Below are 144,179 nucleotides of genomic sequence, written 5' to 3'. Positions count from 1 at the left end.
CACATCATAGGGTTCTAAAAGAGCTAGAATATGGAATTGCTGAGCCACTGTCAATGATCTTTGAATGCTCTTAGAAAATGGAAGAAAAACCATGAGACCGAGGAATCATAAATATTGTCCCAGTTTTCAAAAAGAGTAAAAAAAAAAAGGAGAGTCTAAACTTGAGCCAGTTAGCTTGACTTCAATTACTAGAGGGGGAAATCCATAAAGGATAATTAAAGAGATGTCTGGCAAATATCTAGAAAGGGAAGTAGCTATCACAAAAAGCCATGGCTTCATCAAGAACAAATTATGCCAGATTAACCTCATTTTCTTTTCTTCACAGGATTACTAAACTAGTGGATGAAAGGAATACTGTGGGTAGAGGTTGCCTCAATTTTCACAAAGCTTTTAATAAGTTGCCTCATATTCTCATGGAAAAGATGGATTAGATGATACTATGGTATTATAAGAAGGATTCAAAACTAGATGAATGGCTGGACTCAAATATTTGTTAATGTTTCAGTGTTAACATAGAAGGGGTTCTCCAGGGCACAGCCCTGGGTATCTGTACTTGGCCCTTTCCTCTTTGACATTTTTATCATTAACTTAGACAAAGGAATAGAGCAAATGTTCATTGAATTCAGATGACACAAAACTAGGAGGGACAGCTAACACACTATATGACAGAGTTAGGAAACAAAAGGATCATGACAGGCTAGAGCAGCAGGCTCTAATTACAATGATTTAATAAAATGAAATTCAGTAAGTATGAATTAAAGTCTTACAGTTGAATATGAAAAAAAATCAACTCCACAAATATCACAGCACTTGTTCAGAAAAAAAATCTGGAGGTTTTAGTGGACTGAAAGCTCAATGAGTCAGCAGTGTGATGTAGCTGCCAAAAAAATTAATGCAATCTTAGACTGCATTAAGATAGACACAGCCTTCAGGACTAAGGAGATGATTAATCCCACTGTATCCCAGCCTTGTCAGAACTCATTGAGTATTATGTTCAATTCTAGCATATAGGTAGCTGGAGTCAGGAAGGCCCAAGATCAAAGCCAGCCTCAGATACTTACTAGCTATGTGATCCTGGGTAAGTCTTTTAACCTCTCTTTGCCTCAGTTTCCTCACCTATAAAATGTGGATAATAACAACACCAACATCTCAGGTTTGTTGTGAGGATCAAATCAGATATTTTTAGAGTACTTAGCATAGTGCCTTAAATATAGTAGGCACTTCATAAATACTTATTTCCTTTCCTCCCCTCCCTTCCCTTCCGGGTACCACAATTTAAGAAGGACATCAATAAACTAGAGATCACCCAACTGAGAGCAACCAGGATGGTGAAAGGCCTTAAGTTAATGATATATGAAGATCTGGGGGCAGCTAGGTCGCACAGTGGATATAGCACTGGCCCTGGATTCAGGAGGACCCGAGTTCAAATATGACCTTAGACACTTGACATTAGTTGTGTGACCCTGGGCAAGTCACTTAACCCTCATTGCCCTGAAAAAAAAAACAAACCAAAACAAACAAAAATAAAGATATATGAAGATCAGTTAAAAAAAAAAAACCAACAGGCATGTCAAGCCTGAGAAAGGAAGACTTGGGGAGGGCCACCCACCCCTCCAGCCCCCCACAGGGAGAAGAACCAGGAACAATGGGTGGAAAAGAGATGGTAGCTTCCCCCTCCTTAGAAGTCTTCAAGAAGAAGGTGGAAAACTATTTGTCAAGCTTTCTTATATTGGAGATTTGTCATCTAGTCTAACCTAGGCTTAGACTAGAATCTGTGAAATTGCCTAATCCTCCCCCTTCCAACTACCCAACTATTTCTGCTAATCCCCTTACCTCCACTGATCTTTGAGAACAGTATCCCCTCTGATCCTAACCCTTCATTTTCTCTTGAACCTCAAAACTGCCAAGCCTCTTTTCTACATCCTCTGTCCTTTCTACTACCTATCATAGAGTAGTAGAATGACATCTGAGGACCTGGATTCAAATCCCACTTCTGCTCCTGATCACCTGCCTGACTTTGTGAAAGTCACTGAACCTCTCTGGGTCTCAATTTTCTTCAGTGTATAAAGATCCCTTCCAGCTCTAAATTCTAGAATCATGGGAAGAATAAATAAATAGATATGTGCTCCTCCATTCTACTCCTCTGTTCCACTGGATGACCACTTGAAAGACATATAATAGGAGGAAATTCTTTCTCTGATATGGATTAGGCAAGTTGTCCTCTGAGTTACCTTCCAACTCAGAAATTTTGTGAGTCTATGATTCTGTGAAAGTATTCCATATGTTTCTGAAGTTCACCATCTTTCTGAGAGCTCTCCCCCTCAACACATGGATATACATGCTAGTACAGGTCCCAGTGCACATTTTCTGAACAAATTGAAGGCATTTATAATAGAGTAGGAGCTTAATGAATATTTGTTGAAATGAATTATATATGTCACAAAATAATGTGACAGGATACATTCTGGCTGAAATTCAATGAATTATAAGATATCAAGTTTGAGCCATTATAAATGTTTTAACCAAAGATCTACTTCTGACATTTTTCCCCTCAGCATCTTACCCTGTTTTTTTTCTATTTCTGTTGTATGTTGCCACCAACTTGTTCTTTATTCCACCTCCTTTTCTCATATCAGTACAATATTAAAACTATTTCTAAGACCTAACTTTTATAACATGTCTCAGAAAGTCTCTGATTAAAACATGCCTTGGTTTGAAATTGTATTCTACTAAAAATCAATGCATCATTTCATTTCCAATCCATGACCTGATAAGCGCAAAAAAAAAAAACAAAAAACAATAAGGCACATGGCCTATCAACATATGAGCACTATTACGGAGGCATCTTCAAATTCATACCTCTCCAACTACTGTGACAAAGGCCTGGATTGAGCATAAATGGAGGTCTTTGACTTTTCAAACCTGAGTGGACTGAATTATTTGGAGCATGGCCACCATCAGTCAGTTGGCCTGGTGTGGAGGAACACATTGCTTAGATAAAACAACAGAGCCTCAGAAATCACCACAAATCATCTGTTTGAGCATGGTTTGCAGCACTGCTACTGAATGAAAAAAAATTTTTTTGCAGACTTGTGTTAAAGCTAATAGTTTTCTGTCAAACACACCATCTGTCATCCCATCAGATCTCACACAGAGATGAGGGGGGTGGCGGCATGCATTGTCTTTGCACCAGCTCTACACACTGTCATTTTGTATTTACGGACATCATTAAATGCAGGAAACTTAACCCAGTTGTACTTCAACAGGAGGAGCCGTGAGGAATTTCAAATTGGGAAATCTATCCTTTGGTGTCTTCCCACCCTTTTTTCAAGTAACATCCTCCTGAAACCTGACTCCCATATTAACCATCCTCTTATTTGCTCAGCTGCTCTAACAACACTGAGAATAGAGCTCCTCCAAAAGTGAGGTCTGGATCCATTCATGCATATGATCAGAGCTATGACAAGAGGAGGGGGATGGGCATTTTGCCAACAGTGGGAAAATTTGTCTCAAAGGACAGTGTTTGTACTTCTCTAAGACAAAAGAAAGAGCGGAGTCTGGTGATAGGGTGCAAGCTGCATTGTGGCCAGAGGAGCTAGGAACAGTTAAGAGGAGACTGAGGGCAGTGGGAGAATAGCCCAGCTATCTTGTACAGTTTCTTGAGTGAGGGAAAAGAGGAGAGGGCAGAGGCATATCGGACCAAGCCTTTCCCCTCAGGACCAATTTCAATGGTTCTTCAACTCTCTTCATTGAGGAGAGACAAAAGCAAAGCTGTTGCAGGCTTAGTGGCAGACTTCGAAGTGCCCACTTCAACCCAAGGGGAGTGAGCCTATACCAGAACAAGGCAGAAAAATAGAAACAACACCTCAGGCATTGCTGCAAGACCATGTCTTCCTGTAAATATTCCTACCCCCTTTTCTTTCTCTCCATGCTCTCCCCAACTCCATCTTGGGGCAGGGTTAAATGAAGCCAGAATGGGGACTGTTCAGGATCCCCAGGACCTACAAGAAACAAGGGCTAGGCTGAACTGGGAGAAAATATTTCCCCAGGCCTAATTCTCAGTTATAGCTTCCTCTGAACATAGACCACACTGGGAGAAAGATAGTGGGGATGAAGAAGGGGACAGAGCTCAGGCAGGGCAAGGTAGGGATAGAATGCTAGGGTTCTTGGGATGTCTCTGCAACCTGGACCTTTTCTTTTCCTCCAAGCTTTGCTTCTAATATTCCTCACACTTTTTCCACAGAGAGGAAACTGCGATAAGAGCTTAGGGTCAGTGTCTACTTGTATCATCTTCTATTCCCCACCCCAACCCAGCCCAGCAGCTCTCCCCAAGCCATTAGACTGGGAGCCACTGCTATGGAAGGGATAATACTTCCAGCCTTCCGAGGAAGACCAAAATTTCAACCACTTAAATAGTGCTAGACTGAGTCAAAAGATCTGCTCTGGCATTTATCCTGGGCTACTGGGGATTCGTTCCCCCTCTGTGAAATAAATGGGTTAGACAGTATATTTTCTAGAGGGGCCCTTCAAGTTCTAACATGAACCTTTGAAGGATTTTGTCGGAGGGTGGGAAAAAGGAAGATGAGCACAATTTTGGCACTTCTACTGTTTACTCTAAGAGTTACCTATCTGCTGGCATCCCTTTTATTACTGTTCAGTCATTTCAGTCATGTCCAACTTGCATAACCCCATTTGGGATTTTCTTGGCAAAAATACTAGAGTGGTTTGCCATTTCCGTCTCCAGCTACAGATCAGAAACTGAGGCAAAGGTTAAGTGACTTGCCGAGGGTCACACAGCTAGCTAGTATCTAAGCTCAGATTTGAACTCACAAAGATGAGTCTTCCTGATTCCAGGCCCAGCTCACCACCTAGATGCCCTACTGCCAACACCTACTCTCCCAATAATCAAGTTTCTTGGATGCCAAGTATTTGGGGGAAGTAGAGGAAGCCTGAACTTAGTTCCTTCATTTCAATAATAGGGGCAGCTAGGTGGCACAGTGGATAAAGCACCGACTCTGGATTCAGGAGGACCTGAGTTCAAATCTGACCTCAGACACTTGATACTTACTAGCTGTGTGACCCTGGGCAATTCATTTAACCCTCATTGCCCTGCAAAAAAAGAAAAATAATAATTGATAAAAATAGGAACTTACTAAATGGACCACTTTCTCCTAGGGGTAAGGGACAAAGGAAGCCTGTTCAACAGTGGTTTTATGTCTTAGTGTCTCTTTGGCCACCCACCTCCCAGCTCCAGTGGGAAGTCTCTACCAGCAGCAGCATGGTATAGTCAAAAGCTCAAGATGCAAAAGAAAAAAAAAATCTAGTTAGAGATTTGCATGTAATGATGGATTGCCCATATCCTTTTCTTCCCCACACACTAAAGTTATTTTATGAGTTTTTAGTCTTCTTGCAATTACTATCTATGGATGAAAACTCTGAATATTTTTAACTGAGACAATTATCATTTTAGGAAGGCTTGAATATCATCCTATGTGGAATTAGAAATTAGAATTAGATGAGTCCTAAAGATCTCTTCAGCCTTAGGAGCAGTCTCTGATTCTCCAAGTCCTCTATGATGAAATATAATAACTAATTTTGTTTCCTAGATATTTTATTCTTTCACAGATACTCTTTGGAGGTTATGTTACAATCCTACTCTTCTTTTTACTATATTAGATGAACATGGAGCATCTGGGTAGATTCAAAATCCCCTCCAGAGAGGAGTATTCTGTGGTAACCATCATGCATCAGTTTGGACTGGATTAATAGCTTGGAAACATTATCAAGTAAAGGGTCATTTGTTCACTAAATACCATCCACAAGAAGCTATTATCAACCCTCGGTAATAATTTTTGTAGGTACCTTATTTCTTTCCTACAATCATGCTAAGGGTTCTTTGTTTCCTCAAGATTTTAGTAGAGAAATCCCCAAGCCCTTGCTTCTCAGCCCAGTTCTTCTAAAAGCATCTCTTACTAGTCTTTCAGGGGAAATTAGACTGGATAAAACTTCCCTACCTACTGCCCAAGGCAAAAAAGAAAAATCATCCTTTTAGAAAACTACAGATATTTCTCATTTAAGCATTACTTTGTCTACTTAAACCTGTGTCTACCCGACCTGATGAATCCATATATTGAGAATCAGTCCTCCCAACCTACAAATAATCCCCAATGAGCAAACAAAATCATAAAGAGTAGTTAACAAGTATTTCTTTACATTGGATACTGAGACCTGCTCTAGTCTCTTTGGAGACTCACTTGTGTTTGGAGTGGAGTTTTAAAACAAAAAGGATTTAACAGCTCCCAGGAGCACAAGAGATGTATGATTACTGAACCAAATTTTAAATGCCAATATGTAACATTTTATGTCATGTAATTAATTTAAGGATTAGGAGCAGAAGGATCACTGCTTTAAAAAAAAAAAAAACCTCAGAGCTCTGTCTCAAATAGTAATAAAAAACTGCTTTGAAAAATCCCTAGGTTCTCTTTGAATTTTTCAAACTTTCTATAACAATAGACAAGCCAACTTTTGCTGTGGCTCATAGTGGTTAAGACAGATAGCAGGGAATGTGAACATATCTCCCCCCCCCCAAAAAAAAAAAACCTTCAAAGATTTAGCATGATAGAGATCAGTCTTTTGTATAATAGAGATTTATAATTGAGGAGAAGAGATGTGGTATCCTTTTGATTATGAGATGTCCTAAAGAGACTCATTGTTGTAAAAGATAAAGGGAGAACATTATTCAACATTATTACTGCAAACTACCCTATGCAAAGCCCATTTCATAAGTCTTCAGCCCTAAAATATGGTACTCAAAAGGTACTGAACACTAAGGAAGTAAAAGAAAATAAGATCAACACTACACAACATCCACCTTTAGCATGTACATGTAATGGCATCATGCTGAGCTTGGAATCATAAGCCAGGAGTTGATGGTGTAAGACTGCCACCTCCTATGAGTGACTATAGAGTGCAGAATCACAAAATCTCATGGTTGCAAAGGGACTCAGAAGCCATCCAGCCTAACAGATATCTATCTTTTCTAGTGTAAGGAATTAATTGTGATGTGGGGTTTCCATGATCCCATCTTTGCTTCATCATGGTCAGACTAAAAAGATGTAACCTTGAAAAAGCCCCACCTAGGAGTTCCCCCATGCCCACATGGGCCTGGCCAAATTATAATGGGGACAGCCCAGGGGGTATGTTGAACCAGTCGGAGACTCAGAATGGCTAAGAACCTCCCTTCCAGTGGGGGAGGCAGGAAGGAAGGGGGAGAGAGAGGAGAAGAGAGAGGGAAGAGGGTGTGTGGTTGACTTTCCGACCAAACCAGGAGACACTGAACAGCTGCTTCTCCTTAGAACTACAGATTCCAGGTGGTGGTGAGTTTGTGTTGTTGAAACTAGGCTAGCTCTTTAGGCCAGCTGAGCTGGAGGCAAGTTTAGGGTTTGAGTCCAGTTTTGTTTGAGCTGGGCTGTTCTGGGTGGCTGAGGAAGCAGAGCTTGTTCAGGGTACCTGGGGCCTTTTTACCCTAGAGATTTAGATTCTAATCATCTGGGAAGTGGGTCATATCTTTCCTTTTCTCATTGTCCCTAGCTCTATTAATTTCACCTGTGTTGTAGATTTTTCTCTCCCTCCCCCTCTCCCTCTCTCCCCCCCCCACTAATAAAACCTGACTTGTTTGTGGAAAAGAGACTGTTAATTTCCTTTCTTATCAGTCAGTGAAATAACTAAAAAAGGCAGTTTGGAAGGAAGGAAACTCCGGACCTAGAGGTCTCTCATTATTTTCTGAACCCCAATATTATGGTGAGCCACCCAATTAACTCTCCCCATACTAAATTTGGCCCAAACACTAGCATTGCTCCTAATTAATGACCATCTAACTTTCACCTGAAGGTCTCCAGTGAAGAGAAACCCACTACAAACCTTAGGTTCTTAAAAAAAAAAAAAAAAAACTATTCCTTAGGAAGCTTTCCCTGATATCAAGACAAAATCTTCCTCTTTGAAACTTTTACTCAATGCTTCTAGTTGTCTTCTGGTGAAATCCCTATTTTCTTTATAAAAGTCTTTTGAATACTCGAAGGAAGCTATCATGTCCCCCACTAATATTCTCTTCTCTAAATTAAACATTCTTAGTTCTTTCAGCCAGTTCTGGGGGCAGCTAGGTAGTGCAGTGAATAGAGAGCTGGCCCTGGAGTCAAGAGGACCTGTGTTCAAATCTCACCTCAGACACATAAGTGACCCTGGACAAGTCACTTAACCCAATTGCCTTAAATATTCAGGGCCATCTCCAGTTATCCTGATAACTATCTTGCCACTGGACTCAAATAGCTCTGGAGGAGAGAGTGAGGTTGGTGATTTTGCACAGCCCTCCCTCACTTAAATCCAATTCAGTGCAAGTCAAGACATCACCCGGATTTCATGGTCCTCTTAGAAAATGAAGGATAAACAATAAACAAAACAACCAATCCTCATGTGGCATAACCTCAAGACCCTGTTCTAGGCTGGACATAACTCTCCTAGACATTCTCCAGTAAAAGCATAGTGCCCTGAACTCAACACTACTCCAGATGTGGTCTGACAAAAAGAGTAAAGAGAACCATCATCCCCTATATCCTAGACACCGATTCTTACATGAAGGCAAACTAGGCCATATTTTTCCTCAATTCTTTTTTTTTTTTTGAGGCAATTGGGGTTGTGGCTTGCCCAGGGTCACATAGCTAGTAAGTGTCAACTGTCTAAGGTCGAATTTGAACTCGGGTCCTCCTGAGTCCAGGGCCAGTGGTCTATCCACTGCACCACCTATCTGCCCCTTTTGCCTCACTTCTTAACTACCCTCCAAATAACTGAATAGGTTTTGCCTCAGACAAACTGAGATCTGGGAAAGACCTTAGCTCAAAAAGGCCAAGGTCCCCCAGTGCATCTAGGACCATCCCCAGTCATCTTATCTATGTCTTCTCATCACTGGACTCTGATGACTCTGGAGGAGAAAGTGAAACTGATGATTTTGTACAGTTCTTCCTCACTTAAATCCAAGTCACATGAAAGTCAAGACATCACCCTCCTGGTGGCATTGGTCCTCTTCAAGAACAGAGGATGAACAATAACAACATCATCTTTTCCAAATCAGGCAGCCTAAGACAATCTATGCAATGTGTGGCAGTGTTTCCAGGCATATCTGATCCTCTTCTAGACTCAGCACATTGCCCATTTGTGGCACTTTACCCAAATGTTCAAATACACACACACACACACAAAATGGGTGGTTTGTCCTGTCTATTTGTATGTCATAATGTGGGTGATTTCCTTTTCATCCATTTTGTTTTTCCAATGAGGATGATTAAACTAATCTCTCTTTCAAATGACCATTTCACTGAGGATTTACCTGAAGAGGCTTTATAGCTGTCTAGGGCTTGGTGCAATTATAACAATGTTATCTGTATATTGCACATTGCAATCAGTTGGATGGTAGAGAACTTCACCATCAGTAGGGAACACTTTTATTTGGCTCCAACAGCACAGCCTCTGTGATACCAGTGCATATTTAAATGGCCATATGTCTTTCTGATTTATGTCTCATACAATGCTAAGTTGTTAAAGTAATTTCTGTCATCACATCTGTCATGGAATCTTGAACGATTTTAACATACATATTAGACATCTTGTTGGAAGAGAATATTTAAGGCAGCATTTTTATTTTACCTACTCAAGTTTTTTCACATCAAATATACACAGTGACATCTTATTTTCTATACTTTTGGGGGGGGCAATGAGGGTTAAGTGACTTGCCCAGGGTCACACAGCTAGTAAGTGTTAAGTGTCTGAGGCTGGATTTGAACTCAGTTCCTTCTGAATCCAGGGCCAGTGTTGTATCCACTGTGCCACCTAGCTGCCCCCTGCATTTTTCAATCAATTGTGTAACTATGCAGTTGTAGTCTGTTAAAAACTCATCTGTGATACTCTCCCTCTTTACTTCTTGTGTTTTCTTCAAGGACAGGCTTAATTCACTACAAGTACCATTTTTATGAATACTTTATAAGTGTGAGAAAAAAATAGGCATATGGGTAAATAGTTTCTTATGTCTTCTCAGTCATTTTTTAAAAGTACCATCACTTATCAAGGAAATCAATGAAAAAAATGTGAAAGGTGGTCTAGCAGTACCAGATCTCAAACTGTATTTAAAAGTGGTAATTATCAAAACAATCTTATACTGGCTAAGAAATAGAGAGGTGGATCAGTGGAATAGAATAGATACAAATTACACTACAGTAAATGACTATAGTAATCTACTATAAGATAAACCTAAAGATCCAAGCTTTCAGAACAAGAACTCATTATTTGACAAAAAAATGCTGGGAAAACTGGAAAACAGTATGGCAGAAACTAGGTATAGACCAACATCTCATACCATATACTAAAATAAGGTTAAAATGGGAACATGTGTGGCAGCTAGGTGGTGCAGTGGATAGAGCACTGACCCTGGATTCAGGAGGACCTGAGTTCAAATCTGCCCTCAGACACTTAATAATTACTAGCTATGTGACCCTGGGCAAGTCACTTAACCCTCATTGCCCTGCCCAAAAAAAAATGGGAACATGATTTATACATAAAAGGTGATACCATAAGCAAATTAAGAGAGCATGTCAGATTTATGGACAGAGGAAGAATTTAGGACCAAAGAAGATATAGAGAGAGCAATACAAAATGTAAAATAGATAATTTTTATTATATAAAATTTAAAAGTTTTTATAAAAACAAAACTAATGTAACCAAGATCATAAGAAAAGCAGAAAACTGAGAATTTTGGAAACAAGTATCTCTGATAAATGGCTCATTTCAGAAATATATCAAGAACTGAGTCAAAATCATAAAAATACAGGTTATTCCCCAATTAATAAATGGTTAAAGGTTATGAACAAGCAGTTTTCAGACAGAAATCAAAGCTATCTAAAGTCATATGAAAAAAATTCTGTAAATCAATATTGATAAAAAGAAATGCAAATTAAAACAACTCTAAGGTATCACCTCATACCTATCAGAGTAAAAAATATAACAAAAAAGGAAAATATTGACTGCTAGAGAGGATGTGGGAAAACTGGGATGCTAATCCAATGTTGGGATGAATCCAACCATTCTTGTAAAGCAATTTGGAATTATGCCCAAAGTATTATAAAACTACGCATACCCTTTGATCCAGCAATACCACCACTAGGTTTATATCCTGACGACATCCCCAAAAAAGAGAAAAAGACCTATTTATACAAAAATAGCAGCTCTTTTGTGGTGGCTAAGACTTGGAAATCATTAATTGGGGAATGGCTAAACAAGCTGTGGTATATGATTGTGATGTGTGGGGACCAATTTTTAATTGGGGAGTGTTAGCTAAGTGGCTCACTGCAATATTGGGGCAAGGAAGGAGACAGCCTCCCTCAAAACAGAGCAGGATTTATTCAACAGGAACGAACTTAAATAAACACAAACAGGATCAGTAGGATCAAGGGAAAGGAAATTAAATGGGGAAAGGGAAATTATACAACCTGAACAATACAACCACCCAGGAATCAGCTGAGAAAACACAGCAGCATCCTGTCACCTTCCAGCTTCATGCTAGAATGGCGACTTCCCAGCAGACCCCAGGCTGACCACACACAGCCAATTGGCTGGCCACTCTGACAGTCACATGACTGCCCTCACTGGACTTCCAATCATTATAATTTTGCCAGGCCCATGTAGGTGTCGGCAAGTGGTGATGATGTGAGGTGCCAGTGCCATGTTGACAGCTACAACCAGTGGGTGTGCCATTTGCAGAGCCCCAGAGGCCAGTGTGTATGCCAAGGGTTTTTTTTTAAATTCTAGCCAAAAGATGGGGTCATAAAAACCTCAAATAACAATTAATTCTTTATATTACATTAATTGTTAGTTGAGCTATGATTATAGTAGTATAGTAAAGTTCGAATAACAATTCTTTACAGATGGAATATTATTGTGCTATAAAAAAGATAAACAGAATTATTTCAGAAAGGCTTGGAAAGACTTATATGAAATAATGTGTAGTGAAGTGAGCAGAACCAGGAGAACACTATGCACAGCGACAGCAATATTGTTTGATGAAGAACCGTGAATGATAACTATTCTCAGCAATATAATGATCCAAGACAATCCCAAAGAACGAATGATAAAGCATACTATCCACTTTCAGATAAAGAACCGATATTGATTGAACACAGACTGAAGCATGCTATTTTTCACTTTCCTTCATTTTTTCTTTTATTCAAATTTTCTTATACAAAATGACAAATATGGCAATGTTTTCCATAATTGCACATTTATAACGTATATCTGACTGTTTACCACCTCAGGTGGGAGAAAGGGGAGGAAGGGGAGGAGGGATATATTTGGAACTCAAAACTTCAAATAAGAATGTTTATTATTTTTTTAAGTACCATCACTGATCTTTTCCATTAGTCGGCAGAGGGGATGGAAGGGGAGGGGAGGAAATCTTCTTTTAGCTATACTGAAAAATCCCTGAGTACCTTGAAAATTGTGCCATCTCCAGCACAGATTTCTTTTCTGTGTACTTGTCAAGATCTAACTTCTCTTCCTAGGCTTCATATTCTTACCTCTATCACTAAAGTAAGATTCCTTATCTTATCTGGTGGAATGTGGTGGTTCTATTATAATTGCTGGTGATAATAGACATAAGAATATCAACAGATCTGTTCTAATTCAAGTCTGTTTGTTGTTCTCCTTCCAAGTTCATCTATAAACAAATTCAGGCTGATCTGCCTTAATTGGATCTTAGATCAAATCCTCTATAGGATAATTTTGTTCTCATTTATTTTTTGCTATTTCTTGAGGCAAAGCTTCTTATGATCTTCCTTTTTAATGTTTCATAACTGAGCTTGCATCTTAAACGGGTATTGCTATTGGCGACCATGTTTGGGGTTTTTGGCATAAAGAGCAACTATTTATTTGCTGGTAAAGGTAGTTTTAGACACTTATAATCCTCTTTACTGTGAGTGAGCATTTTGTGCTAGATAAAGTTCATAAAATGGGGATATCAAGTTACTAAGTATCACATCATTTTTTTTCAAAAAGCTTATTTTAACAAAGTCTGTTTGTCTAAATTTCCTCATCTGGAAAATAGGGATGATAATAATAGCATTTACCTCCCAAGGTTGTTGTGAGGATCAAATGAGATAATAATTATAAAGTGCCTAGCATAGTGCCTGACACATTGTAAGTGCTATATATTAGTTATCATCATCGTCGTCATTATTATACTGTTATACCTACTTCACATGGAGGCTTGGGGGCAAGGGAAGAGCTTTGCGAGCCTTAAATTTCTGTGTAAATTATTATTTAGTTAATAACAGACATCTCAGGAACTACAGTAACCTGCCCATAAGAGGGACCAAATAAGACTGAGGCACACTCTCTTTCATGGGTTCTTAAGTCCAAAAATTATTAGCTAGTGAAGCCTTTCAATACTTGCAGACAGGTCTTCAGAGGGTAGACACAACCAACCTTTCCAGTTTGATAGGACCTGCCAGAGCTTGACCTCCACTGACAGGCTTCCCTCAAGAAGCCCAGACAAGATATCAGAGACTTTTTTGAAGGCTGACATGTAGTAATAGATTTGGTTTTATTCTCCTACCCCCAATATTGATAGTATTTAACATCTATTTATGGTTATACCTTTTTTCACATCAGGACATATAATTTCATTGGTAAAGGTAAATACAGGTGGGTTAATTCCTTTACCAATGCAGATCTGCAATTGTTCTTCAGCTTACAGTCTTTGTTTGTTTGTTTTTTTTGCTGGGCAATGAGGGTTAAGTGACTTGCCCAAGGTCACACAGCTAGAAAGTGTCTTGTGTTTGAGACCAGATTTGAATCCAGGGCTGTGCCACCTAGCTGCCCCCCTTCAGTTTGTAGTCTTGAAGAGTAATCTGGCATACTGAGAAGGTAAGTGACTTGCCCAGGATAAAATAGCCAGTGTGTGCCAAAAGCCAAATACCTTACACTGATCCTCATTAACACAAATTAACTCATTACTTACAACTATACTCTTCTATGTTTGTTTCCTATCCCAGAAAATAGGGAAAAGTTGTTATTAGTAATCCACCCATTAAATAACTGGTATAAAACTTTTTATGAAAATTTTTTTTCCAGGAAAAAGAAAATCTCATTTGGTCATAAAAGTTACATTTAGCATTTACATTTAGATTTGAATCAGGTCTGTAATTGCCATATAAATATTAAAATATAATTTCTATGTCAATGTTGGAAGGGAAAAAAAAACAAACCCAGCCTATTATTACAATTTCAATCACATTGGCAAATGAGATCAGTGACACAAATAAAATGACCTTGTATAGCTACAGTCATTTAACATGAGTGAAGGTAAAAATGTGATAATGATATTTCATTCATGGAAATTCAGCCAATGAAAGGGAGCTTTCTCATTTTAAATTAAAAGCTCATTACTGACTAGAAATTAACATGCTCAAAATTATTGCATATAAGATTGAGGTACAGATATTGTATGTGACAAACATTATAAAAAGACATCTATACAATCAGCATATGTTAAATTCAAAGGGAATCCTGAAAGAAAATGCCAACTGAATGTAAAAATGTGACTTTATCAAAAAAGATAATATGCTAATGTTCATAAGTACATGATATAGAGGCAATTACAAGAATTAACAAAGCAACATTGGGAAGCCCCTTACTTTCTAATACTGGCCCTCAAGGTTAAGCTAAAAAAATAAATGTCAATGTCACTTTTAAAAAACCTCAAATGTAAGATCCATTCAGAAGTGAAGTATCAAGCGCTACATGCAAATTTCATTATTGGCACAAGAGATAATATGCCCTAAAAACTTGAAACAAAAGTGACAGACAGTATAAGCAAAGTTTGAAATCTATACCTCCCCTACTTTGCTTCCATCTAATGTTGTCGTGCTTTCCAATTATTGCATTTCCAATCAAATAATTACATTAAAAGTATCAACGGTTAAGAGGAGAGATAGAATAAAAAATGCTGGACCTAGTATCTGGAGAACTGACTTTAAATTCCACCTCAGATAGTTAGCAGCTGTGTGTACATAAGTCAAATCAACAAGAATATACTAAGTGGGGGCAGCTAGGTGGCGCAGTGGATAGAGCACCGGCCCTGGAGTCAGGAGTACCCGAGTTCAAATCTGGACTTGGACACTTAACACTTACTAGCTGTGTGACCCTGGGCAAGTCACTTAACCCCGATTGCCTCACTAAAAAAAAAAAAAAAGAATATACTAAATGTTTAATAGGTGCTAGGCATTGTGTTAAGTTCCAGGGGTACAAATAAAAGCTAATAAATAATAACAATAATAACAATAACAAAAACAATAATAAATAATCCTTGATCCACAAGGGATTTACATTCTAATGGTAGAAGACAAAACCTAAAAGCAGTAAGGATGGAGAAATTACCTTCCAATGGGTGTAGTGGCCCACTTCACAACTATAAGACATTCCAATTATAAAGTATGGAACAAAATGTCCTGAGTGAATGTTAGCCTGTTTATTGAAGTTCTAGTAGGCTTTAGAGTCTAGAGACTTGCTCGGGAAACTTGAGAACTAAAACTAGAAATTAAGGCCACTAAAAAAAACCAAAAAAACCAAAACAAAAACCCTTACTGAACCCTTTCTTTGTTTCATCATGAAACAATTACAAAGGAAATGCTTTTCTGTGAGTTTCTCAGAGTCCAAGCTAGGCCATAAATGTGGACCCTTCTCTCTATGATGACAAAGCTACTAAGCTTTCCAAATTAACTATGGAGTTATGTGACCTTGATACGGGACCTTGATTTTGTCCTTCCTTAAATTTCTCAAACAATTGTCATGTGCAAAGAGCCCAAAGTATAGATCAAGGAGGAGAAATAACTTATATAACACATCAATTCCTTACCAACCACTGCCCAAGAACACTGGAAATGGAAGAAAACCAGCAAAACACAACAAACATACCAGAAATGAAAACTGTTAGAGTCTATAAAAAAAGAAAAACTAGGAAGCTATATTTGCTGCTTCCCACTCCCAACCACATCCACCTCCCATAGGCATTTGACCACACAGCTACTGAAAGCCTACATCAAGACACATGCACAAAACTTAGAGTTTCACCCTTCTCCAGCTATCCTTAGCTTTAGTGAGTCTTGAGAAATATCCTTCAATAAAACTCATTCAGATGGGTAAGTTTTGTGCAAGAGGTCCTTTTTCTTTCTTTTTGTGACACTGATTTACCATAAAAATCAGTCATTTAGAGAGGTAAATGTATTAAATTAAATTAATATTAAATCCATTAAATATAGAAAATAATATGGATAGGAGAGATTGATCACCTTCCCTTTTAAAATTATCTCTACAGACTTAAATAGAACTAATTCAACCTTCCTTTGTAGATCTGTTGCTGGGCTAAAATTTAATGTCTCAGTATCTAACTAGAATGAGGCCCTGAAGGTTAGATAATTGTATACTACTAAAAGCATTAGGTGACTTTAGACAAGTCACTTAACCTTTTTGAGTCTGGGTTTCCTTAAATATAAAATGAGAGATGGTCTCTGAAGTCCTTGCTAGTTATAAAGTGTCATAATGCTATGAATAATTCTCATATGAGTATTATATCACCTCCACCAGTGAGAATAAAAAAATATAAAGCAGCTAAAAATATGACAGAATGAGATGAGCTAAAAGGAATTTTTTCCCCAGGCCAAAAATTCATTTCTTGTCCCAAGGTGTTCAAAGCTATATAACTGGATGAGGAAATTGAATGTTTGGGAATGCAGAAGAGACTTGATTAGTAGTATAACACTAAAAAAGAAAAAGAAAGTTATATGAAGAAAGAGATTCACATTTCCCTATAGAACCAAAAATAAAAATTAAGTCATTTGATATGCCAAGAGGTATGCTGGTAAATGTTTAACAACCAGATGGGAGGGTGGGGGCATAGTGTACATACAACAAATGTTTATTTTGCATTTAGTCTTATGAGTCAATCAACAAAATAATAAATCAAGCCCTGATTTATACTGTTTGTCAATTTCTGCAATGTAAATGCTTACACTGAAAATTTAACAATTAGCTTTTTGCAAACTGATAAGAGCTGGTTCCAACATGCCCCTGAACAGAAATAATTATAGGAATAAATTTCACATTCAATTCACAGCTAATGGAAGAAGTCTTAGAGAGGAAAAAAAAATCAGAGAGATAAAAGTCAAAGGAAGACTGAAATGGTATCAAAGTGAGGAAGGTCAGGCTCCCAGTCACAATCCTTACAGGTTCCCAGTCTCAACTACCCACAGGAGGATCTAGATCAGATCTGTATACCTCCATAAACTACCAAGAAAGGAGCTCTCCAGGCCAGCACTATGGGCTCAGAAATGGGGAGACTTGCATCCTACTGATTCTGTATTTCAAAACTTCCTGAATAATTCCAGCAACGCATATCATCTACACTACTCCCTAAGAGGTCACCTTCAGGATCCAAACATTCACTGAGCCCTAAAGCCTTCTGAAAGATGAAGTTGATCTAGCGAATACTTACTAATCCAGATACATCTGCTCCCCAAACCTTCTGGGAAACAACAGTCTGCTATAGTGGAATATACTGAATCCTCTATGGCAGGGTTTTTATTTATTTATTTATCTGTTCATTTATTTGTTTGTTTGTTTCCCAGGGTTGTTCATGATGGACTACTCTATCTTAAGGTCTGGACTAGTTTGTCTAAGTAAAATACTGCTGACCCAAAGCTTTCTCTGTGGTTTGAATGCAATCCTAGTGGGGTGGGGGAAGATATGGTCATCAGTAGTTGACAAGAACACTTTCTTTCAAACAACCTACACTGCTCCCACACATCCCTCCACAAAATATTTGGTGTATTGTATTGCCTTACCCTCCATAAGAAACCTAAAACCAGAAGGCAGCTTTTCCTCAGGAAAATATAGGGGATGATGCCAAGAGACACTTAAGACATAAATATGACAACAAAACATTCCTTATAAAAATAAAGTAAATAATTAGAGAAATGGTCATCATTTATAGTTTGGATTTGCCAATAATTAAAAAATATTATGTATTACCTAATTTACTGATTTAATACTTTACCAAACTACCAAGGGGTTGTTTTATGAAACTACACAAAATAATAACAAATTTCATTTAATGAAACAAAAAATAGTAGGGAGAAAGTAGAAAAGAAGGAGAATGGTACTTCCAAACATCAACTACATCATACAGCAGTAATTGAAACTATTTGGTACTGGTTTATAAATAGCAAAGCAAATCAGTAGAACAGACCAAATAAGCAAGAATCAAAAACAATTTAACTCAGCAGCCTCCCCCCAAGTTCAGTAGCCTGCCCCTAAAATAAACTTACTTGTGTAAGTACTCCCTACTTGATAAGAACTATTGGGTATGCTAGAAAACATTTTGGCAAGAAATAGGTTTAGAGCCGCATGTCAAATCATACACCACAATAATCTGAAATAAAAACTCACTCAAAATATTAAAGGCTACATACTTTTAAAATAAAGGAAAAATGAAAATAGAAACTTAACAACTGTACGTAGAAGGCAAATTCTTAAGCAAAAAGAAAACACAAGTATAAAAAATAGACAATTTTTGGAATAAAAAAATCAAAAGCTTTCAATAAATCAATAGACAGGATAAAAAAATTATCAATTCAATATCAATTATCAATTTCCATCAATCATTTCTTACAGAAATGAGACATCCAAACTATCTAGTGAATTAACACAAATATATAATAAAAACTATTCCCCAATGCAGAAGTGATCAAAAGATAAGAGTAAATTCAAATAAGAATCAAAAACTATCAACAACCAAATTGTTGCAAATTGTTAATAAGAGATATGTAAATATAAAAAAATAACATTGAAGTTTTTACCTTACCCCCAGCAACATGGGAAAAAATGATAGATAATGGAAATGTTAGTCAATTTTGAAAGGTGTGCATTAAGAGATATACACAAATAGTCTGATTATGGAGCTGTGAATTGATACAATAATGCTGGAAAACAATTTCATTTTATGCAAAGAAAAGAGACTAAAATGTCTTTACTCTTTAACTGAGAGATTCCACTGCTAGTACTATATCCTAAAGGAGATCAAAGACAGAAAGGACCTACAGATGCTAAAATAGTCATATCAATGATTTTTATGGCAATAAATAATTGGAAAGAAAGTGGATGCCCATCACCTGAGAAATGGCTATACAAAACTGAGGTTAATGAATGTAATAAAATATTTGCAGTGTAAGAAATTATGATACATTCAGAGAAACATGGGAATATTTACATGTACTAAGACATAAGGAAGTAAAATCTAGAAGGTGATATAGACAACTACAATAGACAAATACAATGAAAAGGATGCTAAAAGAAAGCTAAGGGTCAGAGCACCTAGGTGGCGCAGTGGACAGAGCACTGGCCCTGGAGTCAGGTGGACCAAAATTCAAATCCGGCCTCAGACATTTGACTATTAGCTGTGTGACCCTGGGCAAGTCACTTAACCCCAATTACCTCACCAAAAAAACAAAAACAAAATGTTAAAGGAAGCTAAATACTGTGTAAATATAATGAACAACCTTAGTCTCAGAGGAGATATAAGAAAATATATCTCCCACTCTTTCTCTGGAGAGGTAGCTTCATTGAGTGTGAGGTAGTTTGGGAAGTAAGGTAATATATCTGGAAAGGATTATGATCCTTTTTTTAAAAGGCATTATTAATAGCATTTTTCAAAATAGTGTTCAATGATCCTTGTGGTTCATATTATGAAACTACAATACAATTCAAAAAGTATTTATTAACTGCCTACTATGCCTAACGCACTGGGAATACAGAAACAAAAATTTTAAAATACCTACTCTCAAGGAGTTTATATTCTATTGGGCCATTTGTTTGATCATTTAATGAATTGAACCCACTTCCCTAGATGAGCTACAAAACAGAGCTTTGTTTAATTTTTCTATTTAGGACTTAGAGTAAGATGTCGTTATAATGACAATAGCCGAAATTTATTTTCCTGGTTCCAAGATATCGAAAAGCAAGATGAGAGGGAAGGGTCATTCATATTTTAAGAGGCCATGCTTCAGGGTCAAAGAAAGTGCTACATTCCTCTTCTACCCACAAGTGTAAGATGGGGTGATCATTGGATAGAAAACCAGTATCAGAGACAATAAGCCCCAGGTTTAAGAACCACTTCTTATATACACTGGCTGTATGTGTGAGGGGAAAATCATTTAACTTCTTAGCACCCCCACCCAGGCAAATTACTAAGACTACAGAGTGTTCCAAAAGTATAAGTGACAGTTTTAAACTTTAGCAACCTAAAACTGTGCTAAGACTTTTGGAACAACTTGTATGTTATAAAACAGTTATTGGTCTGCACTGGCAAGTAGAAGTGATTTCTACATAGGAACAGAGGAAAATAAGGGTTTTTTTTTAATAATAAACATTTTCATGTATAGTTTTGAATTCCAAATGTTGTTCCTCCTTCCCTCTCCCCGAGGCAATAAGCAGATATGGGTTATGCACATACAAGTATGTGAAACATTACCATATTAGTCATTTTGTACAAGAAAACTTGAAAAGAAAAAAATGAAAGTGAAAAAATAGCACGCTTCAGTCTGTGTTCAATCAATATCAGTCCTTTCTTTGGAGGTGGATAGTATGTCTCATTAATAGTCCTTTGGGATTGTCTTGGATCATTGTATTGCTGAGAATAATTGTCATTCACAGTTATTCATCAAACAATATCACTGTCTCTGTGCATTGTGTTCTATTGGTTCTGCTCACTTCACCATACATCAGTTCATACAAGTCTTTCCATGCTTTTCTGAAATCATCCTGCTTGTCAGATAATAAGTTTAGAGTTAGAAAAGTTCCCTATATTAATGAAATTACAGATCCATATCAAATATATGAGAGAGGGAGAGGGATAACATATGTACATATACTTTGCATGCACATTAGGAAATATGTTGAATATTGTTATTAAAAAACCTTAAATCTTAGAGGACGGTCCAATTATACTTTTAAATTGAGACCACTGATACAAGCTGAAGAACCCAGTACATATGGCAATAAAACTTACATTTAAAATAAATTCTAAACATCTCAAATTTCACCATACATATGTCTTTCCAACATACAACAAACAAGATTATTCTATTTAGAGAAGGAAAAGGAGCTTTGGAGTGTCTCCATCAATACAAAGATTCTCTTGATGTATAGTTAGCTAGATAAATGTCCAGAATAAACTATACTCCTCTATCTCACATCTATATAGAGAGCTGGTGTCGAAATCATGCATATATCTTGAGAGTGTGCCATTTGCTCATTGTTTCATAGATGGGGGTAAAAGAGGAGAATCCACTATAAAGAAAATCCATGGAAAGAAAAACTTTTTAAAAAATTTTCTTCCTTTATGAGTGATGTTTTCCCCATCCCTTAGATAGAAGTGATTTAACAGTAGTACTAATCAGTTTATAGACTACAAACTGTAATTTAAAATATTTAGATATACTTTAGTAGCTTTAAGTAAATGATAATGAAGATATTGATAGGAAAAATGCAAATGCTATATCACTAATTTGTCTACTCTACCACTTACCTAGAATCCATTTATCTGACTTCCAATTGTGGTTATGTAGAACTACCAATCCGCTTAAAGGTCAGATACCTAAAATAATAACTTCTGAGCTGAAAGGGACCAATCAGAGCTGCTAAGAAGTTGGAAAATCATATTGCTTAAAGCAATATGGTGGAAATCCTTGACAGTAGAAAACACTTCAGAGGAATAGAGGCAGAGGGGCATCATCCAAGATAGCAAACATGTTATGAGCCTGTTACTTAGTAACAAGGCTATTTTAAGTAGAGTATTATATAGAATAGCAAGTGACTATGCTGTTATCTGACTATTGGTTTCTTCCTTTCAATATTGTAGTCATTGTATTTTTACCACTTGGATTGTGTTAAATTGTGGCAGGAGTCATCAAGTATAAATATCCATGGATCCTGAGGCTCAGAATTTTTGGGTCCCAGACCTAAGACCAGCTTTATCGTGAAACAAGATACCTCTCTCAATATACCTATTTTCTTTTGGCTTGGAGACTTTGTTTTGGGAGTTTTTGTTTCTTCATCTAAAACTGTGACTTAGAAATTTTCACAACACCTTTGTCTTGTTTTCTGATTATTTTTCTGGATTTTGTTTTCCTCTTATAGGATAATTTAACTTAGGAAAAAAAGCAATTCACAAACACAGATACTAATCAAGTCATAGTAAATAATTACATTGACTATTATCATAATATTTACATCCTTCCTAAAGGAAAAGAAAAGAGGTATATCTGGTGAAATTGCTTTCTCTTTTCATTTTTTTCTTTTAACTCATGATCATTCACTCACTAGGGATGTTGACTCCAGAATATCCTTGTCACTTGAAGGAAATTAATACAAATAGATATAAAAGAAGAAAAATGAGAAAGCAACAAAAAAGACAATAAAAAGGAAACATAATCCAATTGAAAGGTTGTTACCCATGTCTCACACACAGCAAATGAAATCATCCTCTGAGTTGAACCTTCCACCCACCCATAGCCACTTTTAGAAAAGACTCAACCTTAATAATTAAGTTTTACAAGAGTTAGCTACTATCATTTGAGGCTAATTTTTCTCTTTAGTTTGGCATGGAGGTAAACCTCAAGCTGAAAAACTAAACCACAAGTGGGACATTAAAAACTTAGTATACAGGCTTTCTAAGGTCCCCTAAAGCTTGAGATGTTATGCTAACAAAAAGCTGTTTATATGAAACAAAAACCAAAGGTATCAAAATGTCAAAGGAATCTCCTGATGACTCCCTTGGAGATGAGTAACCAAAGTTTTCCATTGAAAAATAAATCCACACCAATAGGGAGTGATCCGTGACATCCATCAAACTTTAAGAAGAATTTCAGAATGATGAGAAAACAGAAGGTTATTCATCTAGTCAAGGCAAGCATACCCAGGACAGACTTAAAAATTTTTCTGAAGATTCTTTTCTGTCTTTCTTCTCTTACTAACATTATTTCCTTTCTTCCACAAACTTGGAAGGCAATTCAGCCATAAACTTTCTATTTTCCTTTTATTCTTTTTGACTTAAAAACAAATGTTCTTCCTTAAAACTTCACCACACTAACAATAATAACACCAGATTAGTTAGTTTTTTTCTCATGAAAGGATAGGAATTTTTTCCTGCTACAAAAACATATATTTTCCCCCAATTTTTTCTGCCCCAATCCAAACAATTGAGGAAAGAAAAGCACAGCTGCAAAAGCTAAAAAGATAATTTTTAAATACTATACACAGTTGAAGTATACATAGAATGATTTTACATATTCACGTGTTTATATCTAATGGTAGCCATCTCTAGGGTGGGGTGGGGGCAGAGAAAAAATTTTACTTGATAACTTTATTATATATTTAAAAGAAATAGAGTCAGCTAGGTGGTGCAGTAGATAAAGCACTGGCCCTGGATTCAGGAGGACCTGAGTTCAAATCCATCCTCAGACACTTGACACTTAACTGGCTGTGTAACCCTGGGCAAGTCACTTAACCCTCATTGCCCTGCAATAAATAAATATATATATACACACACACACACACACACACACACACACACACACACACACATAAAAGAAATAGCAAGTTGTAAGTGACAGATTTGTTGTTTCATCTACAATCTTTTTTTTTTTACTTGGGGCAATGAGGATTAAGTGACTTGCCCAGGGTCACACAGCTAGTAAGTGTCAAGTGTCTGAGGATGGATTTGAACTCAGGTCCTCTTGAATCCAGGGCCAGTGCTTTATCCACTGCACCACCTAGCTGCCTCCTACAATCATTTTTATTGTACTGTTATGGAAAGCTCATTTTATTCCATAAATTAAAAATAAAATAAATATTTTTTAAATCCTATACACACATTGGTGGACAACCCATTTTTGGACTTGAATAACTTTCTTAGGCCACATCCATGCCCCCTAACTCAATGGACCATATTAGCACAGCCATATTCTTCTGAAGTAGAGAACAATGGAACCAACATCAGCAACTCAATCACAAATGAATTGGCTAACTAGGCCAGAACTCCTGAGACAGCTGTTATCCCAAACAAAGCTGTTTTCCAAAGGCCCAGAAGGCACTTGTATAGTACATACATAAGGTATACTTACTAGCTTATCTTCAGGCTATGTTATTTTCAAATGAATACAGAAGCATTTGCTGCTCCAAGTGAAACTTGCAAACTCACAGAATTTATAGAGTGGTTTCAGCTGTGATTAGACAGCTGTCTCTAAAGGCAATCAACAGGTTCAAACAACTAGGACCATTGAAGAGCTAGCTGTTTTCTTAAAGAGGTATTCCAAAAATACAGCATTTTTGTTGTGCTTTTTTAAAAAGTTAAATACACTCACCTGGAAAATTTCTAAAAGTTTTATTCAATGGTTTTATTTTTTTAATACAGAAACTGCAGGAAAAAAATAATGGATTATTATGGCCAAACTTTTCAATGGAGAGTCAATAGTCAACCACCAGATGAGGTTGAGGTTTTTTTACTTAAATAATTTCTATAATAATAAGCCAATGTATGCAGAAAAAGAGACCTCGTTTGTCTCTTCAGTCACTGCCAAATGATTCAGAATCTGTTTCTGATTGTTCACCTGATTTTGGAATAGATGATTTCCTGATGACTCCAAAAAGTTCTCAAAAAGAATTGTGAGAACAGCAGGCCTAATTCAAAACATACCCTAGGTGGAGATGAATCTGGATCCTTAATAACTAAGTTGCAACAACTGACATATCACAAATTTCTGAGTGACAGGTGACTCAGAAAGCAGGGCAGGGCAAATGACCATTTTTGTAGTCAAACTGAAAACAAATTCAATTTCATTGCTTAGGTAGTTGACTTGACCAATTATCCATTCCCAGTATGATTAAAAACAATAGTAAAATTTAGCAGTAAAACTCCAAACTACCTAAAACTGGAATAAATGCATCCCTTAAGAGGTGAATGGCTCTGACTCCTACAGTTTCCTAGCAGATTATTTTAAATCCCTTCAATTATGAGTACTGTAATGAGTACAGCAAGTGAAAACCAGCAATTCTTGATGATCTAGATGATTTCGTTAATTGTGGAACAAACTAATACAAATTATTGAAACCTGAAGACAATTCCCAGACCTTACTATGGACCCCACTTTTATAATGGGGGTAATAGAACCTGCCTCCTAGACTTATTGTAAAGATCAAATGAGATAACATTTGTAAAGGGCTTCATAGGTGGCCAGAGTGGATAGACCATCAGGCCTGAAGTCAGAAACAACTGAGTTCAACTCTAGCCTCAGATATTTACTAGCTGTGTGTCCCTAGGCAAATTTCTTTTCTTTTCTTTTCTTTTTTTTTTTTTTTTTGGTGAGGCAATTGGGGTTAAGTGACTTGCCCAGGGTCACACAGCTAGTAAGTGTCAAGTGTCTGAGGCCAGAGTTGAACTCAGGTCCTCCTGACTCCTAGGCCAGTGCTCTATCCACTGTGCCACCTAGCTGCCCCCCTGGGCAAGTTTCTTAACCCTGTTTGCCACAGTTTTCTCATCTGCAAAATGAGCTGGAGAAGGAAATAGCAAACCATTTGATTATCTTTGCCAAGAAAACCCCAAATGGGTTCACAAAGAATCTAAAGTGGCTGAACAACAACAAAAATTTAAAGTACTAAATAAAGGCTAGCTGTTATTCTTTTGATTATAGACATTAACAAAATGACCATCTCTCTGAGCTCATGTGCTCTTTCTGTCTCTGTTCCACCTCTGATGTAAGTTCTTACAAATGATGCACTGCCAAAAACATGAGCAGAAAGAAGTAAAAGAATGGTAATGAAGATACTGACACTATGAATTTTACAAAACAGAGAACTTGGCATAGTGCTTACAAGGCTGGCCTTGGAGTCATAAAGACCTGGGTTCAAGTGTTGACTTCTGTCTAACACATACTGGCTAGATGATCATTAGTAATTCATTAAACTTCTCAGTGCTTCCTCTAAAACTGGCAGAGTAGTTGTCAGCTTTTTCAGTGAAAGCAATTTCCACACTGGGACTTTTCTGTACCTCTATCAAAAATTTAATAAGTCAGAGCTCAAAAGCAAAGGAAATGCAAAATTAAGAAATTGCCCTGGGGCAGCTAGGTGGTGCAGTGGACAGAGCACTGGCCCTGGATTCAGGAGGACCTGAGTTCAAATCCGGCCTCAGATACTTAACACTTACTAGCTGTGTGACCCTGGGCAAGTCACTTAACCCCAATTGCCTCACCAAAAAAAAAAAAAAGAAAAGAAAAGAAACTGCCCTTAATTCCACTTCTAAATTATTTAGAATTGACTATATGTGAACCTTATTGTATTTCCACATAATAAAACATCAATACAAACTTGTAAGTATTAGATTCATAAAGCTCTAGAACTAAACATTAACAATAGACTAGCCACACCTCATATTTTACAGACCCTGTTTAAAAAAAAAAAAATTTAAGTGTTGTGACTTTCCCAGGCTAACAAATGTTAGTTGTGGTAGAATTGGTAGTAGATTATAGCAATCATGATACCAGGCTCTTTAAACTAAACAGGAATGTCACTCAATGGCTGCACACGATTATTAATGGAAGTTGATCTGGAATAAAGCTAAACCTAGAATAACACGAATTTTAACCTAATTTTTCTGACAAAGTTAATTAGCCCAATAAAGCTTGATTCATCTAGGCTTGCCTCACTTCCCTGCACAGGTTCTTTTATCAAGAGACTAAGACAAAACCTTTAGCTGAAAACACAGCAAAGTCACAGGAAGTCACATGTGCTATTTAAATTTGTTAAATTACTCTACATTTGCTTTTGTTATTGTTTATGCTTGTCTATGTACGTTTCGAAGTCCTCTGGTAGAGTATAAACATCCTTATTTCATTATTTTTGTTTTTGTACTACCAGTGGCTAGCACAGTTTCTAACATATAGTAGGCACTTAATAAATGTTTGTGGTATTAATGAATGCATTAACAATTTAAGAATTCTACCACTACCCAATTTTATATGATCATATGTAGACATCTGGGTGGACTGACTTTTTTTTGTTTGGTTGGAGGTTTTTTTGGTTTTTGTTTTTTGGTGAGGCAATTGGGGTTAAGTGACTTGCCCAGGGTAACACAGCTAGTAAGTGTCAAGTGCCTGAGGCTGGATTTGAACTTAGGTCCTCCTGAATCCAGGGCCAGTGCTCTATCCACTGCACCACCTAGCTGCCCCTCTGACATTTTTTTTAATCTGCAAATTCAAAGAAAATTGTCTTTACAAATTCCAGCTGTCGCATTGCATCTAAAAAGTCCAGTCCACCATTATTTATATGAACTAATGAAATAAGATCATTCTAATCCTGCCAAGCCCATCACAAAGCAGTGCTCCAGTGAGAAATACTCACAAGAAGAAGATTTTTCATGGATAATGAATGTATTATAAATATATGCTATATTTTATGTTCTTCAGGATAGCATAGCCTGCAGCTACAGGATACAAAGCATTTTTTTCCTAACATTATTTTTTTTTAATTTTCCAACCTCAATCTGGCTCACCAGCCCCTTGCAAAGAAATATCATTTTAATATCAGATCAGCATATAGAAAGGCTTTTGTCACCCACAAAACAGCTATTTGATAGAATAATTTTTCATCATATCTTTTAATTAGTTTAACTTTTTAATCTCCACTGAAATCATTGAATTACAGAGTCTCAAAGCTAAAAGGGACCTCTGGGGCCATTTAGTTCAACTCCTACCTGACCTCCAGTGAAGAGGAACCCAACTATATTCCAAAATTGGCCATTCCACTTTTGGATGTCCCTAATTGATTCATCAAACCTAAATGTACAGCTCTGAAAACTCTCTTCATTGCTTTTAGCTCCGCCCTCTGGGGCCTTTTCTCTGTGACTGCCCTTCAAATAGCAAGGACACTGCTATTAGGTCTTCTCTTCTTCAGGCTAAACAGATCCTGTTCCTTCAGTCCTTCCTATCTGATTTTAATGTGTGAATACATTAATAAAAAGAAATATGTGAAATATATTTATATTATAAATATGTAGTTTTCTAAGTCATATATAGCTCACAGGGATCTTTACATATGATACAGTGGCCCCCATTTCTATTTGAGTTTGATACCACTTTTTTTTTTTTTTTAGTGAGGCAACTGGGATTAAGTGACTTGCCCAGGGTCACACAGTTAGTAAGTGTTAAGTGTCTGAGGCCGGATTTGAACTCAGGTACTCCTGACTCCAGGGCCGGTGCTCTATCCACTGCGCCACCTAGATACCACATTTTAAGATGCTGTTACTTCTTTAATTCTTGCTTCATATAAAGAGTATTTGGGTTTGAATTTAAGCTCATCATTTATTATGTGTTTAACTTCTCTGTGCTTGAGTTCTTCGTAATCTCTAAGGTCCCTTCCAACTCTGATATTGAGATATGTGGCTATTTACAGGGTTAAAAAAAAGTCTTCTCAAGAGAGGGTTCTATGATGGAAGAAGTATTTGGAAGTGATAGTGGTATAAAAAAATAAATAAAAGAATAAAACTTTAAAAAAATAATGTAGGGCAGCTAGTTGGCACAATGGATAAAGTACTGGCCCTGGATTCAGGAGGACCTGAGTTCAAATCCAGCCTCAGACACTTGACACTAACTGTGTGACCCTGGGCAAGTCACTTAACCCTCATTGCCTTGGAAAAAAATAAATAACGTAGATCAATTAAATCCGGAGTATTTCCCTGATATATCACTTTAGTAGTCTTCATTTTTTTAAGAGGAAATAATTGTTATAAATTAATTTTATAATCCTGTTTAAATTGTTCTGTTAATGCAGACTGTAATTCTTCCAATGTTTAGCATTTCTTCCTTCCTTGGAATAAAGTACCTTGCTTTTACCTGATTTTTCTTTGTATATTGGTAATTTACTTTCTCCTCTTCCCTTGGCAACCCCTTAGACTTTTGATCTATAACTATTACTACAATTAACCATTTTCTCAGGGTAATCAGGTGGTCAGTTGTTAGCAGCCATTGCATGAAGGTGAGTGAAGTGAGGAAGAAAGGTGAGGCTAACCCTGATAATTAGAAGTCAGGCATCCTCTGGATTTAACCTGGTCCACAATGTCATGGATGGGTACAAAACAGGCAGGAGCAGATATCCTCTCTACCCTTTGTACTCCCAGAAGTGATTCCTCTATGAGAGAAAGAGGAGGGGAGAGAGAGAGAGAGACAGTGACACAATGACACAGAGAAAGACAGAGAGAAAGACAGAGAGACAGACAGAGACTACCATGAATAGCAACTTTCCTATATGGGAATAATGGTATTTTTAATCAATTTTCTTTTTTCCTCTTCATGATAATTGTTTCTCTGTGTCTTCATGTAGTGCAGGGGAGTTCAGATGGAAAGCATCAGCCCACATAGAGATAGCTTTAACAAACTGTACTGCTACTCACAAGGGGAGAACAGCTGATAGATAGCAAGAACAGATTCAATGTGCAGTCTCCATGCTCAGGGTGGGCAGCACACAGACAAGGATATCCACACTCCAATCCAAATCCCTGAGGCCCTCAAGACTCAAATTTATACATCAAATGAGGCGAGCCAGTATAGTAACAAGGGGAGCCTGCCCCATTATCTAGAGAACCAATAAAGTGAGGGTATTTTCTAAATTACCTAATAAGGAGAGAGGAATAAGAAGCAGGAAAGTAAAGAATTAGGAAATTTCAGCCTATCGGTAACATTCCAGAAAGAGGCTAAAAGGAGTGTAGGGAAGGGGCTCTCTGGGTACAGAACCAGTTTTCACCAGCTCACACTTCAGAATTTTACTTTTGAGAGCTTTCCATCTTTTTCCCAACATTCCCTATAAATTTTTGTCTATCGATCTGACTCCCTCCCCCTCCCCCTCCCTCTCCCTCCCCCTCCCCCTCCCTCTCCCCCTCCCCCTCCCCCTCCCCCTCCCCCTCCCCTCCCTCTCTCTCTCTCTCTCTCTCTCTCTCTCTCTCTCTCTCTCTCTCTCTCTCTCTCTCTCTCTCTCCCTCCCTCTCTCTCTCCCCCTCTCTCCTTCCCTCCTTCCCCTCCCCGATTCCCTATCACCATTTTAAATTTGCTTTTCTTCAATCTAAGAAGTTGCCAGACTAGTCTTGCCTTTCTTCCCCAACTCCACAAATCTCACTCACCACGAAGTCCTCATCACTTCCAGTACAGAAATCAGTTCTTACTTGGTGACAATTAGGTCCAGAACAGCAGTTCTGCTTCCCGCCCCCCCCCCCCCCCCCCCCCCCCCCCCCCCCCCCCCCCGCCGCCCCCATTGTTTGGCCTTTTGAAGGATGAAATTATCATTAAGTTACATTGTTAATTGCTCTGCTTTTGCCACAGATAGTTGTCCCCTTTGCTATCCTTTTCTAAATTTGTGAGCTTTGTTGCCTGAACTTCTTACCCATTTCCCCCTTTATGACAGGTGGTCAGAAAACAATATGACTGAAATTAGGTATAGGCCAACAAATTATACCATATACCAAGATAAGGTCAAAATGGGTACATGATTGAGAAATAAAGGGAAGAGCAAATTAGGAGAGCAAGGTATAGTTTGTCTTTTGTCTGTCATATCTCTGAAGAAGGGAAGAATTTTTGACCAAACAACAGATAGAAAGCATTATGATATGTGAAATCAATAATTCTGATTATATTAAATTTAAAAGTTTTTGCACAAACAAAACCAATGTGGCCAAGATGAGCAGGAAAGCAGAAAGCTGGGAAACAATTTTAGAGCAAGTATCTCAGATAAAAGCCTCATTTCTCAAATATACAGAGAGCTGAGTTAAATGTATAAGAATGCTAGTCATTCCCCAATTGGTAAATAGTCAAAGAAAACAAATGAGCCATTTTCAGATGAGGAAATTGAAGTTATCTATAGCCATATGAAAATATACTTCAAGTCACTATAGATTAGAGAAATGCAAATTAAAACAACTCTAAGGTAACACCTCATAGCTATCAGATTGGCTAATATGAGAGAAAAGGAAAATGGTAAATGTTGGAAAGGATGTGGGAAAATTGGCACACTAATGCACTATTGGTGGAGTTGTGAACTGATCCAACCAATCTGGAGAGCAATTTGGAATAAAGCCCAAAGGTCAATAAAGCTCTTCATACTCTTTGATCCAACAATGACACTACTAGGTCTGTATCCCAAAGAGATTATTTTAAAAAGGGTAATGGATCTATATGTACAAAGATATCTATAGCAGCTCTTTTTGAAGGTGGCAAAAAATTGGAAATTGAGGAGATGCCCATCAATTGGGGAATGGCTGAACAAGCTGTGGTATATGACTGTAGTAGAGTACTATTGTGTTATAAGAAATGACAAGCAGGATGATTTCAGAAAAACCTGGAAAGACATAGGAACTGATGCAAAGTAAAATGAGCAGAACCAGGAGAACATTGTACACAGTAACAATAACATTATGCAATGATCAACTATGAATGATAGCTCTTCTCAGCAATACAGTGATCCAAGACAATTCCAAAGCACTCATGATGGAAAACACTGTCCACATTCAAAGAAAGAACTGATGCAGCCTGAATTAAGATCAAAGCATACTATTTTCATTTCATTTTTTTCATGTTTTTTTCTTTTGTTCTGTTTCTTCTTTTACAACATGACTAATATAAAAATATGTTTTACATGATTTCACATATATAACCTATATCAAATTGCTCACCATTTTAGGGAGGAGGAAGGGGAAGGATGGAGGGAGAAAAATTTAGAATTCAAAAAAAATTTAAATGAATGTTAAAAATTGTCTTTACATGTAATTGGAAAAAATAAAATACTATTTTTAAAAAAGACAGATGGTCTGTGGAATACTCCAACGACATTGTTTTTTTCTATTTCTACCTCCATTGATCTTCAACCAAATGTTCTTCACCATTCTTCCCACCTCTAGTTCCTGGATTTCCTCATATGAATATATCATCTTAATTTATATTGCTTAATCAATGTTACTCAGCTCTCTTCCCCTTACCTTCTCTCTCCTTTAACGTGTTCCTTTTAAATAAAATAAACCTTTGCAGAGCCATGTTCAAATAATGAGTTTGATCCCACTAAGTTGCTATGATACATAAGGCCAAATTAAACTCCATGAATTAAGATCTCTATTTCAATGTGCTTGTTACCCATGTTTCTGTGCAGTAATATTTATTTAACTATTATTCTTGTCAGAAAGTATTACAGGTACAATAAAATATATATTCTTTTCTTCTTTTCCCTATATAACTTCTTCTGTTTCTGAAGATGACCAAAGTACAAGAAAAACAATTGTCTATGTGGATGTTAAATGGAGGGCACAGTTAACTTCAAAAATAGAATAAGGATTTCTTGGGAAAATCCTTTCCTAGAATCATTCCCTTTTGATTCCTGTGAATCAATCATGCACATCACATTTCTCATCCTCCTTGGATGGATGGTGTCAAAATTAACTTTCAGTACTGAAGAAATCACTGACCTTTTAAGATGTGCTGTTTACTGGCTGCAAGTGGCTATGGAAATGGGCAATACTAAATTCAGTCACTTTGACAGGTAACAATCTGAAATTAGATTCTTTTAAAATACAGTTACGATCTGACTGCCAAGGAAATATACATAAAAATGTATAAACATATATGTGAGTATGTCATTAATAACATCAAGAAACCCTACTAATTAATAGGCATTAAGATCACAGAAGTAATTATTTTGCCTAAAAATATTAATTTTTAAAAATTCTGATATTAAAATTACACACCTCAAAATGATGGCTGCCATCACTCCTTTTGATCAGCAAAGGCACACACTAAGTAATAAAAGATGACAAGAAAATTAGAGAGTAAGTATAAAATGACTGTGACTACTTTATACTTAACTTGATTGGTTTGAACACACTTTGAATTTGTTTCTATGAGGCACCAAAAATATTTTACTTGGAGTGTCCCCTATTTTATTTCTGCTCAAAAAAATGTTTTTAAATTCTCAGATTTGCTTTTTTAACCCTAAGGTTTATTTGTCATCACCCTACCAAATATGGCCACATTCCTGAAGACTTTATGAATACATGTTCATTTTTTTTTCTGGTGCACAAAAGACATTGAATATTCACAAGTTAAACTGACATGTTTTCATAATGTTATCCAAAAATACCTCAACTAAAATCCTACTGTGATGCCTCATTATGGTGTTAACGAGATGCTTGGTTCTTGAAGACTGTCCAAGTGGGGCTTAAGCTGTGGTAAGTCTTGCCAAGCTAGAAAGGCTTTGAGTATGGGCATGCAAGTGAATATGGGTTATATATCATACAAGAATCTACCTAGCTATGTTTGGAAAAACTGTATATCAAAAAGTTGCCATAAGGTAATGAATTATTTTTTTTGTCCATAACAATTCAGGAAGATTGTCAGTTCACCTTTGGAGGGAATATAATATACATCAGTAGGAGGAGTGTTATCATCAATGAAATCATGTAGTTTTTGAGGTATTGTAAATAGTCACTAAAAATGTATACTGTATATAGTATGATGTGGTGGATAAACAATTGGCCCTAGAGTTAAAAAAAGACTTGGGTTTGAGTCCTTAATGGGCAAAATCACCACAGTCCCTGAAGAAATCAAATTGAGAATCACTGAAAAAGCAATGGACAAGTTTGTCTGATAGGTATGCACAAGCTGCAGCACATTAAAACAAGGCATTGTGAAGGGAAAGAGGAGTAAAGAATGTTACCAAAGAAATGTATAAACAAATAAACAAAAAAAAAAATGATGGACTGCTCATGTAGTAAGAGTGTGAAATGGCCATTGGACAGCCTGTATGCTCCAGTTAGATGATAAAGATACTAAAATGAACTTAGAATTTTAAAATATTGTTTATTTGGATTTATATCTTCTCCTTTGCCAAAAACCTTAAGTTCAGGAAGAATAATTTGTCCTTGAATTAACAGCAGCAATCTTTTTTTTTTTAAAGCAATGTCTAACCTCATATCTTACATGACTAGTAAATCTGGAAGTCTAGTTTCAAAAGGTCAGTTTTGAATCTCACCCTAAAATTTGGCCATCTGGTGATTTGTTGGGGTTCCACAAGTCATTGAATTCAACCCCCAAGGGACCATACAGAGAAAGTGCTCTTTCCCTTATTCTCAGAAATAAATTATATTACGTATGTGTATATGTTGATTAGATATAAAATAGATTGTATTGTATTCATAAATGAAAGATGTTTATATATACATATTAATTTATGTGTTTATTCTATTATGTGTATTATAAATTATCATTTGCATTTTGCATATATATTCAATATATATGTACAATTGTGTGTATGTATATAAATACACAAATAATGAAATGCATTTCTGAGCATAAGAGAAAGGGCACTTTCTCTGTAAGTTCCCTTGTTGGTTGAATTCACTGCCTTGTGGAAGCCCAACAAATGCATGTTTTTTTCCTCATGATTTATATTGCAGGCACCATTGAAAAAACCACAAGCTAAATAAGAGTTGTTCGACCCTGGAGAACACAACTCTATTACAAGAAGGACTTTGTGCCATTCTTCTCACTTACAAAATAATGATTACAAAATTCAACCTTTCCAGGCACAGATTATTCAAGGGATAAATTCTTACAGTGTTGGAAAAAAATGGTGTCTTCACTGATTCTCTCAACAGAGATTCCAGTAATGAATTTGTCACAATAAAGTAATGCTCCTTCACTGATGTTGATTGTTAGGGTGACTTCTAAAGGGCTGCCTGAATGTCAAGGGAAGGCAGCAGTTTTAGAGATGAAAGAGACAAGGTTCTCCACTTAGGTCAAAGATGGTAAATAGAATGTACGATTAAGAAGAGAAAAATGGCCTACTCTACTATTTTGTTGAAGAAAGGGTTTTGTTTAAACACAGTATAAGGCAGCAACTGAGACAGAGGGGAAGTAGAAGAATGTTGGTTTTACTGGGCTTTTTTGTTTTTCTGCTCTCTTGATTCTGTGCTTTCTTAAAAATTGATAGACAGATAGACAGGATAGATATACACACATACACATATATACATATATGTATATATACACACATACATATGCATATAGATGTGTATGTGTGTATACATGTGTATACATACATATACACACATACATATGCATATAGATGTATATATGTGTATACATGTGTATACATACATATACACACATACATATGCATATAGATGTGTATATGTGTATACATGTGTATACATACATATACACACATATATATCAGTGAAAAGGGGATCCAATTTCATGAACTGACAAGCAGAATAAATGATCAATAAGATTCATAAACAATACTAAAAATCAAATAGACTTTCCTAACCTGACGGATCATGAGATTATAAATTTAGAGGTGGGATACAATTCATCAGCCATCTAGTCCAATACTTTAAAGATTACTAAGGCCTAGGGAGATCAAATGATTTGCCCAAATTCAGTTAGTTGGGAGTCAGTAGTAGTGGTTGACTAGCTGTGTGACCCTGGGCATGTCATTTAACCCTCTTTGCCTCAGTTTCCTCATCTGTAAAATAAGTTGGAGAAGTAAGTGGCAAAACACTCCAGTATCTTTGCCCAAAAAAACCCCACAAACCAAATAAAGTCATGAAGAGTTGGAAATGACTGAAAATGACTGATAAGTAGTTGTTGAACCCAGTTTATCTGATTTGAAAGCCTCTGCCCTTTCCATTATAGTGTGCCACCTCTTTAAGAATCAATGCTAAAAAATAAATAAATAAATAAATAAATTTTTAAAAGATCACTTCATTTTAATTTTTAAAAAATGAATGACTATACAAACATTACTACCCTACCCTTTGCTGGAATTTGTATTCAATTATTTTCAAAACAAGTTTAACATCCTGCTCCAGAACCAAAGCTATGATGGTCCTTTAGCTTTAGTCCAGGCAATTCACATTTAGATGTTACTGACAGCAACTAGACTCCCTTAAGAATGTTGAAACAGCTCAGCTTAGGTCCTAGTTAGCAAATAATTCATTAAAATAGGAAATTATCAGGTAGTTTCCTCCTTATCTACAAACCAAGTGAATTTCTTTCTGCTCAAGTTCTTCCTGCCCTTCACTCCCCCTCTGGGGAAGTGGCCTCTTCAGTGGAAGCCTTGCAGTGCCATAATAGGAAATAAGTTTCCAGGGAAATGTAAGGGCTAAAATTCTAGCTATGATGTCCAAAATCTAATGAGGGGTTACCTTAAATTAGAAGCTTTAGCAAGAGTTTAGACTTTTAAGTATTTATTAAAGTGCATTAGAAGTTAGTGAAGAGAGAGAAAGGTAAAAGGCAAACTTCCTCTAACTATCTAATAGACCCCAGCATCCAACCCCACAAGCCAAGGTCAGGAACCCAAAAGACCAACACTTCAGTAGCTACTCCAAGAACCTCCTATGAAACAGGAGAAAGGGCCATCCACACACACACACAGCTCCAAGTTAATTGGCTGATAACTTTCATTGACTGGACCCACGAGCAAACATCACTTCCTGACGCCAAACTGACCTTCGAAACCCCAGAAAAGGTCACTTCCGGACACTAAAGTCACATGATTTCTTTTCAGACCAGAACTCACAATCTCCCTCCCAGGAGGGGGTGTCATTCCATTTCTTACAGAAACATATCTGAGGATCTTAATCCTCAAAAAAAAAAATGTTATTCAATTTGTCTTAAAAAGGTTACTGTAAGTAAATGTTTCAAGCTGCTTGCCCCAGGGCCATTCTGGAAGCTTTCCCTAGGCACCAAAATTGTTTGTTACAACTAAGTCTTTCTTTTTGAATTTTGACTTTTGTCAAGCATCCTAAGTTACCTGTCTATGAAGCAGATTTATCAAAATGTCCCATATTAATAGCAATTCTACTTTTATAAGTACAGTTAGGAACTCTCATGCCCATTCCCCCAGTGAGAGAGCACAATTTTCTAACAATGGGCTGGGGGTTGACGTCCCAGCCCTGGGCTAGGAAAGATCTTTTTCTGTTGTGTGGCTCTCAGTCATTGTGTACTCTCTTGCCTCAAAGGGACACCAAGTAACATAAGGACTGTGTCATCCACAAGTGTTTATGACAAGTAAAATGAAATCTGTTGAATGTATTCTTTTAGAGAATTAAAAAAATACACACACAATTAAGTGGAAAATAGAGTTGGGTTAAGGACTTCATGTCTGTTTCTCTGAGAATTCCTGAGTGACCCTGTTAAAAAGCAAAATTACTTGTTTGTTTGTCCATTCTGAGGACTTTTCTCATGGTCTTGAAGAATGGAATTGTGCATGTCATGGCCACTGACTGTCACAGTCAGGTTGTTTGCTGACCTCCAACCTCTACCCCCTCCCTTTTCTCCTAATTCACTGTTAACACTTCAAAACTCTCATTCTATATGAAAAATCTCCACCCTTCCCCAAAAGCTGATCATATGGATATTCTCCCATGGAATAATTGGAGTCCTTCTATATTTTACTAACCCACTCCCAATGTCCATTTAATCTGCAATCTTTGTCTTGGATCTCAGATGTCCCATGTAGTCACATGGTCTCTGGAAACACCTTCTCCAGGAGCAGCTAGGAAGTTAAATCCTCTTTAGTAAATTTGTTTCTCTCATTCCAAGTTACTTGTAGAGACTACTTAGATGTTACTGCTAAAATCTTTTACAAAATAGATCTTAATACAAATTAGTATAGCCTCTCAAATTTTATTCTTCCAATAACTAGATCAGGTGGTAAAAACTAGTTCAAACCTATAATTCTGATCTTATTAATAATAGAGCTTTAAAAACATCAAATTAGTGACCCACAGAAACTTCAGAAAATTTAGGTTATACATGCCATATTAGAATCATTTACATTTGACATACAGGATTGTCTGATCTTGTTGCTTTCTCAAATTTTTCCACTCCAACCAATTCTAATTCCTTTTGGAGGATCAGATGCTACTAAGGATCTAATCCTTTAAAAAAATATATGGTAATAACAGTCTTTAAAAGTAAAGGCTCTTGGGGACAGCTAGGTGGCGCAGTGGATAGAGCACTGGCCCTGTATTCAGGAGGACCTGAGTTCAAATCTGACCTCAGACACAACACTTACTAGCTGTGTAACCCTGGGCAAGTCACTTAACCCTCATTGTCCTGCAAAAATAAATAAATAAATAAATAAATAAATAAATAAAGGTTCTCCACCCCCTAGTTCAATGGCTACACAAATAAATTTACTTACAAGAGGTGAACTTTACTCCAATTATAGCCAAAAAACAAAACAAAAAACAAAACTTGGAATAGAATGTGTAGCGTAAATTCACTTTGTAATTAATTCCCATTAGTATACAGAGAACAGATTATATAAAATGGGTTGTCTGTAGTAAAAACATGTTCAGTTGTTAACCATATTCAAATGATGTAGATGTTATACAGATATTACTCTCCACTAAGATGACTGATCGTACTGAAACTCTATTCCTTAAAATGAAACAGAAGAGGTTCTGACTTTAACCTCATAAATTAATAGATTTATATTTTTGTTTCACAAGTTTTTGTTTTTATTTTTGTCAAATTATTTCAATACCATTATAAAAGAATGAGATATTTCAGAATTTAATCTTATATATGATATGTAAGTATTAGCTGGTAACTAACAAGCTCAAGAACTAATTTACTTATTTGTTTGGGATATAGAACACATTCAAAATAAAAATAGTAAGATGTTATACAATTGCATTATACCTTCTACTGACCATTTGTTCTCATTATAGAAATTTGCTATAAAAAGGAAAAGGCAAGGGCATATTATATCAACATCAAAGCTGCTCCCCCAGGCCTGAGCCTAAGGGCACAGAATGACTCAACACATGTACAACAGGATAAAGCATCCATTTGGTTTCAGCTAAGAGTCACAGGTGACAACCAATCATGCAGTAACAACTCCACTTCATAGCATGATTCAGGAATAACTAGGTGGGAAATATTCCTGTTCAAAAGGAATTAACACAATGGGGAAACTGAGTCAAGGGAATCTTACCTTCAGCCATGCCAAGGTCACCCCCTCATTATTTTCCCAGAGACAGATTTCCACACCTGCAATTCAGGATCACACTTCTGAGTAGCTTGTGGCATTTCTCTCAAATGTTGAATCACTAACTGATCTATCATACAAGTATACCTAAATTCAAAACTCAAAATATCAGTTACAGTCCCAAGAGCTTTTACCTCAAATGGCAAGTTTACAGACTTGTAAGACTCCCTAAGTATTTAACTAGCTGTTTTAATCATACTCATTACCTTTTGATTTTTTCCTAATTCACACAAACCTTTTCTCTTTTTGTTAACCTCCACATTTCCTGAACTTAGCATGGTTCAGGAATGTAAAGGAAAAGGAAGAATCTTTCTGAAAACTTATAGAGGTCCATATTCTTTTTTCCAGGAAAGGGTTAATTAATAAGACACAAAAAGATAGATTTGCCGGGAAAGTTTTTCCTTCTAAACTGCATGTATGTATGCATGTATACATGCACACATATATGTATATATCCACACATATCTTACACTTGATTTTACCAGTCATATCCCAAATAATCTTCACTGAGTTTTTCTTCTTCTGTCTCCTGTCCCTCTGACATGTAAAGTAAGAAAGGGAAGGAGAGAGGGGGAGATAGAGACAGAAAGACTGATAGACAGACAGAAACTCTCCCTGTTTTTTCCTATGGTACAGAGGGCAATTGCCACTTCAAGGTCTCTTTTAACAATGCTAAAAATTCTCATGTTTGTCTATACTATAAATCTTCCACTAAGCAACAGACAATTGGCAGCATATGGGATTTCCCTGTTAGAAGCTTGTCAAGGCACCCCCAAAAAAAAGAAAAATACCTATTTGTACAAAAATATTTGTACCAGCTCTTTTTGTGGTGGTTAAGAATTGGAAATCAAAGGAATGCCCATCAATTGGGGAATGGATAAACAAGCTGTGGTATATGATGGTGAGGGAATATTATTGTACTATAAGAAATGACAAGCAGGACAGTTTCAGAAAGACCTGGAAAGACTTGTATGAACAGATATATACTGAAATGAGCAGAACCAGGAGAACATTTTGAACAGTGACAGCAATATTGTTTAATGAATAACTGTGAATGACCTATCTTCAGCAACACAATGATCCAAGACAATCCCAAAGGACTAATGCTGAAGCATACTATCCACCACCAAAGAAAGAACTGATATTGATTGAATATAGACTGAAGCATGCTATTTTTCACTTTCTTTCATTTTTTCTTATATTTGAGTTTTCCTATACAAAATGACTAATATGGTACTGTTTTACATAATTGCACATGCAAAATCTCTATCTGTTTGCTTACCACCTGGTGGGTAGGGGGAGAAGGAGAGACAGAATTTGGAACCCAAGAAGCTTGTCAAGGCACAAGCCAGTGTGCAGTTTCCAGGTGTCCCCATACTTTATACAACTCAGGCCATCCGGCCCACATCAATGTATCACCTATTCTTCAGGAACAAAGATGGCTAGTATTTCCCTTACAGAGACCTCTGTCCCCAAGCCTATTTCTTTGGTATCCTATCAACTATGCCATATGTAAGGGGGCAGGTTCATTTTGCCCTGATTATGCCTATTATAGGGTGGCAAACCCTCCAAGAGAATACTAAGATACAAAAGGAAGAGCCCATGTCAGCTTCATTACTAATAGATTTTATTAGGGCTAATTAGGTTAATTGGGGGAGTTTACTCATAAGAGGCTAGATGTTCTAGACAGAAGAATAATATGGTGTACACCTACACTAAACCCAGGTCAGGCCAGGAATTATACAGAAACAGAACAAAGAAGGTGTAGTGCCAGGGATGGCCCAAGGACACATGTAATTTATCTCATGGAATAGTTGGAGCTTCATTTGCTATCTACATTTACTCAAGGTAGTATACATTCTCTGTGGAGTCATAGGTCACATTCCCAGGCTTTGACTCCCACTGTATAGGAAATAGTAAGTTTCTCCCATACCCCTTTATTTTAGGCATTCAAAGGCTGTATGATTTCTTGATGAGTGTGTTGCAAAGATATGGGTTGGATAACATGGCCACTGAGGTCCTTCCTTCCCAACTCTAGAATCTGGTGTATCTGTGATATATAATAGAGTTTTACATTTGCATAGCATTTTATACTTCCCTAATATCAATCAATAAAAATTATATAAATCAAATAAGATAATATTTGTAGAATGGCATAAAATATTTGTGAAATATTTACATAGTACCTGGCATATAGTAGGTGATTAATAAATGCTTGTTTCCTTCCCCTCCTTCCCAAAGCAAAATCTGTACCCCTCAATCTAGATATTTAAAATTCTCTTCTAGTTCTTCCACCCCTCAGTACCCTCCCAAGCCACTACCCCTGTTCTGGATTCCCTTTCCTGAAGACCAACATTATCCTCCACTATGGAATCCCTTGTTCCCTTACCTTGTCTTTACTCACAGCTTGCCAAATCCCAATCTTGGAATGCCCTTAATAGCTGCTCCCTCTGCTCCTACTCACATGCTAATGAGTGGTTCTGGAGAAAGTTACATAACCAAGCTGATTGGGTCTTCTACAAATTGATGTTATCTAAACTCGAACTGTAAAAAGATAAATCATTTCACTCCTGCTGAATTGATTTTCTTTTTTTTTCTTTTTTTCTTTTTTTTTTTGTGCGTCAATGAGGGTTAAGTAATTTGTCCAGAATCACAGAGCTAGTTAGTGTCAAGTGTCTGAGGCCGGATTTGAACTCAGGTCCTCCTAAATCCAGGGCCATTGCTTTATCCACTGTGCTACCTAGCTGCCCCCCAAATTGATTTTCTATCATACTCCATTAAATGTTAGCCTTCTTGAAGGCAGGAGCTACTGTTTTTACCCTCCTTTGCATCCCTCCTGTTAAACATGGGTTTGTCATTGTTGTTTTAAAATAATTAATTAAAAAATTATAAATATAGTATTTAATTTTTTAAATTATTAATATCATGAATATCAATAGATATAACCCACAATGATTAAAGTTCTTTGGGGTGCTCAAAAATTTTTTAGAGTGTAAAGGGATTCATAGATCTAAAATTTGGGGAACTGCCACTCTATCTACTGTTTCCCTGAAATGATTTTAGAAAATTAACCACACTGGGGACTATAAGGGGTATGAAGGGGAACCTCAGAGTTGCTTTTCATTTGAATTTCTCAAATTATTAGTGATTTGGATATTTTTTCATATGTTTATTGATAGTGTGGTTTCCTACTGATGAAAATTGCCTGTAAATATCCTTTGACCATTTATCTACTGAGGAATGGTTTTTAGTCTTATAGTTTAAATCCCTTCCTTATAAGTGAGACTTTTATCAAAGAAACTTGCTGCTAAGGTTTCTTCCCAATTATTTGCTTTCCTTCTAATTTTAGCTACTTGAGTTTTGTTTGTGCAAATGCTTTTTAATTCTATATAAGGAAAATTATACATTTTATCTTCTATGATTCCTCAGAACCCTTTATGTGATCATGAACTATTGCCCTATCCATAGATCTTAAAGATAATTTCTTCCTTGATCCTATAATTTATGTCACCAATTATGTCTGTCATATAGCTATCTGGAAATTATCTTAACTTTTATCTTTTTAAAAAAGTTTAAAGTATGTCTTTTTAAAAATGCTTAATTAGTAAGTTGATTTTAATTGGTGTCTTTTTAAATGAATGAATTTGTAAGTCTTTATTAAAGGATCACTACATTTTTGGCATTGTGCTAGGTGATAAAGATACAAATGCAAATAGGCAGCACATTCCCTGCCCTAAAGGAGTTTACATTCTAATGCAGAAAGACAATACATAAAGAAGAACTAGAGTTGGAAAGGGAGGAGACATTCTAGGGTAAATGGTTTGAAGCTGTCTTGTAATGGTATTGTCTCAGACATTCTTTCTTCTATGGCTTTTTTGTAACAGGCCCTCTTTTGGTTCTTCTCCTCCTAACTATTCAATGAGGGGTGGGGGGGTCAGCTAGGTGGTGCAGTGGATAAAGCATTGGCCCTGGATTCAGGAGGACCTTGAGTTCAAATCCAGCCTCAGACACTTGACACTTACTAGCTGTGTGACCCTGGGCAAGTCACTTAACCCTCATTGCCTGGCCAAAAAAACCCCAAACTATTCAATGGGACTCTTTTATTCTTTTTTGCTGGATCATCACCCATATCTGTGCTTGTACCCAAAGGTGTTCTTATCTATCCTGGGTGTACTTATCTTTATATAAGTAAATAAATAGGTAGATGAATAAATAAATAAGTAGATGCATAAGGAGGCAGATAGATAGACAGATAAATAAATAAACTACTAGGTAGTACTTGGGCTTGGAATCAGGAAGACATCTTCCAGGTAAAATCTGGACTTAGACAGTTACTAGCTCTGTGAACCTGGGCAAGTCACTTAATCCTGTTTTCCTCAGTTCCTTATTTGTAAAATGAGCTAGAGAAGGAAATGGCAAACCATTCCAGTATCTCTGCCAAGGAAACCTCAAATCAGGTCAAGGAGAGTCTGACACAACTGAAACAATTAAATAAAACCATCACTCATGCCAGTTCTTCCTCCTAAATTCAAGTCCTGTATCACCAAATGCTTATTGAACATTGTGAACTAGAAATAGTAGGAGTTTATCTAACTCCCCATATCCAACAAAGAGCTTCTTATTTTTTCCCTTGAAACCCTCTCCTTTTACAAAGTTCCCTATTTATGTCAAGGACACCACTATCTTCTAGTCACCCAGATTCACAACCTCAGAATCATCCTTGACTCCGGAGTCTCATTCTCCCCACATATCCAATTATTTTCCAAATCTTGCTATTTCTAACTCATAACATTCCTCACATCTGTGGCCTCTAGTCACCACTGTAGTTCAGGACTTTATCACCTTTCACCTGGACAATAGCAATAGCCTCCTAATTGGTTTCTAATTGGGTCTCCCCTGTCTAATCCAACCTCACGGAGATTGTGTGTGCGTGTGTGTAATACACAAAACTAACCATGTTGCTCCCCTACAATGTGAACTCCAATAATATCCAAATGCCCCTAGAATCAAGTACAAACTCTAATGTTTGTGATTTAAAGCTCTGTATAGCCAAATTATCCTTCTTGCTATTCTTCATAAGTAACATTCCAACTCTTGTCTCTATGCCTTTGTACAGGATATTTCCTATGCCTAGAATGCACTCCCTCCTCATCTCCACCTCGAAAAATCCCTAATTTCTTTCAAGGCTCCCAAATCCACAATTGTAATTATTTTGAAGTAGAGGTATTCAGGGGGCAGCTAGGTGGCATAGTGGATAAAGCATCGGCCCTGGATTCAGGAGGACCTGAGTTCAAATCTAGCCTCAGACACTTGACACTAGCTGTGTGACTCTGGGCAAGTCACGTAACCCTCACTGCCCCACTAAAAAAAAAGTAGAGATGTTCAATGATCTGTAGCTCTGTCACTCAAATACCATGTCCTTCTTGGAGCCTTTTCTTATCAATTTAAGGTAAATCTTATGTATACATAAAATTTCAGCCACATGTAGTGCCACACACCTGTAATCCATACTACTGGGGAAGCTAAGGTTGGTGAATCACTTGAGCTCAGTAGTACTGAGCTGCAGTAAGAGTAAAATCAATTGGGTGGCCACACTAAGTCCAGGACCAATATGAGGAGCCCCCAGGAGTAAAGGACCACAAGGCTACCTAAAGAAAGTCAAATTGACCCAGATTGGAAATGGAACAGGTCAAAGCTTCCGTGCTGATCAGCATTAAAATTGGGCCATGAGTGGGTGAGTCATGAGTGGCTTCTAGCCTGGACAAAATAGGAAAAGCCAACCTTGAAAAAATATCACTAATTTATGTGCTAAATGAGAACAGATATATTTGAAAGAAGAGTGGGTTCGGGGAAAAGGCAATGAGATCATTATAAATATGTTGGGTTTGAGATGCCAAAAGAACATCCAAGTAGAGATATCTAGCAGGTCATTTAGTGATGTTGGACTGGAACACAAGAAAGGCATTATAGCCTGCAAAATTTGCATCTCTTACTTATTTCACCATGTCTGTCAGCAGCCCCTACATTTACTTAGGCTTTGATACAAAAAATAAAATAAATCCTGACTGTCATTTGCTTTTTTTCCCTTTTTCTCACCTCTCATAATCAATTTCCATGTCCTGTCAATTCCAACTCCAAAATATCTCTCACCTCCATTCTTTGCTCTCTATTCCTACAGACACCATCCAAGTATAGGATTTTTCCCTCTTATTCTTCACTGAAAATCTTTCTGTTACTTTTACTAGAACTGTTATTATATTGCAATATCCTTCCAATCAAGTCACAATATCTCCTCCCTCGATTGCTTCATTCCTGAAAAGAATGAACAAAAATTTCAGCCTTGACCTGCTAAGTAAAATCAACAGTGTTCCTCTAATAGCCCGGCCTCGTTCTTTTTTCTTCTGGAAAAGCTTCTAAAATAAATCTAATTTCTCTGCTAATATGAAGTTCACATCAAGTTCCATACTTGCTCAGATTTGAATTATTACCAGTAAGTCACATAGGTTTATCCCAGTTATATTACTAATCAAAGTCCTTATGACATAATCTCTTTCTGGCTAGTTCCTCTTATTCTTTGGGAAATGTATTCTCACCACAAATCTTCCCATGAAAAAGGTCATCCTGCTATCCTCCTGTCAGAAAAACTGCAAAGGTTTTCTTATCTTCTCCCTTCCTTCTGTCCTCCTCCCCTCCTGTAACCCTTCTGGGGAGATAAAAAGGAAAACAAACCATACTCAATACTCATCCTAGACTCCCACTGCTCCATTTTCTGGCTATAAGACATATTTTACTACAGAGTATCATCACTGCAATACTCTGACCCATTGCTTAAGGGATTAGATTTTAACCTAGCCTATTTTTAGAGGCTTCTCACCCAAGACCCAGCTTAATCCATAAGAAGATCTGATCAGAGCTGAAAGCTGTGATGGCTTCAGGCAAATCTGTTATACTAACTCCATATTCAGAAATGTTCTTGGGAATAAAAAAGAGTTGTGAAATGGCATTTTCCAAAGTGTAATGCATTATATTGGGAAGTCACTGGATAAGAAAAATATTCAAGTATTCAGTAGTGTTATTCATTTCCTAAAATGCTTCAAAGTAGTAGTCCAACTCTTAGAAAACATAGCAATATATTTGCTTCTGCTGGGTTTTCTCTGCTTCGATGTGTTTCATACCGTTCTCTGCTATGTATAAACCCCAAAGAGAATTGTGAGATGTTATGTTTTGCATATTCCAATTTTGTAATCGAGTTGTTGCTATGAATGAATATGGGCACCAGGTAGGGAAAGAAATTTCTCCTCATGAGGCATACCTGTCTCCCTAAAGGGGTTATTTCTCACAATGTGATATTATTACCCCTTCTCATAGAAGTCTTTCATGGGTAAAGTCAAATCTATGCTTAGAGAGAATGAAGGAGTAAGGAATTACTATACTATTATTATTAATTACTAAGCTGTTATGTTGGGGCTCATCTTTTGACTCCCCCCAAATTACATTTCTGGAGAAAGAGACTATTTGAAAATTGTAGACTCCTAGGTCCTGGTTCTGTCTTTTACATTCCTTTTGTATTCTTCTTGGGACCTAAGAGTGATATGCAGATAATAGCTGCTCAGTAAACAATTATTGAATAAATAAAATGAGTACATTAAGGTATTTTCCCTTAATGGATTTGTTACAAATGCATCCTTCTGCATCCAACATATGAAATGTCTCCATAGGCAAAATGAGGATAATAATAAATATAACACCTACCTGACCTGGAAAGAAAACCCACTGTTTACTTTAGAATAAAGTCAGTAAAAGACTATAAAAGTACCTGAGTTGGAAGCCACAGCAGGGAGAATCATCAGTGGGTATTTAAAGAAATGGGGCAAGAGGGCTTCTGACTAAAAGCCATTTCACACAGGTACCATATGCAGAAAATATATAGTTGTGCTGGGTTCACAACCAGTCAGCCTTTGGCTTTGGGGGCAGGTTGTATGGGGAGGGGAGAGGCTGTTTGGGTGTATAGGGGTATGAATGGGTGTGAATGGGTGGGGGGAGGGTATTTCAGGTAAGAGGCAATGAGGGTTAAGTGACTTGCCCAGGATCACACAGCTAGTAAGTGTCAAGTGTCTGAAGCCGGATTTGAACTCAGGCCCTCCTGAATCCAGGGCCAGTGCTTTATCCACTGCACCACCTAGCTGCCCCTTAAATCTAAGATCATTAATCCAACATTACACTTAATTATCTCACACTAGAATTTGTATAATGTCTACATTAACAGTGACATATATAACCATCTCTTCAGTAACTTAAAAGTTAGTTTGGTCACAAACTGGATGATTCCATCACTTCCATCCCCTGCTGACTCTTCTATACCTCTGCCTGAATTTGTTGATAGACCAGGTTGTCTGTCAGTACCCACAGAACTACGGGCTTTCATTCATTCCTAAACCTGAGCTTGTGGAAGGCCCAGGCTGACTATCAGCATTCTAAATATCCTTGTAGACCTCACAGCTGAAACTCTAGACCTCTGGGTTTCCCAGAACTTGCTGGACCATGACACCCCCCTCCCCTGACTTTGGATAGGGGTTTTTGACCTTTTTGTATATGTATCATGAAACGCTTTGTCAATCTGATACCATCTCATACTGTTTTTAAATTAATAAAATACATAGGATTATGTGTGAAACCAATTACCTTGAAATATGTTTATCAAAATAATATTTAAATGAATAGTTCATAGACCCCCCCCCAAAATTTATCTAAAAACTCCCTTGGGGTCCATGGCTCTCAAAAACCTACAGCATTTAATTAGTCATGGTACTCGCACCTCATTTCTACTCTCTGCAAGGGGGAGCCATGGACTCCCAAATCTCCACTTAATCATGAGGCTCAGTATAGATATCTTCTCATTTCCTCTCTTTCTATACTACTTTGGTGCTTCTCTAGCTTCTTTACCATATCTCCTCCTTAGACAGTGTTTAACTTCCTTTTGTATGTTATTCTTCCCTGTTAAATTATAAGCTCTTTGAGGACAGGGACTGTCTTTCTTTTTCATATTTATATCCCCAAAACTCAGCGCAGTGTCTGGCACATAGCAGACACTTAATAATATTTATTGACTATCGATTATGAACACAAGTAAAGGACCCCTGCCGAGAAGCCAAAAAGAGACAATTGATTTCCTAGTTGATGACAAGCCTCTCATTATCCTGGTCATCCTCCTCTAAATGTATTCTTCTCTTCTTCTCCTTCTTCTTCTCCTTCTTCTTCTTCTTCTTCTTCTTCTCCTTCTTCTTCTCCTTCTTCTTCTTCTTCTTCTTCTTCTCCTTCTTCTCCTCCTCCTCCTCTTCCTCCTCCTTCTTCTTCTTCTTCTTCTCCTTCTTCCTCTTCTTCCTCTTCTTCTCCTTCTCCTCCTTCTCCTTCTCCTTCTTCTCCTTCTTCTCCTTCTTCTCCTTCTTCTCCTTCTTCTCCTTCTTCTCCTCCTCCTCCTCTTCCTCCTCCTTCTTCTTCTTCTTCTTCTCCTTCTTCCTCTTCTTCCTCTTCTTCTCCTTCTCCTCCTTCTCCTTCTCCTTCTTCTCCTTCTTCTCCTTCTTCTCCTTCTTCTCCTTCTTCTCCTTCTTCTCCTTCTTCTCCTCCTCCTCCTCTTCCTCCTCCTTCTTCTTCTTCTTCTCCTTCTTCCTCTTCTTCCTCTTCTTCCTCTTCTTCTCCTTCTCCTCCTTCTCCTTCTCCTTCTTCTCCTTCTCCTTCTTCTCCTTCTTCTCCTTCTTCTCCTTCTTCTCCTCCTCCTCCTCTTCCTCCTCCTTCTTCTTCTTCTCCTTCTTCCTCTTCTTCCTCTTCTTCCTCTTCTTCTCCTTCTCCTCCTTCTCCTTCTCCTTCTCCTCCTTCTCCTTCTCCTTCTTCTCCTTCTCCTTCTTCTTCTTCTTCTCCTTCTTCTCCTTCTTCTCCTTCTCCTTCTTCTTCTCCTTCTTCTCCTTCTTCTCCTTCTTCTCCTTCTCCTTCTTCTTCTTTTGCAATCCTCTCCTAAATGTATTCTAACTTATTTACCCATATGTACATGAAAATGTGGCAACCAGGATTTATCACAATACTCTAGATGTGGCCTGAACAGGACAGAATATCTCAAAATTATTACCTAAACCTTTCTAGACACTTTGTCCCTCTTATTTCAGCCTAGAATAGTATTTGTTTTGTAACTGCCTTGCCATTATGCAGACTCATATTAAACTTGAATTCTACTAAAAGCTCCAGATTTTTTTTTTCACATGGAGTGGACAAAAAGCCTTGAAAAACTTTGCTGAAACATACAGGTGAAAGGCCAGGAATGTGCCTGGGCAGGAAAAACATACCCTTGTCTCCTAGGTTTACTTTTGTGAAAAGTAGACAGTGGATCAAGAGAGTGCTTATCAATTGAATCCTTCACTATCCCTTTTTTTATTCTTTTCAATCAATGAAAACCTACCTTTTCTACCTCCTACCTATTTTCAATATTTTAATGCAATCTAAGTGTTTGTTTTGTTTCAAACTAATCACTGAAGTAATCTACTCTCTGTATTTTCCCATCCCTTCTCCCTTTTCCTTCCTGTTTCCCTGTTGAATGAGATTAACTTATATAACCAAATTTGTGGGTATATTCTTCCCACCTTCAACCAGTTCAGTTGAGACAGGTTCAAGTGTCATCTGCTACCTTACCACTTCCTTCTTGTTTAGTCTAGAGTGTTTTCCTCATCTGTGTGGGAGGAGTTGTGTGGTAGTGTTTGGCTGAACCTTCTGCTACTCAGTCATGTTCACTCTATGACCAATACAGACTTTCTTATCTACTCATTATCGATTGGCCTTGGGGAATCAAATCAATGCAAGATCTGTTTTTCAGCTGGCCTTACACAAGAACTAGGGTAAAAGAAAACAAAACAAAATCATTTTCACTTAAAATGGAGGTTTATTCTAAAATGGTATCATTCATATAATAAAAAGGAAAATGCAGTGTCCCCTTCTCTCTGCCTCCACATACCTCACTGGGGTGTTATTCAGAAAGTGCTTTATAAATGTCCTGCATTCCCATGGATCTACATTTTTGGTCCAATCTTTCCACCACTATATATTTCTTTTTCTTTTTCTTTTTTTGCAGGGCAATGAAGGTTAAGTGACTTGCCCAGGGTCACACAGCTAGTAAGTGTCAAGTGTCTGAGGCTGGATTTGAACTCAGGTCCTCCTGAATCCAGGGCCAGTGCTGTATTTACTGTGCCACCTAGATGCCCCCATTATATATTTCTTATAATCCATCCTGAACACTTCCAGGGGAAGATCTTCTTATTATACACAATACAGTATAGCAAAAGCTAAACTCACCTCAACATGGCTGGAGTTGAGGACATATACAGTTATACTGAAGAAAGTAGAAATCCTGAGAGGAAATCAAACTAGAATTAAAATTTTTTAAAAGATAAAATAATATTGGTATAAGTCTGAGGAAACAAACTCCCTGGAATATTTTTGTTGAGATGCTATTTATAGGGATGCCAACATCTAAAGAACAACTTGAAATACAGTAACAGTCACAAAATCAAGCCTGCCTTTTGACCCAAAAACTACATTGCTGGGACTTTCACCTAAAATATTATTTTAAAAAAAGGTAAAGACATTTTTTTTTTTAGTGAGGCAATTGGGGTTAAGTGATTTGCCCAAGGTCACACAGCTAGTAAGTGTTAAGTGTCTGAGGCCGGATTTGAACTCAGGTACTCCTGACTTCAGAGCTGGTGCTTTATCCACTGCGCCACCTAGCTGCCCCAGGAAAAGACATTTTGATATTTTGAAACATCAAAAAGAAGATAGGTACTATATCTACATAAAAAATATTCCTAGCTTTAAAAAAATCATTTACTTACTATAATTATTTGTAATATGTCTAATGAATAACTAAGTAAATTATGGTATTTTCACACACTAGAATATCACGGTGCTATAAAAATAAATACTAATATCGATACAGGCAAATGTGGAAAGACCTATGTGAATCGACAGAAAGTGAAATAAACAAGACCAGAATTCTGGACACATTGACTATGACAAACCATACTCCTTTTCTTTTTTTCTTTTCCTTTCTCTTTTTCTTTTCCTCTCTTCTTTTTTTAAACTAATGACAATTTTCTAGATGATATAATCATGTTATTGACCATGTCAGATCAAAGCAATTTTTTACTTCTTTTAAAAATTAAATGTATCCTTAAAGGATAAAAATTCAAAAATATATGCTACAGACTGGGAAGGCCATTTTTTAAGGATTTCCAAAACTGTTTCAGGTTATGTTAGTTCACAAAGGTAAGTGTGTGACCTCCCTAGAGGATTTCTTTGAATGGCCTAACATTTGTTTAAATGTTTAAATTCTTCTATGTTTCCTGAAATATTGGTCACATTATAGTAACACTTTGTAAAGCAGAATCTTATTCACACCTTACTTTCTAAGCATTTTCTTCTGTCTCCTCTAGGGAAGCTGGAAACTCCCTGGATTAGAAAGGAACCTTTACATTTGCATCCTATAGGGGGATTTCCTCTCCCATTTCATTTGTCCATCACATTCTTCCAGTGATCTACTATACTTCATCTCTGCATGGATTTCTATAGCCAATCAATTGAACAGGACTCCATATGTGGGACATCAAGATTTGGATAGACCTCTGAGCAACATTCGGTTACTTAATTCTGGACAGTTATCTGGATTGCTTATGAAAATATTCAGGTGTTATTCTATACTGGAATAACCATATATACTCCAATACTTAAAGGATCTCTTTGACTGAGTATTCACCCTATTGGTGCACTCATACCTTTTCAACTTCTACTAATTGAACTATTATCTCTCAATTGCGAGGTCTGATAGTCTTTTCTCAGTCGTCATCCTTTTTAACCTCTCTGAATCATCTGACACTATTTATCTCCCTCTCCTCCTACATCCTCTCTCTTCTTAGTTTTTCTATTAGTTTACTATTCCTACATATCTGTTAGCTCCTATCTCCTTCACTGGTTCATTATCTATAACACATCATTTAGCTGAGATAATAGTACAACACTGTTTCAGGCCCTCCTCTTTTTTCTCTTCACTCTTTTACTTGATGACAACAACAGCTCTCAGAATTTAATTATCATTTCTGTGTAGATGAATCCCAATCCAACCGTAGCTTTCCTCTGAGTTCTAGCCACATATCATCAACTGACTACTGGACATTTCAGATTGTATGACCTAAAGACATTTCAAACAACATGTCCAAAACAGAATATATCTTTCCCTAAAAACTCATCCTTCTCCCAGTTTCTGCAGAAAGCACCAACATCCTTCCAGTCTCCTAGATTCATGACTTTATCAGATATCTTAGAAGATAGCCTTTACACTGTCACCCAGCACATCCAATTAGTAGTCGAATCTTGTTGTTTCTACTACCATCCATCCTGTAGTCACATCTCACATTGTCACTTCCTTAGTTCAGGCCCTCATCATGTCTTCCATGGACTAATCCAATGCTGCCTAATTTGTCTCTCCCTTTTCCTCTTCACTCTCCGTATAGCTGTGAAAGTGATTTTCCTAAAGAAGATCTGTATCCTTTCCAATAAGCTCCAATGACTTTCTATTGCCCTTAGGATCAAATATAAGTGCCTATGATTGTCATTTAAAGTCTTTTACAACCTTTCTCCAACCTACCTTTCCAATTTCATTATACATTAATGCCCTTATTACAGCACTCTATAGCCAAGACCAACTACACTTCTTGCTATTTCTCACACTTCATCTCCCACCTCCCTTTGTTCTGATTGCCCCACCCCATGCCTGGCATTCACTTTCTCCTTACTTTGGCCTTTGAGAAACCCTTGTTTTGGTCAAGATTCATATCAAATACAAGTTCCTACGTAAAGCCTATCATGACTTCCACAGATGCCAGTGCCTGCTCTCCCAAAACTATCTTATATTCATTTTGCATTTATTTGCTATATATGGTATGTAATATTGTCTCCCCTGATAGAATATTAGCTCCGAAGACAAGAGCAGTTTCATGGTTGTTTTCATATCCTTAGAATCTAATATAATGCTTAGTATATAGTAGGTGCTTATATAAATTTATTAAGATTAAGACTGTGTGATATATATACAGGACATATATCTGTATTATGTTTCAGCTGCACAAAAGAAATTAAGAGAATTGAAGATGCTATCAATTGATTTTACAATATAACAAGTAAGCAAAGAAGTCAATTGCCATCTCTCTACTCTTTCACATGAAGTCAAGAAACAGTTCAATAGATTGGTAGCTAGACAGATACACATACAGATTGTAACTTTGGTAAATGTGTGTGTTGGCATATATGTGTGTGTATATAAACAAAGAGAGACTATATATACATTATATATATACTAAATATATGTTATATATAGGTATATGCTAAATTAAATCAATAATACACATAATTAGCAAGCATAAATATGCATATACACATATGCCAGTCTCCTATGTTTCCTGTTTCTCATATATCTGCTAAATCATTTACATGCAAGGTATCCTAAACTTCCCCTCTTGGATCACTGCTTTGTCATGGCAGAGGGGCCTGTGCAAATCAATCAAACTATGAGCTATTCTATGCAGGGCTACCCAAGACAAACAGGTCATAGTGGAGAGTTCCAACTACAGGTGATCCACTAGAGAAGGAAATGGCAAACCACTTCAATCTCTTTGCCAAGAAAATCCCATAGACGGTATTAAAATGACAAAAGAGATGAGGACTATCTCAGGTCAGAAAGCATCCAATACTACTGGGGAAGAGCAGAGGACAGCTACAAGTAGCTCCAGTACTAATGAAGCTCAGATGTGTCTAGTGACAAAAATTAAGTCCGATGCTATAAAGATAAATATTGCTTAGGAACCTAGAATGTAAAATCTATGAACTGAGGTAAACTGGATATAGTAAGACAGGAATTGGAAAGATTAAACATCAACATGTTCATTGTCAGTGAACTTAAGTGGATGGGAATGGGTGAATTTCATTAAAGTAACTCAGGTGACAATTACACACACTACTGTGGGCAAGAATCCCTTAGAAACAATCGAGTAACCCCTATTGTCAATAAAAGGGGTGGATTATGGAAAAAACGAGGACTTTTTTTTTAATCTACTTCTGCTTTATTGGCCACACTAAAGGCTTTGACTGTGTGTCGCACAGAATTAAGACCACACCAAAATTTTCAAGTTCTCATAGAGTTAGGAGCACCAGATCATCTTATTTCTCTCCTGAGGAACCTGTATGCAGACCAAGAAGCAAGAGTTAGACATGAACATGGAACAACTGACTTGATTAAGATTTGAAAAGGAGTACGAGGATGAATATTGTCACCTTATTGAATTAATTTATATTTGGAGGATATGATGTGTAATGTCAGCCTGAATGAATCAAAAGCCAGAATTAAGGTTGCCAGGAGAAATATCAACAACCTCAGATATGGAGATGACACTGCTCGGATGACAGAAACTGAAGAATTCAGAAGCCTCTTGATAAATGTGAAAGAAAAGAGTGAAAAAACTGGCTTGAAGCTTAACATCATAAAAACTAAGATCTTCAAAACTGGTCCCATCACTTCCTGGCAAATAGAAAGAGAAGAAATGGAAGCAGTGACAGATTTTAAATTCTTGGACTCAAAGATCACTGAAGAGCAATGCCTGTCATGCAATTAAAAGATGCTTGCTCCATGGAATAAAAGTTATGGACAATATACTAAAAAGCAGAGACATCATCTTACCAACATAGGTCCATATAGTCAAAGATATGTTTTTTCAAGTAGCAATGGATGACTGCGAGAGTTCTACTATAAGGAAAGCTGAGTGCCACAAAGTCAATACTTGCAAATTGTAGTACTGGAAAGTCCCTTGGATAGAGAGCTGGGCCTAGAGTTAAGAAGACCTGAGTTCACATCTGGCCTCAGATACTTATTAATAGTGTGACCCTGAGCAAGTCACTTGACCTCTGTTTGCCTTAGTTTCCTCATCTGTAAAATAAGGATAATAATAGCACCTATCTATAATACTTGGTGCATAGTAAGTACTATGTAAATATTAGTTAATATAGATGGATACATATAGACACACATACATATGTGTTTATATGTATGTATATAATTTTATGTCCCAAGATCCTAAACTTCATTTTCTGTTGTATATCCAGATAGATACAAGTTATAAGAAACAGGAGGTTTACAATTTAAGCAAAAAGAAGCCAACCTTCTAGTTTCTGAATAGCATATAGAAGTATATGTGTGATGAATTCCATCCACTAATAATTAATTAAACTCTTCAAAGTGTGGGACTTGGAGGCAAGAAAATTTAAGTTTGACTCTTGTCTCAGACATGACTAGCTAAGTGACATCAGGACAGTTATTTAATCTCTCTCATTGTTTCTTCAACTGTAAAATAAACATAATAATAGCACCTACCTCCCGGGGTTTTGTGAGAACCAAATGAGAGGACATATATGAGGTGCTTTACAAATGTTAAAGCACTATATAAACACTAGTTATTTTAAACTTTAAAACACACACACAAGGGGCAGCTAGGTGGCGCAGTGAATAGAACACCAGCCCTGGAGTCAGGAGTACCTGAGTTCAAATCCGGCCTCAGACACTTAACACTTACTAGCTGTGTGACCCTGGGCAAGTCACTTAACCCCAATTGCCTCACTTTAAAAAACACACACACACACACACACACACACACACACAAACATGCACACTCATGTGTAGACAAATATGTCTCTCTGCCTAAAATAAAGCCCCATTATTTTTTTCCTTTGGTGTTTCTATATGACTGAGCATTGGAATACCCCAGGCTCCAAAGATTTAAAGTTCAGTCTCAAAGAGCAGTGGAGATGGGCATAGTGGTAAGGCAGGCCACGACACATTACAAATGAAGAACTGTGTAGTAGAAGCAACATAAAGGATATCATCAGAAAGATGTATGATTGTTTTTAAAAATGCACCAGGCACATAGCAAGAGTGAGGAATAACTGATGGCCACCCTGTGTGCTCTGCTTGTATCCTCACGTTTTTAAAATAACTATAAATGAAGCCCTCTAGTCTCTTTAGTGCATCCCTTGTGGAATATTTATGGGAAGCTATGGAGAAAAACAAAACAGGATGGCTTGCAACCTGTATCACTGAAGGTACTAGCCACAGTGAAGACATTGTACAGGCAAAATATATTCTTTTTGTAAAATAATTTATAGGTTTAACATACAATAAGCTACCAAAATCTATATTGAAACAAAATAATGATAAGATTAATTGGGAGGAATAAAAAGTATAGCATCTTAAAGGAAATTATGAAAAATGTAGGAATCAGTGAGGAATAACACTTTCATACCTTCCATTGTGTTATAAAGCATTAGTCATCAAAACTATTTTGGTGCAAAAATTAAAAAGTAGATAAGTGTAACATACTAGCTAAGCAAAAATAAGAAATCATAAAATCAAAAGCATAGTATTCAGTAACTCAAGAACATAAACTACTTGAATAATAACTAGTCAGTAATAACTGCTAAGATAGAAAGCAATTTGGCAAAAAAAAGTTTAAAAAAGAATTTTACACTACATACTATAATAAGTTGTTGTTGTTGAACTTGAAGCATCTAAAACAAGAAAACAAGATTCTATTCTGCATTGTTTTGCTGTGTGTGATCATAAGTACCAACCAGATATGTTATATATATTTCACAGATTGTCTAAGCCTGGACCTCACTTCTAGACTAGTGGATGAAGAGATCGCCTAAGTGATAAAAACTTTCTCCTAGATATTTCATACCTAATTTACCAAGAGCAAAATTAAGACAGAACTAATAGCTTTCTTTCTGATGCCCTTGAAACCATGAGCCTCTCTTTCATTTCTATTGGTTATAACAAGCCAATGTGGCTCTCTATGAGAGAGACAGATCCTGATGGGTGTCTGAGACTAAGTATTTCCCTCCCTACATCAGTTTTGAGAGACAAAGACAATGACAGTGGAGTGAAGTGAAAGGACTAGAGAAGAAAGTTCTGCCCACACCCAGCCTAGAACATAGAGACAGGGTAGTCTGTGAGGCTGTTTTGTTTTGTTTTGTTTTGTTTCCAAATCTCCCTCTTTCTCATAAGAAGGGAAAGAATGAGACAGATACAGACAGCTGGGATCTACAGGGACAATTATGAGCTATATAAGTACATTTAAAATATATACAAAGTTATTTTCTGGAAGAAGCACCAGCAGTTGAAGCAGAGCAGGAGAAGTCTCAAGCAGGAGATGGCATTTGAGCTGGGCTTTAAAGGAAACTAGGGGTTCTTAAGAGATGGAGGAAAAGAAGTGAATCCTAGGGATGGGGGACAGACAATGGAAAGGCTAGTTTAGCTAAACCATAAAGTATATAAAGGGGAGTAATAAATAATAGGGCTGGAAAACTAAGTTGGAGCCAGATTTTCAAGGGCTTTATATGCCAAACTGACAAATTTGTATTTAATCCAAGAGGTATTGTTAAGTAACTGGAGTTTACTGTACTGGAGATTTACATGGTCAAACCTGTGATAGCATTTTGTCAGGCATATGGAAGACAGAGTGAAGAAGAGACAAAGCAGAAGAGTCTAGTTAACAAGCATTTAGTAAGCTCCCACTATGTGCCAGTATTAGGAATATATAAAAAAGGGAAAAACTGTCCCCTGTTCTCAAGTTACTCACAGTCAAATGGGGTAGACAACATACAAACAACTATGTATAAACAAGATAAAATACAGAATAAAGTGGAAGTAGGTACTCAGAGGGAAGGCAGTAGCATTAAGGGGAATCCAGAATGACTTCATGTAGAAGTTAAGATTTTAGGTGGGACCTGAAGGAAGTCAGTAGATCCAAGAGGCAGAGATGAGGAAGAAGAGAATTCTAGGCACAGGTGATTGAGAAAGAGTGTCTTGTGCAAGAACAGCCAGGAGACCAGTGTCACTGATACTTAAAAGCAGGGATACCAATTAGGTGACAGAGTATGTGAAGGCAGGGAGACTATTAGGAGGCTATTGTATAGACCAGAATAGAGATGATTACCTAACCTAGTATGGTGGCCATGTAAATATAGAGAAGGGTATGTAATGGAAAAAAAGATATTGATATAACATTTGGCAAGTGGTCAGTCATGAAGAATTAGGTAAGGGAGTCAAAAATTACTCCCAGGTTGCATACCTTGGTTATTAGGAGAATAGGGGTCCTTGACAAAAATCGGGCAATTCAGAAGAGGTATGGATTTTAAGGAAAAGATAATAAGCTGTGTTTTAGACATGTTGAATCTAAGATATCAATGAAACATCTAGTTCAAAATGTCCAATTAAGAATTGATGATTTGCCTCTGTATATCAGGAGAGAATTGAACTGAATACAGATCTAGGAGTGATTTATGTAAAGATAATAACTAAACCCATAAGAGCTAATGATGTCACCAGCCATGAGAATGTAGACAGACAAGAGGGACCAGGACTGTAACTTGGGGAGCACACAGAAGAAATGGGATATGAATGTTGATTGAGCAAAACAGACTATGAAGGAGTAGCCTGACAGATAGGAGAAAAGGAGTGATTTCATGAAAACCTAGAGAAGAGAGACTATCCTATAGGCAACCGTGGTCAGCAGTGTCAAATACTGCAAATAGATCAAAAGGGATGAGAATTGAGCAGGCCATAAGATTATGAGATTATTGGTTAATTTGGAGGAAAAGATTTAGTTGAGTGATGAGATAAGAAGCCAAATTACAAGGGTTGAGAAGAGGGAAAGTGGAGGTAGTGAGAATAAAGGATTTTCTAGGAGTTTGTTTGTGAAAAGTAGGAAAGAATATAGGACAATGACTTGAGATGGCAGGCTGAAAGAAAATTTTTTAAGGAGGAGGGAGACATGGGTGTTTTGTATGCAACAAGAAATGGGGAGAGTAGATAGAGAAATTAAAAATTAAAGGTAGAGAAGGATTGTGAGGGCAATCTGTTAAAGGAAATGGGAGAGGATGGGATCAAGAATACATGTGGAAAAAAATTTAAGAAAAGGATACATGTGGAAGAGTTGGACTTGCTGAGTACTGGTATAAAGGAGGAGAAACATGGAATAATGTCACACGGTTTCAAGATACAGCATAGTGATGAAGAGGGAATTCGCAGACTTTTCTCAATAAAATCTAATACGAAGTCTCCTAATAAAAGAGTGAGAGAAAGTATTGGTGTGCTTGGGCTGAGGAGGGAAGAAAAAGTTTGGAACAGCCACTATAGGAGGTGTGATATAGAATCAAGGCAGAATAAAAGAAGTGACTTGCTTCTTGCTTGAGAGCCTAGTTGAAATTAGATAAGAGAAATTTGTAGTGGACCCAGTCAGTTTAGTTGGGAGACTTTTTGCAGTGGCATTCAGCAGACCCTGAGTAGGAGGCAGATGGTAGAAATAATTCTGAGTTGCAGTTTGGCAAGGCATGAGTGGAGTTAAGACAAGGGAGCAAGGAACTCAACAGTAGTAGGGAATGTAACCTTGAAATAGTTAACCAGGGGCCAGCTAGGTGGCACAGTGGATAAGGCACTGACCTTAGATTCAGGAGGACCTGAGTTCAAATCCAGCCTCAGACACTTGACACTTAACTAGCTGTGTGACCCTGGGCAAGTCACTTAACCCTCATTGACCTGAAAAAAAATAAAAATAAAAAAGAAGAAAGAAAGAAAGAGAGAGAGAAAGAAAGAAAGAGAGAAAGAGAGAAAGAAAGAAAGAAAGAGAGAAAGAGAGAAAAAAAATAGTTAACCAAAGAGTCATGGTTGAGAAGTGAAGTCCAAAGATATTATTCTCAAATGAAGAGAGAATCTCTTCCTCTTTTGCTATCACTCTCTATGATGTTTAATACAGTTCTCTGTGCTTAGCAGATACACAATGTTGCTCACAGATTTACCATTTTAAAGCAAAAATTTTAATTCATTTTTATTCAATTAATGTGCTTTGAGCTCCTGGCAGCCCTCCTCAGAAGATCCTATGGGGAATTCAAAGAAGCATATGATATAGACTTGGCTTACAGTCTTATGTGGGAGCAAATAATTCTCCAATGTATCTTTTAACCTTCTTGGCCCCAAAGAGAAAAACAATGCCAAAAAAAAAAAAAACTAGAACCCTATCACACAAAGTAAATCAGAATTTGAGTTTATCCTTTTAAAAAAATCTATATTCTAGCAGAGATTTCACACTTTCTTAAAGAGCTCTGAAAGAGTTCTAGCTTGTTTATTGACTCAGCTGATACCATAGAGTTCAAAACAGATTAGAACACAGTTTGAAAAAGCCATATTTGACACTAGGTTTCTAAACAGTTCTCTTTATTCCCTAGTGTAAATGGGTCTTAAGTGGTTAGAGATTTACCTTGGCAAAAACAAAGAACAGGCAATTTTTGGAGTCGGAAAATTGCTGAGTCACACTTAGACCATATGAGATGAAGAGTATATAGCTGACAAGCTGCACAGCAAGTTGGTGAGTAATGAAAATAGCAATATCCTAAGAAGTATCCAAGGAGAACATATGAAGGACATTTAGCTTATAAATGGAGGCTAGCTCACAGCAACCTCAATTCCCTAAAGGCATAAATGCCATGTTAGGGTGGTATCCAGAGCCATGCTAGTTCTTTCAAGCAGGCTAACTATATTTCCGTGAAGACAGACCACAGAATGAAATTTCTAGCACAGGAGGAGACTACCTATGATTGGCATTTTGTTTCCCCCTAGAGTAGTTCTCACCATTTGTTGAGAACAAATACCAATTAATTACTCAAAGGATGGATGTTACTGAGAATTATGGGAATGATGGTGGGTGACACTGCTACATGAGTTTCTTTTTTCCTTTCTTTTTTTTCCAGTTCTCACAATTCCTTACTCTTACAAAATTAAAAGCACTATGTAAAAGGGGATTTTGTTTTTTTTTTTGTCCCTTTCTCCTTAAGAGAAACATGATACAGTGGAAATTATCTGGGGAAAAAATGTCTCAAGCCTCTATAATCACTGAGAAAACAGAGACTAGATTTGTAGGCCTTTCCCTCAATAAAAATGGTCATGTAAAGAGCCACTGCCCATCAATCTCACATTGCAACACTCTACTATCAGAGAAGAGTAACAATGTCTAAACCTCCATTGTCATTGTGTGCCCAGACATAAGGCACCCCAATCCAAGACCAGAGTCTGAGACATCAGGTCTCATCACTGGAAACTTGCCCTAAACCTTGTCAGGCATTTTGAGGATAATTCAATAAATGTCAAGCATTTCAGGGATTAACCAGTAAAACAAGATCAGAAACACTGAAGCACAAAGAAAAATGGGATTGAAAAAAGAAACTGACACTAAAAATTGATTAACCATTGTTGCAAAAATAGCCTGATTATTCCTCAAAAAATAAGTAAAGACCTTCTGAGGGATTTGACAGCTTGAAGGATTGTACTGATTCTCCCACAATGAGGTATAGTATTCTTGAAGTTAGAAGAACAGCAAGAAGACCAGTTTTTTTTTTTAACCTAACCATTGCTATGATGAAAAAACATTTGTCATAGGTATGACAATATAAAGTCAGAGTAGTGAATTTGTAAAAGTGGGGATAATTGTAAAGCACTTAACACAATGCCTGGCACACAGTGCTATATAAATGTTAACTATTATTATTAGCTTTTATTTTACTAATGAAATTTCCTTTTTCATTAAAGTCTAGCCAAATACTATTGTTGGAAGTCCAGGTGAGTATTAAAGATTTGATCATCTTCATCAGACCATAAAAGATCAATTAACTGAAAAAAATGTTTCAGTGCTTTTTTTTTTACTTCCAATGAGCCTTATAGTCTTATCCTCAATGAAGAAATAATGAACACCAATAAATATATTGACACAGTTAGAAACAGAATTACAAAATTCCCAGATGGAGAATGAATTGTGAGAATCAGAGCACCACCACCCTGCTGAGAAAAACATCCTGAAAAAAAAATATGTGACTTAGCATCCGGAAATTACCACCTATTAGTCATGTCAATCAGTGCTACCAACCAATTAGCTTGGAGCTGTGTGTGAGGATGGCCCTGCTTCCTGTTCCACAGGGGGCTTCTGGGAGAAGCCACTGAGGATCACTCTTTTTCAGTTTGGGAACCTGCTGACAGGGGAAGACAGATTCTCTCTCTTAGACAGCTAGGTGAAGATGACTTTTCCCCCCTCTCTCTCTTTGTTAACCCCTAATATACTTTAATAAATGCTTAATGCCCAAAGACTGGTGCTAAAGCTTCTAATTTAAGGCGACCAGTCTTTAAATTTTAAACATCACAGTTAGAATTTTAGGCTTAACAGAATATTACATCAAAACATCATACTGTGCCACATTTCACAAAAGGTTAAGAAATTTATCCAAGCGATGGAGAAAAAAACATGTATCAGTGGCCTTGGAACTTGCCTAATTTAAGTACCAGTGAAAACGTTTGTATATAATCAAGGTTTAACTTATAAAAATGGGCTGTTCATCAAAGATAAACAATATCCAGTGTGATAAAAGTGTGGTTTCATGATGAAGAATTAAAGAATATTTTACCAATATATTGTAAACTAAATGCCAAATCATGTAAAACAAAGTACTGCAGGAAATGCAGGACACAGGTATATTAAAAGTTTTTAATATAAAAGATTATAAGATTTATTTTCTTTATAGAGAATTTTAATTTTCTCAATTAATTTTCATAACACTGTAATATTTAAGGTTTGCAAAATACTTTACCTGTAGGAAATATATAAAAATGGTATGATACCAACCCTCAACTCTCTCCAGGTTCTCCCATCACCTGAGCTGGGGTTTGGCTTACTTATGTTGCCTATCCCCAGTTGGTCAGGTCTGGATAATTCCCCAGAAACAGTGACCATGTAGCTACAACTCACTCTTAAGATCCTAGAGGTAACCCTATTATGAAGAAAATATAGTCCTACTGTTGGTCGTTATAACTCCTGAGCCCCTACGAGTGTGCTTCCCACTTGCACAAATCAGTACAAGGATGCCACTAACTAACTCTTAAACATGTAATATTTACTAACCAAGAAAACAAAGGCAAGATTAATCATGAAATAATATTTACTCAGTAGAAAACAAAAACAGGAATAATCAAAAGTGGAGGATTATCCAAAGGTCACTAAAGAACCGCGCAATATCAATGAATAGCAAGCAGTACATTACAAACAAGAAATTCAATCAGGTGAAACAATGTAAAGGAAGTCATTAAAGCAATGACTAGGGGGGAAAAAATATGAGCCAGTCACATAGCTAAAACTAGAGATATAACCAGTAATAATATATTCTGCTAGTATACAAATTATGTGAAGAAAATGTGAGGCAGGCCCCAGTCTATTACATGGAACTCCTATGATTAACTTGTGATATGACAACATAGAATCTAAGTTATTTGAAAGTAGAGTTTGCTTTGTTGTTTATATTTATATCTATTACATCTGGAACAATATACCTGGCAAATAAGAGGTGCTAAATAAGCATAATAGCTACACAAAATGAGTCAAAATGGATAGGTTGAAATCTGCATCATTGAAAATGAAAAACACATCAAATATTAAATCAACAATCACAGCTAATCAATAAGCATTCCTTAAATAGATTAATTTATCACATCAGTAGATAACTAATTCATTATAGTGTTGGAATACTGCCTTTTAGTTCCTCAATTTCCTATGGTGTAATAGCTATAATTTCCCTAGATGACTCCAGCCTTTGGGCCACAAAACCAGAAAACTAAACTTGCTAAAAACCACACATAAAATAAGTCAATAAGCCTGAAAGAGTAGTTTAGGAGTAAAATGAGTAACTGTATGGCAATTACTTCAAGAACTTCTCTCACCCCTTACCTCCTCCATATTCTTCATAAGTCTTCCCACCTTATGCTTCCAGATTGGAGGTCATGTTCAAGAGGTTTAAGATTTCAGAAAAAAATTGACCTATAAGTAAGTGTGGTGTTAACGTATTTTGGCTATAAGGAATATCTCAAAGTTTATACCCTTTCTGAAAAAGCTTTTCTCTACATCATGTGCCTCTTAGAGCTTTATGAGAACATAAAAATAGTTGCTACACTAGAAAAACATGTTTTCATTATTATAGGAAATGAGTTTTATAAGCTGGTTATATATATTTTTTATTTCTGTCCCTTCTGTCAGGAACACAGATTTTATATCCACAACTCGGGCTCATCACTAACTGTAAGTAATAAAATAGAACAGATTTCAGGGATTAAATAAGTATAAAGTTTGAATTCATATAAATTCACCATTTAATTACAAATATTTAACCATAGAAAACCACAATGATCATGGATTTAGCATTTTTCAGCTTTCAAAACAAACTAGTTCATAAAAAGTCCACTACTTCTTTCTATCCTTATTAATGCCATAATGATGACATGATTAGAGTACCCTAAAGAATGATGAGGCTAAAGAGATTGCTTTTATTTTACAATTTTTTATTGAATTGTTTCCTTTCTCAGAACACATAATTGGAGTTCTGATTTAATTTATTTTTCAAAAGTTTGGGCAATGAGACTGGACTGGTTTCTTAAGTAAATGCATGAAACTGGTCCTTTCACTCATTCAAAAAATATTTAACATCCTCCCATGTAGCTAGAACCATGGAGTAATTGGAAGATACACACAAATAGAAATAATATTTTCTATCATTGAAAACTTTAGTTTTCGAGTTTACTTTATTATTCGTTTTAGTCTGAGCAACCAAAAAGTATTTAGACTGTCCCGGGAGGTATTTAGGTATTTAGGCCAACGCCCCCCAGGTAGACTAAATTATTCCAGGGGGAACAACTTGGCCAAGTTCTTGCTTCATTCTGCTCTAAACTATATCCCCAGTAGCGTTCAGGCAGGCTATCACAGATTCCTAAAACTACAGTTCCAGAAATTATATCCAGTGACCTAATATCATTGCATTAGACTCAGCCTGCTAGATAAAAGTAATATAATCCATATATAGCCATCTGAAATGTGTTAAATATAAAGTGAATAAAAATTTTACCTTTCCATCTATAAGCTACAAGCTGCCCCAAAAAGTTGTTGACTTATTTCCAACTCTTCATGACCCATTTTGGGGTTTTCTTGCAAAGATACCAGGGTGTTTTTCCATTTTCTTCTTTTTTCACAAATAAGAAACTAAAGCAAACAGGATGAAGTGACTTGTCCAGGGTCACACAGTTAGTAAGCATTTGAAACCTGATTTGTCCTCATGAAGATGCGTCTTCCTGCTTCCAAGCCCAGTGCTTTATCCACTGTGCCACCTAGGGTGAGAAGGCATAACATACAATTCCCCACCTAAAAGAGTCTAGAGAACCAGTTTCCAGAAAAATATGATGATATGGAATAAGATGACCCTGCTCCACAATTGGGAACATGCACATTCTGTATCTGGTGCCAGTATGTTAACCATATGATGAAGAGACTGAAATTGGGATACATTCAAAAGTCATTAATTGGCCAAAGCAAGATTTTGTCTTCATTCCTGCCTAGGAATGTTCTAGTAAAGAAGTAAGAATTGCTGAAAGTTCTTGATGGGGAGAAAGGTCTCACATCTTTATCTCCCCATTAAGACTGATGCAATGTGACCCATGACGTTTGTGGCCCTCATGTTGCTTCTATTCTTTCTAAGTTTTAAGTGAAGGAGATTTGAGATGGCTATGACCTTGTAAACTTCAAACAGTCAGAATGGAAAGCCACCAAAGATCTAGGAGCTAGAAATTTGCCAGAAACCTAACTTTGGGAAGCAAAGTACCAAACAGCTTGCTTCACCCAGCCAAACACTGAAGTCCTATAGAATTACCTAAGCTCAATGGTAGCTGATAAAAAGACTTATCAAGAGTCTCTGCCACAATTGAAAATGAATGTGGTGGGGCAAATGCTATGCAGAAACTTTATATTAAGTGTGAGCCAGAAACTAAGTTGGCATAGGGGAGAGGATAGTTCTAGTATGGGAGGAAATGTAACTTCTTTGCTTTCTATATCTTCAAAATGAATATTTCTTTGTAAAAGTTTTAAAAAAAAATAAAGATGGTGGGATTAAATGAAGTTGTTTTAAGGACAGGGAATACTGAGAATGAATGAGTGGGAAAGTTGCCAGTTGATTAGAAGAGATCGAGGCTTTTCCGCCCACTTCCCCCTACACCCCACCCCCCAAAGCGCTGCTCCAGCATCGTGCTCACACTGAGCTCGGGCCTCCACAGCACTACTGCTGCCACTACCGCCTCCCTCCCTCCACCACCACCACCATGATCATCTACCAGTACCTCACCAACCAGCATGAGATGTTCTCTGACATTTATAAGATCCGGGAGTCTGGAAGTGGAGGGGAAGATGGTCACCAGGACAGAGGGTACTATTGATGACTCACTCATTGGTGGAAATTGCTCTTCTAAGGGTGAAGGAACAGATGGCACTGTCATCACTGGAGTTGACATAGTAATAAACCATCATCTGCAAGAAACTAGTTTCACAAAAGAATCCTACAAAGAGCACATCAAAGACTACATGAAATCAGTCCAAGGCAGACTTGAAGAACACAAGCCAGATAGAGTAAAACCTTTTATGATGGGAGCTGCAGAACAAATCAAACACATCCTTGCCAATTTAAAAAACTATCAGTTCTTCATAGGCGAAAACATGAATCCAGATGGCATGGTGGCTCTCTTGGATTTCCGTGAGGATGGTGTGACCCCATATATGATTTTCTTTAAGGATGATTTTAAAATGGAGAAATGTTAACAAATTCAGCTGATTACTTTGAATCATCTGTCATCATAACTAGCTGCTGCGTTTTGTCATCTACACAACACCAGGACATGGACAAACTTGGACTGATATCATCTTGAGTTTTATTCATTTATTTTTGCCCTTGATTTATTTGAAGTGGAGGCATTGTTTTTACAAATGTCATGTAGGTTGTCTAAAATAAAATGCATTTAAACCCACTCCCCCCAAAAAAAGAAGAGATTGAGGATTGGGAGGTTCAGTATGATCAAGAAGAGGGATTTGCTTTGGTACAAGGAGGACTATCTCTTTGTCAAAGACTAGAGGAAAGGTAAAGACAATAGAGGCTGATGCAGAAATATTTTGAGGAATGGGATGGGGGAAGAAAGTGAATAGGGAGCTCACAGCTAGTGAAATACAAATGTAGCTATGAATAACTTGAAAAGATCCTCAAAACTCACTTTGACTTCAAGGAGAAAGTATGCAAGGGGGAGGATAACAAAAGCTATGTTGTAAAATACAATTCAGAATCAAGATATGAAAAGGCCAAGGCCTTGAAGACTGTTCAGAAGCTTCTATCCTATATGTTATGAATTTTTTCTCCTAAAAAGTCAGAAGATGCTCTATGGAGAACATCCAGGGATATAATGTTTTTAATGAAATTGACTCTCTTAACTGACAGTAAACAACTCCTTCTAGATGTAGTAGTCATTTAAGAATCAGCAATTTGTGTGCAGTCAGATCATTGGCAACTTCAACTAAAGGTCAAGATAAATAACATTTAAAAAAGAAGAGATGTGTGTGACTAGCAATTTGAACCCACCCTGTTTAAACAAGCTATGAAAAAAAAGTAAAGACCTGAGATCTATCACCATTCCTTAAAGGTACTGAACCAACACTAATTCAAGTCTCATAACAAACCAAACATTAAGAAAAGAAGCAATAAATAATTCAAAGATGGATTTAGATTTCAGTTGTAATTAAATAGCTGTGTTTGCACTATATTTGTGCAAAATTGTTTCTGACAGAAAAATGTGAACAAGTGAGTTTTCTTTTAAATGTGTTACTATTAAAATGGATTCAGTAATGCCTTTAATTTTGCTGACACCTTAAAATCAACATGGATAAAGACTATTACCACGAACTTTGACTTTCACTATTGTAAGAGATTTGTGTGTGTGTGTGTGTGTGTGTGTATTTTTGTTCAAGCAGATTTATTTAGAGCAGCACCCTCTTGAAAAGACTGTTCCCACACTTTCTTTTTCCATTATCCTTTAGGCAGTAAAAGCAAACTGTCCTAAACCCCAACAAGAACCTAAAGTCTTTGATAAAATGACAAGCTAAAATAAGATTATTTCTAAGACTCATTTCTAGGTCACCAGATAGTTCTTTGACCCCCAGGGTTCTGAGCCCTGGAAAAAACCTTAAGAGGTTATCTTATAATGCTACCTTCCAGTAGGACTGCAGCTAAGTCAAGAAAGACAGGTATAGTGACAAGGAGTAAGATAGGCTTTCTGCCATGATTTTTTTCTACCAGCAAGTCATAAATTATTTCCCTAAAATCCCCTTCAGGTCACCCACTGCTACCATTTTGCCCCATATTTTGAGGGTTCCTTAACCTGATATCCCATGCAAGAGGAAGGCCATATAGAATGTCTATGTTCCTGCACCTACCCTGTTCCTTGATGATAATTTTTAAAAATCAGTCTTACATCACTCAAAGAGGATTTATTACAAAGATCTATAGAAATATATCCGAAGTAGCTTGCAGTAGGGAAGAAGAGTAATATGTGCAAAGCCTAACGTTTGAGTTTACAAAGGCTCTTATAGTTGAATCCTAGTCCTTATTGTGAGATATGGGACATTTAACTACTTTCCTTTTTGTCTATCTTACTTCTCAGGAACAATGGATGGAAGTTACAAAGAGACAAACTTAGGACTGATGTTGAGAAAAGTTTCCTAACAAAGTAATCCAAACATGTAATGAGTTGCCTTATGAGGTAGTAAATTCCTTCTTCACTTGAGGCCTTCAAGCAAAGGCTAGATGAATACTCGCCGGGTGCATTATAGAAGAAATTCATATTCACGTAAAAAGACACTAGTTTGGGGCAGCTAGATGGCACAATGGTTACAGCGCTGGCCCTGGATTCAAGAGTACCTGAGTTCAAATCCAGCCTCAGACACTTGACACTTACTAGCTGTGCGACCCTGGGCAAGTCACTTAACCCCCATTGCCCTGTCACAAAAAACAAAAACAAAAACAAAAACAAAAACAAAAACAAAAACAAAACAAAACAAAAAAAAAGGGACTAGTTGGCCACCCCTGCAGGCCCTTCCAATTGCAGAATTATATGTGACTTCTTAGTCTGGGTCTTATTAAGTAACTAAACTATTACCATTGAATTTAGTGCCAAGGGCAGCCATTTTACATCTGTTCCTTTAACTCTAACCAGGACACACGGAAGTCTTAGACTGAGGCAAGGACTTTCCTTTTACATAGGACCTAGCTCAGTCATTTTAGGACATGATACCCTCAATCTTGTTAACAGTGGAAGTAAATAACTCCAAAGGAGTTATGGAAAAGAGATAGTGTCTATGCCACTTTAACCATGGTATGGAGAAGTAGCATTGATCTGGGTCCAAGAGGGTCAAAAGATATAGGGGTTATGAGAATAACCACAACCTATTGCCTTTGTGCATAATTGACATTGACTGAGAGATGAGCTAACCCCAAATAAGCCTTTGTAGCTTGGGAAAAGATGTACCTGCACTGCATAGGTCTCTCAGGGACATTTTCTCTATACCTCAGCCATTCACTGAAGGTAGCCAGGGGGACAATTGTAGTATCCCCATCTCACTTCCCTGTTTCTTATGTACTGGAACTGTACCCTCCCTCAAAATGGAAGATCAGTTAGCAGAAGAAAAGTCATTGATGATACAGTAATTTACATAGGGCCCCAGTTGCTTTCCACATGGCAACTGTTCTAACATTTCTAAGGCAGCACAGTAGATAGAGTGCTGGGTCTGGACACTTACTAACTGTGTGACCCTCAGCAAGTTACTTAATGTCTGCTTGCCTCAGTTTCCTCAACTGTAAAATGGGGGAAATCAGCATCAACCTCACAGGATTGTTGTAAGGATCAAATATTTGTAAAGTGCTTAGCACGGTGCCTGGCTCCTAATAGGTTCTGTATAAATGCTTATTTTCTCCCTTCATCTTCCTCTTTTTCCCACCCTTTTCGCCCTAAAGATGTTTTTGAGAGCCCACTATGTAACAGACCTACTGCCTAAGATTTAGGAAAACATCATATCGCTCCAAATTTCCAAAGAGAAAGATATCTTTCCTATTTGGATATCCAAGTTACCTTTCGTTGATTTTCGAGCATGGGTACTTCCATTATTTTTTCTATCTCAACAAGTATATATTATTTCCTACATGCCAGGCACTATGCTAAGAATTGGGGATATAAAGCCAAAAGTGAAATAATTCTCAAGAAGCTTATATTCTAAAGGTTTCCATACTCTGGGCCCTTGGGAACCTTCTCATCTCATAGGATCAAAATATAGAACCTAAAGAGATCTTAGATGCTTTTGAGCCTGGCCCCATCATTTTACAGATAAAGAAACTGAATCTCAGAGAGGCTAAGTGACTTTCCAAGTGTCAGAAAACTAGTAAATGTCTGAGGCAGAAATTGAACCCAGGTCATCCTGATTCCAAATCTAGTAAGTACTCTGTCCATTACTCTACACCACATCTCTCTGTTCTGAGGTCAATTCTACATGCTGAATCTTTTGACTGGTTCAACCTTTGATGGAACACAAAATCACTTTGGTACCTGCACCATATGGATTTCATAGTCCAAACACAGGGCTTAACTTTTTTTTGAGCAATGGACTCATTTGGCAGTCTGATGAGGCCACTAGAATCCTCAGAATAATGTTTTAAATACATAAAATAAAATACACAGGATTTAAAAGTAAACTATTTTGAAATATAGTTATAAAAAATCCTAGGGGGCAGCTAGGTGGCAAGGTGGATAAAGCAACGGCCCTGGATTCAGGAGGAGTTCAAATCCAGCCTCAGACACTTGACACTTACTAGCTGTGTGACCCTGGGCAAGTCACTTAACCCCAATTGCCTCACTAAAATAAAATTAAAATTAAAAAATTAAAAAAGTCAGTGGAGATTTATAATATTTGTGATAACAAAACATGACCCATGCAGTATTATTAACATATTTTCACACACGCTTATCCCTAAACTATGGCCCAGTGATTGAACTGGGTCATTTCAACACAATTAGTGCCTCTCGTGTTCATAAAGATCTCTAGAAAAGGAGATTCAGAGAAAATAGTCCGGCTTAGTCAATAGAGGACTTTCTTTGCAGTCAGAGAAAAACTGTATTCAAATCCAGCTTCCAGCCCATACAAGTTGTATGACCATTTAATAACTTAGGGTCCCAAACAAGTCTTTAGGACTATAAAATATAGAAAGTTCTGTTCTGCATAAGTGGAGGGAATTTCTGCATTAGGAGTTTCCTAAACCAATAAAATCACAGGTCTGAACACTGTGCCATATACAATGCCACCCCCTCAAAAAAAAATCCAGTATACAACCCTCATCTGTAGAGCAAATACATTTTTACTTACATATAGCCTAGCACCTCAGAGGAAAGCTTTCAGGAATTTGAAACTCAATCTTTAACCCTGACTAGTACTTTAAACAATACTGAAGTTTTCTTAACATCCTCTATAACACTGCATATGATTGTTTAAAAGTGTCTTGTCAGGTTCGTGGCCCACATTAATTCTGAGGGCTCTAAGTTTAGACCTTGGCACAAGCTCACCAGGATTGAATCATGTTTGAATAAGAAAATGGCATTTTTCCAGGACCAAAGAGAGAGAAACAACATTTTTTAAAACAATTCACGAAATGCCTTGGATATAAATGCTTTTCATAGACAAGCTTTGGATGGATTGTATGGAAATGAGACAGCAGTAGATAGAGCAAACTTCCCCATGTAATACAAGAAATGGAAGTATTCCTCATTGAGAGAAATGTTTGACAAAAAAACAACTGGTACCTTGCCAAGATCCAATATTCTGAAAATTTATACAAGTAGCCATTTTACAGAATCCCATTTTTTTCTAGCTCCTCCCATTCAGATTTAGAGCTGTCTCAAAATGGGGCAAAAGGATCCTGATAATTTTTTTTTAATGGAAGCAAAAACACGCATAGACATTACTGTCATTTGTGGCTAAAGGTGATGCTATTTAGAGTATTCAGACCATAGACCTGACCCAGCTCAATCAAAATCTAGGATCTATTAGCTACAACACACTGCATCACATACTTGTGGGGAAATAACAAAAAAGAAGACCCTATTCTGGCCAGTAGAAAGCCAAGGCCCTTGGGCATAGTTCCCTATTAAAAAAGAGCAGACTATAGAAAGAGTGGGGCAATATGTGTGTTAAATAGAGTGCTGAACTCAGAGTCAGAATGATCTGAGTTCAAATGTCACTTCTTACACTCACTAGTTTTGTGGGACTATAGGAAAATCACTTAATCTCTCTGAGGCTATTTCCTCTTCTACAATAAAAGAAAAAGGGTTGGAGTTGATGACATGCCAGTCTTTGCCCATTACCAGGATAGTGCAATTCTATCTGCCCTGCTTCTTGGCAGCATCTATTTTCCACTATTCTAGCTGGGTTCCCATTCTGAAAGTGAAAAAAGAAAAATTAAACTGTGAGAGGAAGGTTATATGCTTAGCTAGCTGAGAAAAGAACAAGACAACCATAAGATCAACTGTAGGTTGGATTTTGTCCAATATGTGTTTAAAAAAAAAAACTTGCAGAAGGAAAATGTTGCTTACTTATAAAGAGCACTAATCAAAAGTGAATCTTTCCTGCTTTCCTTTTGAAGACATTTTGCTTCGAATTGGTTTTCACAATCCAGATTGCACTGAGGTTTTGGGGTTTTTTTAAGTCCTTACTCTAAACTTGGAGTCAGAAAGACCTGGGTTCAAATTCATCAGATGTGTGACCATAGAAAAGTAACTTGCCCTCTCTGAGCATTACTTTACACATCCATAAAATTGATACAATAATATTGGTATTATCTACCTTACCACATTGTTGTTGGACTTAAAAGAGAAAATGTTCAATAGACATGGTGTCACAAAAGTCTAAGTGTAGTTTTAAGTTTTAGTAGCTTAGTACCATTCTGTATAAAGTGCTTCACAAACCTTAATGTGCAGTATAGATATCAACTATCATTTTCCACTAAGGTGGGTACCATTTAGTTTGCCAGTATTTCCATAATGCCCTGAGACCAGCAGAAACTTCCAGAGAATATAAAATCCTACCTGTTTAGTCTGGAAAGAGCTAAATGAACTAATACTGACTGAAATGAGCAGAAACAGGAAAATAAATTATACTACAACATCAATATTATGTAACAAACAATTTTGAAAGACTTAAGAACTTTAATCAATGAAATGATCAGCCATGATTCCTAAGGACTAATGAATAAGAATGCTGCCCACCTCAAGAAAAAGAGGTGATGGACTAGAATGCAGAATGAGAAATGCATTTTTGGATGTAGCCAACATGGTCATTTGTTTTGTCTGTCTCTGCTTATATGATACAAAAAATTTGTAGTTCTTTCTCCTTTCTCTTTCTTTCAGTAGTTGGGAGAGAGAGAAAAAAAATGCTTGAAATTTTCAAACTAATTTTAAAATATCACATCTATTCCAAATTCCTCAGTCACAGTAGTTTTTTCTTTCCTAATTTCCTGGGGAGGGGGGAGGTTTTCTAAACTTCCACTTCTTCCTGCCCACCTCCCCCTCATACCCTACTCTGCAATCCACTCCTCCATCTGCCTGTTTAAATGAGATTGGATCATAGCTGTAGATCATAGGATTTAGAGATAGAAAGGACCTTAAAGATGATCTGGTATATACCCAAGTCCCTTCAATTTTACTAGTGAGGAAACTGTGACCCAGAGAGATTTGCCCAGGGTCACTCAGCTAGTAAGAAAATTGGAAACTGAACCCAGCACTTCTGACTCAAATCCAAAATTCTTTCCACTACTTTTCCCTCTCCTCCTCCATCCCCATCTGCTTGATTATTTATTTGGCCTAGAATAAGTTTAGCTATTTATTTAACAGTGTGAACAAAGTTTGTACTCAACTCTAACTTGGTTAGGTAGTGGGGGGATTGGGGAGGGAAAGGGAAGCATTTTTAAAGTTCAGTTTTAGAACAGCAGAAACCAGACAAATTAACCAGGATTTTAATGTTTTGGTGGATATAACTATTCATGGTCAATAGGTAGAAGAGTTGTGGTTGCAACTGCTGGCCATGATACCATGATTCCCTCTGCACTGAGAATGTCTTCAGGCCACGGAAGAGAGGATATTTTAACTTACTTCACCACAAACTATGTTTAGTCTCAAGTAAGTGCCTTTAAATACTTCACGAATTCCTATTTTTAAAAATGTACTTATGCTCTGAGGTTGAAGAGTGAGAGAATAAAAAAAAACCCTAATAAACCATTGGACTTATCAAGAAGGTAGTGTAACGATTGGAATGATGCCACCTGCTGGAGACTTACTGTAGAAGAGTTCCGCCCATGAAGCGAAGGTCTTTGAGGGCAAGACCAGGAGTCTTTTCTTTGGCGTCAGGAAGTGACGCGGGCGAGTGGGAGGAAGAAGGAAGAGACTGGCGGCTCGGTCTGGCTCTCTTTCCTTTGGACTCTGGTGGAGAGCGGAGCTAGAAATGTGCTCTCCCTTTAATAGATAGGAATCCAGGCCTTTTTCTCTCTCTTTACCAAATTCTTATTCTCCTTAATAAATGCTTAAAAATCTAACTCTTGCTAAAGCTTATAATTTATTGGCGACCACTCATTAGATATTTTAGACAGTTTAGCTAGAATTTTAGCCCTTAACAGTAGGAATAAGGAATAGTTTCTAATTTAACTCTACTTCTCCAGAAGTGTAAACAGCATAAAAACATATAGGCAGACTCAATATTTTTCCTAATGTTCACTGCTACAATAACTAAATAAGCCACTTTTTTAAGGCTAATATTCAAATACTCAAATGATCTGTCACTGCTGTGGGTGTTCTTTTTGGTGATGAAAGTTGTAAGCCATTCATGCCTGGACATCACTAATCCATGTTCTCCAATAAGTTTATCACGAAGAGTAATGTGCTAGGGTCTTCCTCACTCAATATGTTAGAGGCTTCATCTTGCCACAACAAGAATAACAATAAAGCATATGGTCCATCCATCCCTTGCTCTTGTCACATCACCATATGAACTTCACAACAGATTTTAAATGGAAATAATCCCCCACATTCCCACAACATAGGTCACTAAGATTTTATTTTTGTTTTAAATTCTAGTTTATTCCAGGTTTTTAAAGCTTATATAAATAATGCCTCTTTTGGTTGGATTTTTTCTTTTATTACTTTTTTATTGATTTTTTTAAAGCTTAAGTATTTCTTACTTCATGGAGTTAGTAATGTATTCTTTAAAGAAATCAGTTCATCACTTTCATATTTCTGCAAACTGAAAGTGCCATTTATAATTGTCTATGTATATTGGATTACTAAAATTGATAAACTCAAATGGGTGATCCTAGCAAAGCCTCAATAGGTAACTTCAACATAGACATTAACATCTGTCAACAAAATATAAGACGATATGGGGCTCTATACAGAGCTCAATATCCACCCTATACAAATCTTAAAAATGTTCCTCCCCTGTGTGTTACATCTGTCCATGAAAGACTCTGAGCCTTCACATTACCATGTACCACTGGACATCACAAAATAAAATACTGGGACTCTATTGGGAGTATAATCTTAAATCCTTAATAACCAAGTAAGAATGCCTTGTAATTCCTACATAGCTTCCTTTATTAGATCCCATTGTCCCAAAGTCCATTTCTGGGGAGGGAGTCCTCAGAAGAAATACCATGGGAGCTACATAATGGCTGGCACTACAAAGGCCATTTTGCTCCCAAGATGCCCTCTGGATTGGCATGCTAATGAATCTGAGTAAGAAAAAGGAAAAAAAAACTTGGCCAAGAATGTCATTTTCTTCTGCCCTCCTGATTCATATTGCTGTCTAAATTTTGTAGATATTTGTCAACAGCAAACAAACAAAAATCCCCCTTTCACTTGAGCTCTCTGGCTAGCCACATATACATTTATAAAAATAGTAGAAGTGTGCTTTATTACAAACAACCCCACCGAGTGGTTTGTTCTAGGAGGCTTATGTAGTTTACCAAATGCAAGTTCTGGATTTAACTACAACACCTGTACGGTGAAACACTACAGAAGGAATATCAACACCTAGAAAGAAGGTGAGGAGGCTAATTATTACAACATGAAATCATTGACAGAATCAAGGAATTTCAGAGTAAGAGGAAAATGTGGAGATCAACCTCCCGATTATGGGATTGCCCAGGAGGTCAAAGTCTCTAAGTGGAATTGTAACTTGAGTTTTCTTCAGAATCAGCCTTATAAAACTTCAGGATCATCATGTTGGATAAAGAGTGTTTTAACAGACTGGCCCCACAAAAACAATGACACATACACAGATCTCTTTGAAAGACAGAGGATATATTAATACACACCTGAAACTGAAATATAGCTTGAGGAGTTTTGAACAGTTTTTAGCTCAAAACAAATAGGTAAATCTGCCAAAAACAGAATATCCTAGCAAGGAAATTTACTGTCTAATATGAAATACTAAAAATTCAGCTATACACACATATCTATATATTCAGCTATATATATGAATTTTTGCATAAATATGCAAATATATATGTGCATATATATACATACACACGTTCACCACATTCATAACTTAATGTGTTATAATTCATGCAAAGAAGACTGTTCAGAGTTAACTTCCCCAGAATCCTGAAGCTTAGACAATGTGCCCCAAAATCCCAGAAGCCAGAAAAATTGTGATACTCCATTGAGAGAGCACAAATCCTCAGCTGTCATTCACACATTACTCACTGTTCAATTTACCATCTGGGGGGGAACAGTAATGGGAAAGGCATTGTATTTAATATCAAGGTAACAAGTTCAAATGCTGCCTGAAATACTGACTAGTTATGTAAGGAAGTCATTTAACCTCTCTTTTCCTCAGTGGCCTTTAAGGTCTCCTTTGGCGTGAAATATATGATCCTACACTGACAGAAAGAGGCTCAGAGAAGAGTCAGCATTTTATAATGAAAAGAACACTGGATTCAGAGAGAAGACTAGAGTTTTAGTACAAGCTTAACTACTTACTAATTGCATGACCGTAGGAGAGTCCCTTACTTCTCTGAGGCTGGGGTTGTTCATCTGTAAAATGAAAGAATTCAATTGTATGATCTTGAACAAATTTTCTAGGTCTAAATCTTATCATCTTAAAATGGTATGAATGAATTCCAAGGCTTAGCTATCACACTTCCCATGTGTGAAAGTCGCATCTGTATAAATTAAATGGCACATTAATCCATAGAAAGGGATCCCTTCTTTATGACCTACAGTCCCTTTGGCCTGCTGTCCAGTTGGTATTTGAGCCAGAATGCTCCAACTATGCTTTCGACATTCAACACTTTTCTAGGTTGTCATCACATTTATATCCTTTAAGGCATAGACCATTTGAGATCATATAGGACCTATCCTGATGCCGTTTAAGACTTTCCTGCTTCTCCCAACCTGCGCCAGCTCCCTCTATCCTGGGCCTTTAGAATTCATGTCTCTAGCCCCTGAGGAAATTAATCCACTCATCTCTGGAGGACCTGTTCTAAGACCCAACCCATTTGATTGGTAAATGAACATAAACTAGCCCATTTAACCTTCTGGCTACCCCTAGACACCGGACCATGCTTCACTTTTATAACTCATCCATCCCTCTAGTCATCAGTCATCCAGCACAAAATTAGGGTTAGGGTCAGGGTTAGCAAGAGTCACCCAGCCAAGCCATCTCACTCACTATCCATTTGCTCCTGCACATATACCTTCGTGCTTCCCAACTCACCCCTAATTTCTACCTCTTATTTGGGCACATTAATCAAATCAGTAGAACCATTACTTCATAATCAACTTATCATCTCTGTTACTCCCTAATCCAAAATTCCCTTTCCTGGCGATTACCCTTCTCTGTGTTTTGCCTCCTGGAGGCAAGATGCTGTGTGTCTTGCTATATCTGCATCCCCAGAACTTAGCACAGTGTCTGGCTTATAGTAAGCACTTTAAAATGCTTTTTCATTCATTAATTTGTCCTCAACCATATAGCTAGTAAATTCCAGAGCCAAGTCTCTTGAATCTACTACTCTGGGTCCACTAGTCTTTACTGTTCTTTGGGGTACCTTCTGACTCTAGCATTCTAGGATTCTGTTCTTTGCCTGTTCTTGGTTTAGGAAGAGGTATAGTACACTATAAGGAACAATGGAAGCAAGTACACCTGAGTTTAAGACCTGATTATGCTAGTTACCAGCTGTAAGGTAAGGACAACTTTAACTTTAGTTAACTTTAGTTTCCTCTTCTGCAAATGGAAATAATGACACGTCCACTACTTACCTCTTGATTCTAAAAAGAAAAGTACATTTTAAACAAGAGGGTTATATAAATGTGAGCAATTATTCTTCTTGTCTTTCTGACATTGGCTGTGTTCAGTCTTTAACCCACAAGAGCATACTATACTTAATGTTCAAGAAATAACAGTTGACATAAACTAAAATACAAACAAACCTCCCCCTGCTCCTTGGAGTGCGAACAGTACAATTTACCAAGTCAAAAGGAAAAACATAATATTAAAAATCAAACTTCCATTCACACCTTGAGTAGTTATTTTGGTTTACAACTACTATGCTAATATTTGACATTAGCCTGTTGAACATTTGCTCTTAACAAATACTGTCTTTTTACATTTTTAATTATCTAATTAATTTTTTTCTTGTGTGATGATCTAATGAAGTAAGTGGGAGAATTAGTGGAATTGCAAAAAAAATTTTGAGTAGGAAATACTATACAGCTATTAATTATATTTATTGTAGGACGGCATAGATTTAGTCATCCTCTATGGGTAGTAAAATCTACCAAATGCTAATGTTTGTGAATGGCATTTTTCTGTTTGTATTAAGACCTCAAAACTTGCATTAAGACCTCCTAAATAGGGGGCAGCTAGGTGGCACAATGGATAAAGCACCAGCCCTGGATTCAGGAGGACCTGAGTTCAAATCCAGTCTCTGACACTTGACACGTGCTAGCTATGTGACCTTAGGCAAGTCACTTAACCCTCATTTCCCTCCCTTTAAAAAAAAAAGACCTCCTAAACAGACACCACAATCATTAAAAAGAGTTTATCCTAACAATCCACATAGTAAAAATCAAGTGGATGAAGAACTGTATAGACTATCACATGAATAGACAACCTATAGAGCTCATCCATTAGTATATATATATGTTACACAAACACTACAAGTAGACAATAAGTTAACCCCAGAATGTAACAGTAGGTGAACAGACTAGATTGCCTTTACGAAACTGAACATTGTTTTTAATGGCCCCAAGCTTCTCCCTGAAACAAAAAGGCCTTTTCAAGCTTACTAGTTTGAGACTATTTATTATCAGTATTCTTTCAGTAATGTCATATGGCTGCAACTTACAGAATGCTACAGTCTCTGAAGGATTGAGTTTAGTATCACTCAAAGCGCAATGGAGAGGTAAAAAATGTGGGTAGTCTGCAATACATTATATATAAAGAATTCCATAGGAGGAGTTGAATAAAGTATGTGATCAAGAAATGTGCAACCAGAAAAAATAGATGAGCTTGTGACATAACAAGAACAAAGTATAACCATTACTGAAAGTCTCCTGTACTATTGTTATGCATGCAATATAAGATCTAGAAGTGGGCCCACCAACTGGCTGGAGGGGCATTCTGTGGCACATTTAAAAGGACATGGACAGGGCAGCTAGGTGGTGCAGTGGATAGAGCACCGGCCCTGGAGTCAGGAGTACCTGGGTTCAAATCCAGCCTCAGACACCTAACACTTACTAGCTGTGTAACCCTGGGCAAGTCACTTAACCCCAATTGCCTCACTAAAAAAAATTAAAAATAAATAAAAATAAAAATAAAAAGGACATGGACAAGAGCCCAGAGGATGGTCTGTGATTTACACTGATGAAAGGAGTACCTGCATCAGTAATATAAAAGATCCATTTCAATATCAAAGCACTAGAATAGTATAGTAAAATCACCTTGATTTGTTATCAGTTCCTGAAAAAGTAGAAAAATAGATGTAAGTAACATTTCCATTCTTCCTATTGGGACCAAACTTAATCTCCTGGAACCTGGTTAATTCAAAGTAATTCTACAGTAAAATAATTATCTGTAAATTCAACCCGAATCACATATTAATAGTGAAGATGAAAGTGTAGCCTAAAGGGTCTTTCTTCCCCACCACTGGTACTCACTCATCAGAGTAGTCAGTTTCACTGTCTAAAGGGCTATCTATACTTCTTCAGTGTTTTGTACTTTTTCAGTTAAATTATGAGATCATGTTAATGCCTTTCAAGTTGTTATTTCTGCTTTGAATTTTTCTAATTCCTTCAGTTTTGAATTTCACTAACCCATAATTCTATTGCTTATACATTTAGATGTAGCTGGGAATGACATCTGGAAGTCACAATGAATCAAAAGAGGTAATCCTATGAAAGATAACATGGAACCATGAGCCCATGAAAGCCCAAAGAAAGTACTAAACTAGGAAAAACTGATCAGACAAAAACAAACCTTTTTAGGGGGTGAAACCATCTTTCAGGAACTGAATTTCTCTTTCCATAGATTAAAGGCAATTAAGTTTGAAGTCTTACATGAAAATAGCAGACATGATTATAAGCTGAGCATCTGTGTATATACATGCATGCAAGGGGGAAAAAAAGCACCAACCAGATTAAGCCTATACAGGCAAACCCTTTCTGCAGAATGGTACTTGCTATGGTACAGATATTTCAATAATAACATAGGCATATGACCAAGAGTAGATGCACCAGAGATTAAGCAAATGTCTTCGGATGTGTGTATAATGAAAGAAGTGATACCAAAATGAAAGCAATTTCTTCTCCAGCAAAGGCTGAGACCAAAAAATTTAAAAAAACAAAACAAAAAAACTAAGAAGTGTGAAAGGAAAGACTGATTTTAATATGAAGATTCAAGAGTTGCTGAAACCTCCAAAGATTAATTCCTAATTTTTTTCTCACTATTGAATTCAGTGTAATGATCCAAATGACAACAAGCTCACTCCTCAGTTGTTCTAGCCAGGGGAACTATTAGAAGAGATACCCTGATAACAGGAAATTAGTGCTCCTTAAACTAACAGACACCCAAATGAGTTGTGGAAGTGTGGCAAAGGGACATTTATGAATGCCTTGGCAAAATGAAACCATTTTATTCAATCCGTTCTGTTTAAGGGAATACAGCTCACAAGAGCTGAATCTTAGCAAATGAATAATGTATAGAGGCTCCAATACCCTTCGGATAACAGGATTTAAACTAAATTCACTGCAATGTATAAAGTAAAAGGAAGAATTAACTACAAAATTTCCCTAATTTAAATATAAATTATTGTATAATTTTAAGAAAAGATAATTCGATAATCATTTTAATTTATCACACCATTTTCAGCTAAGTTTACATATACCAGTTAAATTGAAAGTCTTGTTTGACTTGGGTAAACAACAGAAATTAAATTAGAGTTCTCTTTGCATCTCTCCTATACAGTCAGTCAACTAATATTTATTAAGAACCTACTATGTGCCAGCACTGTTCTAAGTCCTGAGGATACAAATAAAGGCAAAAGACAGTCCTTGCTCTTTAGGAGCTTATATTCTAAATATTGTCTTGTATTATAGTCATTTGTATATATGCCATACATCCCTACTAAGTAGCAAGTTTCATCAGGATAGGGACAAATATCTTATCTACAATTTGTATCTCCTTGAGCACCTTGCAAAGTGCTCTACACACAACAGGTACTTAATAAATGTTTGTTGGATTTAATTGCATTTACACTTATTTAAAAAATAAATTTTACTATAATTTTAAAAGTTATTTTAAAGTAGTATTCTGTAGGAAAAAACAAGATCATATAGGAATAGAAGCCAATAAAACCTGCAATTTATTTAAACTATTTCTTTATCATTTTATCAAAAGGTTATTTCTTTTCTTTATTTACTGATATTTTGATTTTTAAAACAAGAATGCAAGACTCTTGGTCATGGATGAAGTATAACTAATAAGGACTGGTAAATGTGAGTGTATGTTTAGAGAATTATAAATTTTAACAAAAGGACATTAAAACGAAAGTGGAGGGGCAGCTAGATGGTGCAGTGGTAAAGCACCAGCCCTGGATTCAGGAGTACCTGAGTTCAAATCCGGCCTCAGACTCTTAACACGTACTAGCCGTGTGACCCTGGGCAAGTCACTTAGCCCCAATTGCCTCACTAAAAAAAAAAAAAGTGGAGATCAAGAAGAAAATTATCAATATACATGTATTGAACTAAATACTGTGAAAAGTAGCAGATATGATTCAGAAAGAAAAATATCCGTAGAGAGTATTATTGTTTGGGTTTGGGTTTTGTTTTTTTTTTTTAGTGAGGCAATTGGGGTTAAGTGACTTGCCCAGGGTCACACGGCTAGTAAGTGTTAAGTGTCTGAGGCCAGATTTGAACTCAGGTACTCCTGAATCCAGGACCAGTGCTCTATCCACTGCACCACCTAGCTGCCCCATAGAGAGTATTATTAATTCACAAAATACAGTATCCAAATAGGGTAAAATTATGGGACAAATATAGCACAATGAACTTAATAATAATATATCTAAAGTCTCTTGGATTCATAAAATTAGTTTGACAAGTATAGTATGGGAAGGAATGCCAAAATGACAGTTCCTATAAAAATAATCTAAACATTTTAGTGGATTAGAATGTCATTATAAGTCAATAGTGATATGGCAACCAAGAAAACTAATGCCAGCTTAGGTTACATTAAGTCATGAGGTATAGAATGAGAAAAACAATAGTCCTTCTATACTCCATTCTAATCAACCACATCTAGACCATTGTCTTCTGGGCTGTTGTTATCCATCCTTTGGTTTTTGAAGAAACACGTTATCATAGGTAGATGTCTTAACTCATGTGGGAGTTGGATTTAAGTGAAGCTGAATTGCACAAAGTCATCAAAGTACAGTGATAAGACTGACCCAGGATGCAGTAGATGACTTTGCCATCTTTCATGTCTGACCAAGCTCTAAGTGCACCACAGTGCCTACTCCAGCTGCCTTCATGGCTGCTGTAAAAAAAAAAAAAAAGTGTTCTCATCTGCCTGTTTTACCAAGGGGAGTCTTCACATATTTGGTGTAGATATTGCCCTAACTCACTGACAGGTTTCAGGCCTGTCAGTTACTCCCAACCTGGTTTAGCCCATCTCCTGAGAAAGTTTTATCAGAGTGTGGTTGCTGTGCATGCTACAGCTTCTTGGGGCCACAGATGAGAGTAACACAGGAGTAGAAGAGTATAATTTTTCAAAACTATAACTCCAAAATTAAGTTAGATTTTAAAAGTGTTAGGGTTGTATGTATATCAACAAGATATATTCATACAAAGAAATCCCTGAACCAGATGAAGAAAACAAAGTAAAGAATATGTAAGTGACAATCATTGGAGGGAGAAACCGAAGTGATATTGTGATGAGAACATGCTAGAAGCCATCAATCCAGAAGGAAAAAATGAATGAGTTCAGGAAAGAGACCAGAAACTCCACCTGGACACTGAATAAAATATTGAAGAGAACCTTCGAATATCAAGAGACATGCTGAAGTTCTTTTCTGTTAGAAGCAGAGTGACTGATAAATTCCTGACTTCTTAAATTCTAAAAAGTAATTAAGGGGGCAGCTAGGTGGCGCAGTGGATAGAGAAACAGCCCTGGAGTCAGGAGTACCTGAGTTCAAATCCAGCCTCAGACACTTGGACACTTGACACTTACTAGCTGTGTGACCCTGGGCAAGTCACTTAACCCCAATTGCCTCACCAAAAAAAAGAAAAAAAAATGTAATTAAGACCAAGAAGGAAAGGATAGTTTCAAGAATGAAATTATGGTGACATAAATACAAAAAATTCCAGTGAAAAAGAAAAAGGGGAGCTGACTAAAAGGACCAAGGTTGATGCACAGGCAATTGACTACCCGTCTTAGATGTTAAAAAGATAAGTAAAGTAGAAGGAACCATTGATGGTTAACAGAATATGAGTTTGGCACAATCCTGAAAGAATAATGTCAGGAGTGCCGACTCTCAGAACCAACTAAATGAGGTTTTTGAGCTATGTTGGGAGCAAAACAAAGATCAAATAAGGAATGAGTTATAGAATAATTAAAATGTAATGTGGAGAAAAGATGAACTACCCAACTTTTACTTTGTTTTTGTATTCACTATTCAGAGGAGCAATCTTCAAACTGAAAGAATAAAACCAAAATGGTGAACAGGGAGCTAAAACCCAAGATAAATGAAGAAATATTTTGGGAGCACAGAACTATCTACAATGAGTTCAAGTAAACAGGCCTGAATGAGCTGCCCAAGGACTAAAAGGATGGATGAATGTGACTGCTATGCACTGCTGCTGATCTCTGAAAAGGTTCAGAGTATAGAACTATCTCAGACCTTAGGAGGAAGAAGGCAAGGTATATTGTCCTGTTTTCGAAATAAAGGAAGAGGGTGGATTCTTCAAACTACAATCCACTAAGCTAAACTTTGATTCCTGACGAAATTCTGAAAGTTATTTAAGAAACTATGATCACTAATTACTAGTAGAAGATGAATGAGAACAAGTCTTGCAAAACTAACCTCATTTCTTTTATAGAAAAGACCACTAGAGTGACAGATGAGGGAAATGCTGTAGGCCTCATAAACTCAGATTTCAGTAAGGCACTTGACAAAGCCTCTCTTGTCCTTGGAGAAATGAAGAACTACAAACTAAATGATAACATAGTTAAGTGAATCAGGAATTAGTTGAATAACCAGGCCTAAAGAGTAGTGATTAATGAAATCAATGTAATCCCAAAGATAGATATCTAATGGAGTACTCAAGAGATCTGTCTTTGACCCTACTACATTCAATATTTTTGTGAATAACTTGATAAAGGTGTAGGTGGTATTCTTATTAGATTTTTAAATGACTCAGTACTTGGGAGTTAGCTAATATATTGAACAACAGAGTTAGAATCCAAAATATCATACAGGAAATGAGAAAAGGCTGCCTGGGTTTAACACAATGCCTGTGTATTAAGCATATAGTAGGTATTGAATCAACATTTATTAATTGTCTGATATGTGTAGGCCAGTTCATTCATCTCCACCCCACCCATCCCACCCATCCCACCCATCCCAGAGGATGGATAATCTGACCATTCTTAGACCCAACTTTTTCAATCCTCAACTCAACTTGAGCCTTGTACCTTGTGCCAGTCCACTCCTGAGCCCAAGCAGGGAACCTGAGGCAGTCTATACACATGAAGGAAATATAGGTGGAGGCCACATCCCTCTGAGATAAAGATGGGCACATCTCAGACAAGTCTGAGCTATAAACTACACCAGGATGTTAGAAGATGGGGAAAAGTTTGATTCTTTCCTTACCAGACTTAAAGCCCTTCAAATTTGTTGTGGGAAAGCAGGGAGGCAATTCTAGGCTGAGAAGGAATTGTCCACATGAGTACTGAGGAAATTGTGGAAATCATATAAACCACGCTGACACCATATTGTGACTCAGTTCTGAAGCTAGCTCAGTTCCCTTTATATTTGATTATGGGTATAGTCTAATTTCTGTCTTGTAAGAAAGAATTATTCAATTATGGGAACTGCGAAAAAAAACTATTGCATTGTTTGAAGATAGCCCTGCATGGCTGGGAAGCTGGACCAGCTCTAAGTGTTGCTTAGTGACCTTTAACTAAGAACATAGGTTATACTGACCAAAAACCCAGTCAGATCTGAAGATTGATGCAAGGAATTTTCTCACAATTCTACATCTCAAGCAACCCATATGTTTTACCTGAAAACTGGCCCCATACTGGCCAATCATTTACTGTTTCCATATTCCTATGATTGAATACATTCACTTGGAGGGAGTGGGACACCTTTTTTCTGATTTCAGGGCATTGCACCTGTTTATTCTGCCCCTCCCCCCAACTCTCAAAACTCACTCATTCCCCTCCCAATTCAAAGAATCCCTAATCTTTCCTCCAATTAGAAATCTGGTTTATCCTGTTAATTATTTGATTTTAATGCATAAAATCTGTCTCCCCTTGTATTCAGTGTCTAGTGCCAAGCTGAGGAAGGCCTGATCCCAATTTGTTATGCAGTTGGCATGCATTGCTTAATAAATCAATATGCTCAGAAGCTCAAACCTTTGTTTCCTCAATCATTTCAGACTTTACCCACCACAGTATGTCAGAAAGCAAAAAATGACCATCTCTTCAAACCGTGTGTGTGGCTTCTCTGGCTACCCAGGCATTAATGCACCAAATGCTATTCTCATATTTGATGGGGAGCTTATAAAATTGGAATAATGGAAATGATTTTTCCATCTAGTTCCTTGTTCTTGAACACATGGGAGAATCGAGAATCTTGCTTCAAGAAGAATATACTTGAATTTTTATGGAATATTTCCTCAATATTCTGCTGTTCTCATTGTGGAATATTACACCCATATATGCCAATTAAATTATTAGATTTGGCTTTCTTTACAACTTTTCACTCTTCTAAGTGTTCTGTCTCTAAAGAATATTTGGTAAGCCTCAACTTGTCAAACCATTCTCTTTTTTTTTTTGCTTTTGTTTTTTGAGGTATAGATTGAAGATAGGAAAGAAATCATTTGAACAAAGAAAATATTTGTCCCTTTAAATTTTTTGGATGAAATGTATCTATCAATCATTTTTTAAAATTTTTCTACTGTAGTAAAGCCATAGGAGGGGCTGTTGAGGGCTGACATGTCTTCTGATGAATGATATTATTGGAGCTATATCAGTCACTGTCTAAAATAAAGGTGATGAAGGTGAAGGTGCTTCAACCACCCAACCAGAGGTGTGCTGATATCAGCTTGTGCTGGCTCAAGCCAATTGTTAAGTTTTCAGTTAAAGTATTTATGCCTCAGAAATTGAAAATGTAGGCATATACATATGCATAATATATCATGGCTTGATTTTATTGTCAAGACTGAAGAAAGGGGAGAAAGTGTAGATTAATAATATAGATTAAACTTAAAAGTGTCATGCATACATTTTGTTCAGAGATCTGGTTGTTAGGCAATTACCGGCACATCACTGCATTCAACCTTTTTTGTCACCTCCACACCCCCATAATCCCCTCTGCCTTGTAAAAGCAAATATTTTTGAAGCACTACTTGGTGTCTTATCAACAGGACAACTTGGGGAAATTTAAACCTACTCTCCAGATGACTGATTTTTTTCTCATATCATGGTTTTCTAATGGGGTTGGAAGAATTAAAAAAAAAAAACGCTCTAATAGCCCAAACTCCACAACTACTTAAACTATAAGAGCTTGAACTGATGGATAAGTCAAAGCAGCTGTTTGTAGAAATTTTCAACACAATGAAAACCTAGTCATCACCTCAATAAATTGTTACATTTTCTCTTAAGAAAAAAAAAACACAAAAAACCTGATGCTAGTCATCATAGCTTGAATATCTCTTGTTTTTGATGTCCACCTCCTCTATTACTAACATACCCTCCCCCACAACCCACCTCCCTTCTCTCCTCATCCCCATCCCTTTTTGTTGTCCTGTGTTATGATTTAGAAAGAGAAATTGTCACCACCCACTCTTCCTCTAGCACATGTAAATTTCAAGTTTAATTATTGCAATTAAATGTTTTATGCTGACTTTATTTTTAAATGTCAATTAGGCTTAGATGATAGGTCAAATGAAATAAGATTAAAATAAATAAGGATAAATGCAAAACCATACAAATGGATCTTTTAAATCAGCTATATAGATTGTAGGAAATATGGGTAGACAATAATTTGTGTAAAAAAATCTCAGTATTTTAATGGACTTTCATGTGAGTCAAAGGTATGATACAGTAGCTACATTCATAGAAATATATTTGGGGGCAGCTAGGTGGCACAGTGGATAGAGCACTGGCCCTGGATTCAGGAGGACCTGAATTCAAATCCAGCCTCAGACACTTGACAGTTACTAGCTGTGTGACTCTGGGCAAGTCACTTAACCCTCATTGCCCCGCAAAAAAAAAAAAGAAAAGAAAAGAAATATATTGTCTAAAAGAAAAAGAGTGATAATCCCATTGTACCCTACCTGGTCAGATCACAGCTGAATACTGTATTCAATTCTTGGCACCATTATTTAATGAAATACATTGACAAACTGGAGCAGGCCCAGAGAAAGGCAATCTAGAGAGGGAAAGAACTGGAAATTATGCCATATAAGAATCAGCTGGCAAAATGCAGTTTGTTTTGCTTATAGAAGAGGAAAATTATGGGAGACATGATAGGCTTCTCCAAGTACTTGAAAGTCTGTCCTCTGAGAAGAGAAATCAATTTAGGCTTCAGAAGGTAATCAAGGAGCCATAGGTTAAAATGTCAGTTAGAGTTTAGTTTGATATAAGGAAAAACTTTCTAATGATGCAAGCTATCCAAAAAAATAGAAGGAATGGGGGGCAGCTAGGTGGCACAGTGGATAAAGCACTGGCCTTGCATTCGGGAGGACCTGAGTTCAAATCCAGCCTCAGACACTTGACACTAGCTGTGTGACCCTGGGCAAGTCACTTAACCCTCCATTGCCCCACAAAAAAAAAAAAAATAGAAGCAATCACCTCAGGAAACATTTAAGAAAAGGCACAAAGACCATTTGCCACAGATGCTAAAGAGAGCATTTCTTTTCAGATACAGGTTGGACTAAGCAATCTTTGAATTACCTGCTGATTTTAATATTTTATTATTCCGTAAGTATGAGCATACCAGCTTTTTCCCTGATATATTAGGGACAATGGGTTACTTCAAAGTTGTACCCTCAGAAATAAGGAAAATCAGCCTAAGTCAGGGGTTGTTTCTCATCAATTTCCCCTTCCCTTGACTGAATGGGCCCAACTTTCCAGGTTTCTCCCAATCCTCCACCAGGAAACACAGACAAACAACATCCAACACAGGATCCTTCTTCTCCTTGGAAGTACAAACATGAGCCAACATGGGTTTTATAAGAATAATACTGATGAACACAAGGAATCCGGTGATATGGGGAGAATGATGGATTTGAAGTCACAGGAACTGGGTTTGAATCCCAGTTTTGCCATTTATAAGATGTGTGACTTTGAACAAATCACTTCATTATTCTTTGGGCCGTTTTCCTGATCTGTAAAACAAGTAGGCTGGACTAGATGACTACTAGATAATCTTATTTCTCTAAATCTATGATTCTAAGCAAAAAGGAAATAAAAGCTTCCAAAATGCTATAGTTTTAGAGGCCCCAGAGTTCTTTGGTTCATAGGCACTGTTCTAATATGCAAATAAACCCTTATATGATAATAAATCCAAGAAGCTAAAGGAGTCACCACCTCATTAAGGCTCTTTTCAATTGCGTGATTTCTAATTTTATTGTTTACTTTCCTTCTTCTTATGTAGTTATAACTTCCTGGGTTTTTTTTTTTTAATTTACCCTACTGTTCATCTTACATGAGAGGAAGGAATACCCCAGGCACACATGCCTTAGTTTGACAGCCAGCTCCATTTTGGATCACTGTGTGAGAGGGATATGTTTCCCTAGGTGACTGTAGTATTTCTTCCTTCTACCTGTCAGACAACTTTATGGATGCACCAAAGTATATGGCAGACATACATCACTAACACTGATTAAAAAGCTTGTGTGTGATACATACTACCAATCTCCTGACAGAGAGGTCATCTCAAGATGCAGAATAAGACAGATTTCTGGGTATGACTAATGTGGGAATTTGCTTTGTTTCATTATGCATATTTGTTATAGGATATTGTTCTTCCTTCCCCCCACTCCACCCCTCCATCAGTGGAAGGGAGTTTGGGAAGGAAAGACAAGAAATACTTGTTAATTGAAAAAATAATTTAAAGAAAGTTTATGTGCCACCTAGTATATTGGAGATTTAAGTAAATTTCATCATACCATTGATTCTGAATAAAGCAAAACAGTCCCGTCTAAAGATGAATGTAACCACAGATTAATGAAGTATAATACCTTTACTCGATCTACCATAAGATGTGTACTTATGAATGAAGAAAACAAAGCAAAGAAGTATTCAAATCTCCTGCCTTTTTTTAAAGTGATGTGAGGTAGAGAATAGATTTAGGGAGAAAGCAAGAAGTCTGCTGGAGTCAGCTCTACCCAGCACAAGAGTTGATTGTTATTTATACCTCAGAAATTGGCATCCCTACAAATAAAGACTTGATTTATTTTTTTATTGTTTGTCTAGACTTACGAAAGTGTTAACAATATAGATTAAACTAAAAGTGCATTGCATATTTTTGTTTTTTCCCCAGAGAGACTAATTGTTAAACCTTTACCAGTATTGTATTGCTATATAAACATTGCTTGAGCTCAGCTGGAGAGCTGTAGTAGGTTCAGACAATGAAGTCAACTTCAGATTGGAGGTTGGTGAATGGAGGCTTATAAAATAATGATAGGGGCAGCTAGGTGGTGAAGTGGATAGAGCACTGGCCCTGGATTCAGAAGGACCTGAGTTCAAATTTGGCCTCAGACACTTAACACTTACTAGATGTGTGACCCTGGGCAAGTCACTTAATCCCAACTGCCTCACAAAAAAATAATAATAATAAAATAAAATAATGATGATAGTGATGACATTGATAACAATAGCAGGAGCAACAGCAACAACTGGCAATTATATAGTCCTTTAAGATTTTCAAAGTGTTTTACATCCTTACATTCTCATCTCATTTGAGTCTCATAACCCCCCAAAAGAATGCAACCGTTATATCCCAGTAACCTTGATTAGGCATTACTCTCTAGGAAAAGGGAAATGATCTCAGGAAGTGAACTCAAATATGCACCTCTTCCCCTAAACCTGCAAAACAGCTGATCTTATCTCAGCAACCCTTTCTTATATAACCTGTGGTCAGATTCTAGAGCTATATAACCATACAATCCTTGACCTATAAAGATATACAAGGAGAAACACATACACACATATACTTTTGGCTATTTCTCATAGATCAGCAGCCAGTTGTCCATAAAATATAGAGATACAGGAAAATACAAAGGGTTCCCATCTAAACCACTGCAAACATGCCCATGCCCATGTCTATGCCCATGCAGTACTCCAATTAACCTCACCCAACTAATTCATTTGCTTTCCCCACATAGCTTCACTTTATAAGCTACCATACATGAGCCAGTTTAAGGATTATACCAAAATTGTTCCACATTGCTTTCTCTTCATAAATACTATCCTCCATTACAATACCCATGTGAGAAATTGCCATGACCATCTCCAGGAATCAGTCCCACCTGCATTCTATCCTAGCCCTCATTCTTTTTTGCTAACAGTTACAGGAGGGGAATGGGTATGAATAAAGAAATGTATAAGTGTAGAGAGTGCAGTGATTTGGTTGCTAAAGGAAATAGGCTGAAGTTCACTGGTCACTTTTGTTTCTCCATCCAGCCCATAATCTGTATGAAACATGACTAGACTCATGGAAGTAGAGAGTATTTAAAGGTCTTTTCTCATTGTGAATTGTGTTATTTAAATTATTGGGGGGCTAGGCTGGGTTTTTAAAAATATTACTAAATTATATATTAATAGCTATTGTACCAGTTTTTGTAGTAATTGTTTATTATTAATTAATATCACATGTTATTAAAGTATTGACCACGTGTCTCCCTAACTTCCCCGCTAGGCTTACAGGCCTAAACAATTACATACCCAGCATATTGATCCAGGAGAAGAGGGCACATGGAGAGTAAAAAAGAGTCCAGGGTAAAAGAGAGCAAGGCCCTCTTGGTCCAGTCTTTTTCCTCTTTTCAATAGAAACTGCTCCTTATACACTGATCAAAGCTAATTGGCTAGCATCATTCAATTCCATTGGTTGATGTGACTTGAAGGTGGTCTATATTAAAATGAGTTGTACAGTGATGACATCAGGGTCTAATGGGAGACCTTCTGAGGGGCAAAGGCAAATTCAGATCGTTATGGCTTAATCCCCTCAGCTCACTGGCCTTGGACTTGCCCTGAACAGAATTAGGCCCTGAGTTTAACTAAAGTCTCCTGGACTGATCCTTACAAAATGGAGGGGAGGAGGAGGAGACTAGAACTGGGTCACTGGGTCCCCCCAAGAAATCCATTATTAATGATTATTTTCACACAGAATCAAATAAGAATTTGATTTTTTTTAAAGTGGCAGCAGGAGCAAAAGAGTTCAAAAGACAGGTTTAAAAATCACTGAAGTTTCTTTTAACTAACTAGCTAGATACAGTTGACTAGGGCCTGCATCACAAAAGAGAAAAAAAAATAGTTCCTGGATTGATTATTTAAAGAATATAGCTCTGTGGAGAAGAAACCATATGGTAACTGAAGACCAAAAGATGGCAGTGGAGAGCAAGAGAGGCACCATACAGATGCCCATCAGAGAGCAAGCAGTGTAATGACCTTATAACAAAGAGCACGGTACACCTGAAGCATCATAAGCCTGAGTTACCCTGACTACACATATAGCCATGCCCAGATGTTTCCTACTTACACATCCATTCATGTGTATTTCCTGTCCATGTATGCATATTGTGCATATGTCTCTTGCTATGTATATGCATATTCCTTGACCACACATTTTCTACTATATCCTTCCCCACTGGTGGTATTATAACCACCTGGGAGTGCGAATAATCTTTCTTGTCATGAGGTTTACTATACTTTTCAATTATATGTCTTTTGCTGTGAATAAATGGGTCCTCTGGCTGGTTAGGTAAAATAAAACATATCACTGATTGTTGTTTTTTGAATGATTGCTAACCCACAAAGTATCCTGAACCTGTGGTAGATTTCTTGGTGTCCATATGTGAAGAAGGTGTTTTGATACATTATTCCTCATTTTCCAAGAGTCAAGGCTTGGGGAGGAAAGGTAGAGAAAGGGTCCACAGAAATTCAAAAGAGAAACTAACCAGATTCTCTAATTTATATTACATCCTAGACATTTAGCTTCTTTTGTGTTCTAAATGAGTGACTTTGTGATAAACTATCCACCATCTCACTCACAAAGGTAAGAAATGCTTTGCCATATGCATAGAATTTACTAATCCTAATAAGGAAGCTTACTGAAAGATATTCCTTATAGCCAGTAACATTCTTGAGAAGACTAAAGATGAGAAGTGATGCTCCTGAGTTCTGTGATCAAATGAGTACTTTATCAGCTTTCTGATCAGTGCAGAAGCCTATAGTCTCAGATAAATGAATAGGGGGAAGGAGTAGGAGTGACAACTCTTAGCGTCCTCAAAAGGGTTATAACACCAAAGATTGCTTTTCACCAGCTATCTGGGTACTGCAGAGACCTATAGTGTTAGATCATTTAGTTGCTAGTTGGGACCAGGGAAGATATCAGTCCCTGACTTAGTTTCAGCCATTAGCACTGGTACTCCCAGGTGTTCCCCCTCCAAGTGTTAGCACAACTGATGGCTAGTGGGAATGTCAAGAAAGATAGCACCTTACCCCTAGGTGGTTTACAAGCTTTCTCTTTTTACATACACACACAAAAATGATACCATCCAAACATTAGAGTTGATCTTATTGTTTGGATTCTAGGAAAGTGATTGCCTAAATAGGAAGGCAAGTTCGTCATTTTAAGACTATCTTTCTACATCTCCTAAGGATATAGAACTCTATTATCTATTTTTTAAAAATAGAATCCTATGAAGACAACTTCACTTAAACTGAGCTGAGCAGTATCACAATTATGGAAACAGAACAAAATCTTCCCAATAATTTAAAATTATGAGGCAAATAGTGACATTGCAATCAGTTGGATAGGTAAGCAGAAAACAAAATATCTTAAAGATGTTTCTTTTTCTAACTGGATTGACCAATGCTAAGGCCTTGAGAAAATTCTTCTGGTAAAATAACAATAGAGCTTTAAGGAGTTACAGCTTTCCCTTGATACATTTCTAGCAAGCAATATCAGTTCATTTCCTAGGATTGTATTTGTAGTTTTAAAAGTACTAAATGACACATATATCTTTTCATACATTATGAACAGGAGTATAGAACTACAGAGACATTATGAAATACAATGCAGGGCTTCTGGTGACCCTGCCACAGAGCAAAACTATGCTATATAAATTATTAGAGGTGGCCAAGACCAATATCTTTATTAATCTGTCATTATTTGTTCATTAATTTATGGGTTTTGGTGTTGTAAGTGTTTCTTCCTGCTTAGGATTCATAGTACCAAGTTCTTTAGTGCCAGAGATTCCTTGATTTCAAAATCTGTAAAGGTGCCGGTAGCCCCTCAGGTCTTAGCCTTGGTTCCTCAATACTTCTACCAGGACCTAGCCCCATCTTCCTTTCCACTCAATAAGACCAAATTTATATACATTTAAGCAAAACATTCCATGTCTGTCAATGTTAATTAACTGTGATCAATCCACCTAATCAATGTAACCTAACCAAAAGTTATTTTCAACATGTATCCTTGAAGTTAGCAAAATAACTCTATTCTCTAGTTCTAATTCCCTTTAGTTTATGATGAGGGCAGCTACATGGCACAATGGATAGTGTCTGGCCTGAATTCAGGAAGACTCATCTTTCTGAGTTCATATCTGGCCTCAGACACTTACTAGTCGTGTGACCCTGGGCAAATCACTTAATCCTGTTTGTCTCCATTTCTTCATCTGTAAAATGAGCTGGAGAAGGAAATAGCAAACCACTCTAGTATCTCTGCCAAGAATATCCCAGATGGGGTCACAAAGAGTCAGATATGACTGAAAAACAACTGAAGTTCATGAGGACAAATTACAATTTTTTTTTTAACTAATATGATGGAGTGAGGGGAGGAAGAAAAGGAGAGAAGGAAAGAAGAAAAAAAAAACCTAATTTTAAACTTTAACTTCCCAATCATACATTTTGCTGTCTCTTCCACAACACAGACAGATCCTCCTCCCCATTCCATCAGTCTTCTACAAGCTAAATATCCTTGTTTTCTTTAACCAATCCTCATTTGTCATGAACTCAAGGCTCTTCACCATCCTGGTTGCATTCTTCTGGATGATCTGCAATTTGTCAATGTTCTCCACTACTGTGAAAACAAGTTAAGGATTGTAAAGTTGAAACTTTCTGATAGAAAAAAGAAAATATTGGCCTCTATTCCCCTAATATTGAGATATGGGAATTGCTAAGGGAAGAAAAAACTGATATTAAAATATAGACCCATTATACAAGCTGAGAAAGCAATTGTGCTAACCCAGATTGCCACTGAACTGACTTTACAGAGTCTGTCTTCAATGTCCACACCTTCTAATCAGAGTTTCCTTTCATTTCAGTCCCCCACAGAGGCAAATTCTGATTACACTAGCATGTATGGCTTTTGGAATTTCAAAACTGAGCTACTTCTGTCAGAAAGCTACTTCCAAAGTCAACCAATCAGCCCCTCCTCTCATGTTCCCTGCCCAGAAATAGATAGGGCAGTGCCTCAGTGGGCAGTTAATTGACCCAGACTCTCCTGCTTTCTGTCCCCTGCACAAAGACTCAACAAGAATCCTCCTCTGACAACTGCAGGGTGGATATCAATTTACCTCTAACTCAGCACATTCCAAGTTAGTGTACTTGGCTCTATAAAAACAAAGTACAATGTGAACACATATTTACAGCTAAAAGATTACCTTGTGCATTAAAATATTAATTGAAAGTTTCATTTTTAAAACCACTGATCAAGGCTTAAGTAAGATTTATGGAAGGTGCTGCTTCAAGCTGACAAATGAAAGTCTTGCGGACATGGCAGCTGGCAGCAAGACACACAACTTGTCACAACAGCCCTGCATTTTTTTTTCTAGAAGCTCTCCAAAACCCCAGCCTTTTAATCCTCCTTTCTTCTTCTAAGCTTACAATGCAGAGAGCTGTTTGTTTCCCTTTCATTGCTCTTTTTGTAGGAGTTTTATTGGGCCTGAATATGTCAAAATTCAAAGGAAGCAAATAAGGACAGATGTGGGCCAGCCATGGTGTTAGAAAGACCAGGGTTCAGGTTCTTTCTCTGACACATACTAGTGATGCGATCAAAGGCAAATCACAATGTCCTAGTTCCTCAAGGCAAGTTTCCAATCTACATTGGTGGAAGTTGGTGAATTTTCCACATCTCAGGCCTGAACCAAAACCAAAAATGTACATGTATGTATATATGTGTAACCATATTATATATATGTGTGTGTGTGTGTTTATTTTTATATTCATATAACATTCCCCTGGGGCCATTTGTCCAACTTGCACTATGTTGGAAGGTTAAGTTCCTAGAGGGGAGAATACTACTTCTCCCATCAGCATTTTACAGTTGGTTAACCATCAGGGAGACAGAGTTTTCTAATATTATCATTTACAAGCCCTAATACAATATGCCTTTATCAATACCATTGAGTTGGCATCAGTTAGCTTTATGTTGTTGCTCAGTCATGTCTGACTCTTCATGACCCCATTTGGGGTTTTCTTGGCAAAGATACTAGAGTGGTTTGCCATTTCCTTCTTCAGCTCATTTTAAAGATGAGGAAATTGAGGCAAACAGGGTTAAGTAACTTGCTCAGGGTCACACAACTGGTAAGTGTCTGAGGCCAGATTCAAACTCAGGAAGATGAGTCTTCCTGATTCCAGGGCAAGCACTCTATCCACTCTGACACCTAGCTGCCATAGCAATTAGCTTTACAAAGGGATACTGACATACAGCAAAGATGAAAGTTCCAGAAATATTCCCCAAATCAAGATGAACTCGCCTCTTTTCACACAAATGATCTCTGAGTTATTGAAGCCTAAAACACAAAAGTAATGAGACATACCAGAAGGGAACCTTAGGGGCTCAAGGGATATTTCTCAACTCCTGGACAGGGGAGTCCTTTTCTCCATTCACTGAGTGCTCAAGTTCATTTCAAGGCATTACATTGGCATTGGAAGAGTCACTCCCTCACTCAGTTGGGCTGACTACTTTCTAGGCATGATACCTTGGTTGACAGATCAATCTACCATTGGTCTGAGTCAAACAGATAGCTTAGCTCTTCTGTGCAACTCACCACCAGACATAGCTACTGCTTTTGCTATTGACTCTAGTTACTGGTGAAAGCTCTTTGATCTCCCAAACTCACCGGCTGCCTGTGAGCTCCTCTCAGAATACTAATTCACCTAAGACCAGGAAATAAGAAACAAACAAACAAAAAAAAGAATCAAAAGTACCATTTGCTTAGGGACACATGTTGACTAAATAGGAGAGAGGACAAGATGATGGATGACCCTTCCCTACTCAGTGGTTCACAGTAGTTCTTACCTCAGCTTCCTGGGCAAAAGGGCTCCAGAAGGGATGAATCTATCTTTTTTTTATGTGAAGTCAGTTGGCTCTATGCCTCTTGAACTAGCAGTCCTTTTGGCTCCCAAACTAGTTAGAAGACTTTTTGTCACCACACAGTATAAACCTGAGTCATTATAGCTGAATTTGACTTCTAAAGTTCAATGTGTGGGGCAGCTAGGTGGTGCAGTGGATAAAGCACCGGCCCTGGATTCAGGAGGACCTGAGTTCAAATCCAGCTTCAGACACTTGACACTTACTAGCTGTGTGACCCTGGGCAAGTCACTTAACCTTCATTGCCCAGCAAAATAATAATAATAATAATAAAGTTCAATGTGTTGGATTTTCAGCAGGCAGATAATTTCTGTGCATGTTCCAACAACTGGGTCCTCATTGCCCCGTCCCCCAATTATATATGTGTATGTGTATCTGCATATACATATATGTGTGTGTGTATGTATGTATCTATCTATCTATATAGATATAATATGCAATGAAATGTAGAAATACAAGAAATAGAAAAGGAAATAAGATTTATATTTGCTATAAAATATACCTTCCAGATTTCTTTCTCTAGCATTAAGATCATTATGCTAAATGGTGTCCTGAAACATCATTTTGTCAGGGTTTATTTTTCCCTTTTTTCCCAACTTGTTCTTTGACTGTAATCCATCGTACCTGCAAAGCTCATTATGTGCCATGTAATTTTGATTCAAACATAAATACTTCACATTTCTCCCAAGGAAAATAGAATATTCTTGCGCACTTTACTAGACATCAAAGTCTGGAAAGCATTAGTCAGAACTCACCTACTTTGCTTAGATTCTAACAATCTCAAGGAACCTTAGAAATCAACTCATCCAAGTCCTTAGTTTTATAAATAAAGAAAGTGAAACCCAGAAAGGGTGAATTACTTACTTGATTGAGGCTGTACAGTGGCCAGGGGTGGGGAGGAACCAAAGATCTTCTGAATCTTGCTCCAGTGCTCCTTTCATTAAGCCCCATTGTCTCAGGTTCTATTTCTTCAAGTGTATCTTGTGGTTTATCCATTTCTTTTGTAGGATGTGAGAAATATTGCATGGGGACTCTTTTCATGTCAGAGAAGGGAGGAGAGATCTGCTAAACGCTATCTCATAGCCACTCAAACTACAATATTCAAAGGCCTAAGAATAGCAATTAGAGAAATAGATACTTTCTAGAGAGGCAGGTGAGCTGTCTCCATTTGTGCACATTGGCTGAGCTGGTAGATAATGGAGATAAACCAAGTAATAGTGGTAAAATGTCCATTATTTTTCTTTCCATTCAAAGATGTCATTCTGATGATGTCACTGAATGTCAATTTCAAAGCTGTATCTATAGGCCATCTACTTCAACCTTAAAAAAAAAAGAATTCATCAAAACATACCTAACAAGTAGTCTCCCAGCCTTTGCTGGAAGACCTACAATGAGGATAAACCTTCCAAGGAAGCCCATTCCATTTTTTAATAGTTCCAAACATTAGGAAATGTTTCCTTATCTCAAGATTCTTTGTAGTTTCCAATTCTTCCTAGTTCTGCCTTGTAGAGCGAACCAGAACCAGTCTATCCTCTCTTGCATGACAGCTCCTTAACTTCTTAAAGACAGTTATCATTTTCTCCTTGAAACTTTTCTTCTCTAAACCAACTGCTCCTCATTTATCCAACTTATCCTCAGGGATCTGTTTGCCCTCCTGTGGCTAAGACTTAGCTCCTCAATGACCTCCCTGAAATGCAGCACTCACAACTGAATAAAATACTCCAGATGCAGCTTGACTATGGCAGAGTACAACAGTACTATTACTTTATTCCTGAAAGCTGTACTTATTGATTCAACTCCACATATATGTGTATTTGTATCAAGTTGAAAAGATCCATACATGAACACTAATTTCACATTTAATTCCTTATGGTGTGCTGCTATGCTACTGCTTGTAGATTCCATTTCTGTAGAAACTATACTCCAGTTGAGTCACTTACTGCCTCCCTGTTGACTAGACAGTCGCATCTCAAGAAAATCTAAATACTTATCTCTAGTTCCAACATTCCATAGTCATAGCATATAGCTAGAGTTGGTGCTTTATTATTCCTTCTGTTCTGGTGTTTATAGCTTACCGTTGACAACTGTTTAGGCAGATATTTCTTCTATCAAAATATCATCATTGTGGATATTCCCTCCAACAATTTCATGAACTTCCATGGCCTATATACATATGTATGTATAGTTATATATGTATAGTTTATATATATATATATATATATATATGTGTGTGTGTGTGTGTGTGTGTGTAGTTATATATATGTATAGTTTATAGGTGTGTGTGTGTGTGTATAACTTTGGACCAGTTGTCTAGTGATAGTCTCTCAGCTGGTCCTCAGAAAACAGATACACATTTTATCATCAGACCCATTCTCAGACCGCTCACAATTTGTTTTGACCTTCCAGAGTTTGTACTTCACTGGAACAGCTTTTGAAAATATTGTGTTACATCCATGCCACATTGAGACATCAGACATCAGAACTTTCTTGAATGGAAGCTTACATGAATATCCTATTATTTTTCTAGACTCTATGAGTCTAAGAAAAGACAATGGCAGCAAATAGCATTGATTCAGGCAAAATGATTATCTTAAAAGCTCACTAATAGTATTCATCTCTACATCTGATGTTTCGTACAGCATACAGGTGATGCTCAGGTTTGGATTCCCTCCAAAAGGAAATTAAGTTTAAAGGTATTGCTATGTTTTACCTATATAGGTTATGTATGTCCACGTGGGTCTGTTCATATGTGGCTTTGAGAAGGAAAGCATAAATACATATCTCTGGTGTCTTCTCTCCACCCAATCTTCTCTAAGGGAAGGATTCTATCAGGAGGGAATTCAAGCAGTTGGGATCAGAAGCTGAATACTCTGCTCTCAAAAGAAAAACAATAATGGGTTAGAATCACATTATCCACATCCCTAATATTGTTAGTTTAGGGAAAATAAATTTGAAGTCCAAGCTAAGCTCCTCCTGATTACTATCCCTTATTGAAGAAGTGCCCCTTATGTTACACATGCAGGGATTGACTCCCTTCCAACTAAATGCCAGCTCCACAATAAACATATATAGTGAATAACAAATAAACACATTTATCCAAGCTGCTATCAGAAAAGGTGTACACTATTGATCGGAGAAATGCAAATTAAAACAACTCGGAAGTATCACCTCACACCTATGAGAGTGACAAGTATAGGAAAAAAAGGAAATATTGGAGGTTGGAAGATATGGGAAAACTGGGAAATGTTGGTAGAGTTGTGAAAAGACCCGACCATTCTGGAGAGCAATTTGGAACTATGTCAAAGAGCTATAGAACTGTGCATACCCTTTGATCTAGCAATACCATTGGTAGGCTTATATCCCAAAGACATCCCAAAAAAGAGAAAAATACCTATTTGTACAAAAATATTTATAGTAGCCCTTTTTTAGTAGCTAAGAATTGGAAATCAAAGAAATGTCCATCAATTGGGGAATGGCTAAACAAGATGTGGTATATGATGGTGATAGAATATTATTGTGGTATAAGAAATGGCAAGTAGGATGATTTCAGAAAGGCCTGGAAAGATTTGTATGAACTGATATATAGTAAAGTGAGCAAAACCAAGAGACCATTGTGCACAGTGACAGTAATATTTTTTGATGAACTGTGAATGACTTAACTATTCTCAGCAATACAATGATCCAAGACAATCCCAAAGGACTAATAATGAAGCATACTATCCACTTCCAAAGAACTGATACTGATTGAACACAGACTGAAGCATGTTATTTTTCACTTTCTTTCATTTTTTTTCTTTTATTCGAGTTTTCTTATACAAAATGACTAATATGGCAATGTTTTACATAATTGCACATGTATAAGCTATATCCGATTTCTTACTGGGAGATGAGGGAAGGAGGGATAGAATTTGAAACTCAAAACTTTAAATAAAGGAGTATTTACAAAAAAGAAAAGAGAAGAGAAGAAAAAAAGAAAAGAAAAGGTGTATAGATGAGACATATACCAAATAATAGAGTGAATGATCTCTCCCATTGCGAGTGAAATAGCTTAACCAAGAGACAGAGTCCCAGGTCTTACCCTCTCCTTCCAAAGACATAAAGAAAATCTAAAATGACATGTCTTCTTTCTCAAAGCTGGAAATCAGAAGATCAGGATATCTTTTCTCCCAAGCTCTCACCAACTCTGTCCCTCACACAGGTGTGGAGCTTTCAGTAATCAGTCTCTACCAGTGAGGAAAATCTTAAGCAAATGGGCTTTAAGCCAAGGGTTTCATATTTTCTTAATGACCTATGTAACAATTGATTTTTTTTTACTTTTTTTTTTCCTGAAAAGCACAGCAAAAGCCTCCTGCAAATTTCCCCTCCTCTCACCAGTTGTATAATTGGTCACTGTTCATCACATTCTCCACTGATCTGCAAAAGTGCTCCTCTTTTTCACAATCCTCACTGCCTCCCGACCTTCCATCACCTTCCTGCTCAGGAAGGGGCTTAGGCCTCTGCAGCTGATCTCTCCCCCAGAAAATAATGCCCATTTCCCCTGTTTTTTGACACTCATTCTACTAGCTGCTTTCTATAGTTCAGCTGTTCTACAACTTAGAGTGTTTATCCCCTTTACCTAGAGAAAAACACATCCATAATTTAGACTTTTGTTTATGCATGGTCCCTATAGCTCTAAATCTCTCTAGGTCCAAGGACTCGGACCTTTAAGTGGGGATAAAAGAGTCAAGGATGGAAGAACATGGTACAGGCTTTCCCTGGGCCTCGGTTTACTCATCTGTACAATTAAGAGGTTCAACTAGATGACCACCGAGGTCCCTTCTAACTCTAAATCTCTGATTCTATAAGTGGATCTGCTCGTTCCTGTCCATAGCAAGAGGAGATTCATAGTCCCTGCTATAGTTGAAACTGGGGCATGACATAAGATATGATTTCACCCTGAATCACCACTTATGATGAAGACCTAGGAGCACATCTTTGTGGGTGTGCTTACATGTTCCTGATGTGAAAACATACCTTAGAAGCCAAATTTAGTATCTGTCTGGGTAGGGTAGAGAGTAATCTTCTTGATAATAAAAGAATTAGCCATCTGTTCCAAGTGAGCTGGTGTGAGCTTTCAGGTAAAAAAACAGCTGCTCCAAGGTTCAACATGAATTTAAAACCTTATTTACAAGTAGAGTTGGTAAAAAAGAAAGCATGCTTCTCATGTAACAGTCTACATTAAGTGTATTTTCCCCACTGAAGCCTAATAAGATTATCAGAGCTCCCTTTGCAGCCAAGACTTTATAGCCCCTTCATCTCTTCAGCTCTCTTTGTGCTTTTAAACAAAGAAAATAAAACAATAAAACATTTTTATCTGCTTTTATAACCTGCTTCTGTGTGAAAATCCCCAGAGGGGATCTCTATTCTCTTTTTGCCCTAAAATTCACTAGTATTGCTTCTTTCTTCTTTATTTTCCCTTCTTGATGTTCATTTTCCTTCTCTCTGACTAGTGGTGTCAGATAATCTCTATCCCCCAGAGAATGACAAAGGTCAATGCAGAGGAAGTTGAGTCTGTAAGCAAGAGAAGTCACAAAAGGTCTCAAACCAACCTTAGCAATATTTTTTTAGAAGGCAGAGGAAAAAAAGGAGGAGGAGGCCAATAACATAAAATCTGATACGATCTTGCTCCAACATTTTATCTAGTCCCAGATTGAGCTGTGCGATTCTGATACTGAGATATTGGGACCTGAAAGTACATTTTATCCTACATTTAGATAAAAGAGTATTATATTGAGACCTTTACATTTGAAACAAATCAATGCTGGGATACCCTTCTTGAATGTGACCATTATGTTAATTTATAAAAATAATTATTATTCGTTATTACATATGATAAAAGAAATCTTTTTCAACCAATATGGAGTCAGAGGACCTAGATTCCATATCTGCTACTTCCCACAATCCCCAAAATCACAGAATCTCAGAGTTGGAAGAAACTTCATAGGCCCTCTGGTCTAGCTCATACTTGAGCAAGGATTTCCATCCGCAATAATCTAGTAAGTCTTTGCTTACAGATGTGTAGTGAAGGGCAATTCACTACTTCTAAAGGCAGACCCTTACATTTTTAGATAATTGTCACTGGTAGGATGTTTTTCCTTACTTTGAGCTTAAATGTGTCTCTCTGAAATTATACCCATTACTTTTAGTTCTGCCTTTTGGGGGAAAAAAGCCCCAAGTCAAAACTGTGACAACCTTGGTGCCAACCTTGGGCAAGTCACTTCATGGGAACCAATTCTTTATCTGTTAAAAAAGAAAAAAAGAGGGAATGAGTATTAGACTAGATGATCTCTAAGGTTTACTCCAACTCTTAATCCTATGATCTCTGTGAGTAAACTATCTACATTTGACCTTACAACTCTCTTCATCAGCATTTGAAAGCAAATTTCCTAGTACCTTAGAGCAAAACCTCCATGTAAATGGAAAACCAATTTACACATGAAATGCAAGCTACATCTCATCTCCCACTGCATCTTTAATGTCAACAGGTAGATGATATTTAAATAATTCACATGGGAGCTACCAGCACTGAAGCCTCTACTCCAAATTTTTATTTAGACAATACCCTTATATCCATCTACATTGTAAAATCCACCACAGAGAAATGGATAGAAAATTATCAGAGTCATATTGGGGTGAGTGTTGAATAAGACTGAGCTTCTGGGTGAATGCATCTACTGCTGAAACTTAATTTCAAAATATTATCCTATTGTCCATTGTATAGCATTAGGGGGATAAAAACAACTGAATTAAATAGAAATCTATTATACTATTTACTTAAGATCAACTACATGGATGGACATAATGTTATCTTAGTTTTAAAACTCATACACATAGCATTAATCCTTTAAGATACCTTTTGCTTTAGGGGCAGCTAGGTGGCACAGTGGATAAAGCACTGGCCCTGGATTCAGGAGGACCTGAGTTCAAATCTGACCTCAGAAACTTGATACTTACTGGCTGTGTGACCCTGAGCAAGTCACTTAACCCTCATTGCCCCGCAAAAAAAAAAAAAAAAAAAAAGATCTTTTGCTTCAAGTTCTATACAAAGTTAATAGGACATTTTCCTATCACCTTTTCCAAATTCTCCCTATTTCCCTAATATCTCAAGTTACAACTAGAAACAAACTTTTTCTACTAAATGTTTACTTTTTGGCAAACATTTCCTGAGCTCCTGATGAAGATGCTAAAATTATGAAGGTTTTCTTATTTACTTCTGTTCTAAGTGTACCAGCCTCAGCAATAACATTGCAGCATTGCTCTGAGAATATGGTTTGTAATGCAAATGTTGCTGTAGGACCAGAAAAATAGAACTCAGATCTAATTAGTAAGGTTCAAAAGTAGCAAGAATGATTTCACCTGGTCTTTTAAGCTTTCATTTCACATCATTCTTTTTAAGAAACAAAAGTATTCAGAATTCAGTCATTTTAAACCAGATTATGAAAAGCATTATTCTTCCCATTCATTGAAAGGTATGAAATTCTAGAAGTTAAGAATAGAATTTGGACTCCAGGCTTTAGTTACTACCACCACCCCATGCCAGTCGTCTTTTACTCTAATTTTCCAATTATTAATTTTAATATTACACTGCTTCAAAATTGCATTTCGCTTTATAATTGAAATAGTTCATTCTCAGGATAGAAATAAGACCATTAGAATTTATTATTGGCATCTTATAGTATAATTTCATGGCTCTAGCCTGAAATAATTTTCAGTGTAAAAATTCATTTAAAAAATAGAATTCTTGGGGGCAGCTAGGTGGCATGGTGGATGAAGCACTGGCCCTGGGTTCAGGAGGACCTGAGTTCAAATATGGCCCCAGACACTTACTAGCTTTGTGACCCTGGACAAGTCATTTAACCCTCATTGCCCCCCAAAAAAGAAAAAAAATAGTATTCTTGAGATGCCACCATGAAATACCAGGCATCTGATTTTAAATGTTTGTTAAATGGGTTTTAATGAGTTAGTATTACTTCTTCCATGATACGTTCACTGATTGCCAAGGTAATGATTCCCCAGAAAGCGAACTCTCTCTCTCCTTGAGTCCTTCAAGTCATTCTTTTTCTAACTTGCATTATTTTCATGTCACATAATGCCACAGATTTAGAGATGGAATGAATCTCAGAAGCCATCCACTCCATTTTGTAGATAAGAAAACTGAAGCCCAAGAAGTGACTTGCCATAGGTCACACAGGTAATAAACATCAAAGGCAGAATTTGAACCCAGATTGTCTACTACTAGAGCCGGTGCTGTTACTAATATAGCACACCACTTCCATGTTACTAATCCTACCACCATATTATAAACACTTTGGAGGACTTCAACCTTCAAAGAAATAAGAAGTAAGGGACTTCATCATTTTGTTTTTGGTCTTTGTACCCTAGGGCCTAAAACAATGTGATGTACATTATAGGCACTTTATGTAAATTGTTCAATTATTCAATTGTTCAATTTGTTGCTAGGTCCACAGAGACTTTTGGAAATCAGTTCTGAAACTCTCTTCCTAAAGCAGTTTGTAATGGCATAAGCTAAAACTGTTGTTATGGAGTTCAGCTAGAGAAGGTTGTATTTAAATGTCATGTCAGCACTTATGTTGGAATGACCTGTTGAGAGGAGAAATGTTTCTTCATTAGAACTGAGTGGAAAGTTTCTACCTACTGATTAGATAGACAAATTAGTCACAGCTTTCAATATTTCATGCTGCCTCAGGACTGTTTCTCTCTCCTTTATTTTTCTGCTGCTTAAAAAAGTACAAAAAAGAGAACTGGGACTTCTAGTTAAGATATAAACAGGAAAAATTATATAGCATCTCAGATCTCCAGAATTTCAGCAAAAATGTAAAAGGGGTACCAGACTAAATAATGATCAACAAGTCCAAAGAGACACAAAAGTAAATGCTTTTATCCAGCCCAGGACTAAACAGTTGTTGTTTGTCCTTCATTCTTGGTTTTTTGGTGTGTTTTTTTTTGGGGGGGGGTGGGACAATGGGGGATTTGTCCTTCATTCTTTTTTTTGTTTTTTTTGGTGAGGCAGTTGGGGTTAAGTGACTTGCCCAGAGTCACATAGCTAGTAAGTATCAAGTGTCTGAGGCCAGATTTGAACTCAGGTCCTCCTGAATCCAAGGTTGGTGCTTTATCCACTGCATCACCTAGCTGCCCCTTGTCCTTCATTCTTGAAGAAGACCATAACATCAAGGTAATGTCATGACTTGCAATGAATTGGATTTAAGTGAAGGAGGGCTGTGCAAAGTCACCAACCTCACTCTCTCCTCCAGAGCCCTCTTGGTCCAGCAGCAAGATACAGATCAGGATGACTGGAGATGGCTGCGGATGCTTAAGACAATTGGGGTTAAGTGACTTTGCCTAGAGTCACACAGCTAGTAAATGTCTGAGATCAAATTTGAACTTAGGTCCTCCCAACTTCAGGGTCAGTGCTCTATCCCTAGAGGACTAAACAAAAAGACAATCAGAAGCCTGGGAGATTCTTCTACCAAGAAAGTCAATGAAAATTCAGAGAAATTTGCTAGAATTCTTCCAGTGTCCTAACCATACATATTCCAAGAACAACTAAAATATACAACTCTCTGGTCCTAGGGGGCAAAAAACCCAGCAGATTCTAATGGGAAGCTCCAAAAAGTCAGAAGTAGAAACACTCAACTCTTCAACCATTTTGACCACAAACACAGGACCAAGAATGAATGCTCTAAGGTGCTCCCAAAGGTTGTGAAGAATAGTGTTCTAAATATAGAATCTTTAGGGTGGCCAACCTGCATTTTATCAGTACTCTGAGCTTGGAAATACCAGGAGAAATGGAAGCCAGTGGCTAGAGGAAAAAGATGTTAGGACCAAATGGTCCGCAGGTTAGGTACCAAATGATTAGGTTAGGATCCAAATAATAACTGATTATCCCATCTAGGAAGGAAGGAAGGAAGGGGCAGATACTACTTCAGGCAAAAAACTCCAAGCCAGGAAATAAGGCTAAAAATATGAGTAAACAGAAGACAATATTAAATACTATATTAAAAAAAATATGGGTTGGGGCAGCTAGGTGGCGCAGTGGATAGAGCACCGGCCCTGGAGTCAGGAGTACCTGGGTTCAAATCCGGCCTCAGACACTTAACACTTACTAGCTGTGTGACCCTGGGCAAGTCACTTAACCCCAATTGCCTCACTAAAAAAAAAAAAAAAAAAATATGGGTCAAAAGAGGACCAAGAGGTAAATTCATAAAAAGAAAGTAAGACCACAACAAGAAGCTTAGCCTCTGCCACATGAATTCTCTTTTTATGGGGGGAAAATGGCTAGAACACTTGGGGGAAATGAAGCAAGAAATGAAAAATGAAATTATAAGTGAATAAGAGCTGTTCAGGAAAAGACCTAGAAGGACAATAAATAGCTTAGAACAGAAGGTGGAAAAACTTACCCAAGTAATGAATTTCCTGAAAATAAAGGTGAAGCAGCCAGAACTCAATGAGTCCATGAGACATAAAGAAATGTTAGAACAAAATTCAACTTTGAAAACAAATAGAAGAAAATGTAAAATATCCATTATATGAAACACATGACCTAGAAAGTAGGTCAAGAAGAGACATTTAAGAACTTTTGAACTCCCTGAAAAGCATGACAGAAACAAATTCTAGTTGCCATAGTTCAATACATCATAACTGGAAAGTGTTTAGACCTATTAGAATCAGAAGGCAAAATGAAAATAGGAAAAAAAATCCTTGATTATCTCCTGAAAGAAACTTCATGATGAAAACAAGTAATATCATAGCCAAAATACTACAACTTCTAGGTCAAAAAAGAAATCCTTCTAGCAACCAGAAAGAGTTCATGTGCCAAGGAATCACACTAAGGATTATGCAAGACTTGGCAGCAACTAGTACAAAAAAGAGAAAATTTTTAAATGCAATATTTCAAAAGGCAAAAGATAAAGGCTTATGATCAAGTTTTACCCTGTAAAGCTGAGTACAAGACCACAAGGAAAATAGTAGTCTTTAATGGTAAGAAATGACAAAGGGAACTAATGCAGAATAAAGTGAACAGATTTAGGATAACAATTTACATAACATCAACACTATTAAAAAAACAAACAACTTGAAAATCTTTACAAACTCTGATCAATGTTATGACCATGATTCCATAAGACCAATGATGAAGGATGATACTCACTGACTGAGTGAGAGGTGATGGACCTGTGTGTAGAATGAGACTTTTTTTTTAACATGGTCAATGCAGGAATTTGTTTGGCTTGCCTGTGCATATTTGTTACAAGCGTTTTCTTTTTCTTCTTTCTTTTTTGCCAATGGTGAGGTGGGAGGGAGAGAAAATTGATTTTTTTTTCATTATCCCCATTTTACAGTTGAGAAACTGAGGCAGTCACTTAACATAAATGACTTGCTTAAGGTCACGCAGCTAGTAGTAAATGTCTGAGATCAGAATTTAACTCTGATCATCCTGATGCCACATCCTGTGCCCAATCCACTGCGCCACCTAGCTTGCCAAGAACTCAACAAGGCAAGTTGGAAAAAGAGGTCCAGAATGAAAGTTTACAACTGATAAAAGACAGGTCCAGAAAAGAAAATGGAAGGAAGGGAAGAAGACTAGAGAAAAGAAAGACTGAGTTGGATGAGAATAAGAAGTTGTTGTAATAGCAAAGAAAGAGGACTTTAGCCTCAAGAAATGCTGTTGCTTAATCACAGGAATTGGAGAAGGAGGGGAGAGTTTCCTAGCTATAAGACTGAGAAAATATCAGGTAACTGGAATTACCACCCTGTAATGGCTGAAAGGTGTTGTCATTTTGCTCGCTCTCCAAATACATGGAAAGATAGAGATCCTCAACAAATAAATCCATCAGTATGGACAAGGTCCTCAATATCTTCTCCATGATCTTGAATGATGACAAGTGAAGAATGATTTTAAATTAATGAGATTCATTTTTAATCAAATATAACAAAACTTATCAATTAAGCAATGAACAAGAATTTTTAAATGCCCACTATATACTAAGCCTTGTGTTAGGCACTAAAGATACAAAAACAAAAATAAAATAGCTGCTGCCTTCAAGGAGCTTACATTCTAACAAAAATCCATTCTTCCAAATAGTTCCTTGTAAAGCCAGACACTTATTCAAAGGATAATTTCACATTTTGAAACATTTTTACACCACTCTTTTGGAATTTTCTTCAGAGTCAATTTGTGAAACGCACAAGAAAACTCCTTGATTATTTTATAGCCAGACATAACTCCTTTTATTTTTCTTTAAAAAAAGCAATGTTCCACAACTTGATCCCCCAATTTATTTATAAAAATTTGTTCTAAATTACCTTGAGCTATTTCCAAAACCCAAATTCTCCTTCAAAAAATAAAGATCCCTCAGTGAGCAGATTGTGATTATTATTAATAAACTATCATAATCATTCATATTTATTATTTGTTTAGAAATTTACAAACTTGTCTCCCTACAATCTTTTGAAATATGTAGTATTTTTACCTTCAATTTTTAGAAGACACTGAGGTTCAGTGAGGTTGTTATTTACCCCAAATTACACAGTGAGTGGCCAAAACATGAACATAGGCCCTTTGATTGTAAGGCGTCGGGGCTCTTTCTGCTACACCATGAATGAAAGAATGCATAAATGAAAAAGCACTTATTAAACTCTTACCATGTGCAAATTATCATGCTAAGTGCTTAGCAATACCAATAGAAAAGCAAAACAATCCCTTCTCTGAAGGAGCTTACATTCTTTTTTTTTTTTTTCGCAAGGCAATGAGGGTTAAGTGACAGGGTCACACAGCTAGTAAGTGTCAAGTGGGGACAGCTAGGTGGCACAGTGGATAAAGCACCGGCCCTGGAGTCAGGAGGACCTGAGTTCAAATCCGACCTCAGACACTTGACACTTACTAGCTGTGTGACCTTGGGCACCCTCATTGCCTCACAAAAAAAAAAAAAAAAGATTCATTAGACACCAGTTTAACATTCCTTCTCAGCTCACATTCTCTTAACTCCCACTGGCACTGACAGGCTGGATACACATGCCATAGGCTACCTTAATCCGATTCCCCTCAATCCAAACCCACCAATGTCCCACTTTAAAGCTGCTAATCCTTTCCAATGGGGTCTCTGGAATATCTGGTCCAGTGGTAACAAACTATTCCTTTCCTATTTCCTCCATCATTTTACATTTACTAAGACTTGACTCCCCCCAATGATGCAGCTCCCCTGGTCACCTCTTCCAACACTGTAAGTACTTTCATTCATGCTCCTCTTGGGTGAATTGGAATACCCCCTTACTACCCATTGCCACTTCTCACCTCTCCCTCTACCATAATCACTCTATAACTTTTCTTCCTTTGAAATTCATATAATCCATATTTATCACCCAATTGAAATTCCAGTTGCTATTGTCTACTAACTTCTAGGATACTCTTCTTCCTTCTTTAATGAGTTCAGTACCTGCCTCATTGTCTTTCTCTCTCTCTTTCTTTCTTTCTTAACTCTGCCTTCATGCTAGGGGATTTCAATGTCCATATTGATATTCCCTCAAACCCTAACTTCCCAGCCCCTTAACTCCACTCATTTCCCAAGACCTACTCTTCTATCTCACCTTAGCTATACACAGAAATGATTATACCTTTGATTTTGCCATCACCCACAAATGCTACAATTCGATGTTCATGAACTCTGAAATTTATCTGATCTATTTGTCACAATCTACTGTCATTCTGTCTCTCTCCTCTGCCTTACAACCCTACCTAAGATAGAAATCTGGGCTTGTAGTCAAAATGACCTAAGTTCCAATTTAGCCTCAGATGTTTACTAGCTGTGTGACCCTTGGTAAGTCACTTAACCTCTGTATGTCTCAAATTCCTCATATATAAAATGGGGATAATAATAGCACCTACTTCCCAAGGATGTGTGAGGATCAAGAGATAATATGTATAATATGCTCAGCACAGTGCCTAGTATGTAATAGGCACTTAATAAATTCTTATTTTGTTCTTTCCTTCCAAAATCTAATCTTCATCCTCATCATCATCTTCAATCCCTCCACCCTTCAGTTCTTTCCCAGGCCATTAGCCCTACACTAGCTTCACTCTCCTTCCTTCCCCATGTTGACCCCTTGGTGAACCAGTTCTCCCTTGTCCTAATGAAGATCTTTCCTAGCCAAGCCTCAGCCCTGGATAACTCCTACCATCCACTGTAACCTTTTCTCCTATTCATATATCATTGCATAAAGCTGTAGAAAATGATGAAACAATGCTGATTGAGTCTATTACAAATTTGTGTTGCATAATCTCAACTGAGTCCTTACTATAACACCTCTCTAATTGACTCATTATCCCATTGACCACAGTGGCTTTTCTAAACCCTCTCATTCTTTCTCAAATCTCCCATAGCTCTGCCTCCCACTCTCTCATATGAGAACCTTGTTTCATGTCACTGAAAAAAATTGAGGTCATTGACTAAACTCCCTATTCTTCCCTTCTCCTTGTTTCATATATCCCAGATGCCTTCTGCCACTTTCTCCTTCTTCATGTGAAGAAATTTTCACATAAAGAAATGGCGCTTCTCCTTGCCAAAGCCAACTACTCTACATGCACACGTGATCTCACTGCCATACAGCAAGTGATTGCTTTCTCCACCATCCCCACTCTCACTTATCTTCAATCTCTCCCTGTCTAGAGGCTGCTTCCCTACATCTCTATTACCTATAAACATGTATATGTCTTCCCCATCCTCAAAAAAAATCCTCATTCGACCCACCCATTCCTGCTAGTTATCATTCTATATATCTTCTCCTTTTTCTGGCTAACTTCCCTGAGAAGGCTATCTACAATCGATGGGTCCACTTCCTTTCCTCTTACTCCCTTCTTAATTTTCTGCAGAATAGTTTCTGACCTCATTATTTAACTGAAACTGCTCTTTCCAAAGTTACTGGTGATCTTTTCCATGGCTACATCTAATGGCCTTTTATTAGTCCTCATCCTTCTTGACCTCTCTGCAGCCTTTAAATACTGTTAATCACTTCTTTTCCTTGACACTCTATTCTCTCTAGGTTTTCACACTAGTTCTTCTATTTATTCAGTCTCCTTGGATGAATCTTCAGCCCCCTGGCCCTATCCTTGGCCCTTTTCCCTCCGCCTTCTATACATTTTTAAATGTTGTGATTTCTTTGGTTCCCAGGCATTAAACTGTCATCTCTATGTAGATGATTCTCAGATTTATTTGTTTAGTTCTAAGCTTTCTCCTTACCTTTACTCTCACATCTTCAACTGTCTATTGGACATTTCAAATTGGGTGTTTTATAGACATCTTAAACTCAACATTTCAAAAACTGAATGAATCCTCTTTCCCTTTTAAATCCTTCCCTTTTTCTAAATTCCCTATTACTGTGGATATCCTCCCAGTCACCCAGGCTCACAGCCTAGGTGTTAGCATCGACTCCTCATTTTCTCACCTCTCCCACATCTAATAAGTTGTCATTTTCATCTTTGTAACAACTCTCATATATTCCCCCTTTCTCTCTTGCAACCACCTTGGTTGCAGGCCCTCATCACCTCACCCCCAGGACTATTGAAATAACCTGTTGTTTGATCTCCCTGTCTTAAGTCTTTCCCTACTCCAGTCTACCCTCCACTAAACTATCACAGTGATCTTTCTAAAATTCATCTAACCATGTCACCCCATTATTCAATACACTCCAGTGGCTCCCAACTGCTTCCAAGATCAAATAAAAAAACCTTTGTCTTTTAAAACCCTCCATAGGGGGGCAGCTACATGGTTCAGTGGATAAAGCGCCAGCCCTGGATTCAGGAGGAACTGAGTTCAAATCCATCCTTCCATCCTCAGACACTTGACACCTACTAGCTGCGTGACCCTGGGCAAGTCACTTAACCTCATTTCCCCACAACAAAAAACAAAAAAAACCCTCCATAACCTGGTTCCTTCCTATCCTTTCCAACATTCATTATAACTTACACCTCCTTTCTCTCCTCCCACCCCCACCCCTACCTACTTCATGATCCAGTTTCTCTGGCCTCCTTGCCATTCCATGCTTTAGACCAGAGCTTCTTAAACTTTTTCCACTCATGACCTCTTTTTGCCCAAGAAATTTTTACATGACCCTGGGTATATAGGTATATAAAATAGGTACACAAATCAAATATTTATTGCCAAATTTTTCATGACCCTACGTTCAGTTATGTGGCCCCATATGGGGTCTAAACCCACAGTTTAAGAAGCTTTGCTCTAGACACTCCATCTCCCAAATTAAAGCATTTTTGCTTGCTGTTCACCATACTTGAAATTCTCTCCCTCCTCATCTCTACCTCCTAAGTTTCCTTAATGCCTTCAGGTTTCATCTAAAGTCCCACATTCTATAAGAAACATTTCCAATCTTTTTTCATGTTAGTGCCTTCTCTCTGTGATTATCTCCTATTTATCCTATATATGTCTTTTTTGTACATAGTCATTGGCATGACACTTCCTCTATCAGACTGAGAGCTCCTTGAAAGCAGGGACCTCTTTTTTTTTTCCTTTCTTTGTATCCTTAGCACTCAGCATAGCACTTGCCACTTATTAGATCTTTAATAAATGCTTGTTGATTGACAATTTCAAAGGTCAAATTCCAAACACATCTTCAGGAACAGTGGCATTGTGATAACCTTCTCCAAGTGATTCCTTTAAAGGAAGCCAGACTCATTAAAACCCTTAAATTCTGGTGTATTTGTTTGAAAAGTAGTCTCATTCCCTTAGAGTCAGTTGTCCTTTGTTGTTGAAGAAGACCAAAATGACATCATTATGTTGGAGTCAACATACAATGTGTCTGAATGTGACTGATCAGACCAATAAAAGCTTGAATCCCGAACACACCCTGCACCCTTAAAGTCACAACTTATACATAGCTCAGCGAATTAAACAAGTTCTTTTGGAAGACTGAAAAAAGTAATTTAAAACCTTTAACTCTAGGTTTCAAGTCCCCCAGCATATTTTTCATGAAATAGGTCAAATGCAACTGGATTTCAGATGAAGCATATAATGTAGCCCTGCTTTGCTCTCTTGATGAGAAATGTGTCAATGTTGTTTATTAGGATTATTGTCATTTAGCATAGTAGTGTCTATATCAGCTTGGCCAGAGATGGACAATTCAAGTGCAAATAATATAATTATTACCAGAGGAATTTTATTCTCAAATTGATGCCTTTTCCTTTGACCTTAGTTGTCATCAAAGAAGGAACCATGAGAGGAAAATCACATGTTGGTTAAGAGGGCATTAGCCAATCATTTGAGGAGAAGCTCTTTTGAGGGGCTAGATCATAGCAGGGATTCTGTCCTGATGGGGAACAGGGACTTGGGAAAGAGTACTAAGTAAAGGTTGGGTGACATCTTGTCAATTTTTAGGATATTATATGTGAGATTCAGGGTAAGGTATGGATTGTTCTAGATGACATTTGAGGTCCCTCTATACTCTGATATTCTATAATACCTTCCCAAAAAAATTCCAATGAGGGAGAGCCAGAGAACATGGGCCAAAAACAAAGGAAATCCAGACAGACATGAGGTAGTAAACTGCAACATGAATCCAGGCACCAGCTCAAGGTATCTTTTTTTTTTTTTGGGGGGGGGGTGGTGCTGTTGTTGGAGATTTGAAAATTAGAAGCCAAAAGAAGAAATTAAACACAGGAAACTACTCCCACCAGGGCTCAAAATGTGAGCTCTGCTAATACCAGTGATCAATTTGTGTGCCCAGCATTTTGACCTCTGGTACTCCTCTGCAATATTCCGCACCTGACCAAGTGAGACTAAACTGTATCTCAATTTACTTTCCTTAGAACATCCTCCCATCCCTTCTTCTATCTTACCCTGACATTTATCCCATCCCCAATCCTTTTTTTTTTTTTCAGGGAGGGGAGAAAGTTGATGCTTTATTAACATTTGTCTCTCCTGTCATCTCACTAGATTCCTCTTAAGAGCACTTCCTGAAAAGTTTGGCTGACTCAAGCTATCTTCCTTCTTGGCAAAATGGAACACGACTGTTCAAAATGTTACCCTATGTGACTTACAGCGAAATAAGGCTCAGTGCTAACCATGTGACTGGAATGGATCAATATAGTAAATGCTTTGGGAATACATGCCTTGGGAAGCAAGGTTTTTCTAGAAATCATATCTGATGAGTTATAAGGTTTAATCTAACACCTCCCTTATAATATATTTCTGGACTTCTTTTTGGCTCTGCTTGTCTCATTTGCTAAAAATTGTCTTCATTCCTGCACCATAAGGAGTGATTAGGATAGGTTATGGTTGGGTGATTTCATTAGTATACTGAACTTTCAGGTAAGAAAACTCCCTCCACTGATCCAGGTCAGCATCTTCTGAAATGTATAGTATTAGAGAGTTGTCCAAAGTGGTGAGAGGTTAGATGATGTGTCCACAGTCACATAGCCTGTACGTGTTGGATCTTCCTGGCTTCAAGCCAACTTTCCACCCACTCTGCCATGCTTCCTCTCAAGAAATAATTAAAAGGAAAAATTTAGAGAAACATAGGAGGAATTGCATAAAGAGATGAAAAATGAGAAACTGGGCCAAAAATTAAAATCTACTTATCTACAACAATAAGGGTATAGGATAAAAGCTCAAGGCCTGAAAGGAGCATGGAGCCAGCAATTGAGAGCTATCTATAGAAACAAACATAGCAATTTTATAAATATGCTTATCTCTAGGTAAAGATAGAACTAGAAATAGAGGTAGAGGTAAGAGTGAAGGTAGAGGTAGAGGTAGAAATCATTGACCAAGAGTGTTGCTAGGCAGAGGGAACAATGAATGACCTTCCCTGGTCTTATCTTTTAGTCCTATGCATTTTCCCCTCTCACTCATGTCCATGGGGAAGAAAAGGGAATGAGCATGAATATGGGAAGTGCATGGGTAAACAAATCTATTTGTGTATTGAAAAATTAAGAGAAAAGGGACACAAGTAGAGAGCACTTGACATTTTTCTGGAAGGATAGCCTATAATAATACTGACTGGTCATAGTTTAGTGATAAAAAATAACAATAAGCAAGAAGTTGTAAGGATTTTCAAAACCCAAGTCAAAGACCCACCTGCCGTTGAAATCCAGTTCCAAAAAATAGTATTCATTCTAAAAGCACTAGTTATCTGGAGCTGCTTTGTTTTCCAATGCTAAAGATGTCTGAGACAAAGAATCTCCTTCTGTACAGAAAACATCTATTCTAGCCATGGCTGAGGGAAAGAAAAAGATTCCTTAGGAAATAAAAAACACTTGAGTGTTTTTCCCCCAAGTCTAATAATTTGGTGTTAAGAGTTTTTGCTTTTCTTTTTTAAAAAAATAGTGTAAAATAAAAATCTTTGGGATATTGAGATAGAAAGCAATGGCAGACCCCTCTTGACATCTTATGAAAAAGAGTTAACACGTCAACTGAGGACTCTAGCTAAAGTCCCAAACTGGAAACAGATAAAAACCCAAAAATTTCATGCACAGTGAAGCCCAGTCTAACAACAGTCATCCATGAAGCTCTTGTGGATCACATGAGCAATAGTATGCCTGAGTAGATGTTTTCTCCACAACTTCTCAAACCTCCTCAAAACAGAAATTATGTACCTAAGAACAATTAGCAGTTACCCCCTAACTAGCAGCAATATGTCAACCAAGAGTCATTCAAGATAAGGGGGCAAAAATTAAATTCCACACCTACACATCTGGAAGAGACTTGGCAGTGACTGCATGCCCATCTAAGACCAGTAAGGAGAAGGCCTGGCAGGAGCATCATAATAGCACCCCAAAGAAATCATCATCTGTACCGTGTCAAAGTCTTATACATGTGCCCTGACCACAACTGTAATCTCTGTGTTTGTTCCCTACCTGTGCCCATTCTTCCTCTTGGTTGAAAATGTTGGTACTATACTATGAAAATACACATCTTTTATTTTTGTTTATTTGTCTGGAGCTATGATTTCACTGGTGCAGGGAGTTCCCTGTACGGTGAATTCTTCTACCAATACAGATCAGCAATTATTTTGCCATTTATAGTCTTAACAGAATATCTGAGGAGAACTGAGAAGTTAAATGACTGTCCAGAGTCAGTCAGTTTGTGCCAGAGAAAGAATCAGAACCCAGGTCTTACTGACTCCAATGCCAATCTTTTATCTATATACTATATTGTCTCTCCTTTCTGTTAGCAATTCATTCTACAAAAAAGAGAAATTAGCTCATGCCATCAGTGATAATTATTCTATCAGGTCGTTTTGCTTAACACTTTTCAGGGAAAGTAATTTGTACTTCTGGGAAGTATATTTACAGGGAATGCTTGTTTTTTATTTCAAATGTCTGCTGTTTCAAACCAAAATAAAAAAAAATGCCTAAATTTATTTACCTTGTAAATTTTTATACTTTATTATGACTGAGTTTGAAATAGTCATTTTTCTATAACAATTCAGTATAGTTGGTTTGCTCATTTTTTTTTTTAATCCTGGGAAGGCAGGGCTGATCAGATAAATCCTTAATCAATTTGATGAATTCCCCTCCCCTCCACCAATCTAATGAGATTATGAAATGTGGCCATTTGTTTGTAGGTCTCTAAAAAGCACTTCTAAGGGAAGTGTAGGCAAATCTACTGGGGTGCTTTGCCAAGAAGACACAGAATTGAACATAATTAGTTAACTTTTATCAGCTGAGTTCCCCTATTGATGATCTATAAAATCTGAAAGTGGATGAGTGTTCTCTCCCCACCTCTTTTCCCTTTTCTTTCTCCCCTCTGGCCTAAAGGGTAGTTCGTGGACAATGTAAGTAGATTAATTCTTGTGCTAATTTTGGCCTAACAAACAGGAAAACACAGATGCTTCACCAGACAGCACCACACCATCCATATGTAGCAAATGGAGAAGTTTTGAGTACTGTAGATAAGATCACTTACCTTAGCAGTATACCTTCTGGGAATGTACACATTGACAATGAGGCTGATGCAGGCATTGCCAGAGCTAGCTCTGTTTGGGAGGTTCTGAAGGAAAGCATGGGAGAGAAGAGTAATACTGACTACCAGACTGAAGATCTAGAAAGCCATTGTGCTCACCTCATTGTTGTTTGCCTGTGAAACCTGGACAGCATAGTAGTGCCAGGAAACTGAATCACTTCCATTTAAATTGTCTTAAGATTCTAAAGATCACCTGGCAGGATAAGGTACCAATCACCGAGGTTCTTTCTCAAACTAAACTGCCAAGTATTCAAACTTTACTGCAGAGAGGGCAACTTTGATGGGTTGACCACATTGTTAGAATGCCAAACGTATACTTGCCTAAAAGACTATTATATGAAGAACTTACACAAGGCAAGGGCTCACATGGTGGTCAGAAGAACTGATACAAGGACATTGTCATGGTTTCTCTTAAGAACTTTGGAATCTATTGCATGCCATGGGAGACACTGGCACAGGAACGCCCAGCATGGTGTGCCCTCATCAAAGAAGGTGCTGTGTTCTATGAACAAAGCCAAACTGAAGTACCTCAAAAGAAATTTGAGAGGTACAAATTTAGATAATCCACCCCAAATATTCACATGGATTATTTGTGCCCAACCTGTGAATGAGCATTCTGAGCTCATAATTTGTCTGATCATCCACAGTTGGACACACTGTAACTTGACTGACATTTTGGTCCTCTTTGAGAACAAAGAACAACAACCAGTGTGAATCTAAGCTCCTTCCTGGAGGAAGGGGAACTTTTGATTGTCCTGTATGCCACCAGATTTATTGGAAACATTTTATTATGACATCTCCATTTGGATTGTATTATTACAGCAGGGGGTCCATTAGAGAATAAATTCGTTTCTCTCCTAATGAAGTGGGGTTAACTTCTAATTGACCCCAAATGTCAAGCCTCTATTGAAAGAAACCCACATGCCTTGCAAACAACTTATCTAGGAATAGACAACCCTTCTCAAAGAAGTTTTGTCCTCTTTTCTTATATCTAATTTTTTTTCCTATTGGTCATTAATTATTGAACTTTCACTAGCTATTTTTCTTTTCTAATTGTTTTGCATTGATATGACCCTTATAAGAATCAAGATATGCATAATCTGTGGAAGCTTTATAAATTTAATTTGGGGAACATCTAAGAATTGTCACACAGATTTTGTTGAAAAGGGAAAGGGAAGGAAACAAGCATTTATACAGCACCCACTTTGTTTCAGGCAACATGCTAAACACTTTTACAAATATTCTCTCATTTGGTTCTCAAAACAACCCTGTGAGGGAGGTGCTATTATCGCCTGCCTTTTAGCTGTCTGATTTGCCCACGATCACATAGATCATGTTTCTGCAGCAGGATTTAAACTCAGGTCTTTCTGACTTTCAGCACTCTATCCATTGTGCCACCTGCCTCCTTTCTCTTTCCCTTCCCCTTTATGACATAGATTTTGTTGTGACTCAGTGCGAAGACTAGGAAGGATCAATTAAAAAGGAGCTTGAATCTCCCTGGTTCCGAAGAATAGAGAAAATGGACTATTGTGATGCAAAAGCACCCCAGTTTGATTTACTGAGAGAAAAATATCTAAGGCAAGGGTATAAGGGGATGGTATTTCTTCCTCTCCCTCCCCTCAACAGGAACAGGTGATGAAAATTTGTAGCAGAAGCACTTGGAAAAGTTTGTTTTCAAGGAAAGATTTTGAAAATGGACTTTACCAGTTCAACTAGGACACTAATGGATTCCACACAGCAACATTTAGAAAAGGCAAGCATGGCCATACTTGGCCTAAAAAGTTAATTCAGTCAGTCAGTGAGCATTTGTTAAGTTCCTACTATGTGCCAGGTACTATACTGAGCTCTCAGGATACAAAGTTGAAAGATAGTCCTTGTCCTCAAGGAACCCGCAACCTAATAGAGGAATACAGCACATAAAAAGAGGCTGAAGTGGAGAAAGGAGAAAGAAAGAGGTATGTGGAAGTCTTGAAATTGGATGGTGCCCTGGGCCCTCTCCAATGGAGGATCCTCTCCAATCAGAAGCATGTAGGGGCCCAAGGGGCAACATGTACTGAGGTGTGAGTTTCAGAGTCGATTCAATCTTGCAAAAAGATGAGGTTTTGGAGACAATTATGAAGTCCAGGATAGCAGACAGGTGGATAATGATGAGGTGACTGCCCTGGGCCCCCTCCCTAAATGGAGAGTCTGGGAAGGGCTCTCCAATGTCCATGCTATACCCTCTCCAATCAGAGGCAGGAAGGCATCCCAGAAGCACAGGGAGAAGTTCATGGAAATATTCATGAAACCACAATCATGCAGATGATTAAAATGTTTAGTTTCCTGGAAAGCACGAGTTTGGAATCTAGCCTTTGAACTAAAGAGGGGAAATTTTTGAGCAGCACCCAATGAGTAATTCCAAATTCAAGAGTTCCCCAGTTTGAAAGTTCAATGATCCAAACTTCTACAGAGAGAATGAGGCCTCCTGATAGAGCATGCTTCTTGGAGAAAGAAGGTTGCCAACATAGTTCCTTCTGAGGCAGTTAGGTATTGAAATGGATAGAGTGCTGACCCTGGAGTCCGGAAGACCTGAGTTCAATTCAGTCTCAGACATTTACTACCCATGTGACTCTAGGCAAGTCACTTAACCTCTGTCTGCCTCAGTGTCCTCAACATCAAATGGGGATAATAATAGCACCTATCTCTCAGGGTTGTTGTGAGGATTAGATGAAATAATATTAGTAAAGCACTTAGCAAAATGCCTAGCATATAGTAGGCACTATACAAATGATTTTTTCTTCCCTCCCATACTCTTTCTTTTTTTTTTTTTTTTTTTAGTGAGGCAATTGGGGTTAAGCGACTTGCCCAGGGTCACACAGCTAGTAAGTGTTAAGTGTCTGAGGCCGGATTTGAACTCAGGTACTCCTGACTCCAGGGCCGGTGCTCTATCCACTGCACCATCTAGCTGCCCCCCTCCCATACTCTTTCAAGAGCAAAGTTAGTGAGGGTTTTTGTTGGGTTTTTTTGGATAATGTAGGTTCACTAGGAAGAAGATTGTTTATTCAATAGCCCCCGAGAAGATTCTAAAACACAGTCAAACTATAATTCTTGGGTAGACTGTGAAAGGTTAGGGGAAAATGAACTCAACAGAATGTCAAAGGGATCCATTTTGGAGTAAGGGGGGGAATGTAATTTGAGCTCCTTATGTGTTTTCTGTAACTGTTTATGAATTCTTCTGCATTTTTGACTCATCCTTTTTTTTCCTTGTGATGAAATAACATCTGTCCTTTAGGCAATGAGAATGTACATCTTCAGTGTTTATTTGGGAATTAATCATTTCTTTCATCAAGGGATATCTACCCTAGGTTCAAGGATCTCTATGGGTCTATACTTCTAAAACCGTGGTTCCCATCAATGAGTTTACTTTCAATAGTCAGCCATAGGACACAATTAACTTAAGGGAAAAGCATTTACTGGAATAATATATTCAGAAACAACAACTTCCCCATTAAACCTGGGGCACACCAACAAAGAGACCCAGTGTCAGTGGGGAAGAGTGAATAGAGTTCACAAGTAGAACAGTACATACATAGAGAATACATAAAACTAAGGTACTGCAAGTAGGGGCAACTCAACCCTCTAGTGCTGAAGGACTGTTGATATCCTCAAATTGCTTTCATTGATGTTGGTCATGGAATACCCACCGATTGATGTTTCTCTGCATGTCTATAATTACCACTGCCTCTAACTTCTGTCTCCACTAAAATGCAAGTTTAATTTACTACTCTGTCATTTTCTGGGAAAAGCCTTACTGTGGCAACAGCAAGATACCTGGTACCTGCCATATACAAGCATAATCTTAGCTTTAATCACCAGACACTCCACTCTTCTCACTAGCCTGATCAATTCTAATGCTTCCTATACTCCCTAGAACTCTATAATTCTTGATCCTCTGTATAATATTGGGGGTTCAGGAAACAATGTCCTTAAATTCCCTTTTTAGGCCACAAAAAAGATGCCATTGTCAGTGTTGGGCCTGGGGTCCCAAAATAGAAGAGAAAAACTTCCTTTCCATATAACATTCTATTTTTAAAAATTATGGGAAAGGACAAAGAACCCTCTTGGGAGTTAAGTTCTCTCTCCATAGCTGGTTTACTTCTCAACTTCCAGAGTTCACTGACTTGACAGGAGTCAGTTTGCCCTTTTATATAGGCTCAAGAGGCATGACTGATCCTCCCAGCCAATCACTAAAAAACACCCTATGTGGTGTCATTTGCTTATGTCTAATGGCCAAAGCCCTATAATCCCATGAGATCAATTGAGGAATGTGAAGGACATCTTACTGTTGGATTGTAAAAAAAATTCAACACCTCTTTTCCATCATATTTTTTAAACTTAAAAAAAAAACTTCTATTACTTGTAATAGAAATTAATTTCCGTATGCTAGAGATGGGAACATAGCACTCTGAATTGTGAGAAACTGCACCCATGATCACAACTGGAAATGTTGCCTTTGTAACACCTTGTTGAAAAGGATTTCATAGGGCATGCAGCAGTAACCAGCAAATCAGTTTCTTGGAACAATGAGGCATAGTCTTCTAAAACAGTAAATCACCATGATTTCTTTCTTTCTTTTCTCACCTTGAAGAACTGCTACTGGGTTCACAGGGGTTGCAGTACTGCATCACTCACTCCCTGTTCCATTCAGCAAATGTGCAGTTTGGAGAGGGTTCAGGTCTATAGAGGCTGCCTCTAAGGACAGGGGTTAAGCTCCCTGTTCTCCCACTCTTTGACTTATTAAGTCCCCTTACCCATGCCCCAGGGGATAATTTACTCTTTGGTTAATGTCTAAGTCCTTGCCAGAAAGGAGAAATGAAAGAAGGGAAAAAAATTGCAAAAGACAAGAGGAATCAGATATGGAGCAAGTAATTTATTCCTACATACAAAAAGAAATAAATGCAGGACACTTCCATTTGACAAAAATAAACAAAAAATAAGTCCATAACAACTTATAACTACTGATAGAATCTTCTGAGAAGACTAATACTTAAACCCTATCAGAACAAATTGTACTTTGGAGAAATGCTAATGAAGTATGCTACATTTTACTTTGGCTTTGTACATTTACTTTACTCAAAGTTCATACCTCCTCTGAAATTTCATACTATGCTGATTCCACAATCAACCATGTTTGCTTCTGCCAAAACCAATTGCTCTTGTTGCCACAACCAACCACTCCTCTCGTTAAACACAAAATCTCCAGACCTATTGTACTCTATGCTTCTAAGCCTTGATATATTTTCCTCTAGACTAATGTTCAGATTACTTATTCAAGAAAGGAAATATATCCCCAGCTGTAGGAGGAAAGTCAAAGCAAAAACAGATTGAGCTGTAAACTGTTCCTTCTTTTAACTAAGGCAGAATGGAATAGCCTCTGTCACTGTCATGAGGAAAGAGTAGGACCAAGGGATCAGTCAGGGTCAATCATAATAAAAATATCAAGTCCTCCTAGCACTGGGTCATGCCTTTTTATGAGGCAAAACTCACTTGACCTGACTGGAAGCGAGCCCCAAAGTTCCCATGGAGTAAACCAAAGACAAGAAGGGTTATTCTGAGAATGCTCATGAGATGGCTCCTGTGTGCTCTCTCGCTCTCTCTCTCTCTCTCTCTCTCTCTCTCTCTCTCCCCCCCCCCCCCCTCTCTCTCTCTCCCTCTCCCCCATCCTCTTCCTCTCTCTCTAACATTCTTTCTCCCTCCCTCTCTCTCCCTCTTTCCTTTCCTCCCTTTCTCTTTCCCTCTCCCCTCCTTCCTGTTTTTCTCTCCTGCCCTGGGCAACATAAAATTTTAAAACAAAAAACAAAAATTGAATTGCAGCATCTCAGGAGCTACCCATCCAGAACAGAGAGGTAGCTAAGGTTGAAAATAATCTTATCCTCTTCAGGAAAATCCTAGCAGTGCCAGGTTAGAATCACTGCAATTCCTTCTCTCTGACGAGCTTGTCCTTTAAGTAACCTCTCCCTATACAGGATGGATTGAGCATCTCTCAGCAATGCTGACCAACTGGAAACTGAATAAAATGTCTACTCAGAAGAAAGAGCTAAGGCCATATTCTAAAAATGACATACAGATGGCATACATAGCACATACAGGATCTTAAATAACTGCTTCTCCAAAATGGGCAGGCTTGAGTTACAGCAGAGCAAGGGAGTTTATTTGGCATAAAGACAAGGACTACGCTTATAGCTCCTGACCATCAACTGGCTCCCCAGAGGCCTCAGCAAAATTCTTGGTGCCTTCTGGCTGAGCCTTCACCTTCCCTAAACATAGACATTTCCACATCAGAAACTGGAAGAGTGCAAGAGCATTAATGGAGGTAAGGCATCTGTAAAGATCTTGATTATACCGAGTGTCCCCTCCCAGTCAAGAGCTAGCCTAACTATACTGAGCACTCAATTTAAAATCCCAGGGCTTTATCTCCTCTACTCAATAATTAAAAGAATGTACTTGACTCTATAATAATCCTGAATGTCAGAGCTATAACTAGGGTGGAATGATCAGGTTTTTTACCTAGGGCATTAAAATTTAGTGCTGGCACACTATCCCAGAAGGTACTTCCTCCTTCTGTGGCCACACTTCCTCTGCCCAGCTCCCTGCCTGCTGCTCCCAAGCAACAGTCAGTCCTTCAGCAACATAACAATCTTGTGGTATTTGGGGGCACACTCCTTCCCAACGTCAATAGAACCATCGCTCTCCCCCCAATCCTTGACCCTGGAACAAAAATTCTACATGTGACTCCAAGTCATCTCCCCTGTGGCCTTGGGTCTAAAAATTCCATGTCAGTAGAGACCAGAAACCTTGGCACCAGCAGACTCTATATTTCTAGGGAAAATCTCTCTCTCTCAGTTTCTTGATTTGGACCCAAACTCCTAGAGTTGTGTTTGTGTTCTGCTTCCAGCTTTCAATCTGGGATCCTATGTAGATTATTATATTGAGCTCAGCAAATATGAAAAAAATAGAAAAGAGTTTCAAACTCTTATTAACATACATTAGCTTCATTTGCTTGAGATATATGAAATATTCTCACTTATTGCTTTCTTATTCCTCATCAGTTAATAAGGACTTGAATGTTTATCCAAAAACAGCAGTGATGTGAGAAATCATTAAGTCATTTTTGTAAAGTATTTCTAACTCCTTAAAGGAGAAAATGCACAAACTATTATGGGTATAATTATTCATTGCTATACTACTTTCTAATATTGTAGCAATGAACCAAACTGGAGAAAAGCTTCATATAAGTCAAGAGACCTTGATCTGTAAACTCGAACACATGTTAAAGCATTATAATAAGATCTGGACCATTAATTAAAAACTGAAATATATAAAGAGATTATCACAGATGATTCCTCTTTGCTAAAAATAAACACAGCAAAAATGGGAGGAGGGGGAAATACCAACTAGAAGATTAAATTTCTTTAAGATGCCAAAGACCTTTAATTTAGTATTTTAATAAACCTCTAAGGGCAATGGGGTGATTTTCTGCAGTCTCCTTTTATACTTGACACACAAGCACAAAAAGAATAACACGTAACTAGGGGCAAAACATGCTTAGGCTGACACATTTCTTATATTAATTCCTTATCTTTATGGTAAAATTAGACACAGGGGTAAAGGGATTAAAGAACTAGGTTTATTAAGGTAACCAGTTCATATGAGAAGCTAATAGCTAAAAAAAAAAAAAATGACAGATACATTAAAAACCCCAACCAGGATTAATCCTTGCTTTCTATCCTACAGAAAACACTTTGAGGGATTAATGCAACTGTAAATAATTGTATGCTGGGAATAAATTAGACAACTAAATGCCTTCTAATTTTCATCTGAAAAATCCCAAAGCAGGAGTAGCAGACATACACTTCCTGGGATCTCATCCCTCCCTTAAATTAGGTGTACTGTTTCCTTCCCCTGTGTTCCTGGGTCTTATCCACTAGCTCGGAAAAAGTTAAACTAAGACCACTTTTTTTTTTTTTTAATAATATGCGGCATTGTGTTTTTGGTGACAACTCTAGCAAACAGGCTCTTCCCTTCTGAGTACTTGGATTGTGTACTGTGAGTCCTCAGCTGTGATTCTTCCAAGAGGAAAACAAAAATGGTGCTTTGTGAGGAATTTTCTCTTACACTGAACAAGACATGCCACTTGGGGAAAGAATCCCATTTGTTCAGGTACCCAGGCAGAGCCTGAGTTTTATCATGAAATCTCTCACCTAGTGCTTACAAGTCAGGGTTGATAAAATGTTTAATGTCTGTCATAGTAGATCAGTAGATGGAATTTCCAGGAAGTTTCTGCCACCATCCCCTCACTCACCTAAAAGGTAGGTGGTTTCTCAAAGAAAAAGAAACTTAATATTGTAAAATTTTAATGACCAAGCTTAGACCCAGAGAAGACCTGAGAAAATTCACCTTGCTCCTTTCTCAGCAGAGGTAGAAGTGACTACAGGCATGGAATATTGCATATGCTAGAAAGCATGATGCTGTTATTGGTTAGTTTTGCTAAACTGCCTCCTCCTCTTTTTTTTTTTTTTTGCGGGGTAATGAAGGTTAAGTGACTTGCCCAGGGTCACACAGCTAGTAAGTGTCAAGTGTCTGAAGCCAGATTTGAACTCAGGTCCTCCTGAAATCGAGGCTGGTGCTAAATCCACTGCACCACCTAGCTGCCCTCTTCCCCTCTTCTTTAAGAGAGGTAATATAACATAGTAGATAGAGAACTGGCCTTAAATTCAGGAAGACCAAGGTTCAAGTCCTGCCTGTGACACATACTGACTATATGATTCTAGTTAAATCTCTTAACGTCTCAGTACTATAAGCAATTCTGTAAGACCACCAATGGGCAGCAAGATGGCACAGTGGATAGATTACCAGGCCTGTAGTCAGGAAAACTCATCTTCCTGAGTTCAAATCTGGCCTCAGATACTCAGTAGCTGTGTGACCCTGGGCAAGTCACTTAACCTCAACTCAGTTTCTTCATCTGTAAAATGAGCTTAAGAGGGGCAGCTAGGTGGCGCAGTGGATAGAGCACTGGCCCTGGATTCAGGAGGACCTGAGTTCAAATCTGGCCTCAGACACTTAATACTTACTAGCTGTGTGACCCTGGGCAAGTCACTTAACCCCAATTGCCTCACCAAAAAAAAAAAAAAAATGAACTTAAGAAAGAAATAGCAAACCACTCCAGTATCATTGCCAAGAAAACCCCAAATGGGGTAATGAAAAGTCAGACATGACTGAAAAAGACTCAACAAAAAGACGACAAGTTGCAAATAAGGTGTCAATCTGCACTTTTAGGGGAAGTTTCCTCACCCAGAAGCTCCCTGTACCAATGAAATCACAGATCCAGTCTCCCCTATCCTTTTACATTCTTTGTTTAACAAAAAAAGATGACTCGTCAAGGATGGGGGCAGAAGAAAGAGAATATATTTGGAAAGGAAAGTAATATAAAAATGAAAGGTACCAATAAAAACAAGACAAAATTTGAGAAAAGAGAAAAAAAACAAAGTGGTTCTTAAAATGAGATAAAAGGAAAATGAGATGCATTTTTAAATTGTAGAAAAGAGTGTTTAGGGCACAATCTCACTATGTCAATTGGATAAGTGTAACAGGATTGTTACAAGCTCCTAATCAACCTCATTCCTCCATCAACTTTAATCCAAATACAAACACTGGATATAAATTTTAGCTCAAAAACCACTTCGAAAGTGTCCAATAGCCTGCTCTCCAAAGTCCAGTATTCCCCATGATACATAACTTGATGTTCCTACTCCAAGCCAACTTCAGTTGCCTTTCTTCATATTCTTAGAACTTAGCACAGTGCCTAGCACAAAGTACTTAACAAATGCTTGTTGGTGATGATATGTGAACACAGGATCATAGATTTAGGGGTGGAAGGGACCTCAAATAATATACATTCAAGGTGGAGCTGATTGTGGGTTTCCCCAAGGATTAATTTGAACATGCCCCTCCCCCTATAGAGTCTGGAGATGCACTTTGGCAGACAGAGATCCTAATTAGTTTCCAGTGACAAGGGGTGACTGAAATTGTTGACTGAGTGGACCTTAGGAAGTATTTGTAGGAGTTATTCTTTTATGCCAATTGATAAGGCAGAACAATAGTTTGCTCTATGATCAGTTTTGATCTTTTCAAACTTTTTCCTTATCGTGTTATTCCTGAATACCAGAGTTCCATAATTCTATGCAAATTGAGAGAGGAAGAGAATTTTTCATCTTTCTCCCCACTACCCACTCCATTCCTGGTTATTGATGGTGATTTATAGCAGAATTGCACAAATATTACAATACTCTGTTGGGCTCAGGAGAGTTGGGGCACTATCCCTCCCCGAACTCTCCAATATGGGGGCTCCTGTCAGCTGTGGACCCACACTTCTTGTTCAGTCATTTCAATAGTATTTGACTACTCATGACTCCTCCTCTTTCTTGGCAAAGACATTGGAGTGGTATGTCATTTCCTTCTCCAGTTTATTTTACAGGTGAAGAACTTTACAGGATTAAGTGACTTGGCCAAGATCACATAGCCAGTAAGTGTCTGAGGCCAGATTTGAACTCAGGAAGATATCTTCCTGACTTCAGAACCAGAACTCTATATTCTAGGTTAAATGCTGGGAAATACTGGCCCTCTAAAGAGGATGTGAGGCCTTTATTTCTAGAATTCTCTGGCTCATTGTAGTTCCCACCTTGGATCTCTAGTAAGAATCACTTTAAGTTAAGGCTTGGCTCAAGCCCAAGATCTCCCCTAAATGGAGGAGTACTCAATTTACCATGTAAATGAGGGGTATAGGATAGTTATCTATTTCTTCTCCACCAAAATAATGCTTACTTCAAGATACTCATAAGCACCCATTAACAAAGCCTTTAAATAATAGTAACCTATAACTATTGTTATCTTTATTCCCAAAATGTTGAGATTAAAACTTTAAAACATGATTATACAGGATTGCAAAATAGGCATTTCACCTCCCCACCCCCATGGGACTTCCCAGGATGGAAGGGTAGTTCATGGGCAATGTCTTGAACCCAAAACTCCTAGTTAGAAAAAGGGGGAAGGGGAAAAATCATTCAGTCTCCTAAGCAGCACAGTTCCAGAATTTACCCTTCTAACCAGAGTAGGGAAATTTCCTGGTCAATGTCAGCCTTGGGGTTTGTATGATTCCCAGTGGGAGGGATCCTGAATTTGAGTTTGGAAATCTGACTTTTGATATAGAGAAAGGGATTTCCTGTATAGTGTGCTTCTTAGACAAAGAAGAAAATCACCCATGTGGAGGAGCAATGAAGTGGCTACTCCCTCCACCCCCCCTCACACACTCACTCCCACTATTAACAGTGTGATTTGATCAGTGCCAGTCAGAGGTGTTGCTTCTTCAACAGCCCCCAAATATAAAGGTCCTTGTGATGAAAGGAAATTTGTAGGCCATTTGAATGTTGTGTGTGTTCATTCTGAATCTGCTTATGAACTTCTTTAAAACCTTTAAGTTCTTTATGTGTGTGGTGGGAGGGAGGCGGGGTTATATCTCTTTACAGGTTCCTGTGAGTATGTCGCATTTTCTGCATTTTCTGTGGAGTAAAATAAAGGCTTGCCCATACCTAATACCCATATTGTTACTTTGAGTGCTTGTATGAGAGCTAGAAACTCCTTTTATCCACTTCTGTGGAAATTCAGACTTAAGCTATATTGAGTTTGTACCTGACCCATGTGAACCCAGGGTCTGTGGGGCAAGGTATATAGCAGGGTCTTTGTCATAAGTTAAATATGTCAAAGGGCATTGTCAAATATATATATATATATATATATATGTGTGTGTGTGTGTGTGTGTATACATATATATATAAATATATATAAATGTTGAGCAGCATCATAGTATAGTGGGAAGGAGTAAACTTTGAAGTCAGAAAGATCTGGTTTCAAGTCATACCTCTAAAACATACTGCTTGTGTGAGTGTGAATATGATTTGAATATGAATATGAATATGATGACTATGAGTTACCAATGAGTGGACAGTCTGCATTAATGAAGGGAATTTTCACACCAGGAGCTAACCACACAAACAAAAAATAGATGGGACATAACAGAAAGACATATAGAAGGCAAGTGCCATTTAACCTTAGTAGCACCAATAGTCCTTTGAACTGTGAAAAGGGGTAGAAGGAAACTGTAGCAGTTCTTGACTTGCCTGTGGTGACCATAGTTTCTAAAGGTAAAATCAGGACACATGTTCTAACCAAGGATTTTTCTTCTGATTTTCTGGCACTTGGTGGCACAGCATTTGTGAATTTTATGACTAGAAATGACATGGCCAATCAGCATCACTGTAGGGCTGCCAGGACCTCACCATCTGCACTCCATGCATAATATATACCCTGTGCATAGCAACAGACATCCATATACAGAAGAGCATGTTCACTTCTTTGTGAGCAAGTTTTCTTCTAGCTGCGAGTTTACATCTTTTATGGTCATCCATGGTTTTGTGTAATACATATATTTTATTGTAAAACAGATTTCTTATCTGAATTTTAATTGTTAGTTGACTATCAAAAAACATTTGTGTTAATGGAGCAATAAACCACCTGAAAACTCTCTCCCGTGCAAATATCAATATCACACAAGACTCCTTGATAGAGTAAAAACAAAGATAACTTTATTTGATGGTCCTCTGATGACTAATTTCAAGCAAAATGTAGAACAGAGACATATGTTTGCCAAAGGTGGCCATTGCTATCATGGAAGACACAGTCCATATGCAAGAGGATTTCCCTAGAGGTGAAGAGGTCCCCCAGATGTTCTTGTTTACAGGTGACACTGTTCATTGCATCAAGCCATAGGATGTCCCACAGCCTTCGAAATGAGATTCATAACCACTAAAAAGTAGCAATCTAATTATCCATATGGATTAAAAAACCCAACAATTAGAGGATGAAGAACACTTATGTTCAGAGTATACAAGCAGTTGGATGGACACCCCATAGAGCTGGGATATCATCATGTATGTGTCTATATTTCATGATCTCACTGGTATAGAGAACTCCCCAGTAGGAAAATTTCCTCTACCAGTGCAGATTAGCAACTTCTCCACAATTTTTCACTTCAGAGAATCATATGGGGTGCTCAGAATCTTGCTCAGGCCCACAGTTATCCTTTGTCCAAATCAGGTCTTGAACCCAAGTCTTCTTGATTCTAAAGCCATCTCTCTTTCAGCTATATTAGGCTGCCTCCGTGCATATGGATATGAGGTTCAGGAACATTTTTCATGAACTCCCCTCTGAGGCCCTGAAGGGAAGCATATATCTGCTTCTGCCACAAGGTCCTGAAGGAATTCTTTATCAATGCTCAGTTGCTTGGGCTGGGAAAGTCTACTTTTAGGAATTTTCATCTCGAGGAAATTCAAGTCTTTCTCTGCCATGACCATGTAACCTCATACAAGTCCCTTCTCCTCTCTGGGCCTTGGTTTCTGCATCTGTAAAATGTGAATATGTACATACATACATGTCATATGTTTGCATACATATATGTAGGTTATAATATTTAATGCATGTATTGATAGCTATTTCCACATTTTTTTCTATCTTAGGTATTGTGAATAGAAGATGAGGTGAGCCTAGAAGATAGAACAGGTATTTAAGAATTCTAAAAGCTTCTAAGTTGCCTTAATAGTGCTCTGATTGTGCTCATCAGGAGCATTTTGATGTGATAAGAGCAAATATCCCCTAGAATGACATTTCTTGTTACCTATCTAAAGATAGCACAAATATGCACTGTATACAAAATAACAGCAATAGTGTAAGATGATCTTCTGGGAAGCACGTGCTTATTTTCAGCAATGCAATGATCCAATATAACTCTAAAGGACTTATGAAAATTGCAATTCATCTACAAAGAAAGAACTGATGATATCTGAAAACAGATTGAAGTATAATTTTTTTTGACAGTTCCTTAATCTGAAGTTTTGTTTTTATCTTTTTTCTCTCACAACCTAGCTAATGTGGAGATGTTTTCCATGACTACTCATGTATAACTTATATTGAGTTGCTTGATTTCTTGTGGGTGGGGGGTGGGAAGGGAGGGAGGAAGAGAAGTTGGAACACAAAGTTTTAAAAAATTGATGTCAAAATTTGTTTTAACATGTAATTTGCAAAATAAAATTCTAAACAGAAAAAAAAAAGATAACACAAATAAAACCGATTCTATCAACTACTTTTTTTTTCCCCTTTTGCTTCTCCAAGGAGAACCCATGGTAATCCTCCCATGTACCTGAAACTTCTTTATATCTTCAGATTTCGTTGATGTTAAAAGTACCACTATTAATATGATTTACTTTCTCTTCTATTATGTTGACTTGGTCATTAGACAGGGAGCTCATGTTTGGAGTACAAATAGTTATTGTTTATAATTGGTTTTTAAAAATGTGGCAAGCACAGAATAACATGCAAAAAAGTGAAACTACTAGATCTTAGCAGTCAGGAATTTACTAGTCACCATTATGAGAGTCGTGTCTGTATCACTTGAATGCATACAGTTAGACCATCATCATGTTAGAACAGGATCAAAATCAACATCAGAGTAAAAGGAATAAAAATGAGAAGATTTGGCATGCATTTAAAACAGCTCCAACTTGACCTATTTTTAAAAGCTGCTAATGTAAATCATTTTTTTAAAAAAGTTGTGCAAAGAAATATCTCCCAAAAAATAATCTAAATCACTAATAAGAAGAGAAATGCAAATTAAAACAATCCTGAAGTATCACATTGTACAAGCCAGCAAAGATAGGGAAAGATGTGAAAACATTGCTGGAGGTGCTATGGGAAGATACAAGCACTAGCTTACTATTGGTGGAGTTGTGAATTGGTTCAACTGTTTCTGAAAAACAGTTTGGAATTATTCAAGAAAAGTTACTAAATTGTTCATACACTTTAACATGGATTCCACTACTAGCACAATAACTAAATAAGGTTGCTGACAACCAGAAAAGATGCATTTGTGTAATGTTCACTGAATTCTTCCTAATAAAAATCTGGGGCAAAATATATATGCCCACCAGTTGAGGAATAGCTCAGCAAAGCATGACCTAAGATTGTAATGGAATAGTTAGTACTACATTGATGAATATAAATGACACTGGTACAAAGTTTGTTTTTTAATCTTAAAAGTAGTACTGATTGAGTAGAGTTCTTTGAGTAAAGGAGTGACATGGTCAGACCTGTGCTTTAGAAATATCCCTGTGGCATCTTTGTAGTGGATGGATTAGAGAGGGAAGGAGAAATGAGGCAGAGACATCCATTTGGGAGGCTACTGAAATAGTCTAGGTAAGAGTTGATGAGGTCCCAAACTAGAGTAATTATATTGTGAATGGAGATAAAGGGAGGAGTTTGAGACAATGCCTGGTTTAAATCAATTTAAGATGTTTTGAGGAAAGACAACAGAAATTCCCAAGGCAAAATATCCCAGAGGATGTTTAACTTGGGGGGGGGGGAAGATTCAAGAATACAAGTAATAGATATCTTCAAGTATGGAAAAAGGTGTGTCCAAATAGAAGAGTGTGAGATTTTAAAAGAGTAAATAAGACAGAACCAAAATATACACAGTGGTGACAACAACTGATGACAATTATGTAAATGGAAACAAAATTTTGACCAAATACAAAGGATATCATTGATACTAACTTGCTAAAGTTAAGGTACACACCTCTCCTAACAAATTTCATTCACATAAAGATACTTTTATTGCCATTTGACAACTCTTATACTCTGTTTTGCCGAACTGTATGAATGAAATATACTGTGATTCATTTGTATGTTTCTTCTACCTTATCTTCTACGTCAAAACAAAAGTCATTGATAATCAAGGAAGTTGGAAAGAAGCTGTTTTGGGCTCTATGTAAGAAAAAAAATGTTCTAACAATTAGAACTATTCAAAAGTGGAACAAGCTGCGTTACAAAGCAGATAGATGGTACAGTCAGTAGAGCACTGGATGATCTGGAGTCAAGAGGGCCTAAATTCAAAACTAGCCTCAGATATTTACTAGCTCCAGCTAGGATCCTGGGCAAATCATTTAGCCTCTACTTGCCTCATTTTCCTTCACTAAAAAATGGATGTGATAGCAGCACTTACCTTGCAGCCTTGTTGGGAAAATCAAATGAGATAATATTTGTAAAACACTTAGCTTTATATACTGCTTGGCACATAGTAAGCACTATAAAAATGCTTATTCCCTTCCTCCTCACACCTTGGAAGGTAGTGAGCTCTCCACATAGGGGCTAGAAAATCACTTGCCAACAATGTCATAAGAGGAATTTTTGTTCAAAAACAGGTTAAAACGGGTGTCTTGTGAGATCTATTCCAAGGCCGAGTGTTTGTCATCCTTTGAAAATGACACCTTCCTTTAACCAAGTGAGTTGAAGATCTCAGAACTACATAACCTGAAAATCCTTTCTCGCTTTATAGTATTCTCATACTTCTCCTCAGTGAAGCTCTCTGCTGAGCAGGATTATCATTTGGATTCACAGGCACCTTTGGAGTTCATATACAATCCAGTCCTAAAGCTCATTGGTATGAGACTCTCTTCTACCTGTTGGAGATCAGTGTCTTGAGCCTGCATGAGGGACAGGACAGACAGGGACAGGAGAGAGAAGAACTCCTCAGTTCTCTTCAAGTCTCTTCCAGTTTTGGATATTGCCACTTCCAGCAACAGGAGAAGATAGAAGATGCTAACTTCGCTCCAGGTTGCTGAAGGGAAAGACTCTAGGAAGAAACGGAGCTGGCAGTCTCCATCATATCTCTATCCCCAGCTTGCTATTCCAGAAACTTACAGGAATTTCCCTTTGGGTAAGAGCTAGGATTTTCTCTCTTTGTTGAGCTGAGCTGAGTTACTCTGCTTTGTCTGGTATACATTCTCATATATATACTTTCTTTGAGTTCTAGTTTGCTTTTGAATTAGTTAAATGGATTACTTTACTAAGTGCTATGTGTGTTCATTTTGTAACAGGTAGTTGGTGGGAAAAGGATCAAGCTTTGGATATAAAACTTGAGTTCTGTTTCCCCCATTAATTAAACAGTGATCAGAAGTCTGAACTTACCAGCTGTGTGACACTGGGCAAGTCACTTAACCCTCATCGCTCCACAAAAAAAAAAAAAAAGAAGAAGAAGTTAGTCTGAACCTGAACAATCACATCCTCTAAACTACTAATATTTAAGGGAGCAGATAGGTATAATGCTAGCCCATACCCCAACTTCCTGCTTCCACTCTTGGCAGAAATCATGGTCTCCCTTGGAGAAGAGTGGGGGAGGGGTCAGCTAGGTGGCACAGTGGATAAAACCTGGATTCAGGAGGACCTGAGTTCAAATCCGTTCTCAGACACTTCACACTTATTAGCTGTGTGACCCTGGACAAGTCACTTAACCCTCATTGCCCCTTGGGGGGAAAAAAAGAGAAGAGTTGGGGAAAAGAGACTAGATTGTCTTTTGAGCCACACAACAACGCCCCCATGCAACATATGGGAGACAGCCCTCATAACACATAGACATAACTTCTCTTTACCACATGGATGCTTTGTGACCTATTGGTATAGTTCCTCTCATGACATATTCAGTGTTTGGTAGGGAAGATAACACAGAAGAGGGGCAGCTAGTTGGCACAGTAGATAGAGCACCAGCCCTGGAGTCAGGAGTACCTGAGTTCAAATCCGGCCTCAGACACTTAACACTTACTAGCTGTGTGACCCTGGGCAAGTTAATTAACCCCAATTGCCTCACTTAAAAAAAATAGATGCTGGGGGCACCTAGGTGGTGCAGTGGATAAAGCACCGGCCCTGGATTCTGGAGGACCTGAATTCAAATCCAGTCTCAGACCCTTGACACTTACTAGCTATGTGACCCTGGGCAAATCACTTAACCCCAATTGCCTCACCAAAAAAAAAAAAAAAAAGATAACACAGAAGAGCAATTCCTTCTTAGAGAACTGCTTTTCCTTCCTCTTCTGGCTCCAACTATTAAACCTGGAATCTTCAACTAACAAACTGGAATCTTCCACCTCTTGAATGTAAACTTCTCAACTAACTTGCTATTTGTATACATAGGCCCAAAGGATATGATTTATTCTCTCCACCAATCACAAGATGTTTCCTATGTGGTGACATTTGCCTTTATCCAATGGCCAAAGCCCTATTATCTTTCCAAATTAACTCAGGGTTTATTCATACATTGTAGTCAAGTTGTAGAAAAATTCTCTAACACCTGCTTTACACTTTGTTGTTATTACATTCTGGGACTTCTTTGATTACATTAATTGAGATGGGGGTATGTAGTACGCTCTCCCTTAACAATAGGAAATGCCTAATCAAAACAAGTTATAAAACTTATAGCAACATAAATAAATCCCCATATGATAATTTTCCCTATTGAATAAAATATAGCATCCCATTTGTCTGACTGGCATTTGACCTATTTAAAGACAAGACTTTGAAACACCACAAGTTTGGGCCTAGAGTGAATTAAAATCCAAACAATAGAGGCATTGATTACAAACAATAAGGATCTGTCCTTGGCCCTGTTCTGTTGAACATTTTTACCATAAATGGAATAGCTCTCCATTTTGGACCAAATACAAAACTGAGAGGAATAGTTAATGAATTGGATGAAAAAATTGGGATCCAAAAAGAGAATGACAAGCTTAAATGATAGGATGAGTCTAATAAGATGAAATGTAATAGAGATGGATATAAAGTCCTATTCATGAGTTCCAAAAATCAACAGCATAATAAAGGGCGGGGTTTGGCTTTGCAAAAGTTCTTTGTATAGCATTTTGGCTATACAAAAGTTCATCGTTTTTTAAATGAGGCTTTTAATGAGCCAGCACTTTGACATGGCAGCCAAAAAATAAAAATAAAAAAAACAATATAATATAATATCGGGCTGCATTAATGGGAACATAATGTTTAGAATGAGAGAGGTTATCATCCTTCCTGGACTCTCTCTTAATCAGACCACATCTGAAGCACTGTATTTATTGTACCTATTTTTTTGTTTTGTTTTGTTTTTGTTTTTTTTCTTTTTAGTGAGGCAATTGGGGTTAAGTGACTTGTCCAGGGTCACACAGCTAGTAAGTGTTAAGTGTCTGAGGCTGGATTTGAACTCAGGTCCTCCTGACTCCAGGGCCAGTGCTCTATCCACTGCGCCACCTAGCTGCCCCTGTACCTATTTTTTAAAAAGACATTAACAAACAAGAATTTAGTCACCAAAATGGTAAGGGATTTCAAAACCACAACATAAAAAACCTGGTTGAAAAAAATAGGTATAGTTAGCCTGAACAAAATAAGCCCGAGGGGAAACATGTTTACAATCTTCAAATATTTAAAAGCCTGTCATTTAAAAGAAAGGTCTGGCTTTGTCATGCAAATTTAGGGTGGAGTTCAGATGAATGGCATTCAGGGACAATGAGATAGGTTAGAATGTTTTATTGATAACTTGCAGCTATGCACAGAATTGGAGAGTACAGTATTCAATGAGGGATAGAGTTACATGTGGCCTCCCTTACCTCCACAGTCCCATGGTGCAACATGCTGGCCAGGTCACATGGTGGGAAGTCCTTTCCAATACCTACCTTATATCAGTGGTGGGATGACCGAGTCACAGAGCATGGGTCAATAGCAAAAGGTGAGGTTTCTAACAATTAAGCAGGGAAGACTACTCAGAATGAGGGAGGTAGATTTATAACTGTCATATCAGAAAGCATTGGTAAGAGTTCTAGTAGACAGTTATAATTAGAACTGGATGCAGTTTCAGGCTTCAGCAGACCAGAATGTATAATAGGAGATTGTCCTAGTAGAGTGGGACCATAGACTCTTCTGGTTATTCAGATTTACTCTGCTCCCAGAGAGCAGAACAGGGAACAATTGGTGAAAGTTGTAAGAAGGCACACTGTCAGATATAAGATACAACTTGCTAATAATTACAATTGCCCCAAAGTGGAAGGAGAGTTGGATCATTTCATTCTTTGTATTTTCATTCCCAGTACAACTCCTGGCACATAGGAGGCACTTAATAAATGCCTGTCAATTAAATGATTAATTAAATGAGCTGCTCCAAAAGGTCTTGAGGGAAGTCATTGAGCAAAGATTGGATGACCATTTGTCAGGGATATTGCAAAGGACTTTTCTGTCTAAAATCCCTTTCGACTCTGAGATTATGAAATTTTATGATTTTGTTGTTGTTAGTCTAACACTTCTGTCAAGGCAGCAAAGCGATGGCCAAACACAGCAGCAAAACATCCGAGAATCACAGTTTACGGAGAAGCGACTTACCAGCATAATATAGCTTTGTCAATTATCTTGTCACAGAGCAATTGCAAACAGTAAGTGTCATACCAAACTATAAGTGATTTATATGTGAGGTTGCAAGAGCACTTAAAATCTAAAATGTAATGAAATGAGATATACTTAACAGATTGCATGTTCTGTGGTTATTACCACAGAGGATAAAAAAGAGCAACTTTTAACAAGAAATAACTATTTAAGAGCAATCAGTTCCAAAGTATGAATTGCTTCCCACCTCCTAACTCCAGGAATATTCAGCCAATAGATCAATCTGACTAGCTAATCATTCCTTGGTACTTTACCTGGAGTAACAATAGATGCAGCACTCCTACTGAAAGCCAGTCTATTTGCAGTTGACAAAAATCCCAAAGTCTTTGCTGGAGGCAAGAAAGAAACAGAAAATTCAAGGTAGGTTATAAGCTTTAGCTCCAGTGACCAAATGTGTGATGACCAATTATGTAGGAGCCAATCTTCTCATTTCCAGACGCTTAATCTTCAGATTCCCATTTTTAGATAGAAGTGTTTCCAACTTTATGCTTCCTGTTGCCAAAATACAAACTAAAGCAAGTTTAAAAAAAGGGGTTGGTGGGGCAGCTAGGTGGCACAGTGGATGGAGCACTGGCCCTGGATTCAAGAGGATCTAAGTTCAAATCCGGCCTCAGACACTTGACACTTACTAGCTGTGTGACCCTGGGCAAGTCACTTAACCCCAATTGCCTCAAAAAAAAAAAAACAGGTGTTGGTCACATATCTAGTTCATTCAGTTGAGGGATGTGAGGTGTTCAGGGAGGACAAGTACCATTAATGGGAGGACTTGCTGGGCCCTTTTCAGGGCTGCTCACACAACTTTGGTGTCCACCTGTCACCTACCTCTCTCCAAGAAACTACAGCATGTACAATGGCCACTTCCCCATAAAACTGTAACTGACAGGTCTCAATCCCATCAGTGAGTCAGGGGGATGCCTATCCAAGCATGTGAAGACTTCTCCCAGAAAAATGGATAGTCAAGAACAATTTTATTGCAATGGCCATGAAGGTGACTGAAGCAGGTGCTATGGAGTGCTCAGAGCTTGGTCAGATATAGACAACACCAAGATCATCCACTGCCTCCCAGGCCTTTGCCAGTCATCTTGACTTCAGTATATGTTGATGCTTCTGGAAGAGAAAGTGAAGCTGATGACTTTGTGCAACTGTGCCTCACTTAAATAAAATTCACAACCAAGATAAGACATTGCCCTCTATTCTTGAAGTTCTATGCTAATTGGCATGTGAAGAAATAGCAGGTGCAGATATACTGGGAGCTCTAGTAACAACCCTGCACACAAGAAGCAGAGGGTACTGGGTCATCTTCTCAATGGATTATAGAAGCCGTGGGATTGTTGTGAAAATTTCTAAGTCCGACGAAGGAAAGGAAACAGCAAAGTCCCCAAGCCATAGAAAATAGGTTTATTGAGAGAAGGTACCTGTCTTACAATAAAGCCGGTCTCAGGTCTAGGACCCAAAGACCCTGAGTAGTGTCACTCCGCTGCTTTTATACCCCAACAGGGCTGTAAAATATTTATACCATACTGTTTTTAGGCAGAGCCCTGCCAGAAACACCATTTACACTATACAATTCAAGTGATGTATGTACAACAAATCCTCATTGAATATTAGAAACCTCAGTCTTATGCAAAATTATGTAATCCAACAAGTGGATCCACCATAGTGGATCTTACACACAGTGCTGGAAACCACAGTTTAAAGAATGACATGGTGTAATCCATCAATGCCATTCACCTCCAAAGGTAACTTTTCTCAAGTTCTGATTGGTCCAGAGTAACTATTTTTAGTATTTGACCATTTAGCTGATTGGTGGATACCTAACCACAGTGGATTAAACTAATGGTTTTAATTTATGTGGTTTCTGCATCAATCTAATATATAGCATATACATAAACTCTACAAATATCTATCTTACTTATTCTATTATCATTTGCTTAAGCTATTAAAGAATACCTAAACATATTAAATCATAATCTGTAGTCTAAATACTGATTATAACTATAATTAAATCACTTATCTCTAAGGGTTGGGGAAAATCTCAAAGGATCCAGCAGCCCCCTGCATATCTGAACAGCCCTTTTAAGGACCACACTGCTCACCATATAAGAGGAAGAGGCTAGAAAAGGCACCCTAAAAATTGTCTACTTTACCCAACCCTGGCTTGCTTACTGCTATAATCAGAGAATCCCACTCTGTGACTGAAATACAAGAAAAAAAAACACAACAAAAAATTCACAAAGGTGATTCCACTCACCATCAGTATATGGCATGTGCATATTTTCATGGATAACATGAAATCCAGAAGACCTGAGAGATGAATAGCTCATGTTATGAGAGAACCCAGCAGGTATGGCATCCCATTAGCAACCCTGAGTGAAACAAGACTAGCAAATGAACACAAGCTTGCTAAAGTCAGAGCTGGATATACGTTTTTCTGGAGTGGCACCATGATGAAGAATTCTGTGAAACAGGCATAGGTGTTGCAATCAGATCTAATTTAGTCAGCAAGATTACATGCCCTCAAAAGGAGTGAATGATAAGCTCATTACAACACAAATGTCACCTGCTAGAGAGCTCCATGCTACCATCATTAGTGTGCCCCCATCAATGCCCCCATCATTGATGAACCCTAATGAGGTTAAAAAGAAATTCTATGAAGACTTGAAGGCCCTCATCATTAGGGTTCCAAAAGAGAACACGTTTATAATTCTGAGTGACTTTAACACAAGAGTAGTCACAGACTATAAGACATGACAGGGAATCTTTGGGAGGAATGGAGTTGGAAATAACAATAGCAAAAGTGACTTTTTAATTAATATTTTTATTACCTGTAATTATTTTTTAAATTTTTTTCATTTTAGAATTTTATTTTCCAAAATTACAAGCAAATATAAATTTTGACATCAAATTTTGTTAAGACTTCATGTTCCAAATTCTCTTCCTCCCTCTCTCCCCCCACCAAGAACTCAAGCAATTCAATATAAGCTATATATGAGCAGTCATGCAAAACATTTCCACATTAGCCAGGTTGGAAAGAAAACAGACAAAAACAAAATTTCAGATAAAGGAACTAACCAAAATAATTATAATAGCAATAGTCACTTAATACTGAAGACTTGTGCATCTCATGACCTCATCACCAACACTGTCTTCCACCTACCTAACCACAACATAAAACTGTTATAGATGCATCCTCGTTGCAAGCACTGACATTTAATAGACTATATCATTGTCAGGAGAAGAGACAGGCAGGATGTGAGAAGGAGGGGGGTTGATTTATTCTTTTTTAGTTGTTTTTTTTTTTTAGTTGCATGCCCAATTCATTGATCTGCTTTTCTATTTTACTGATGTAAGCAATTAGAGATATAAATTTTTCCCCAACTACTGCTTTGGCTGCATCTCATAAATTTTGGTATGTTGTCTCATTGTTGTCATTTTCTTTAATTAAATTATCTATTGTTTCGATAATTTGTTCTTTGACCCACTTATTTTTTAGGATTAGATTATTTCCTTTCCAATTAATTTTTAATCTCTTTTCATTGCTAATTATTTAATGTAATTTTTATTGCATTATGATCTGAAAAGGTTGTAATGACTATTTCTGCCTTTCTGTATTTGATTATAAGGGGTTTTTTGTCTTAATACATGATCAATTTTTGTATAGGCATAATGTGCTCCTGAGAAAAAGGTATATTCCTTTTTATTCTCATTCAATTTTCTCCAAACATCTATCATGCTAACTTTTCCAGAATTTTTTCACCTCCTCAACTGCTTTCTTGTTTATTTTTTTGTTAGATTTATCTAGTTATGAAAGGGAAAAGTCAAAGTCCCTTACTAGTATAGTTTCATTGTCTATTTCCTGTAACTCATTCAACTTCTTCAAAAATGTAGATGCTATACCATTAGCTGCATATATGTTTAGTATTGATATTACTTTATTGTCTACGGTACCTTTCAACAAGATATAGTTTCCTTCCTTATCTCTTTAATTAGATCTGGTTTTGCTTTTGCTTTGATCTCTCCTGCTTTCTTTGCTTCAGCTGAAGCATAATAGATTCTGCTCCAGCCCCTTACCTTCACCCTACATGTGTGTCTCTCTGTTTCAAATGTTTCTTGTAAACAACATATTATAGGATTCAGGTTTTTAATCCATTATGCTATCTGCTTCCATTTTATGGGTGAGTTCATCCCATTCACATTTTTCATTATAATTCTAGGTTGTAATCCTAACTCCTTTGCCTCTGGGTATATCATATTCCAAGCACTGTGGTTCTTTAATGTGGAAGCTACCAAATTGTGTGTAATTCTGATTGTAGCTCAGTATTTGGATTTTTTCTTTTTGCTTGCTTACAGTACTTTCTCCTTGATCTGTGAGCTCTGGGATTTCACTATGATGTTTCTGGGAGTTTTCTATGATGTTCCTGGGAGTTTTCATTTTTGGATCTCTTTCAGGTGGTGGTTGGTGAATTCCTTCAATTTCTATTTTGCCCTCTAGTATATCAGTGTAGTTTTCCTTGATAATTTCTTGAAAGATGTTGTCCAGGCTTTTTAAAAAAAAATCATAGCTTTCATGTAGTCCATTAATTCTTAAATTATCTCTCCTGGATCTATTTTCAAGGTCAGTTGTTTTTCCAATAAGAAATTTCACATTTTCATCTTTTTTTTTTTTACTTTTTGGATTTTGTTCTATTGTCTCTTGATGTTTCATGGAATCATCAGCTTCCATTTACTCAATTCTAATATTTAAGGAATTATTTTCTTAAGTGAGCTTTTGTATTTCCTTTTCCATTTGGCCAATTCTGGTTTTTTTAAGGAGTTATTTTTTTTAGTGAATTTTTGTATTTATCTTTTTCCATGCTGTTTACCCTTTTTTCCATGATTCTCTTGTAATGCTCTAGTTTCTTTTCCCAATTTTTCTTCTACTTCTATAATTTACTTTTTTCTTTCTTTCTTTCTTTCTTTTTTTTGCGGGGCTATGGGGGTTAAGTGACTTGCCCAGGGTCACACACCTAGTAAGTGTCAAGTGTCTGAGGCCAGATTTGAACTCAGGTACTCCTGAATCCAAGGCTGGTGCTTTATCTACTGCGCCAC

At 37.5% G+C, this 144,179-nt stretch overlaps 1 pseudogene; it reads left to right on the top strand.

Annotated features, from left to right (window-relative positions):
- The first annotated feature begins 66,526 nt into the window (after window positions 1-66,526).
- Window positions 66,527-67,037, top strand: LOC122726150 (annotated as a pseudogene).
- The last annotated feature ends 77,142 nt before the right edge of the window (window positions 67,038-144,179 follow it).

The sequence above is a fragment of the Dromiciops gliroides genome, chromosome 4 (genome assembly GCF_019393635.1).
Source record: "Dromiciops gliroides isolate mDroGli1 chromosome 4, mDroGli1.pri, whole genome shotgun sequence".
NCBI lineage: Eukaryota > Metazoa > Chordata > Mammalia > Microbiotheria > Microbiotheriidae > Dromiciops > Dromiciops gliroides.
This window is presented reverse-complemented; position numbering and strand designations above follow the sequence as displayed.